The sequence below is a fragment of the Molothrus ater genome, chromosome 10, assembly GCF_012460135.2.
Source record: "Molothrus ater isolate BHLD 08-10-18 breed brown headed cowbird chromosome 10, BPBGC_Mater_1.1, whole genome shotgun sequence".
NCBI classification, from domain to species: domain Eukaryota; kingdom Metazoa; phylum Chordata; class Aves; order Passeriformes; family Icteridae; genus Molothrus; species Molothrus ater.
This window is the reverse complement of record NC_050487.2, coordinates 14,994,171-15,136,328: the sequence shown is the minus strand read 5'-3', so window position 1 is coordinate 15,136,328 and position 142,158 is coordinate 14,994,171. Positions and strand designations below refer to the sequence as shown.

At 46.5% G+C, this 142,158-nt stretch overlaps 1 protein-coding gene across 1 annotated transcript; it reads left to right on the top strand.

Moving 5' to 3' along the window:
• The first annotated feature begins 31,566 nt into the window (after positions 1–31,566).
• Positions 31,567–129,296, top strand: TP63 (tumor protein p63). Its single transcript, XM_036388780.2, has 14 exons — positions 31,567–31,628; positions 49,968–50,096; positions 50,825–50,957; positions 82,964–83,218; positions 110,525–110,711; positions 112,412–112,527; positions 112,822–112,931; positions 113,180–113,316; positions 114,325–114,407; positions 115,339–115,475; positions 125,681–125,838; positions 126,719–126,863; positions 127,662–127,755; positions 129,000–129,296. Exons 1-14 carry the CDS (start codon positions 31,567–31,569, stop codon positions 129,294–129,296), a joined length of 2,043 nt encoding a protein of 680 aa, XP_036244673.1.
• The last annotated feature ends 12,862 nt before the right edge of the window (positions 129,297–142,158 follow it).

Here is a 142,158-nt window from a genome sequence, read left to right as displayed (position 1 = left end):
AGGGTTTGAGGAACAAAACAGTAGAGGCCCAAAGTGTGTTTTTGCTTTCTCTCTCCCGACTTCATTTACTTGCTCATTAAACTCAGAAGCATGTAGCTACACCCAGAGAAAATTACTGCATTTCGTAACCTTTAATTGATTTGCCTATTTATGGGGAAACTGGTTTCGGGACTATCCAACTGTGCCATGGCTATCACCTTTCCATGGGTCTGTCTGCAGAGAAGCTCTGCTGTGTGTTTGCCTGGCACAGAGCTGGCAGACCCATGGGCTGAATTCCTCACTGCAGGTTACTGAAATTGGGAGAGCTCTTATTTGTAGATGGGGCAGATATTAGTTGCAGCATGCTCAGCTCTGTTTGTTTGCCTGGGTGTTGGTATTCCAGCAAAGATTTTGAAACACATCAGCGTGCTGTTTGCTGCTGGTTATGTTCCTTTTCTGTACTGTTAGGAAAGGTAGGGACATGGCTGGCATGGAAAGCACTTCAGCCCACAGTTACTGACAGGGTAATTGCTCCCCATGTTACCTCTCTCAGCCTCCTGGGATTTTCAGCCATTGTAAATTCAAGGATGTGGTAGGATGTCCATGTGAGCTGGGAAGGAGGTAAGGGTCCTCCCAATTCCTCTTCTGTCTCAAGGGCACAGTTGCTGAAAATCCAGTTCAGTGGCCCCAGCCTTTGCTTTGATGGTCAAATCTGTAAGGAGACACTGCAGGACAAGAAAATGCTGCTTAAACCACTTTGTTGATCTCAGCTTTAACTTCTTCTTCTACCTTCTGAGGCTGGAAAGCCTCACAGATAATGTACTGGCCATGAAGAGTGATCACTTGGTGTCCTTTCTGTAGCTGTTGCTGGGTTTGGAGCTGGTTATACTGCTAACCCTGCTGGTGTGAAAGGTGTTGCTTCAGGCCTGGATGTTACAAGAGTCTTTCCATGCATAAATAATGATTGAGCTGCCCAAAATAGCCCTGTACAAGACCACCCAACCCAGAGCTGATACATGTCAGAACTGAAAGTCAGCTTCAGCTTCACCTGAGGGGTTGCAGCTGCTCAAAGGTGGTGCTGGGTACCTGGTCCAGTAAATCCCTCCTCAACAAGCCTGGTTTCCTCAGGGAGAGCACAGTCCCAGTGTGCTCTGCTCTGCTCCAGCAGGTGTTTGGAACATATGATCAGAATGGGGCCCTGCTGTGGGGAAGTCCAGACCTTCTTGGTGAAGCTGCAGCCAGCTTGGGCAAGCCCAGGGTGTGCTGGGGGACAGCAAGGCAGTGGTGGCAGGGAGACCATGGTCAGCTTTAGGAACTGATGTCCAGCCAAGCTACAGCATTGGCAGGAGGACAAGCAGGGCAGGCAGGAGGCTCTGCAGGAAGCTGAGACCGTATGACACAGCAGTGAGGAGAGGAACCTGCAGCTCAGAGGCACCTGAGGTCACTGTGAGGCAGCTGGGATTCACTGAGGCTCTCAAGCCAGGCTGGCTCACAGCAAGCTGAGGGCACCGTGTGACCCTAACGTGACCTGCCTTTCTTTCTAACCCAAGAGCATGAACACTTATTAAATTTTGTATGTCTGGTGGGAAACACCATTCCTCAGCAGCTAGAGCTGATGCAAGAATGCTTTGTGGAAAGCAAAAAGAACATTCATCTGTAAAACACCCTGCCCATGCAGTGAGACCTTGCAAAAGTGTTAGCCCAGGGTTGCTTTGCAGCAGAAATTGGAGCTGTCAGACAGGGCTGTATTCACAAATGCAAACCCAACAAAAGGAACAAAAGAGGAGAAAGAGTCTGTGTCTTCTTGAAAGCATTTCCAACACTTCAGTCTTTGTGGGTTATCTGTTCCCTCCCTCCCCCCCCACCCCCCATTGTTCCTCTCTTCCATTTCTCCATCTCTTTCTTTCTCTTCCTTTTGGATGCCAAGTTATGCCCATTTGTCCAAGCATCTCTGCAAACCCCAGTCTGAAACCAGTCCCATCATGTAAGAGCCTCATTTCACTCCATCCAAAATGTGGTCTCAGAGGGGTCAAACTGACTGGGGCCAGGAGCTGGATGTTCCTTTATTGCTCTTGGCCCAGTGCCTGGAGCTTATTGCTACACCAGAAGCCATCACACACCCTCTCCCTTGAGAAAAATGACCTCAGGCCATGCCACCATCCCCAGGTTATCCCCTGCTAATTGCAGGACATCCTGGGGAAGATGGTGGCGTTTACACCTTTGATCCCAGTGCTGCCAGGCTGGGTTCTCTCTCCTGCAGGCTCGGGGAGAGTGTAGGTGTTTGCTTTAGGCTACGATGACATGAGAAATACCTTAGTGAGGCGAGGCGTGGGTGTATTGGGGCGTGACTCAGAGGAAGTCAATGTACAGGGATTTGTTTTGTGTGCAAGAGATCTATTCACTTTAGTTACCAGCATGGGTGTAATTACCTCTTTTTTTTTTCTTTTTTTTTTCTTTTTTTTTCTTTTTTTTTTCTTTTTTTTTCTTTTTTTTTTCTTTTTTTTTTTATTATTTTGGTTATTAATCATGGCTTAAGAATGGCTGAGCCACTGAAGATTATGTATGCAATTTCAAAATGTCCAAGATACATATTACCAAGGGCTGACTTGAGAGAGCCAGGGAATTTGATGACAGTTCTCTAGATTCTGATGAGGGACCAGTGCAAATCAAAGGGGCTGGTAGCCTGGGGCAGGATATCCTTCTTTAGAAAGAGAATAGTGAAGCATATACTTAAAATTGGGCTTGGAGTAGTCTTGTCAAGACAACTGTGGAGAAGATCTGTATGGAAACAGCAAGATTCAAAGAAAAGGAAGCTGCTTGTTTAATTAATCCAGATGTCCTTGGATTTGGAGTTGGACCTCTTTTTTCTCTTATTTGTTTTAATTGACAAAAGACAAGATTAACTACAGTTCTTATACAGGACAAGAATCGCTCCGAGGTTATTCAAGTTTGCAGAGCCCTTAGTCTTGTCTTAATACATGCAGAGTCAATCTCTCTGCAGGAAAAATCTTGCCACAGTTTGGGGCCCTTTTCTGGTTCTGGACCCCTCAATTCAGGAAGAACATTGAGGTGCTGAAAAGGGCAATGAAGCTGGTGAAAGGTTTGGAGCACAAGTCCTATGAGGAATGGCTGAGGGATCTGAGGGTGTTCAGCCTGGAAAAGAGGAGTCTCAGGAGGGACCTTATCCCTCTCTATAACTCCCTGAAAGGAGAGTGCAGCCGGGTGGGGGTCAGGCTTTTCTAATAGGCAACCAGCACCAGGATCAGAGGACAGTCTCAAGCTGAGCCAAGGCAGGTTTGGATTGGACATTAGTAAGGAATTCCTCACAGAAAGGGTGATTAACATTGGAATGGGCTGCCCAGGGAGGCGGTGGAGTCACTGTTGCTGGAGGTGTTTAACATCCACTGTTGACTGGATGTGGCACTCAGTGCCATGGTCTAGTTGACGCGATGGTGTTTGGTCAGAGGTTGGACTCAGGGATCGCAGAGGTCCTTTCCAACCTAATTGTGACCTGATTCCATGATTCTGTGATTCTATGATCCTGTGATGTGCCAGTAGAGCTGCTGTGGTGTGTCTAGAACAAATGTGAGGAATGCACAAGGACCACATGGCCCTGCTGCAGGAAAGCTCCTCTTGTCACCACCCTGCTGCATTCAGCAGTGAGATCACCACAGTAATACAACAATCTATGCCAAACCAAGTCAGCAAGCAGGTTGCAAATCCTATAAAAGTTAACTTGAGAGAAATATTACTTCAAAGCAAAGGGTAATTCATTTTCCGAGAAGAAGAGGGTAGATTGAAGTGAGAGGCACATGAATCATGCTGCCTGTAATTTGACTTCTGCTCCAGTTTGAGACTAAAATCACCATGTTAGGAGGTGAGTCAAGAGAAGCAGCTGGGCTGTCTTGCGCTGATCAAAACCAAAAAAAGTTCCTACAAACTGTGCAAGCCTGGAATGTTCTAATAGGCAGGTTCAGAGGATCTGATAATGTATTTCTGTTCCTTTGGAAACTCTAAGATATGTTTGCATTCATCCTAAGAGGGAGAAACAGTGTCAAGATATTCAGGAAATAATGAGGGGATTTTTTACAACTAAGTACAGTGTGTTGGTCTGGATATAGTCTATAAAACTTCTGTAATATATTTGATTAAAATGAAACTTTTGTTGGGTCTGCAAGTATTAAGAATTCTGAAGCAGTTCTCAAAAGTTGGTTTAAAATGAAAGGTTTTGGTTTGCTTAGAAATTCCAATTCAAATTATACTTGAGCCAAGACAGGCAAGAGGAAGTGTGAGGTCTGGAGGTTTTTGTCAGGGGAAGAACTGGGTCATTTTTCCATGGTAGAACATAAAATGGTCAACTGGACACATGAGACAGTATGTGCAGGCTGGAAAAGTGCCCTTTCAGTGTGCTAACCCTCTTCAGAAACAGAGTGGGCTTGCACAGCAATGCCTGGAGCTGTGACCAGGCCACTCCAGAGGTGGCTGGTTGTGTGCCATCAGCACAGGAGGATGTGCATGCGCTGCCTTCACAGGTCGTGTCAACCCAAGGCTGCCACGTGCTGAGCTGCTTGGGCATCTCTGCACCCACTGCGCTGACACATCTGTGGTTGCTGTGTTTTGGGAGGAGTGACACTCCCACTGCAGCCTGGATGCTTGTAGGTCTCCTGGAGAGTCAACCAATCTTCTTCCCTCATTCATTTCCAGCACTGTCACAATGAGGTGCCAGCATCTTCCTCTTTTTATTGCTGGAAGAGCGCATGTCACCGCTGATGCTGAGGAGTTCTCAGCCTGTAGTACAGAATAGATGAAATTACAAAAGTCTCTTATCAGGGACAGAAAAGGGAAAGAGACAGGAAGAGGCCAGTGCTGGTGAGTGTCAGGCACAGTGAGGACTAGGAAAACTTCCAAGCTCTTTCTTGCAGTTTGTCAAATCCCTGGTTGACTTTTCCACAACTCATTCCTTGTACCTTATAAATAATACTTAAGTCAACGCAGACAATTGTGGCTACTGGTGAAAACCACAGAGAGCAGCTAAACACAATGGAAATTACTTATTCCACCATTTGGTTTTACTTTGGAGCAAGCAAAAAACTTATGAAAAGAAATGAGTCATTTCTTTTTTTCATCTGTCTTGGCTTTTGTCTGCTCAACAACATGTCCTTTTTGTGTGTCGTTGTGGTCTTGATGGTTTTTTTGCTATTTTTTATTTATTTACTTTTTTCCTGCTTTGCTTTCTTGGTTTATGATTGTCTCCCAATGACAACTGCTAGCACCACAGGGCTAGAACCTGGTAAAAGACAAAGCAAAACCACCATGCCTTTGGGGAAATGACTCTGCTACCTTGCCAAGAAACATGTTTGGCTGGTTTATAAGCCAAGGTGGAGTTGGAGTTCTCTGAGCCCTTCTGCCCTCCTTGAGAGATGTCAGGTGGGAACCTCAGCAAAGCTAATATCTTGAGTAGCATCTCCAGGGCTGGGCAAACTGGTTCAGGTAGAAGAAACTGCAGCTCAGAGTGAACCTTTGCCCATTTCTTGATGGGCTGAGCCTAAATTTTGTCTTCTTCCATCTCAGAAATCTAAACCTGGAATATGTCTGTCCTCAGAGCTTAACCTTCACATACATTGAGAAATGTATAGCTGGTATCTTAAAATCTTCCTCCTGCATGTCTGCCCCCCTGCCCTACCTTGAGGCTGATTGTTTGAACATCAGCCAGAATTTGCTCCATGCACACCCATCCCAGAGTGCTGTGGGCTTCAGGCCTCCAGCAGAGATTTACTCCCCACAGGACCACAAACTGATGTGTCCCTCTGGCTCTGCCAAGAGGGTGTTAGAAAGTAGGGGCTGTGGGGATGCATGTGGTTAGCCCAAGCAGCCTCTTGTCATTGTTGGAGAGTCTGTGTGGTTTTTGTGAGGAAAGGGATTGAATAGTATTCCTCTGAGTTGACTTAGAAAAAATAGAGTGAGGGGCTACATGGAGAGGTTTATTTTTGCCCTTAGGGCAATCCTGGTCATTACACCTCCATAAAGAATGGGTCTTTGCACAACAAAGTTGTTTTTCAGTTGTACCAGCCCTAGCTCGCTGCTGGAAGGGTTACAAGCTGCTCACCCAGCCTTTGTCCCAGCTGCTCTAGGAGGAAGAACAATTAGCCAGACTTTGTAAAAGGACACTTGGTGCAGGGAAAGATGATCTGCCTGTTACCTCCACAGAAGTAACCTGTTAAAGCATTGGTCCCTCCCAGGTCATGTAGGATGGGCAGTACAAGATGGCCCAGTGATAAAGAGATGGCCAAGGAAGGAGCCTGCAGGGATGTGGCTGCAAGAGGACATGCAGTGTACAGATGGAAAGAAGGGCTACAGGACACAGAGCAATGGGAGAAGGTACAGAAAAGGGAGCAGTTTCTGACAGGGTAATCAGAAGCATTTGCTGGCTCAACATCTTCTGACATTTACCAGCCATGGGAGAAAATGGTGAGTGATGAAGAGCAGGGCTATGTACTGTATCCCTGAAATCTGGGATGGGCTCTGGACTGAGGATGTCTGCATAGATTTTGTCAGTAAGCCATAATGAGCAGGACAACACCAGGGTTTGTTTTAAATTAAATTAAGAATTTTGGTTTAAAATGTCTCAAAATCCAGACTGCTCCAGTTTCTTGTCTTATTTTGCAACTGCAGCTGAATCTATAAATTCCTGATGCCTCTGCCAAAGGGATGGAGGCACCCTTAACAGCTGCTCAGGCCTATAACATCAGCAGCTCTTCTAAGCAGAAATCAAAGGCCTTGAGTTAGCAAAATAATGCTCCTCTGGCCTGAAACTCAGCTCAGAAAATGCTTCTTGGGGTCCTTATGCAGCTCCTGACCTGCTGCAAATTTTCATAGAGCAGAGAGCCTTCTGTTTATATTTTTGCTTGCAGTTGGCAGGGTTGGCAGGGGTTGGCAGGTTATCTGAATACTCTATCTCTGTCTATATTTGCCTACTTCTGATCTGTTGACAGTATAAGAGTGTCAATATTTTTTTCCTTGTAAGGTGATATAAGCAACTGCTTAACTGTTGACTCAACTGAGGATTACTAATTCCAATAGCTAGTTAACAAATCAGCCTACACTCCAGGGAGAAGGTAAGTGCCTGCCACTTCTGAAAGAGCCCTGGGAAGCCAACACTGATCAGTTGCTTGGAGCCCAGGGCTAAGCCAGGGTGGAGCACAACGATGCTCCCCTTGGGAGGTGGCTCACCTGGCCAAGAGATAACCTGGGTGGGGCAGGAGCAGGAATGGTGCTCCATGGGATGCATTATTTCTTCTTCCAGTTGTTTGGATGGTAGTTTCCAGTTACTCTGCATTTAAATTGTGGCAAGTAACTGTTGGATTTCTTTTCGTTCTCTTAGCATGGTTTTATAAAACTTATCCATCTTGCTTGAATCTCTTCAGAGAGAGAATGGAAGAGCAGGCTGTAGTTAAAGTTTGTAAAAATGTTTGTAGGGAGATTGCCAGCCCAAATCCCACCTGGCTGGGTCATAGTGAGGGTTTTTTGCCATGTGGCAGCCGTGGAGTGCTTTTAAGAAATAGGGTGGTTCCATGTTGTGCTGTGTTGTCCTCCTCCAAGCATACAGGCATTGACTCTGAACGTGCACAGTGTGTGCAGCACCTGTGCCTGCTCAGTAGTGCTTCCACTCTAATTTTTATTTTTATTTTTAGTAATCTTTGAGATACCAGAAAGTATCTCACTAGAAATCTCCTGTTCCATTTCTCTTTGTCTTAAAATGCTATTGAGATGGCCATGAGAATGTGGCGCAGGCTGTGACTGAATTTATCTGGCTCTGCTTTCTATTTGTTCTGCAATTATCTTGTAAAACATTGTGTGTGCTTTTAGGCGTGTTTTGTTTTGGTTTTTCCCAGCTCTGCTCATCCCTTTCTTTTTCACATATGCACTTACAGTTAATGTTTTCTAATGGAAATAATGTCCTGCAAAGGTCTTGGGTTGAGGGAAAGGGAGGAGCTGTGTGTGAGCTCTTTTCATTACACTGGAAATGAGTGATGATCAAGTTCCACTGGGGTATTTTCATGTAACAATAGCCTGGAGAAAAGGGGTTTTTTGTCTTTTTTTTACAGTTCTGCCGTGTGTGTGAGCAAAATGAGCTCAAAATCTAAGTAGAAGATGTTGTGGTGGTGGGAGATGCCCATCTTGGCAGTTTGGGCACATGCCCACATTACTCTGTTAATAGTTGGTCTGGTGTCCCTAGCTTTCATGAATGTTTTTGTCAGCTTCTGTGGAAAATACCACAAAATTATCAAACCTATTTTTATTTTCTGTCAATGCTGAGGGGCCTACAAAGTTGCATTTCAGCATTCAATTACCCACCCGAATGCCCTGTGACACATGAAAAGCAGCTGGCAGCTCTGCAGGACCAAAGCCACAGTTTAGTTACAGGTACTGTTCATTGCCAAAAATTCTGGGTGCCTTGCTTTTTTCACGCCACCTTTTACATGTGGAAGGACTTCTCACATAGATTGACAAGAAAAGAGTGGAGAAAGGAAATATTAAGAGTGGGAGAAAGGAAATATTGTCCCTGTTTCTCTCAGGGGGAACTATTGCCCAGACAATTTCATCAATGCATCTGAGGTTGTGTGAGGAGCCTGGAGGGAGCTCTGAACTGCAGCGGAGTGTGAGAACATCACCCCTCTTCTTTCTACGCAGCTGGGACAGTCAGGGTGTGGGTGGACAGAGGGAGCTGTGCACCAGCTCTGTGGTCAGCCCAGGAACAGAGAAGCTTCTCAGGGCCCTCTAGGTCTATGCAGAGACACAAACTGCACCTCCTGGTGACTCACTCTGGGGCTATTTTGAGCACTGAAGACCTTCAATTTACAGACTCAGCTGCAGTTTCAAAATAATCCAATAGAGCTGGATTTTGAGCCACTTTAAGTCAAATCTCTAATTTGGATTAATATAAATCTTGATAGTTTGGATCCATTATTTCTCTTACAGTGATTAAAAAGTTCCTATCCAGGTTGGTTGGGAAAGCTGCTTGCTCCTTACCTTCTTTACAAGAACAAGTATTTCCCTGCTTATCTCACTCAAAATCATCTATTTCACATTCATCATCTGAATTCAATTAAAAATAACCTGCAGCTGTAATTGTTAAGGGCTGTTTTTAACTGAACTCCCTTCATCCCAGAGCATGTGGGATTTCCCCCTACAGTTTTAAGAGCAGGTGGTCAGTGGGAAATTCCTATAAGCTCCTCAGTGTAGGATTGCTCTTGGGGGCTGTTCTCGGAGTATCAGATGTGATTTAGCATTCATCCCTCCAAAGCAGAAGACTGATTACTTCCCTGCTGCCCTTTCTATCAATACTTGACACAAGCTATGTGAAAAGGGGGGTTGTGGGGTGTAGACCCATCCCTGAGTTCTCCAGAGCATGTGTGGGCTATTTGCAATAGCCAGCCAGAGCATCCTCCTGCAAATACATTGCAGGGGCAAGATGTGCCACAGAACTATTTTGTTTCATTTTGAACATACAGACTAGAAGTTCCCAGAAAAACTTGTGTGACTAGCATAGTTTATATCACACAGCCATTAGAAGTGAATGGTTTTGGAGTGTATGTAAGCATTCATTTGTCATCCATCTCTTATTGTTAATGGGAAGCTTCCTGTTAAGAACTGGGTGAGGCACTGCCTTGCAGAAATGTGTCCAAGCAGCGTGAGAGATTCTTGCTTTTGTTTCTACTTTGTGGGAACTGTGCAGTGTCTGCAGCTCAAACTGAACTTCTGCAAAATCCACATCTCAGTCATGGAGACAGAACTTACTGTAGATGAGAAGAATGTGATTTGGCTCAAGTTGTCTTAGCTTTTCTATCCCCTGTTCTTTTTTCAGGAATCTTGCTAAAATGTACCATCCTTTTATTTTTTTTTTCCTGTTTAATTAGAGTGATTTTTTTTTTGGTGGAAACTCAAGGCTCAGTGGTTTAACTCTCCTCTCTGACTAATAGCAGAGAAAAATGTTAAAACTTGTTACTCTTTCTTTTTATTCAACTTGGCAGGTGAGGAGAAATAGTTTACTCAGATAAAATTTGGCAAGGGAGTTATCTCGATTTCATTCAAGGTCTTTGAGTGTTGTAGTGAAAATGGGTTTTGATTAGACAAAGTTAAAAGCCCTTGAAATTCTAATATGTACAATGTAAGAAGTGGAATCCTTCTCTTGCAACTTGTCATCACCGTGTAAATTTGAGCTCTCGGTACCTCTTTCACTGGCTTTGAAAAGGCTTTGAATCCAAGAGCTGCTCTTAGAGAAAAAGGCTTCTGCTGTCTGCTTGTTTGCTTGACAACATAGTCTTTCACTTGTGGTCCAAGACAGAGACACTGTGCATGTCCCACCCCACTCAAATAGCAGCAGTCACTGTAGAGCAATGGTCCCCACAGCCTGCTCTGAATTAGGGATCTGCTTGCACATTCTGTCATTTTTCAGCTGGAGAAGCTTCATTTCTGCTCCAGCTAGGGAACTTGGTCTCCCCCTCCCCTGCTCCCTCATCCCTTAATGCAACACTAAAAGTGATATTAACTTAGAAAGGTCCTTGGTGTCCAAGTACACCCACACTGGAGCCTGTCCAAATTTACATCTCCAAAGCAACTAATCCTATGCCCACTGATGACTTTTTTCAGTGACAGGGTGGGTGTCCCTGAGGTCCAGAGACACATCTTCCTGGAGCAATGTTTGGCTCCTGTTCCCACGTGTATCCCTCCCAAAGCCCAGCTCAGGTAGGCAGTTTCACTGCAGCGATGCCCAAGTGGTTGCAGTCAGAGCTGCAATCACAAAACCCACCTCGTGTCACTTGTGTTTTGCAGGGCTTCCCTTGCATGTGCACATCTGCTTCGTGTGTCCCCAGGCCAGCCCTGTCCCTGCAGCAGGGACAGGAACCCAGAGCTGCTTCCTTCTGCAGCAAATCCACCCCCAGCTCCCTCTCATGCCAGTGGGAAAGCAAGGCTTGTAAAATGAGTGCTTTTCCAGGCTCTCTTTCTCCATGCTGAGACAGACCATAACATTTTTCAATTTTAACAATGGGCAGCTGGGTTTGGTGATTGGCAGACAATGAAGTCAGATTTCCTAGGGCTTTGTCTGGTGGATAATGAAGGGCTGGCTTTGTTTGGGTTTTTTTCCAAAACTTTCTTTCCCCTACTGCATTATATTAAGGCTGCAATGTAATAATAAGCATTATATATGCAGAGCAGAGAGATCCCCTGATGGACAAAGGGATCCTCTGCTGTTCAATAAAATAGTCTCCCCCGTGGCTACTTCTCCTACATTCTAGTTTTGTAGATGTTCTCATTAAGATTAATTTAAATCTGATGAAGGCTGAACCACTTCTTGCATTCTTCCCTTTAAAGAACATAGGGCACTCATGTTTTCTACCTACCTGATCACCAGGCAGCATAAAATTTGTAAGAATTGGGAATTTTCCTGAGCATCTGTCAGCAGCAGTGGGAACTAACCAGTTCCAAAAGGAAAGTAGGGAAGTTGTAAAGGCAGAGATAGGAAAAGCATGTAATTACAATCTTCTTTAAAGCTTTCTAGCAAAGACAGTACCACCTTCTGCTGAAACCTTTGTAAGGAGAAATGGGAGCAAAGCATTCAGACACTGTCACAGTGCACCAGACCCTGAAGGAACACACCTTAACTGGTGTCTGGAGGTTTCTGTATGGAACTGGTACACATAAACTGGAATACATTCTTCTTTTTCTTATGCTTGAGAAAATGGCTCAGTTCTTGCAGGTCTGTCTCTCTCTAGTGGCTTACATTTCCTGTCCTGCTCCCCAGCACCACCACAGAATGGCTTTCATTGACTGATTCCTAGAAGGCCTCACCAGATAAGAAGAGCTTACCAGGTTAAGAAGAGCATCTGGATGTGTTTGACATACAGGTCTTATCTGAGCCAAGGCCCCACTACAGCTCTTCTTTGCCCTTTTCCATCTCTGCCTGATACCTCTGAAGGGATGTGTGTGCATCTCCTAGTTCTGCTTGAGTCCCAAGCTACAAGGCTTTACAGAACCATCCAAAGCAGTCCAGTAATGTCCCTTTACTCTGTGCTGATCACATGGCAATTTCAAATGACTGGAGCATTTCACATTTTTGTGTAATCTCCTTAATGTGGGGGCACTTGGGGAGCTCTCGGATTGCAGGGAGTTCAGGGTAACTTGAACTTGTTGGAACACTACAAGTTTCCACAGATCTGAGCATGGATGTTTGGTGGGGTTGGGAGCTGCAATGCTTGCCTGGGAAATGAGGAGGGGAATCAGCAGGTCCATTTTCCTTTCTGCTGGAGCAGGCATTTACTGAATGAGTAAGGACACTGGCTGTCACCTAACTGCCACCTTGCAGTGAGGAAGGCACAAGGAGAGCTGCATGTGGTGTTTTGCAGGGGTGATATTTCAGATTGAAGTGGATAATGATGCTGCCTGGAAAAGTTAATGTAGGTATTTGCTGAAGAGTTGGACTTCGTTTTACAAGGTTACCATTCAGTCAGGTTTTATTGACAGCAGATTATTATTGACACACAGATTATTATGCAAATTCTCAGAAGTGCTTATCTGTGGTTTGTCGCTGTTGATCTATTCACAGTTATAATCTCCTTGCCTCCATAAATTTTTCTGCTCTTGGGAGATGTAAAATGTTGTAGGAGTAAAAGCTATTTAGGTGGAGCCAGTTACCCTGAGTTTCTTGCTCATTATGTTTCCCAGTGAATTTTTGGGAAACATTTAGGTTTCTGGTAATTCAGTCAAGGTTCAAAAGAATCAGTTGATGAGTTGATGGTGCACATGAAGCAGTTCTGATAAAAGAGACAGCTAAGGAGGTGATAATTCCAGCCTCAAAAAAGTGAGGGAAAGGGGAAGAGGAGTCCACTAACTAGTGAGTGACATGGAGAAGGTTATCCAGATGCTTCCTGCTCACTTTCTCTCAGAAGCTGAAACATAAAAGTAAATTGGTGGCTGTGAAGTGCAGAACAATCCAAAGGAAAGTGCCTGCAACTTGAAGCTGTGCATTTCTTTCCTCTTACCAGAGTTGCTCTTGTCACACTTAACCATTACTTGGTGTAACTTGTTACTAAAGAAAGCTGTGAGTACAAAAAGCTCCTTCCAGTTTAAAATTAGGGACCTAATGAAAGATATATGACTGGGTTATTAAATGCAATATTAACATCTCTGACTTGACTCTGACTATTCCAGCTTCCAAAAGTTGGAAAACATTAAAGAATGATAAAGTCCTGCAGGTAGGGTCCTGGTGAGTCTGGTGTGCTGTAACCCACCCCTTTAACCCAAGGATGAGCCTGGTCCCTCTCCCTTAAGCTTCTCTTTGGGGTCCAACAGAACAGCAGAAAATATGGGAGGTGAATTGTCCTGTATCAGCTGCAGGATAATGAGACATGCAAGGCACCAGCTCAGCAGGAAAGATATTGCTGTGGTTGAGATCCCACCATTCCCAAGTGGTGCAGGAGTAAGCCTGCATTGAAAGCTGGGTTCAGCCCTCAGAGGGCAGAATTTCTGTCAGCATCAGTGGGGATAGGGTGATGTAATAAACTTCAGCCTCCCTCTTTCTTTTTTTTAAGAAACTGTATCTCCTCCTAGTCCTTCATCCTCTGGCTGAAGCCCAGAACATGAATCTTTGCCTTGTGTTTGTCCTTCAGAAATCATGAAGAGAACAAATGCTGAGCCCAGGCTGAGTCTGCTCCAGACTCAGTCAGAGATAGAGAGTTTGCAGGGTTGTGTGGAACATCTGGGGCTGAACACAGCAGTGACAAAAGCCAGAACATGCTGAAATACAATGCTGAATGTGTGCTGTCTGGCTGCAGAGGAGCTGGTTCTCCCTGAGATCTTAGCTCTTCAAGCAGCAGACCTGAAGTCCAGGAGGTTTCCTGTGTGCCAGCTGCCCCCAAAGCCTGAGGGCATCCTGGTCCTGCTCCATGCTTGGTGGCAGGGTCGGGGCTGCAGATGCTGCCAGCATCCCTGCCTCTGTGACACCTGGGAGAGATGAGAGGAAAAGGAGCTTGCTGCCTTCAATAGCTAGACTGCAGCTGATTGTCAAAGGCAGCCTAATTTAATTAGAGTCAAACTGGATCTTTATTTAATGAGATCTGAGACTAATTAATTTTTGGAGTCACAGTATGAAAGACGCTTTGTTCCTTTTGAATAGGTAATTAAGTGAGGCATATGCAGACAGTCAATGCCCTGCTGCATTTGCAAAGGGTTTGTTCTCCTTCTTATCTTCATCTTCTTTGTATAAGCACTTTGGAATTAGGAATTAATTGTTTTGCTGCTAATGATGTTGGGTATAATTATCTTGCTTTAGAACGACAGACTTTGTCCAGGTCATGGGTCATGGGTAGAGAGCAGAAGACAAGCTGCCTAGGATAATGAGTTGTCTTTGAACTTCCCAGAGCTAAAGCTACTTTTGCTCAGGAACAGAATGGCCAACTGGGATCCACTGCAGAGTGGCAGGTGACAGCATTTCTCAACACCAGCTCCAGCTGGCTTTCCAGTGTGGACAAGTTGTCTTTCATGTGGTTTCTCCTCACCTGGTTCTACCAGAGTAGCATGGTCACACCACAATATTTAGCTGCCTGGTTCTCGGAGAGGGAGATTTTTTTTGTCCTTTTTCTTTCATTTGTAGTGGTGCTGTGTGTACCACTGCACTGGATCAGAACAGCTTGGCTGTTTTGATCCTCACACCCATAAAAGCCTCAGGGGCTCCAACGTTTGCAAGCACAAGGCAGCATCTCCTTAATTGAAGTGACATTCATTTGCAAGCCAAGAATTAATATTTTGAGTTCTGATGTTTATAAATTAATCTTGTGTGACTTGTTCCCCATTGGCACCAGCAAATAACCCACAATGTTCAATATCTAGCAGGTCATTTCCATTAGAAAGCAAACTTGGTGTTTGAGCCCAGCATTTCTTAGCATGTCCTTGATGACTCTTTTTTCATTTGTGATGCTCAAGACAGAGGTTCATGGTCGCTGGCAGCTGAGTTAGCACATAGATGAGAACAACTTTGATTTTTCTGAGGACCATCCCTGTCCTGACTATTTTGTGGGCTCTCTTTTCCACCTCACTGCACATTTATGTACATTATCTATACCTGGGGTATAAATCTGCATGAGTCTACAAGGAAACCAGGTGACATTCACAAGAGTTTTCTTCCATGTGCACATGTTCTTTGTTGCAAAAGCTCAGTCTTTGAAGGTTGTGGGTTGGTACCAGATCATGGCTGTATGATCAGTTCAAGCTGTTGATGTAGTGTATGTACTAAAACCTCTGACCTCAACTCAACCCATTAATCAAAAAAAAAAAAAAAAACAACTTCTTGGTGACCCAACTTTATCAGAAAGAAAAGGAATAGTTCATACTGACAATACATAGAAGCTAGGGCAATGAGAGTGTTTCCCTGTCAGGTGTCAGGATACCACCCTGACACATACCTAGGTTGATTTCTTATTTTTCCTCCCATCCATATCCTTGGAGATCCATTCTCATGTTCCAATGTCTTTCCAAGATCATAGCTGAACCTCTTCCAGCGGGCTGCTCCAGAACGGCACATATTTCAGACTTGTAGCACAAACAGGTTAAACCATTTCTGCCAACCCTAGTTTCTACAGCAACATATTCAACTTTGGAGGAGACCTGTACTCAAACACATCATCAGAGAATTCCTACAGCCTTAACTTTGGGATTCCAGCCTATCCTCTCTGCTGGGGTCTGTCTGTGCTGAATACAGTTTGCTATAATCATGCTTTTTTATCTTTCATTGCTTAAGGGCTGCTTCCCTATTCCCTGACAGAGTCATTAATTTTTTCCTACACTTATGAACCTCTTTCTACACTTTTAGATGGTCCAAACCTCTTGGATTTTCTTCAGCAATTCCCCACAAGAGGCATCTGGTGCTCTTGCCTGTAGGGCACTCTCTAACCACAGGCAGTCGCCTGTGTTAGCTGGCTGCCAAAACGCAAGGCAGTCCTGGCAAAGTTGCTCTCCATTTCATTGAGACTGGAGCCCGAGAAAGCCATGCTGGTGGCCACACCAGCTGTGTGCCTGCTGCAGGAAACCTTGGCCCATATGGCTCTTGCAGGGCAGGGGATGTTTGCAGAAAGGGGCTGCTGTTCCTTTGATCCTTTCCACGTGGCAAACAAGCAGGACCGCAGGGCCCTTTGCCCTTTCTCTTACCCTTTCCAGCTCCCTATCCCAGCTCTGCCCCTCTCCCTGCTCCTGTTCCTGCTCTGCTGGGAATTCCTGAGCTGCCTCAGGCACGGAGAGGTGCACTGGGCTTGCATTGATGTGGCAGTGTGGGAGGGCGAGGTGAGGGTGCCGAGGGCTGGAGCAGGAGAGCCTGCGAGCAGGTGCACTGTGGTTAGGGCATATGACTCTATCCACTTAATCACCTCTGAGCAGGTCTCCACCTATTCCTCCCTCTCCTTTTCTGGAAAGTTACTGTAACTTGCATATTTGTGCTGCTTTCTGCTGCTGCAAGCAGGATGACTTGTTTACCTGCAAATAACTTGCTTTTGGTCAGCTGCATTATCTAAGGACAGCCTGAATCTGCTGAATGGCTTCCCCAGCCTGGCTTGCACAGTTGTTGACCATTGTGAAGTGCAGGAGTTTCTCCTACAGCCTCTGGTTGTTCTGAACCGAGATGATGGGGCACAGAGCCCAGCAGGATCAGACCTGGCTGGATGGGGAGGATGGCAATGCAGTGTTTGCAGACAGATGTGAGCCTCTGTCTGGCCTGGACTAAAGCCAGCACTGGACTGAGGCATGGCCATGTTGGTGCTGAGTATATTGGTCTGGGGTCTCAGCCAGACTCAAATAACTGCACAGCTTTGGGTCCTGAGCTGAACCTTACCGGGCTGGGGCTGAGCTTGCCATGGATCTGCTCAGAGACCAGCAGGACAACTCAACATACATGTCTCACAGAATCTAGTAGCTGATCCATCCAGATTCCTCACCATTAATCTTCATCTGGCATCACACATCTTGAGGTCAGCAGCGTTGAGCTCAGCCAAAATCAATATAATTCTACATTGTGAGTGTATGCCTCAGTGCAGTGCAGCTGTCCTTGCTGTGCAGGGAGCATAACTTCATCTCCCAGAGCGATGTGTTGAATTTATTGCTTGGGATGTTCAGTGAACATGGGGTGGTGGGTGGGGAAAATCCAGGGGTTTGATTCAGAATTTGTGCCATATCTGTGAGTAAGAACATGCATCTGACTCAAAGCATGCAGCTCCTGTTTGGCTCCTGTGTTCCACTGTGCTGCCTCCTCCTCTCTTGGGCTTTGCAGTACAGAACTGGCTGACTCAGGGGTGCAGCAAAGGGAGATCAGGAACAGAAATAATATTGAATAAAATTGATCATGTGTGGGAAGAAAAACAGGGTTTTATCCTTTTATGCAAGGGGGAGGGGGGATGATTCAAATGAAGAGATTGATTCCCTTTTAACTTAGCTCTTGAAAAATGCCACAGTGAATTATTTGATCTCTTTAAGGAGATTCCTTCATCTGGCTTCCTCGCAGGTATTTGCTCACAGTGTCCATGTCAGGCTCAGCACAGGGAAAGTTGCTCACAGCTTTGACTCCTGTGCTAAGAGAGATTTCTGCATACCTGCTCCCCAGGCTGCTTGCTCTGCTGAACACTCCCCAGGGCATGAAAAGTGGGAAAATACAAAAAAGGGAAAGATACAGCTGGAGTCTGTTAATTAAACTGAAAACAATATCCCAGTGGCAAAAACCCTACTGAAGTCAATGAAAATTCTTTTGTGACTAGAATAAGGACAGTTTCAGCCCAGACCTGGATCCATGTATCCTGTTTATATTGGTTTTGGGTCATTTAAACCTCTAATGCTTATATTTAGGTTTTGAACTTCATGTTGTGCTCTTATCCATGGGCTTTTCTTGGCTCTGGTCATTTTTCAAATGGTTCCTGAATGCAACACCAAAGTCCAAACCAAACAGACCTCTGTGGCAGAAAGAGAAGACACCAGTTTTCAGGATCTTTGCAGAGATAAATAAGACTTTGCTTTGCCCAAGGGCATAACTCCACATATGGTTGAGGAAAGCTTTAGGAGGTCTTTGGAGAATGCTAGACTTTGCTCTGCTTCTTCCTTGAGGCTGAAGCAACTGATATTATTCTGCTGTTGCTTTCCTTATGGCCTAAAGTTGAACTAGAATGACAGAGCAGGATTTTCTGGCTCTAGGACCAACTTCAAGGAAGTCATAATGGAGAGTGGCTTCTTTTCATGCATGGTGTCTCCTGCAGGGTTATTCTCAGTGTGCATGTTATCGCCTTGTGTGATATATAATCACCCAGAGGCTAGGACATGCAAGCACATGGTTATGAATACCCACAGAAACACTGTGATCCCTTGCCCTGATGTCAGAGATAAATACTTTGACTCTGGACTCTATTATATGCGCAGAACCAAACTACTCAGCAAACCTGCCTCGTGATTCCACTCAGCCCTGTCATAATGATTTTAGAAGAAAACCACAAGAAACGTGGTGGTTTTGGGGCCTTGTCAAAGCACAGCAGAGGAGTGTTGGTTGATTACTTTTTAAAAATTCAATTTAACATTACATTCAGAGTGAAAGTCTGGGCGTATACCTAAATGTTAGAAATGTAAAGAGGGTCTTACATGTAATTGTGGTGAGAAACCACTGGATATCATTTGAAAACTTACTGTGGATGCAGGAGATGAGATAATTTAAATATAACTTTGTGAAATCCCACCATGGAGACTGTATGAGCTTCTGGGTTACTCTACCCTTTCTTAGCTTTCTCTTTTGTTTAAAAAGCTATATTCTTTCTGGTACACTAACAAATATAAACATTCACACTTCAGCTCTGTGAATTCAACCTTTTCTTCTCCTATCCTCTTTGTCTGTGCTTTCCCCAGACACGCACACAAACAAAGAGTAGCCCATGGCATGTACCTGGGGAGGACGTGCCCTCCTCTCCACAACTGGGCACAGACACAGTTGCAGGCAGCTGCTGTAAAACCAAATCTTTTTGTGATGAATAACAGCTCTGGAGCTCAGCAAGCATCTGACTATGACTGGTGAGGGGATTGCTGAGGTCAGTGGCGGCGTGTGCAATTACAAAACACTGGGCAGTTGTCCAGGTGGTTGGTGGAGGCACAAGCACAGCCCTACAGCTACAAGTGTGCTTGAGGCTCTGCACAGGGCAGGGTTCAGCACAGGGCAGTGTGGTGGTGGCAGCTCAGGCAACTGCAGCAGTGTCTTGTGACAGTGAGCAGGGCTGTGGGGAAGGTGACTGAGAGGCTGCAGAGCCTGCAGCAAGCTTCTCCTCCGTGGCTATCCAACAGCCAGCCCCAGCTGTGCAGGGAGAGTGGGTAACCATGCTCCCAGCTAGGCCAGATGTGCTGCTCTGGATGGTTGGGGCACTTTCATGTCTTCATCCAGCCCTCTTCTCTGCTGAGATAATTATTGTTGCAGCAGGCATGGAACACAATGGGGGCTTTGCCTTCAGATGCTGCTGGGCACAGTATGATGTCGGAAGTCCCACCTTTCTTCATGTGGATGAGAAACTGGCCCATGAAGTGATAAAGCTGAAACACTTTCTAGGGATTTACTAGTAGGGATTTACCCTAGTAATTCTAGGGATTTACTAGTAGGGATTTACCCAAAACTACTAGGGATTTACCCTAGTAGAATGTGTGTGGTGTAAGAACAGCCACAGCAAGAGGAGCCAGGTGGGCAGCTGGGCTTGAAGCACGTTTAGCATCCACACCAAAATCCACAGAATTTATGTCAGAGTTCTTTCCCAATGCTGTAACTGCTGATGCATCAGCTGTTCTGGATTGCTCATCTTGCTTTCAAGTCCTTGTGGGACAGGAACATCTGGCTTAGAGGCCACCAGCACACAGCACTGCTGTGGCCCTCTGGCACAGGGAAGTTTACAGTCCTTCCAAGAGGTGTGACATAGCAAAGGCCTCAATTAATAACAGGATCTGCTTCATGTGCAGAGGATCCTCTCCTCTTCCCTAGTGCTTAAAAAGGAGGGCAAAGGGCCCCAGTGAAGCCAACCTTGCACACCATAGATGGAGCTTCCTTAGATCTCTTTAACGGTTGGAATTGTGAAATATTTGTTGCATCTGTAATTAGGGAGTAGAACAGATGGCTAAAGCTTAGTTATAATTAAAGTCTAATACACAGGAAAATAACCCAATGCAGCCGGTGATTCAGCAGCAACCAAAGAATTTTAATTCTTTTTTTGCTGGGCTTAAGCTTCAATTGTAGGAACTGGGACTTCAGGGAAAGTCTGTTGCATCACTTATTACATAGGGACATGGCTTTATATTAAAGAATGGTGTGGAAAGTTTTGATTGCTATGTATTAAGTTATATTGTGTGGTCTTGCCTACCTTAGTGACTTGAAATCATGTGTGAAAAAGGCATGTGAATTGTTTTAACAACACAGAATCTGCATGTTGCAATTCGTTTTAGAAGAGCCTTTCTTAAAACCTGTCTGCCTAGTCATTGATTGACAATGCTTCAGGTTAAGGTATTTGGAAAGAGGCATTAATTAGGTGCTCTTAGACAGGAATATATTTTATTTATAAATCTGTTTTAAAAGGAGCTTTCAGAAATATAATTTAAATCACATTTAACACCACTTTCAAGTAGAGACCTCATGACGTGAGAACTGGAGGCCATTGAATAAGCTTCTCATTTCCTGAGAGGCAGGAGACCAGATTAAGAGTTAGCATCAGGCAAAGAAACATAGAGTGGTGTTACTGTGAGCTTTGCAGACTCTGGAAATGGTTTATATGTTTGGGGTTGGGTTTTTTTTGCACTCTGCTCTTATTAGAGCAGAGGGAGGTCTATAATACGTCCTGCCAGAGGTATGTGAAGCCAGCTCTCTCAGAAGGAGAACATGAAGAGCTCTGGACCATTCCTGGAGACTGGAGAAAACATCAGAGAAGAGTCCTTATGAGCATTCCCCTTCCTCGTCTTCTGAGAAAACTTACTGGAAAGATTCACCTGTATCTCCCTGGGATATGGGGACATCCATTGGTCCATTTATGATGCACTTGCTGAGCTACAGCTGCCTGAGAGGTGTGACAGGTGTCCCCTGCTCCCTTTGCAGCAGGCTGGAAAGAGCAGTGTTAAGTGACAGGTTTTTCTCAAAGCTGTCATCAGCCTTGAGTGGCCACTGCTCTTCCAGAACCTGTCCCTGGAGGACCTGGGTGACATCTCTTTGATAGTGAGCATGAAGGGAACAAGGGATGCCAGTTATTTGATATTTATTGTGGATTGTAGGCATGCAGACAGCCCATAACTGCTCAGTGGCTAATCAGCATCCCTTGCATTTTGGTTGTCCCTCAGTGCTGTCTTGAGCCTCGGCAGATTTTGGTGCAAGAGTGGTGTGTACTCTGTCTGGGCTCCACAGGACTTGTAAGAGATGCTAGGTTTAGTGGAGTTATTGCTGGGAATCCTTGAGCAGGAGGCCGGTGGTGTTAAGGTTTCTGAACTGATGCTGTTTGACCAACCTGTGCCATGCTTTGGAGCTCTACTCTTAGGACAGGTGACTTGGGAAAAAAATTCAAACAAAACCACCACAAAAAAAAAGCAGGAATGTTTCCCATCTCTGCACTTGTCTCAAATGTGGACCCAGGGGCTAAAATGCCCTTGCTCTTCAGGGCTAGTGCACTCCTGCAAGACAGAGCTGACCTCTGCTTTTACACTCACACAGACCATGGTCTCCAAGTGAATCTGGAGCAGCCCCTGGAAAAAAGTATGGAAAGTTAGTGGCCACCATGAAAGGCAGGATTTGGCTCTTGCAGCCTTTTGATGAATGGCAATAGGATGGGGAGCAGAGGGACCTAGCTCAGTTTCTCTAAAACCCATGCCTGCAGGACTTTCCAGGAAATCCAATATGCAGGGAGAACACAAAGCACCCCCCTTCACCCTTATCCCTGCTCTGGAGTGCTTCTGACCTGTCACCCCATAAGACAACAGCAGTGAGACTTGGCAGTAAAGGTCTGTGGAGCACAGTGGAGCCAGTCTCACTGGTACCAGGAGTTTTGGGTGCCACTGCCCATCTGTCAATAATGCCATGGGCAGGGATCACCGATGGCAGGGATCCCAGGTGGCAGGGATCACCGGGGACAGGGATCCTGGGTGACAGGGATCCAGAGTGGCAGGGATACCAGGTGGCAGGGATCACCAGTGACAGGGATCCTGGGTGACGGGATCACCAGTGACAGGGATCCTGGGTGACGGGATCACCAGATGGCAGGGATCCCCGGTGGCAGGGATCACCAGTGACAGGGATCACCAGTGACAGGGATCACCAGATGGCAGGGATCCCCGGTGGCAGGGATCACCAGTGACAGGGATCACCAGATGGCAGGGATCCCCGGTGGCAGGGATCACCAGATGGCAGGGATCACCAGATGGCAGGGATCACCAGTGACAGGGATCACCAGATGGCAGGGATCCCCGGTGGCAGGGATCACCAGTGACAGGGATCACCAGATGGCAGGGATCACCAGTGACAGGGATCACCAGATGGCAGGGATCACCAGTGACAGGGATCACCAGATGGCACTGTTACTCACACTCCCAATAACTCCCTTTCCTGCACGGCGCTGCCTCGGACCAGGCAGTGTTGCCGAGGTTTTTGAGAGGCTGATTGTTCTGATTGTTAAAAACCAGCTGTTGGTCTCAGTCTGCCCACAGCATTGCTGTCTGGGGGAGATTCGATCCCCTCAGAAGGAGGATCTGGGCTTCTCAAATGTAGGAGTACCTGTGTGTGGGTACCTCTGGTTTTAGCTGTGTTGCCGATGGTGTCACTTCTGGCAGCCTCACCTCCCAAGGATGAGCAATTCTGGCTTCTGCCATCCCGTGGCCGTGGGAAAATTACCCTGGTTTGAAAAGCTGAAGCTGAGCTGGGAGTTTGGGACAGGGAGCTATCTTTTGCCTGCTACAAGGGTGCAGTGTATGACGTGCTTGGGCTGAGTCACAGCAGAAATTGTTTCACTTTGGAAAAAGTGAGGTGCGAAGGTTTGATCATATCACATGTGAGGCTTTGTTTTTTTTCAGGGATGCATGTATGGTTATTAACATCAAAGCACAAGGATGGGGGTAATGCAAGAGACTCTCTTTTAGTTGTTATCTTCTCCACAAAGACGTGAAACACTGGCTCTTCAGCTTTCCTCGGCTTTGCTCTGAGACAGGAAAGAAGGTTTTATTAACTTAAGGGACACCAAACTCTTATTTTATGTCCTGTACTGTCACTGATTAAGTGGATTTTGTGCTGCATCCTGAGGAGGAAGCACCAACGAGCAGAGTTAAGTACATCCCACCCCTAGTGTATTTCAAACATTAAGCCTGGAAAAGGACCCGTGCCCCTAACTGCAGGCATTCTTGGGCTCTATCTCCAGCACAGACACTGCCTGTGTGAACACACCCACCTTAATGGTGTGCTGGGTACTGCTGGCTGGGGAGGTGTGGAAGTGCAGGCTTTAGCAGAGGATGTGCAGGTTTGCAACCAGGGCTTCCATCGCTAGTGGTTAATGCTTTAGGGATTTTTGTTTTAGTTGCTACTGTTCTTGAACTGGCTTTAATCCCATTAGTTCAGGTATGCCTGCAGGAGCTGTGCTTGCACCTTGGATTGCAGGAGAGACATAGCCTTAATGCTGGGAACTAGAGCTCTGCCAGCCAAGCAGCGAGTTTTTGTTGTATCCTGTTTGGAAACGAGAAATTCTTTTGAGACCAATGCTTTTGCATTGAGGATTTATTTTCTGCAGCTGCCAAAAGGGTAGAGAGGTTTCTACTTTTGCAGAGCAGGCAGGAGATGGGAAGGTGCAGGAACAGCAGGGTTGATAGCAGCAACATGACATTGCTACAATTCAGCTCAGCTCTGACTCACAAGGAAGAGTCAGAGGCTGTGAAAGATGAGTGATGCAGCAATAAACTTGGTTTACTGCATTTCTGTGTCTTCCATTGAGGCTGACAGTAAATGCTGTTCTTGTTAGGAACTTTCTCTCTGAGTCAATCTCTCCACACGGACAACTTGATTCAGCAAATCTTTTGCTTTGCTTCACGTAGAGGAAGCCTCTTCTTTCATTTGCTGCTGGGCTGGTGCTGCTGGCTGTCACCAGCACTTCAGAAGCTGATACCCTGGAATTCCATGAACCAGCCTCTGAGGCTTCTGATGTGAACACCTGGAAGATGTGAGCAGAGCGTGAGAAAACTCTGGGATGGGTCTGTGGTGAGAGGATGAGCGTGAGCCTGTGCTAGAAAACTGATGGGAAATTGCAGGGAGCTCCCAGTCCTGCCCTCCTTCCCCACCCCCTCCACTGCACAGCAGGGCTGGGGCAGACCTTCACCCACCAGGGATGTGGTCACTGAGGTTCCTGTCCCCAACCTGGGCCTGACCCTGCAGGGTGTGATGACACTGTGTGTATTTGTGGCACAGCTCTTGCCAGAATGCCAGACATGTCGTGCGGCAGCTGAATGGGGAGACCAAGCCTTCCACCTACACAGCCCCTGCCACCCCTTTGATATGCAATCCTGACCCCCTGGCAGGGTGCTGCCACCTGTCCTGGGGCGCTCTGGCCTCCAGACCCGCTTGGGGCCGGGCTGTGGCCCCGCAGAGTCTCGGAACAACGCCTGGAGATGTGGCGCAGCTGCGCTGACGTCAGGCAGGGAAATTCCCTCCCTCCTGCCTCGGGTGGCAGGAGTTTCCCGTGGGAGTTGCACAGTGGCCTGCCAGCTCTCGAGGACAGGGGCCAGAGCTGAGAGAGAGCCTCCTTTTGGCCTTGCTTCTGATTTATCATGTGGTCGCTGCTCTGTGTTTTGCCTTCTTCACGTGTGCCTGAATAACCATAAGGCTTGGCAAGGGACATGGAGCAATATTCCAAATTTGGTCTGTTAGACCTGCTTCCCTCTGCTCCCTCTTCATAGGCAGAAGTGCCCTGATTTTTAGTAACAGTGGAAAGAAACCTCTACAGTGCTCATATCTGCTCTTCACTGATGGTATTACCCTTATAGTTAGTTTTGTTTGATGACTCCTCAAAGGGGAGAAAATGGAGACTGCAGCTTCCAAAACACATGTTCAGCTTCAAGTCTGCTCCTATGCCATCTCCTTCCAGCTCGAAAACAAGGGTAAAACTTTCTGCTGCCCTGACTTCTGGAGAAAATAGACACAGTGTGGCCCTCAGTGGTGGGAATGTCCCCAGGAGAAGGGACATCCATGGCTGTACTGAGGCTTAGCCAACAGACTGTGACATAGGAAACTACACCTCTGAGGACCTTGATGGGGGGTCAGTGAGATAGAGGGTGATGGATTAGAAGTGAGGCCAGCCTCAGGCAAGCTTTTTGGCTTGGCCCAATCCCATGGAAACACAAGGAGTTGGTGCTTGCAGGAAGCCCAGAGCAAAACTGAATTAACCTGCTGAGATGGGTGCTCTGGGCTTTCTCTTCCCTGGGACTTGGAAGATGGGAAAGCCTAGAGCAAACAAAGGATGCCACTCAGTGTCCCGTGGGAGATGGAAGTCTCCATAAGCATGTGGGAGAACAGGAAAAGAGTAAAAAGTGCTTTGCTAGAAGCTGTGGGGTTGGAGTAGAAAGGGAGCCAGTGGGAAACTCCTGTTGTAGCTGTTCTGGGTTACTTTAAAATATTAATACTTTCAGGATTGCTCAAGCAGAGAACTAGGGCATGCCCTGAAAAAACTACAAAGTTTTTGTCGTTGGTGTGGTTGTAGATGGTGAGGAATGAGATCATGGAAGACTTCAGCTTTTCTCCCCCTCTGAGGAGGTCAGTCTTCCAGTCCGTGTCATCTGAGCTCCTGCTGAGACAAGATCCTGGGGACAAACACTCAAGAAGTGGTTTGTGCCTCATGAAAATATCTGTTATCCCTGCAAAGGAAAACACCAATCTACATGACCTTTGCTGTGGGTGGATGATGCTGTGACACTACAGCTGAGACACAGGAGACACCAAAGGCAACCAGACAGCTCTGAAAGCAGTTCCCATTGTCCTGTTGAGCAGGGCTGGAACAGTGCCCTGTCCTTTGTTTCCTCCTAACTCTGCCTAAGTGGTTGATGGCCAGCATGAGGATTGTGCAGAGCTCCAGGTGTGTGTTATTCACATGGCAGCTTGAAGCTGGTGTGCATTTTAAAGTCCACAGTTGTTGGCTCTGAGATGTCCAGGTTTAGCTGGAGAAGGATGTGGGGCGTGGTACACGGGGACACCAGGTGTGCCTGTGGGGGTGTGCTGGACTGCTGGCTCACTGGACTGTCATCAGTCCTGGGCCACACTTGGTGACCAAGCATGACCTGCCCAGATGTTGCACAGATGTGGGGAGCTGCTGCCTGGGCTCAGTCCCTCAGGCCCCACATGGGGGCCTGGGGTGTGAGTGCCCTTCTTTACTGCTTTGTGTTTGCACCAGGGACAAAGGTGCTGGGGGGAATGGGCAGGATTGTGTGTAGAATTGCGGTGGTTTTATTTATTAATTTATTTTTTACAGTTTGCTCTCCTCCCCATCCCTTGTCTCTCAATATGGAAGGTGCAGGGGGAAAGGCTTGAAAGAAAGCCAGAAATTTGACACTTCTGAAGCAGTGGGATCAGAAATTAGCCTGAGGCAAAATCTGAATTCTTAAGGAAGCTTTTCCCCTACCATCACAGCATTTGGGTAGATCCTGTGATGGTCATACTCCTGTTTCCTCTTTCCCTTCACTGGAGTTACTGAATAGTTGTCTTTGCTTACTTCTGTTCGTGAAACTCCTAAAGCCTTAATTCCTTTGAAACCTTTAAACATCCCTAATATTTAGTTAAAATTTAAAAATGTGCTCAAAAGGCACGCTGATGTGGCTTTCTGTTCCCTTGGATAGCCAAGCTAAAAACATTTTCTTGATGGTAGGATGGAATTATTTCCTCTCTTCACCTTTTTCTATCAAAAAAAAAAAAATCCCCAAATATCCCACAGACTTCTTGCTCTTAAAAGAAATAAATTTTAACTTAACCAAAAAAAAAAAAAATTAAAAAATCCAAACAAACAAAAGGACCACAACCACTCCCCTGGAAACCCCAAGCTGTGAATGAATCGTTTCATCCCCTGGCATAAAGGGTGGGTCTGATTTCAGGCAAATCCTGGAGGCAGCAGTTGCAAAGGTGGCTCAGAGCAAAGCATCTTCCTGTCTTCTTCAGCTCCAAGTGGTTCAGAGGTTCCCCGGAGCCACGGAACAGGGCTGGAGGCGCAGGGATGTCAGGGAACTGCCTCTCCCTTGTGCCCTTTTCAGGAGCGGGGCTGCTCACAGGCATCCTGACCTTGGTGGCGGTGCGGGGACCATGGTAAATCCCCCGCAGCAGTCTCCTCCCGGGGATATAAATGTTTGCCTCTCCACAGGATAATCTCCCGGTCATTTCAGCGCCAGCCTAAGGCGGGAGCGGTGCACGGAGGGGTAACGGGAGAGCGTCCCACAGCTGTTTCCTGGCTCTCCGTCTGCCGCAGACGTGGAAGCGGCGGAGCGGAGCGAAGCACCGCATTCCTGCCCACCTACACACATGCTTGGTGCGCTGCCTGCCCCTCGGGCTGGCTGTAAATCCGCTGTCCAGACAGATCCCCGGCAGCCCCGCTTCCTGCGGGACGCGTGCCTGCAGCCCGCACCGCCACCGGCCGCGCCGAGCGCGTCAGCAGCCCCTTCGCCACGGAAAGGAGCTCCCCTCGCCTCTGCCCCCAGGCTCACAGAGGGTTGGAAGGGACCTCAGAGATCATCCCAGCCCCTTGCGCGGGGAAGGGACACCTTCCACTAGAACAGGCTGCTCAGAGCTCCATCCTGCCTGGCCTTCGGCGCTTGCAGGGATGGGCGTCCACAGCTTCTCTGGGCAACCTGCTCCACGGCCTCGCTGCCCACACAGCAGAGAATTTCTTCTTAAAGTAAAGAATTTCTCCCTAAATAATTTCTTTCCTAAATTAAATTTACTAGTCCTCATGTACCCCCCCCCCCCCCCCCCCGAAATCCCAACTCTCAAACGTCTCAGGCTCCATCTCCCAGTAGGTTTCCTTTAAGGCAATGCAAATGAACTTGGCCAAATACCAGGGACCCCGAGAGCCTCCCAGCTATGCACGGGGCACTGGCAATTCCCACAGGCACACACCCTGTGCTTGTGTTTCCACTGCTGACTGTGCTATGCAGCGTGCCTTGCAGCTGAGAGGAGCTGCATGCAACCTCACTGCACTGGTGAATATCCCTGCCCAAATTCCTGGTCAATAAACCATAGCTATGTGTTGGCTGTGAGCAGGAAGGCTGTTTGGGTTGCAGGAGAGAAATCAGGACACTTGCTGGTTTTTGCAGGGGGATTTTGTACACTACTGCCTCTGAGTTTCCATGGCTCTGTTTTCCAGCTGGGTAAAGCAAAAGATAGATATTCTGAGCCACCTCAGAACATGTCCAGATCTCTGTGGGAGGCTGAAAATGTCCAGTTCTCTGGGAAAAGCAGGCAGCTACTGTGTGCACTGCCAAAGAAAACCAAATCATGAGCAATTTGCATTTACCCAACTCCAGGCATGAGGGGTGGTACAGATCTTAGGCAGCCCCTTTTGAAGTTCTTGTGGAAATGTCCTTGCTAGAAACATCTCTCATCAGTGCCTTGTGAGTGAGAAGAGAGCCCTGCTACAAGCCACTATTTCTCATCAGAGTTATGTGGTGCTGCTTTTTTAAATTAATTTTTGCTTTGCAGGAGAAGTTATTCTTTTGCTGTGAATTGCTAGCTGGAGACTGCCACTTCTTAACTGCAGCACTGTAAGATGTGTTCAGCACTGCAAACAGGAACAACAGGATTGGGGGTTTGGGCTGTAACAGACTTGTATTTACTGTGCCTGAGGTACCAAGGCTGTGCAGAGCTAAGGCACTGTAAAACCAGAGGGCAGCTCCACCCTCAAACAGGGGCCAGCCCGGCAGCAGCAATGTCAGGAGCTGCCAGTTTTACTTCACAAAGCCCTTGGGATGTGTGATCTGGGCACGTGCTGGGTGAGGAGACTGGCCAAAATCAGAAGAGGGTCTGTCTCCAGCTGGGAGTTATTCCCTGCTCCCAGAGCATTGGCCACTGCACCCAGGTCATTCTGGGAAAGACTCTTCTCCAGCTCCCATGAAGAAGTAGAACAGGATTTCACATGAACAGCACTTTTCTCATGACATTTCTTTTGTCTTTCAGGTTGAAACCTATGAGGAGAGACCAACTTTTCCAGGCTGTTTGGAGAGCACACAATGCATGACCACTCTTCCATGAAGTCAGGCTTGAGGAGGTAACAGCTAATCCCACCATGGGCAGGGTAGACAAAATCCAAGCAGCTTCTGGGGTTTCTCCAGGAGCAAGCACGAGGTCTCAGCAGTGGGTCCAGAGCCCAGCCTGCTGCCTGTGTGCTTGGTTGGTTATCCATGGGTGCAGGTTGAAACCATGTCCTGGAGTATGAGAGCATGAACCCAAGCTCTTGCTCAAATGGGCTGGGCAGGGAGGGCACTTTCTGCTGTGTCTGTGGTTAACGGTGGATGCTCAAGGCCTAGACCAGAGCCAAGCTGGCAGTGTGGACCATGAATTGGTGTGGCCCTCCTTGCCCATTTCCAGGAGGTATTTGCCCACAGCCCTGATTTCAGGAGCAGAAGAGGATGCAGCCACTCTAAAGCTCTCCCTGGGCTGCTTTGTGTGTGTGCAAACCCTGCTGTGAATCTTTCTCTCTTCTCCCCAGCAGATTTGGAGTTTCCCATACCTCTTCCCCAATAACAGAAGCTAAAAGGTTTGCTGTTTATTCCAGGGTTCAGCCTAAGAGAGAGAAGGTGTTTGATATTTCTGTTTTTCCATGGGCCAGGCAGGGGAAGCAGTGTCCAGCAGCAGAGAGCCCTTAACTCCAGTTAATAAACATATCCTTCACTTCCAGCCTCTCTTCCTTGGTGAGTGCCACTTAGTGAAAGCTGCTTGGACTTGGCTGGGGATCAGCCCTGCGAGTTTACAGGATTCACAATTCACAGATGTTAGAAGCTATCAGGCTGAGTGTGGGTGGAGAATGTCAAGTCTGAAATAGCTCTCCTGCCACCCTGGCACAGGCAGCAAAGAAAATGTTTCCACGTGACATTCTTCGAACCAACATTTCCTACAAGGAAAACACAGAGGGGAAAAATAAGAGGCAATTGCTGCCATCTCAGAGGGTTCCTGACTTTTGCCCCAGGGGTGGCTGGAATTAGTGCTGACTGGCACAAAATATTCACTATAGGTGAGATATAGGGCAGTCCCTTACACTTTTCCTTGTCCACACAAACGTATGGGTCTGCTTGAAGATGCAATCCCTCTGGTGCACAGATATGTGGGTGCTATTTTTTTCCTGCTGGAATCCATTTTAATTTAGCTCCTGATTCATATTTCATTCATTCTCCAAATCCACAAAACCAGGATAGGTTTACAGCCTGTACTATTTGGATAAATCATGGAGGGGGAAAAAAACAGGGGGACAAAACAGGTTGCTTTCCTGAATGATTTTCTGTGTGAGTCAAAAGAGAGAAGAAAAAAAGAAAAAGAGGTGGTGGGAAGAGAATTAAAGCCATCCTTTCTTGCTTTTGTCCTTCTTTAGGAAAATCAGATCAGCTTTTCATCTTTGGTAGTTTGTTTTGGAGATTTCACTCTTGTTTCTCTAAGCTTTAATGTCTGACAAAGATGTGATTTCTATTTTCTTACTTTTACTTTCTCCTCAAAACCATTGAAAATATTGGGGGTTTTTTAATGTGAAAATGTATATGTTATTTAGAGGACACCAGAACAATGCAAGATTTCTGTATCATCTCATTTTTGGGGGGAAAATGAAAAGCTATAAAGGGAAAAATTAACAAATATATCTGATAGCTTTCTTGCAGGGAGGAGGGCAGGAAGGGGAGGCAGAGAGGCAAAAGTTTAAAAAAAAGTTATTTTTGATTGAGGAATTTCCCCGTATTTTGTCATTCCGTTTTGAAACTGTGACCACAACAGACTGTGTGAACTGTGTATGGTGGGAGGGAGACCGAAAATTTCCCCAGGCAGCTATAAGCAGGTACTAACCCCAGAGCTGACAAGGGAAGCTTTCAAAGGAGGATGAAATTCAGCACAGGCACTGCACCCAGCAGAGGAAACTCTGGCCATCTGGAGACAAGGATGACCAGCGGCCACAGCAGTTTGTAAAATTGCAAGAGCTGCCAAAATTAAACTGTGAAGTCAGGCGGGAAGGCAACCAATGACCGGCGAGATCAGAAGTTCAGAGAAGCCCCAGATGAGCTCCCAACAACAAGTGTGGCCAGCGTACACCAAAGTTTATTAAGGATGTTGAGAGGAGGGGAAAATATCTGTGCAGAAGATGCCCAGCTGGCGAGGAGGGAGTGGTGGTGATGCTCGGGTAACTGGACGAATCCCATTGGCCAAGCCCCTGGCAGATCCCACCCATCCGCAAGTGTAAAATAAATCTCTAAAGTTGTACCTCGTGTACCACTTGACCTTATTGCTTTTAGCCTGCCGGCTTTATATCTATTTATTTATTTTATTTCAGTTTGTCCCCAGGGAGGGGCTGGAAGGAAATGAATTTTGAAGCAGCACCTTTCAGCACCTTGCCGTACTACCCCGATCCCTGCATCCCGCGGTGAGTGACGTAACCCCGCTTATCGCAGCTTTGATCGCAGCCTCCTGATAATCGTTAACTTTCCTGCTATCGGCCGCCGGCAGCTGGGCTGCACGCGGAAAAAATGTGCCGCTCTCTTCATGCTCAGTGGAGCTTATTATTATTTTTGGCTTTCTAACAGGTTACTGTTTAATTATAGGCATCCGTTTAAGATATCCCCTTTTCCTCTTTGGCATTAGAGGGGGAAAAAAAAATATGATAAATAACACGAAGGCTGATAGTATCTTTGCCTGGTGTTTTGGAGCAGAAGGTTACACTGTGCTTTGGGTAGTACAGGAATGGCTTTAGGTTTCTGTTGTGTTTTTGTTTGTTTCTTTAAGTGAAAATACTCCTGGAAATAACACGAGCTGAACTACTGAGCCCCGAGATTTTGGAATTTAAAGGATAAATAATTAATTTAAAAGATCCAGAGAAGAAAAAAACTGCCTTCTAAGAGAGAGCAAATTTTCCAGGAATATTTTTTCCTTCTGTCTAACAGCCAGCGTCAGAGCCTGACAACCACTCTTATTTTAGCTTTGTTGTTACGCCGAGTTTTATAACTTTCCAGCAGATAAAAGAGCATGTCCACACGAGGTGTCACAGTATCACATTGTCGGTTTGTTTGTTTCTCCCAATAGAAGATACTATATTTAAGCATGCAAATGACATGTAGATGGTATTTTTCCAGTCATAAAGTTTGGAGAGGTGAAATCCTCTGGGTACAGTCACTTGTTGAGCTCCTTTATAAGACTGGTTTCTCTCTGTGTTTTGTAAAAGCCCTGGCTGGTGTCTCACGGAGGCATGAATCCCTGGAAGAGTTAACTATTAACTCTGCATCCTCCACAGCGTGCTGGGGAAGGCTACCCTGCTGCACAGCTCTGTGTTGGAGAAAGGGCTCGGCCACCATCACCCAGCCCGTGGCATTGCAGGCAGCTTGGTGATCTCTGGGTTGTTTCCCCACTGTTGTGCTTTGTTACAAGGTTTGTGGGGGCTTTTATCCCCCTCTAACCCGGGTGTTTGGTGCCACTGCAGTGTGAAGGTCCTGGGGAGGAGAGTGGAGACCTGGCAGCGAGGAGGGGCCGTGTCTGGGGCCAGCAGAGGGAAAGGAGAGGCTGGGAAATAGCTCACGGTCCTTGGCAGTGCTGCTGGGGCACAGGAAGGTGGAATGAAGCCGGGGGTATTGGATTCCCCAGAGAGACCTTCCACAACACCAGCCCAGGGCTGGCCAGGCACATGCAGCCAGTCTCTGACCTCCTGCAAATCCACCCAGCCCTGCTGAGCCCAGCAGGGATGTGCCTGTGGCAGCAGAAAGTGTGGGATTCACAAGAAAGCAGCACCACAGCAGTGCCCACCCAGCAAGGTGGGATTGGGCTGGCGGCTGTGGAGTCTTTAGCACATTAATGTCTCCATGGCTGGAAGCCCCAGCCAGGCAAATTCCAAAACTGAAAACGAAGAAAAAGGAAAAAAGGGAAAAACCCTGACATTGGAAAGCAAGAAGATGCACTGGGAAGTGTACCTGAGCTCTGGGACAGCTTCCCTGCCTGTCTGCTCCTGCCAGTTTGTATCCCACCTCATCCCAAATAACAAGTTCTGAAAATTGGTGCTGTGGCTCAGGAAAAAATTCAGCTGGAGCATATATTAAAGAGAAAGGAATCAATTTGCTTTATTTGGTAGAACTTTTTTAATAAGCCTTTCAACCCCTGCAAATCTGCCTCACCCAGCAAGTCAGGCCTTACAGTAGAAATGCTGCTCCTCACCACATGCCTGAGCAGCATGATGAGTTTTTAAGTGACCACTGCAGTGTGGGAAGCCTCAGGACAAACAATTTGTGACACCCCTCAGTCATAAAACCTGTCTGAGATATAGCTTAGAGTAACAACATGTCTCAGCTGTTATGCATGTCTGTTTACAAGAGCCAAGAGTGGCATTTGTTCAATTGTTAGTGACTGTGCTCTGCCACAGGTCAAAATCAGCTCAAAGCTGATCCCAAAGATACTTTCCTCAGTCTGAGACATAGATGGTCTTCATCTTTAAGCTCCATTGGTTGCACATTCATAATATGTTATGTGACATTTCTCTGACTGCTTTAACATTCAATAGTTTCAGAATTGCATTTATTTTACACAGTTTGAAACACTTCTGCTTTGATGTGGCCAAAATACTTTATTTAGCTAATACCAGTGTGCTTCTTTGCAACTGTAAAATTACATCTAGTAATTATCTAACCAGCAAACTGATAATGTTGAGGTATGCTGGCAAAAAACCAATAGTGAAAAATATTTTAAACCCTGTTAAACTGCTGGGAGGGATGCATGCCACACAGATTTCCCTGTAGTTCGGTGTGAAGGGGGAATAAGTTATAAATCCCAGTTAACTCTAAGATTTGTGGCTTTGATTTACCCTCTGCTGTTGCTTCATCTACTTACCTCTTCAGTTTGGGGCTGTCCAGCAAGAGGACACGTGGGAGCCAGCTAAAACATTTCCTCTGTCAAGAGGTGAATGCAGAGCACAGTGAGGAGCATTAGTTAATGTGCCTTTATGAGGCTCATGTGCCTTATGCCTGCCATTTCACATGCCACTGTGAAATTATATATCCATAGAACACAGTAATTCAGTGCCCTAGATGAGGAAAAACAGCTGAGTGGCCAGACTCTGTGCTTTGTGGGGTTGTTTAAGCCACTTCAGCCTCTGTCTCAACAGCCCAGCTCCCTCATTGAGGCTATTAAATTCTTTGTAAACGTGGGTAGCAAAGCAAAGCATCACAAAAATCATAGGGAACTCAGCTGGGTCACAGGGCAGCAGCCTCCTCCTTCACAGCCTCACTCATTGCTGTGTGCTGGAGATCAGTGCTGGAGCTGCAGCCCAGCTGACAGAGGGGCAAAGGAGCAGTGGGTGCTGAGAAGGGGATGTACATCCTTTTGCAGAAGTGAAGGATGCAAATGTAGGTTGTGACTGAAGTGAGGTTGTTTGGACAGGTGTATCCTGAGTCTGCCCATCTTTCTTCTTCTTAAACAGAAAGAGCTGAGGAATGCTAAAATTCAGCAGACCTCAAAGTCTTTCTCCTTCTACTTCCCTTGCAAAGGGAAATAGTTGAAATCAGGAATATGCACACTCAGTGCTCTGGCTCTGGGACTTGGGAGGTGCTGCTGTAATGACAGAAGCACCTGCACTGAAGTGCCAGGCCACTGACCCCATGAATTACTGCCTTGGATGGTACTGTGGGAGCTCATCCTGTGCTGCAGAAAACCCAGGTCAGCTCTGAGTCATAAGAAGAGCAGATTATCTGAAACAGGCGGGATTTCCACCTTCCAAGAAGTGCCCACCTAGCTGCAGCTGAAAGCCACTAATGTAAGATGAAAAAGGCACTGTAATTATGATCAAAGTCCAGCTGTTGAGAGCTATGTAATTAGTATCTCTCCCCAAAGCTGCTTTTTTTTTCAGCTAATGCCTGGTTGGGGGAGTGATGTTTACAGATAAGTTACTTGTGTTCTTGGAAATAATGGTCATTAGGCTGTGCTTTACCCAGGAGCCCTCTTCTTTGGGGGCTGTTGGGAATGCACCTGCTGGTGCACTGGACTGAAGTCCTGCCTGCTCTGCTCCTCCCTCTCCCCATGCCCAGGCTAATTGGTGGCCTCAGGATTTCACATCAGTGCTGAAGGTGTTCACCGGGGCTCACTCTTCCCTTTTGAATGAAAGGGCTCTCATGCAAACTGCTCTTTCTCCTTTCATTTCTCACTTTGTATTCTCAGCACAATGTGATACAGTCCAACCTCCCAATTCTCACTAATAACAGAGGAACAGCCCTGAAAACCACTGCCCTCTGCAGCATCTGTGCTGGAAACCTGATTTCTTAGACATGGTCCTGGGTTTTGAGGAGGTTGCTAAAACCAAAAAATCAAACAAAACCTCCCAGCTAGGTATGTAGAAAAAAAAAATCTATTTTTAGAAAGCAATGAGGAAAACTGTAAGAAATTACTTCAGGGAGGGTATTAGAAAGTAGTTGGAATGGAGGGGAGTGTTTGGGCCATGGAAACAATACATCATCTCTTGGGTGCTGTATCTGGACTGATTTTGGTGAGCAGGGCATAGTTCCAGGCAGCCAGAGCTCCAGGGTTCAAAGAGATCTTTCATCAGGAGCACTGCATGTGTCACTTCAACTTCCCTCAGTGGTTCCCACACGTATCAAACAGGGCTGGTGAGCAGACTGCAATGATCAGACAGGAGTCTGGCCAAGGTCAATGCTGCAGCACAGCACAAAGGTGGAAACTCACTGCACCCCATGCTCATCACTGCCAACAGGCACCAGTGACACTGCAGGCTTCTGTCCCTTGGGCTGGGAGGGGACAGACCCAGGCCAAACCTGCAGTGCTGGCAGCAGTCAGCAGAGTGCTGTACCCCTCATGGTTGTGAATCAGTGCTGGAGTAGTATTTTCACTCAGGTATCAGCTGGGTGACATTGCGACAGAGATTTGCTAAAGTTGTCCCACAGGAGCATCTCATCCCACATGCAGGCTCTGCAGAATCCTTGCATTTGGGCAACTGCACATTTTTCCCTTTCCTCATGCTATGCTTTGCTGAGGAATAGCTGAACTCCTGCTATGACAGAGTGGACAAATTTCAGTTGCCTTCACCTATGCAATGGGAGCCCAAATTTGCTGTGTTGGCAGAAAGACCTGAAGTCAAGTAAAGAAAGACACATGACTTGGTATAGATCTGTTTGCAGAAACAGCCAGTGATAGTGCAGGTACTTTCCAGAGACTCAGAGAGGGCCCAGAAATTGTTGTGAGCAGCTTGTGGTGTGCTCAGGGCAGCTGGTGACTCCTGAAGGAGCAGAATTGGCTGGATGCAGGAGGAGAGGTGAGAGGGTGCTTTTGTTTCCAGCCTTTGTGAGCTCTCCTGTGGTCACGTCCACAGCTACGCTGCCACCACTGGTAAAAATTCCATGGGGGAAGGACCAGAGCTGGAGGCAGATGCATATGAGAGGACAGCACTCCATGTGCCATAAAACTCTTGCAGAGTGGCCTCCTTGGCAGGAGGGCTTTGCAGAGCAGCTCTATAGGGGATGCCAGCATGGGACCTCTCAGCTGCCTCCAGCACCTCATCAGGCGTGTGTGCTTCTTATGGTGAGGAGGGGGGTATTTATCTCATATTTGAGGTCTGTTCTTTGGCCACTGTCCTGTTCTTGAACTGCAATCTCATTAGAAGATGGGTTTAAAATACAGAATCTTTGCAAAACAGCACTCAAGAGTTGCACATTAAACCCTCTCCAGTTCCCTCTTCCTGGCAGAGCCCAAAGTCTGCTTATCCCTGCTGCCCTCCTCCATTCTGTCTCTGCTGCACCCTCTTTACTCCACAGTCACTGACAAGGACAGCACTTTTTCCTCTTCAAAACAGTATAGCCTTCTCAAGAAAATACTTGTCTGCTTGGAGGTGTTTTTAGTGCTGCTTAAAGGATTAAAGTGGAACCAAACCAACCATTTTTTTTCTCAGATCCCAAAGGACTGCAAGGAGAATATGTGAAATCTTTCATGGGGTCTTTTGTACTGTGAGGAGATAATACCTGATTTATAGTGCCTTGCCCAACTTCCAAGAATCCTGAAGAAATTAAAGAAGCAAGTTCTCCATAGTTCATCTGTTCAGAGGTGTTTAGAATGTTCATGGTGCATGTTATAAGTTATAATTCCATGCTGATTTACATTGTACCTTCTGCTACAAGCTAATTTGCAAAAGTTGCTCTCAACAAGCACCAGGATTTCTGGTCTGATACAAAGCAAAAGGGCTCAGCTTTGATTTGGGGAAAAATAAAACCCTTTGCAGTTCAACATGTGTTCAAAAGAGTATTGAAGCCTTCTGCATAAAAGCATTTCAATAGCAGTAATAAGGTATGGGGGAGGAAGGAGGGGCTTGGATGAGGAAGAAATCAAGGAAACTTGGCTTTCAGTTTGGTGCCTGGCTCTAAGCTAGTTTGGCACTTACATGAAAACCTTCCTGGGGACATTGACATGGTGATGGGAGCCAGTGGTTATACTGCTATACATATTTTTACTTCTTTTTACCTTAAAATTTTGTAGCCCATGATCAACACTGAAATAATCAGAAGGAAAATGTTTTGTAATAGATTTCTGAGGTTTGACTAGCTCTGCTGGTAATAGATAACATCAGCTCAGACAGCTTCATGAAAACATCTGTATCTGTTCTTAGGCCCTGCTTGGGAGTTTTTGGTGCCTGTTTACAATCACTCCTGTGTAGCAGATCACCTCCCCACAGGATTTTGCTGCTGAGTCATTTCCAATCAGGTGTTTAAATGCCACAGGTGGTCTGTGTGATAAATACCAGTACACACAAGCAAGGGGAATTCAGTTAGTGCATGGAGCTATAAAGAGAACAGCCACCTCCCCAAGTGAGAAGGGGGAAACCCTGCAGTAAATGATCAGGGCTCCAGCAGGTTCTTTGCAACATAAAAATAAGCCTGCTTACAAAACCTTGCCCTGGGAGGTTCACTGCCTGTGTGGTCTAGCAATGTTGATAGGCACAAAAGTCACTGCAGGCTGAACAAATGCATGGAAAGAAGCTTGAATTGTGCTGGCGAGCTGGATGTTGCAAACAGCAGTGGCTCAGCTTGTATTGCCAGCAGTGTCTGGGGAGCAGGAGCTGGGAGGAAATATCAGTGGGATGGCTGGAATTGCTGTCAGTGGGGTATATGAGGTGAAACAAATGTGAAACTGTAGTTCAGCTGGCTTTGAGAGTTAACATGGGCATTAGGTGGCCAAATATTGCAGGGTTAAAACTCTCCACATAAAACAACAAAATTTCTTTACACAGCTTTCCAAGTTTGGTTGTTCATATTTGTGAATTTTCATCTTAAAATATACAGGCTGGAAACATCATTCCTTTTTTGATGAAAAAGGTGATGCTATATGTATTTATAGCACTGCAGCAGCTACAGCTTTAAGATTATCACAAGCAAAAATCATAAATCACATTAGGTGTGGCAATGTATTGATAAAATTATAGGGAGCCAACCCTGTAATTTCTTAGCACCCGGCACAGTTACAAAAGCAGAGATCCTGTGAGCGCTCCAGGTAGCATTGCCTTACACCAGCAGGGTTCCTGACAAACAGTTCATTTCTTCCTGTCTTCCAGGACTATAATCTGCTCTTAATTCTTTGTCCTTCATCTGCCCTGTCTTGGAGCTATTTTGTGACACACAGGAAGGTTTTTGTAAGTGCTCTTATTTTTGAGAGGAGGATTCTCTGCCCTTGGGCTTAGGAATAGCTGCCCTGCCACAGAGTTGCTACACGCTGAAAAATGCATCCCACATGGTATTTAGCAGAAGAGCTCCTTTTCCTGTAGGAGTACCACTGGTAGCAGGGGTGAGGAGTGGGAGTTAATGCTTAGTATCCAAAACACACCAGATTTCACAGGCTGGCTGGGGGGGGACAAGTTTGGGGAGCTTCAACGAAATTCATATTACAGGAATCTGCACCTAACATCTGCTTTGCTGGTGTTTCTGTTTTGCATTTTAATTATTTACTGAAACTCAGGATGTTGCTGTTTACAGCTTCCTGCTTCTAAAGAGTTCTGGGGACTTTCTGTATTATCATGATGATTTATTTGATATTTTTTTAAAAATTCAGCCTGTGAGAGAAAGCTTGTGAGAAGGACTTTATAAGTCCCCTGAGCAGTTCATAAGGGGGTTTTGTAACTAAAGATAGAAGCAGTTTTTGTAAGAGTAGGTACCTTAGGGAGTCAAGTGTCTTACCTGGCTCAACACAAAATGTCACAAACCTTTTGCAGTAGTCAGTCTGAGAAGCCTCCTGTTCTAAAAAAGAAGCGTGTATTTCATGCTCCCTGTCTGTCCCTCTCTTCTCTCACTTTATTTATATGACTAAATGCCCTGCAATGCACAGTTTCCCAGGGCTGAAAATCAGCTTGGGCTGCATGATTTCTCTTGCTTTGCTTCCTCTTGTTGGGGGGACTATCCTGAGATAGCCCATGTGGGATGTCCTCTCCCTGCTGCCTCCTCACAGTGGCCAAATTTGGGAAATGCCCATTCTGTGTGCACTGGGACAGCAGCAGCTCAGCACCTGCTGCTCAGCATGCAGGGGTGCCCAGTGCCTTCCTGGAGGCTGCAGCTGCAGCACACCAAGCACTTGGCCAAAAAAACCCCAGGAGCTGCTGGGGCAACCCTGGCAGAGGCATGATCTGACTCCTTGACATGCCAAAAAAGTTCAAATCTCAGCAAGTTTAAAAGAAGCTCCACTCTTGGCAGAGTGTGTTACTGTCCCTGGGACCGTGTGCCCTTAATACTGCTGATAGTGATATGGGGCAAGCAGGGAAGAGGCTGCAGGCAACATGCCAGATTTGAGCAGAGCTCAGAGCACGTTGCAGGGCCACAACCCCATCATGAGCCATCGGGCCTCAGCCTTTTGCTCTTTGCATGACAGAGTCTCCACTTGTGTTACCAAGCAGGGCAGCCAGGAACTCACAGAGATCTCCCTTGCAGGGCCCTTGGTTTGGGGGCCCAGCCATACTTGTGATGAACCCTTCATTGGGGGTTTCTCTCAGGCAAACAAACAAACAAACAAACAAATAAATAAATAAAGCAATTTTTCATTCTGTGTTGTGGTCTCTGTATTGGTGTGATGGAGATAGACCAGTGAAAACTTACTGATGCTGGTTGCACTCAACACTGTAAAAGTTTGGCAGACAATTATTAAGAAAGTCCCATTTCTGTGGGAAATGCTGAAAGCTCCTTGTAAAAAATAGCAATGAAATCAGGTAGATAATTTTACTGGGTAAATGCTACGATAGCAGGAAAAATACTAATGACCAAATCTCAAAAGAGGGGAATTTGATTTTGCAAGCCTCAGGAATATGAGACTTCTGGCCATTGCCTCTCCAGAACTTTGCAATTTTTGTGATTAAATATCTAAAATCACTAGAGAAGTGCAGTGCTGAAGAGCTGTCATAGCTGTATTTTTCTCATGACTGACACCTCCTGAAAGTGACCTTACCCTTTTTTATTTCTGTGTCTGTTGCTTTATTTCTTTTAAAATTCCCTGGTGCTACAGAGATCTGAGTATCCGAAGGGATATGGTAAACTGGTTTAGGCTGCTTTGGACACTTCACACTGCTCCTCCAGGAAAGATGAGGGGTTTCCCCATCTTTCTGTGCAGCAGAATCCAACAGCAGAGGTGTCTGCCCCACGTGCCCCCAGGCACCTGCTGCAGATTATTGATGGTAGATGAGTGCTCCATAGTGTGATTTTGGGTTAGAGAGACAAAAAATGGTCTTTGTTGTCTTCAGCTGTAGCTGCAGCTGGACATCAGAGGTTGGCATGTGGCAGCAGGGCTGGAGGTAGCACTGACCCATCAGGAGATGGCTCAGCAGCGAGCTGTGCTTGTCCTCTCCTCTCCTGGGGGGAGGATGCATCACTGCATTCATCCTGCTGTGAAACTGCCAGGGCTGTCTGGCTACAAAAGTCCTCTATCAACTTCCAAAGTTAGACCCAAATACGTGTTCTCATCTGGGTATTTGAAAGAGAGCAGATAATATCTATTACTTAGACCAAAGATTTTTTTTTTTTTTAAGGGACTTGCAAATGTTTTGTGGCTTCTGGACAGTTTGCCTGTGAAGTTTTTCTTACAGCACTTATTTTTGGACTTGGACCAAAAATACCTCAGAATTTTGAGGGCTAGGCCTGGATTTCCCACTTGTGCTGCTTTTGAGAAGACTTTCTCACTTACTGCAGTAAAAGATCTCATCTCTGTCCAGCAGCTCTGACCCTTCTCCAGATGGGCACTGCTTCTCACCACCACTACAATAGGTTTGGGAAAGGGATTGACTGGAAAAGTGAGTTACAAAATAATGCAAATGCTTTTAATTGGTTTTGGGTTCAAGGCTTTCTTAAAATTGATTATTTACATTTTCTTTTATTATCTAAATTTGGAAAGTCATGTTTCCCTGGAGATGTACTGATTGTTAGCAAGTCTCTATGTGCTTTACCAGTTTGGGGATTATACCTTAGAAATGGAAGAACAAAGCTGGACGGGTGACCCAGGGGCTGGGGGTTGAGCTTGGGTGTCCTGAGCTCCAGGTTTGCATTCTAACTCTGGGCTTCTCCACACAGGTGGTCTTCTGTGGGTTATGAAGAGTTTGTACTCCAGACTAGAAAGCACCAATTGCAGTGGGCAGGTGGGGGAATTGCTGTGGCAGTGCTTCACCTTGGCCAGGGCTGAGAAAGGAGTGGGTGTCAGGGCTGAGCAGAAAGGAGGGGATGTCCATGGCTGAGCTTTTGTGGATGGATAAGAAGGGGGTTGCCAAGAGTGTCAGATAAGAGATGTCTAGGAAAGTTCACAATATGCTGAAGGAAATCCTGAAGAAAAAAAAAAATAGGGTTTACAATTATGGGAGAGAGTCTCAAATGCTGGTGGAGTGCTGAGCTTCCTGAAGCCCAGAGGATGAAATCTCTGTTATGCAAAAGCGGTCCCTGTTGTCAGGCTGACAATGATGATATGTAGATAGCTGATTAGTCGAGCTGTTGATAGGAAATGCAGTGGGTTCCTGGGTTGTGGATGTACGGAAATTGCTCAGCTTCAGGAGGCCACTCCCAGCAGTTTGCAGGGAGCAGGCCATGCAGGGCTCATTCTGGGAACCCCAGTGGGAATGCAGAGGGAGTCTTTTCCTCCCAGAGGAGCTCTGCAGCCAGCACTGGAACAGGGCACTGGTTTGGGACACAGGGCTACTTTGAGGGGCTGCCACAAAGCTGCAAATGTTGCCTTCACTGCAGGCAGTCTTACTCAAGATGAAAGGAGATGATGAAAGGAGAAAAATCCCCCTTGTGTTTTGCAGCATGGTGAATTAGGAGGATTACTCTGTACAGCCAGTTTCACTTTGTTTGATTAGGTCAGTGTTGCCTGTGCACTGAAGGCTTGAGTAAAAATCAACCAGGAAGCTGAACCATCCCTTCCTACCACTTTCCATTCATCTCACACATGTATGCTTCCAAAAGACAAATGTAAGTCACAGAGAGATCAGGAGGCACTGTTAGAGTATACCCTAGCAGAACACTCAGCATTCCTGTGAGACAGAACTGCTTTATTGGCCCCCAGTACCATGCAGCTCACAGTTGAAACAGAGTGTGTGCAGGGCAAGCACCCTTCGCCTGGAGAACAGGAGAAGCTAACAGTCCTCCCTGGTCTGTCCTTTACAGATGCTGTAGGACACCAGCAGTGTCACAGAGCCTTTGCTGTTGCCACTTCCTGTTCCTTCATGTGTTCCCTACACCTCCTTGGCTGTTGGCCACTTCTGAGATCAGGGTTCACCCTTCTGGCAGTCAGCTTCTTTCATTTTCTAATGCATATCCCTGTGCGACCCAACAACTTTCTCACTGCTGCTCCTCCCCATAACCTGTGCTGCTGTCCACATTTTTTTGTGAGAGACCAGATCAGTGAAACATCTGACAAATGTGGGAACTGGGGAAAAAACTGAACTATAGGTGGAAGTTCTGTTCTGTCTCAAAAGAATCCTGTGCTGGTGTTTGTTATCCTTACATTTGTCCTTTCTAACCCATGCATCTGTCAGTACTCTCTTGGAGTTATATTTTAGGACTGACACATAGGAGCAGCATTATATGCAAAGACAATCTGAAGGGTTTAAAGAGCTTGATGGAGGTCTAAATTTTGAAATGCTAAACCTGAAAGCTCGGCTTAAAATCGAAAGGAGAATAACGACTTGTGAGCTCAGTTCAGCACAACCTGCCTCTGCCAGGATGGGAGTTAGTCTCTTTTGGGCTTTTGTGAGTTAAGACCTTGGAATATGGCATCAGGCAAAGAAAGAAGCAGAAAAATGCATTCTACAGTGCAATTCATGCTGGGAAGAGAGGCTGCTTGTTGATGAAGTAGACATAGAAAGAGGTGCAGTAGAGGTAGATGAAATTCCACTGCAATCTTCTCCGAGGGGCTGGAGAGCCTGCCTGTCTCCCATTTGGCTTTCATCCTGCCCCGCTGTTTACAGGGTAGCAACGAACCTGTTTCATTTCCAAAGGCCTCCAACCTTTGGGAAAGGGTTACAAGGGGGTGCTTCCAGGGTGTGCCCTGCTGGCTGAGGGTGGCTGCTCCAGGCAAGGGGACAAGAGCGCTCCGCAAGCCGGGGAATTCCAGATGACATCGCCTGCCAGGCGCAAGCCTGTCCCGTGCTGCCAGACCCAGCATCCTTCTCCTCTTGCACAGCTGTGAGCTTCATTAGGTACCGATGGCTACAAATCACTGCAGCGTTACAATGCAGAGCAGGGGGAATTCCAGCAGGACGAGGGCTGCCAAGTTCCTACAGTTTTAACGGCGTGATCTGAAAAGGAGCCCCCTCCCCACGCAAAAACTAAAAATACAACTGACTCCAAGATTCAGGCATTTAGGCATAATGCTCATGAACTTTAAATCCTTTACCACTGCTTTTGATGCGCTTCAAGGTGTAACTGGAGAAGGCAGGGACGAGCATGTGGATTGGGATTGCTGGAGCTGAAGCTGCCGACTCCTCCGTGACTTAAATCTCTATCCAGCTCACACCCTATGGTGGCTGAGGGCTAATGTATTAATATGTACACAAATGAAGGGATTAAGGGGTTAAATGCTGTATTAATTCAGGAAGAAAGATTAGGTTTTAGTCTGGATTGGAATTCTCATTCCACCCTGAACTCTGTGTGTTTCCTAAAGCTGGTCACAGCATTTCTGCAGCCCCTTGATTTTCATTCCTGGGCATCAGCATTTTGGTGTCTGAAGATAAATGAAGTTTGGGAGTTTCTTAGTACAGGAGGAACAGTGTATAGTCTACCAGAAGAAATTAAGGCCTTTCTGAATTTCTCTACCTAAACACCCAAAATCACTAGTTCGTTTTAGAGCAAGCGCCACATTGCAACTTGGGTGACCAAGGTTGTATTTATGGCTTGCTGACTAATGGTGAGTAATTCTATAACCTCCTGGTGTCTTCGTTTTCTTACAGGTAATATGGGAGTAATCACACTATTTTCCTTTGTAGAGCACATGAATAAAATGAGGCACGTTCGCTATCATTATGTAGACTTTATTAATCATTTCTTGGGTACATTTGTATAATGTGGAAGTGCTGTCTTCATAAGAACAGATGTTCTTCTCTCTGCATCAAGGTTTCCTGAGTATTCCACTAGTTTATTCCTTAGGGGACTGTAACTTGTGAAAAAGAGTGAAGTTTGTAGCTTACAGACAAAGACTTTGCTGACCCCATCTTCATGTCCACTGACTGAGAACTACAGGCCAATGATAGAAAATTGTACATCATTGATAGACATTTCATAGGGAGAAGCAGAACGGAACACTGTAGTTTTGGAACAAGCAGAAAGAAAGCTCCAAATCATTTTGCTCATCCCTGCTGTGAAAGATTTTATTTTACAAAATTTTACAGTGTGGCTTTACACCAACATCAAACCACAAAGTTCTGCACCCATAAACCATACTGATAATTTCTGAGAACTTGCATACCGCTGGAGAAACACAAACCAAACCAGACCTCCAGTTTTTGAGGGAAGTTATGGAGAAATTGAGGTGCTTGGACCTCTTGAAACCCAACACAGCAGCTTCACTGAGATACCTTATTGATTTCTGGCTTCCTCACAAACCATGCTATCACTCCAGAGTAGTTGAGAGTGTTGAAGCACCAAGCCCGTTTTTGATGAAAACACAAAGGAAACCAGCTACCTCTTGGTTGCGACAGTCTTTATTTTTGGAAGGAGGTTGCTGGACTCGCACTTGTGCCAGCGGTGCTGGGGCTGCACCCTGTGTCAGATGTGACCCCTTATCAGTGCAAGCAGGTGGCATCTGCCTTTAAGGTTCAAAACTGCAGAGGAGGGGCTGGGCTGTGCATGCCCAGTCTCAAGCCTGGGTTTTGCTTTCCTCGGGAGCCCGTGGCTTTTCCCCAGTGGTAAGTCAAACCTGGGTGTTTTGGTTTAAGCCCTTTCTAAGAAAGATTGCTTGCAGCGGAAGGTGGTATTTTGGGTGAGAAGTGTTGTTGTGTTGCAATAGTTGAGTTTAATGGCTTTCTGTCATTGTTTCTTGGGGTGGTGAGTGGCCTGTTTGCTTTATCTTTAATCTCTTTAATATGAAGGTAGGAAAGGGGGTAATGTGCTGAAGAATGGAAGGATGTGCTTAGACTGAGCAGTGGGAGCAGAAATAGTCTTGTTTTCTCTCCACTTCACCACCACTTTTATGTCATGCTTGGCCAAGCCGTCAGGGCTTTGTTTCCTCCCATGATGGGACACTCAGCTGCAGGGAAAGGCGACAGCAGTGTGGCCACAGTTTATGAGAAACAAATGCTGTGCTTTTCCTTTTTTGGAAGGGTGAGTTAGTTTTGGTATGGGTTTTTTTTCTGTAAACTCTGAATTGGAGTGCTGTGTGGGCACAGCTACAGGTGCGTGTTGTCATTGCCGTGTTTTCAGAAATGTCACTCATCAGTGGGGTGGCAAGGGGGATCAGCTGGGGCACATCCCCACTCAGGGGCTGTAACACAGCTCTGCTGGGGGAGTGCTCACTCAGGAGGCAGCACAGCAATCACTGTGCCTGGGGCTCCAGCCCACCTAGTGAATTTGGAGAAGTGCTTTCACCTGGACTCTGTGCTGCTCCTGTTTCAGCAGATAAATAGGAGCTCAGTGGGAGGGCATGGTTGCCTGAAGCCTGTTCTGGGATCCTCCGGCTCAGGAGCTGTGTGCTAGTGCTGCACAGAGGAACGCTGCTCTTGGTGAGGTGCTGCTTCTGGGAGAAGACTTAACTTGCTATTAATAATCCCCTGGTGGTTTTTAAAGGAGGGGCTCGTGGATGCAATGTCCTATTCAGCTTGCAGTTTGATGGGGGCTGTAAATCCCCCTGTAGCTCCTGGTGCAGTTAGTGCTCTCTGTTTGTGAGAAGCATCCTGCCAGATAGTTCAGCAGTTGGTGCAGGGACCTTGCAGACTTTGAACAGAGACAACCTAGACAAGACTTACTGCTGTGCCTTGTTCTTTTCTAGTCAGTATTTTGATATAAGAGGTTGTGTTCAGTAGTGCTATTTCCTGTGATGGCCTTTGGGATGATCAGATGTAGGTAAAAGGATGTTGTTTAAGTGCTTGTTAATAAAAAAAGCATCTGGTTCATAGAAGCAATTTAAGCAATGCAATCTTGTGTTTAACTTTAGGCACTCAACAATTATTCTGCTGAAAGGAGAGATTTGCTGATGTGGGAAAAGACAATTAACTAAAGTAGTGAAATTTATGCACAGATTTTATATAGACTTTAGCTATTATTTCCCAGTGGAAATTCAGACACTTAAGTATGTGTTTGATAGACAGAAGCTTCTCCTCTTTGTTGAAGGCTGTTAGTTAAGGAAAATAGATTTTGTTGAGGTTTAGATTTTGATTTTAGGTTTAGATTTTTTTGAGACCACAGGGAAGGAGACAGTTTATCTGGCATGCAGCTTTGTGCTGAGCTGAGGTTGGTTTTCTTACCTTTTGACAGCTCTTTCCTGTCTGAGAACACGGTGCACCAAACTGAGTTTACTGTAATGCTGGGGCCTCCTCTGTAATACTGTGGCCTTGCCAAGGCTGACTGCCTAATCTTGCTGCCTCCTTTGGAAATAGAGCTGTACAGGTAGTAAAGGTGCTGAAGGAGTCTCTGTAAAAACATTAACCAGGAGACTCCTTGTGCTTGGTATAGGGAAATGTGCCCTTTTGGTCATCAGGTAAAATCTTGCAATGCTTTTCCTGGAATGAGTAAGCTAGGAGTTTGTCTGGCTACAGGGACAAAGATGCTGTAGCTGGAAAGTATCCCTCTCTGGAGAAATTCAGAGTTGTGGTTAGCAGATGGATGCACCAGCTGTGTTCCTAGCTGGTGCAATGCTTTCCAACAGCTCGGTTAGCTACAAAGGTGTAGAGGAGCAAAGCTGGCTCTATCAGTTTGTGCAGCTGGTATCTCATGCACTGCTTGGTTGGGGAAGGTTTGTGCAATTGCATCTGAGCAGGACCACCAGGAGCAGAGCAGGCAGGGTGAACTGGGACACTTTGCCTTTTTGAGGCAGAACTTTGTCCAGCAGTGAAACAAAGCTGGGGCGTGCTGAGGCATGCAGGAACCTTGTTGCACTGAGACTTTCTGAAGGAAAGGTCTCTGAGAGAGGTCTGGTTTGGTATAACTCTTTTTCCCTTGAAGTCAGTTCCTGTCTGTGCAGTAATGAAATGTGATTTTTAGTGTACAGTCGAAAGCAGTTGTTTTAAGTGGCAAATAATTGTTAGAAATGAGCACTTTGATGGCTTGAGAGAACCCATTGTGGGGTTTCTCTGCCCATTCCTGGTGGTCAGGACTGGGTGCAGGGTATTGAGCAATGCCTGTGGTCTGTCTGGGTGTAGCAGCAGAGGAGGTTGCAGGCCTTCCCACTGTGCAGCTCCAAGGCTCGTGGTGGCATTGATCTGCAGTTTATATGACAGGCTTTAGGCCAGAGCTGTTCTTCTGGGTTTCAATATGGCATTCTTGAAAGTGTCTTACCTGACTGAAAGGCTGAAAGGAGTAATTTTGGGTACTTTGTGGGATAACTGCTATTCTCAGAGGATTTGTGATTATTTTTTCACATGTAGTGTGGGCATGTGCTCCTATCTGTGAGGTAGAGCTATTACCCATGCATTTCTGCCTTTCATTTTTGTTTCTGGCTGTTTGTGAAATTTTCAATTATGCTGGAGGTTTTTTTCCCTGATTGTAAAAAGGATGAGGAACTGAAGTGATGCTTTCACCTATTTTGAGGCATGCCCAGCACTGGCTCCAGGGGGCTTTAAAGCCACTTTTGTTTCCTTTAGCTTAGAATAACAATCTGCTCTTTCCTGAGAGCAGAGGTGAGGAAAACCCAGCTTTTTGCAGTCTAGAGTCATCCTCAAAATGAAAGTGGCTATAAATATTCAGTAAAGAGAGCTAGATACCTCTATGACAGCAGCCAGAAGTAAATACTTCAGGAAAAGTGAAGTAAAAGCACTATAGTGTGATCTTCCCTCTGAAACACTTTTTCTTAATTTTGGCAGCTTAATAAATTAGGGTCTTCCATGCAATTTGTTTAGACCATTGTACTAATCAGGACCAATATGTGCCAAACCAAATATTAGTCCAAGTCTCTTTGGAATCCAGTTGTAACCTTGGCTCCTGCCATGGCCATTCCCCTGGCAGAGAATGTGGCTGTTCACTTGCATTGTGCTGAAATAACTCTCATATGGAAATTGTGCAGGACACCCCCAACCCTGTAGCAGGAAAGGTGGTCACCTGCCTCATATTCTGAAGTTGAGCTGAGACTTTTTGTCAACTGCAAATATACTGGAGAAATTCCTCCCACCCCCTTTACATCTGTCAAGTATTTTGACATGGGTCTAAAAGCTGCTGTGTTTGAATTTAGAAATTGGCCAGTGGGATGAGAATGTGCAGCTGTGGAAGGCATGAGTGCTCCAGCTCTGTCACTGCTCCTCTTGGGCCCACCTATTTCTGTGAGGCTTGTGGGAGCTTAAGGGGATAAAAATGGCCAAGGTAATTAGCAGATCTGGTGGAAATCAGTTGGTCTGGCTCAGAAATTGGTGGAGGTGAGAAAGCAGTAGACAAGCAGATAAAATCTGATGTGATTTAACTTACTTCCATAGAAAAGAAAACAAAAATATTATTTTATTCTTGTTATTATTCAAAATAAAAAGAGGAAAACAACCAAAAAAAACCCTAAACCAAGCAAAACCACAACTGAATACTTCGTTCATGACCTCAGCTGCAGTGGCTGGGTGTAGAAGTCACCTAAATCATTCAAGGGCATGCCATTTAGACAGGCAAACAGCCTGGGACAGTGGTATCCCACACTGCTTAGCTGCTTCACCCACTGCAAAGGCTACCTGCTTCAGATGGGGAATTGATTATTTGAGGGAAAAGGGAAAATGGTTTGTTTGGGTTTTTTGTTTTTTTGATTTTTAAGAATCTCTGGGATTCTAATGACGCAGCATCCCAGTGGACTCTGATGGGTATTTAACTTACTGGGAAGGGTGGCCAAATTCTCTCCCATCTAAATGCAGCATCTGCAGCAGTGTGGAATGTGTGTTGTACAGCTGTGAATGTCTCAGGCATTCAGCGTGTCTCCTTTTTCACACAATAGCTTCTATTTATGGGTTTTCATTGAGCTGGACTCATGAATTCAACATGTCTTTTTGTGTGTGTTTCTCTTTTTCTTTTGGTTTGTTTTTTTCTTTCTTTTTCCCTTTTTTTTCTTCTTTTTTTTTTTTTTTTTTTTTTTTTTGTTGCTTTTGTTTTTTAAGGTTTGTAGAAACTCCGAGCCCCTTCTCCTGGAAGGAGAGTTACTACCGATCAGCCATGTCCCAAAGCTCTCAGCCCAGGGAATTCCTCAGCCCAGAGGTAATCCAGCACATCTGGGACTTCCTGGAACAGTAAGTAACCCTTATGTGGAACATATGGAAGGTGTTTTAGGGCAGGATGCCTCTGTAATTAGGCTGCTCAGGGACTGATGCTGGGGAGTTTGGAATCCTGTAGGTGTTGATTAGATATGGCTGGATGTGTCTGTCTGTTGTGACTGACAGCTCTGGAGCTCCCCAGAGGTCCTGCACCGGGCTGTGGGGACCAAGTGCAGGGGTCAGCAGTGGCACTGATTGTCTGCCAGGCCTCTGGTGCCTGAGCTGGCTGCTTCCTAAGGCTGGTGGTTGGCATTTCCCCTCAGGAAGTGGGCTCATCACTCTGTGTCCAGGCTGCATGTTTTCCCCCTTCTGATGCCAGGGAGGGAGAGGAGGTGAAGATGGTGCAGAGTTCACCCTGTCAGGTCCATTGGCTGAAAGAAAACTGACTCTGTTCCCATTCCTGACTTGCCATGACTGATGCTGAAACAATCACTGCTGTAAATCCTCCATGAGCTCTGTCTTTGAGTGGTTTGACTCTTCTGCTCTTGCCTCAGAGTGAGTGAAATGTGCCTCAGGGCCCTGTCCTGTTCGGGGCTGCTGTAGTACAGTGGTGAGGAGGTGGCTGCTCCTCAGTAATTCCTGACTTTGCCATGAGACTGGCTTGTGGTAATGCCCAAGTCCTGGGCACAGGGGAAGGGAAGGAAGGTGGGGTGGTGGAAAACAGAACTTGGCCAGTTTTAACTCCATTACTGTGTTCTTTCCAGGCCAATATGCTCGGTTCAGCCAATTGATTTAAACTTCATTGATGGCCCATCTGAAGATGGCTCCACAAACAAAATTGAGATCAGCATGGATTGTGTCCGGGTGCAGGACACCGAGCTGAATGACCCAATGTGGGTGAGTAATGAGAAACTTCCTCAAGCTTTGGGGGCAGAAGGGGAGTTTTTGCAGGAGCTATTCCAGCTGCATTGCCCCAGGACCATCTTCCCACCTTGGCTGGCTCCTCACCTGCTCCTCTTCTGCAGCAGCAGTGGCAGGAGAGAGGGATGAGGCAGCTGAACTGGCAGGAGAGCTGAGGAGCCTCTTGCACAGGCTACTCAACCATCCTTGCACTCTCCCTGCTTAAAGCTAGTTTGACCTCAGGGTTAAAATAATTCTGGGCACAGTTGCAACTTTGCTGACCAAGGCCAGAGGTTCTTCACTGGTTTTTCTTCTCTTGAGGGCCATATATGAATGAAAACTTGTTTTCAGACCGTGGTTGGGTTCTTTTCCCCTCCAGTTTCTTCAGACTAGAGAGTGTTTGTAATGAGTCTTGGCCATGGGTGTCTCAGGGATATGGCTCAAGACTGGAATGCAGATGAGGCACTGGTGCTTGCTGGTTCATTGCCTTTGGCACTAACAGACTTCTCTTTCTTAGCAATAGCTCTTCTGAAGAAGCCATGAGCTTTTCTTGCAGGCTGGAGCAGGAGGTGTTTCAGGAGTTTGAGTTGCTTAAGTCCTGTTTCTGTTCTTCCTGGGTTTTGTATACTTTGGGGTAAAAATAAAGTGTAGTTTGGAATTTGTGTTGGTATCTGTAAATTTTCTTGTTGTTTGTCAGGATGTTTCCATCCTGAGAAACTGTTGTTGTTTAATTCCCTGGCTGATCAACCACAATTTTTGATGTGCCCAGTGATGGTGTGTTGGCAGTCTGTGTCCTGGTAGTGTTTGTGACCTGGAGGATTGTGTCTGCAAGGAAGGAGCTCCTGGGTCACTCTGGTTGCAGTCCCTGGTGGCAGGAGGTTTGACCTGTCAGTGCTGCACTGGTGTGACTGCTGGGGAGGCTGCAGTGCTCTTCCCTTTCCAGTAAGGTTGCAAAGGGTTAAAAAGTTGCTTTGAGGTTAGGTATGCCTGATGATGTGGTGAACTAATCCAAGTGCACAAGGAGAGGTGACCTACGTCACGTCTGGTTATCTTTTGATTCAGCATTTGGTGGGGTGCAAGCTTTCCATCAGCATCTGGATCTTGGCTTTTTCCACTATTAGAGCACAGCTCCAGTGAAATGGTGTCTCTTCAATAGTCCAAAAGATTCTCCATGTTTACAGGGGATTCAGATTTTCAAAGTGAACTATAAGGGTCTGTTTGAACTGTCCCCCTGAAAACCAGTTCCTAACACTTTAAAGGTCATTAGCAGTAACTTTTCTCCTTCCATGCTCAAATCTAGATTTGTGGCATTGAGCACAAGCTCACCTCCCCATCTCCTGTCCAGGCTGCCTGCAGAGCCCTGTGGTGGCTGTTGGGCTCACTGAAGGCCTGTTCAGTCTCCCCCTGCCTCAGTGCTGCAGTGGAACATGAATGGAAAGTCCCTTCCCCTTGTTCTCTCTGAGCACCGCTGCCTGGGAAGGGGACAAGAAGCTTTCTCTATGCAATATTTCTTGCTGATGATGAGTTTGAGCCCAGCCTTGCAGGAGGCATTTCTGGAGAGGCCAGGCTGCAGGGTGACTTCTTTTAAAGAAGTGTTTTTCACTGACGTGACAAGCTGAAGGGGGAGCGGGGAAATTCCATCCCATCCTCACCCTTACTGTAAAGGCAGCAGCTCGGAGTACATTAATGTATGTACATTTATAAATGTTCCAGTTTGTCTTCAGTGGAAGACAGCACCTTCTCTCAGTTGAATGCTGGACAAAAGCCTTCACAAAGCAAAATATGCACTGCAAACCTGTGCAAACAGCCCGTCTTTTAAAATGAGGAAAGCTCTTTTTATTCCCCTTACCACCACCACCACCTCCCTATAAATTTGCAAACATCCCTGACAGGTGACAACTCCCCTTGCAGAGAAGTCTGTGTTTGCTTTGCTGTTTCTGGGGCTCGCAGCGGCTGCAGCTTTCATTGGCAGAGAATGTGTAGCCTGGGGCAAGGTGTTTGCTTTAATCTGAAATACCTTACAACTCTCTTCCCCTCCAGCTTCTCTTTTCCTTTGGATGGCTCCGGGGCACGAGCTTCCCTTGCACCTGTCTCTCCTGTAACCTCAGCCATGTCACTCCTAGACACGAGGTGCTGCATGCAGCTGATTGCAGCAGAGGGTTGAAGAGGGCAGATAAACACAAAGGAATGCAGCAGAAACAGAGGGGCCCGGGGAGATGAGCACTGAGATCAAGGCAGAGTGCTTTATAGTATTACATTTGTCTTAGGAAAAGAGCAAAGCCAGTTTTTGTCCAAAATGCAGCACCATGTGAGATTTAAATGAGCACAGAGCAGCTGAAAGAGTGGTTTATTTAAGTTGATTGTCCTTGCGTGGACTTTAAAGCAATTCCAATCAGCTTTTAAAATAAGATTTGCACTTTCTTGTAATTTATGGCTGAAAAATGAAACTTGCAAATGAAATGTCTTAAAAGATGTCCATCCTTGAGCCCAAGAGCTGTGTTGGTAGAACCTATGATTTTTAATTTTTCTTTTATTATTTGACTTTTGGGAGTGCAAATCTGGTTGTTTGGGAGTCCAAGTGTTGTTCTATTGTTCACAACAGAACTAGTAGTGGGGAAGGAGCTGCAGGGCCTGAAGAAACTGTCCCCCAAGTGGGCTGGAAAATGAGCAGGAGTCCTGCCCTGTTGAACACCCATCAGTTGTGTTCGTTGCCTTGAAAATGCAGTTCTTTGGGGAGAAGGCTGGCTGACACAGAAACCCCTCTCATCTGGGCTGTAGCCCTGTCTCTTGCTGAGACCTTGCAGTTCTCACTCACGTGTTTGAGGAAGAAATAATCTTCTGCATCTGTGTAAGAAAGGGGTAAGAGAAACTGGTGATCTGCACTAGCTTGGGATGAAAAGATCTGAAGGGGGCAGGAAGAGGTTTCTGGCTCTGGTATGACATTAGACAGTCAGCAACCTTCCCCAGCCGTGTGACCAGCTCTTTCACAATGTCCTGGGTGGCCCATCCTGGCTGTCAGCTGTGGCCTTTCCTGTCCCCTGGTGTGAACCACAGGCAGCCTGGGAAACCCCAGCGAAGATCTGCCTTTTTTGCATAACTGGAGTGAAGGGCTGGTGGTCCCTGTGGGTGTGGAGAGCACTTTGTGCCATGGCCCTGGTGTGGGAAGGAGCTGCAGATGGCCAGGAAGGTGAGTTGCACGTGTGTCCTTGTGGGCCTCCTGCCATTCATTTAAGTGCACCAAAGAAGGTGATCCCCAGCCTGTCCTTTGATCAAGCATGTAGCCAGCAGCTGTGGGGTGTGGTGGGGTGATGTCTAGTTCCCTGCATTCAGGATGAACACTGATTGCAAAGCCTGTATCCTGCAGTGCTAGAAATCAGGTAATGTTACAGCAATTTTATATTTGTGTCTGACTGGTTAAATGCCCTGGGGCATCAGGGAGGAGAGGTCTGGAGATCCATCTCTAGGAGTGGGTGTGTGGCAGTGCAATAACCCCTGCCTTGTCCCGGAGCCTTCTTAGTGCTGTCAGCCTGCTCTACCAGGTGCAAAATTGCTTTCTCTTACCCTGTCTCAAAAGTCCAGCAAACTCATTGATGCTAAGAGATGCTGGTCTGGACCCAAAGCTGCTTTGGGCTAAGGATTTCATCAAGAGCCTTGTAAAGTAAAAGTGTTATTTGAGGGGCTGGCAGAGTTTGTAAATCTTCTGCCACCACCCCAGCAGCGTGGCCAGGGCCGCGGGGACGCTGCTGGCAGGAGCTGGAGTGCTGTCCCCAGGGATGGAACAGCTCATCCCCCTCCCCCTGTACATACCTTCCTGTCATGCCCCTGAGCGAGCCCAGCCGTCCTCCCTCCCCAGCCCCTTGCCTAACCAGTTCAGCGGAATGCCTGCTCCCCAGACACTGCCTGGCCAGAGTTTTCTTAACCTGGATCCATCCCTCCCTGTAAAAGGCAGAGAGAATTCCTTGCCTTTTTTTCCCTTTTTTTTTTTTTAATTTATTTGTTCTCCTTCATCTTCTGCAAATAATTGTGGGGATTTGCTGTGTGTGGCTTGATCAGGCAGTGCTGAGCAGCCTGTGGAGTGGGTTTCTACCCTGGGGATGGTGGTGTGTGTAGGGCTGGGTTTGGGTGTACAGCTTCATGGGCTGTGGGTGTCCCAAGCGTGGTAGCTGCAGAAATTTTGCAAGTGCAGTGTGTGTTTCATAGTTTTAAAACTGAGAGCTTCAGCTCTGTGGCTCTGCTGCTCTCCTTTATGCAGAGAGGTGGAGGTAACAGTAGGGTAGATATACTGGATGCATCTTGTGCAGGAAATGGAGGTGTTGAGGCTCTCAGCCTCAGTGCTTTTACCAATGACATATCTCAGAGTTGGTATCTGATGCTTCCCAATGGAAACAAGCAACCTTTCCCATATTTAATCTGCTGTAGGCTCATGAAAGTGCCACCAAACCGCCTTGCACAGAATACAAAGACCTGGGAATTCAGGCCGCAGCCCAGCAAGCTGGCTCAAGGTGGCTGCTGGCTCTCTTGTGCATGCTCTCAGCCTTAGCACCCTGTAAATCAGTAATTCGTATTTGATGGCCATGCACAGAATTCCTGGTCCCCATCATGTGGGAGCTGTGGTCAGGATCAGCTGTGCACCTGATGGACAGACACAAAAAGCTCCCCCCCTCCTGTCCTGCACGACTGCTGCCTTCTATCCAATGCTTTAATATTAAAGTGCAGGCTCTGAACTCTGTTGATTTTAATTGCTTCTTGAAAGTGTTTTTCTGGGTCTGGAGAAGAGAACTGCACTTGTTGCAAGGTAATGGCTGAAGAAGCAGCTGGAAGCTGGTTATGGGGTGGTGGAACTGTGGGATGAAAGGATGTCCCTGTGTGCCCACAGCAGGGCAGGGGAGCTGATGTGGTGAGCAGTGCAGGAATGGTGCTCTGTGCAGGGACTGGCTAACACGTGATGTGTGCTGCCACGGGCTCTGGCAGCTGCCACAGCCCTGCATTTTGTTGGGAAATGGTTTTGCACCTGGAGGATGAGGCTGATTTGATAAGGAGGTGCAGCAAAGTGCTTGTGTGGCCATCCGTTTCCGTGCCTAAGTATTCCAGGACTGACCATAGCAGAGAAGGAAGGAAGGACTTTGTACAGCACAGGGATGTGATCAAAGCTTTTATTACTGTCTGGTTTTTGTTTGAGAGAGTTTGAGGCTTGCCAAGTTTCTCTTCTTTGTGGTTATTTATTCGTTCCATAGCTGTGCAAAGAAAGTTGAGATTATGCAAAGACATTTCCATAATGAGCAAAGGCATTATTCTATTGGAAGCTTCCCTGCAGCACCTCTCCTGTTTGCAGTTGAACTCAGAAGCTCTCTTAATTTAGGCTTGGCTTTGTAAGCCTGCTGATGTTTAATCTTCTGCTTCATAGGTCCCTCTAAATGATCTAAACATCACATTTAGGGCTGCAGATCCAGATCTAGAAATGGTCAGTTCTTTCAGATAAGAATGAATGTAAAGAATGTATCTGTATGTTCAGTTTAATCAGAGTCTGAAAACTTCCCTTGTCTTGTGTCTAGCAGGGCTCTAAAGACATATTTATGTTTCTTTAAAATAATTTTTCCCTATTTCCCTTTCCTGTGCTATTTGGCCCTAGTTCTGGCTGCAGACCAGGGATGGGTATGTTTCTTCTTGGAGGAATGTCGCCAGTTGTGAGTTGGATCCTTAAACCAAGTGTTTTGTTTTTATTTTCACCTCCCAGGATTCTCGGTGGTACTGAAGAAAACTAATGGGTGATCTGTGTGCTGCAGGATCATTTTAGAAGCATATTTAAAATTCTGTTAAATATTTCTTCCTTTTCAGCATCTTGCTGTACATTCGTCTTGGGAAGGAATAAACTAATTTTAAGCTGAAAAGCACACACCTACAGGGTTTGTCACAGTGAAATGGGGTGTTTCAGGAGGTGTGGCTTTGACTCCCCAGCTCTAGTGCTATGAACACCTGATGTGGAAGAGTGTGGTAACTGGAGTCCTCTGCCTATATGCAAATGCCTCCAAACAAAAGAAGCAGTCACTTCAGAAAACATCTTCCTCAAGCGGCTAGGCCTGCCTCCAAAGGTTTCCATGGTGCTACATGTGCTCCTTGAGCAAGTTTGGAGCAATAATGTGTTAATGCTTATTTTACATCTTTAAAAGGTCTGCACAAACACCTCCTAATTAAAAGGCATCTTGATCTTGAAACAATAGATTGTAGGCACTTTTTCCTCTGGAGAATGTTTAAGGCTTATGCTGTCTTGATGGGAGCTTCACTCATTGTTTCTATCTAGGTGATAGGATCCTCTTTTTTTCCCCAGAATTCACCTTCCTCTGGATGTTTTGTTTGGTTTTTTGTTATTTTTGTTGGGTTGTTTTTTTTTTTATTATGAACCAGATTGTGTGTAGAAGAAATAAGGTCCTTTTCTCTTGTTAGCTGGAAGGGTGATGAATTGAGCTGTCCATGTCCAGCCCAAAAGAAAGCTTTATGGTGCCCCTCTTTGTGGGGTGAGGTGAGTAGAGGATGGGAAGCACCTCACAGTGCTGTTTCCAGCTGCAGAGCTGACCATGCCAGGGAGGGGTTTCTCCTTCCAGGCTGAGACAACCCTGGAGCACAGCCCTGGGAGTGTCCTGCTCCCCTTCCTTGTCCAGCACAGCCAAGTGTCTGTGCTGCAGCCAGCTGTGGGGTGTAGCTTTTGTTTAAAAAGTTCTCTCTTGCATTAATTGGGATTCTTGCTTTGAAGAGAGTCTCAGGCATCCAAAGTCTCACTGTATAAGTTGCTTTGTGGTTGTGCAGATTCTGCCCACAGTCCTCTTAATGACTATTATTTTTTCCCTCCAATATTTCACGAGGAAACTTTTGGACTAGGTAATGTTTTCTACTGAATGAATTTCTACCATCTGCTTTCCACTTCACTGTCACTGATTTGATAGCGCTGAAATTAATGAGGGAATGAATTGTCAGGCAGTCACAAAAAATTAAATCTGTCTCTGTGAAGCGTGGATTGAAGGAGTGGTTTGTGGCCTGGGTTCATTTGCTCACTGCTGACTGAACTCTTCTTTAATCAGCAGCTGAATTTGCAGAGATTAATAAGAGATCAAAGGAGTTTTCAGTAACAAATATAACTGTCACTCTAAAAAGTGTGGACTTCTATCTCCAGCCTGTTTAAATAGAAGGAAAAGGTACTCTGAAGCACTTTTATTCCTCCTTGAGAGCATGGATGGGTATAGTGGACCTCATGGTGATATCCAGACTGGATTAAAATTAAACAAGTCTGAAGCAAAAATGATCAATCTTCTGGGGAAGAGCAGCACTGCAAAATGCAGCATTTCTTCATAGGAAAAAAAGGCATAAGCAGACTTCTAGGCTTCCTGCCTTGGGAAGTGTGTTGCACTCCAGAGCACCTGGGCAATATTGGATAACAGTGATGTTTTAATAGGAGAACTGTGAATTGCCATGGGTTGCCGGGTCAGAGTGTAACCAGGCATTTGGAAGACTCTTCTTGAATTATTGCTAAGTGGTAACTTTCTTTTAAATACTGGATTATTGTAAAAGTGCTTGGGTGGGAGGGAGTTGGCAGCAGAGCAGAGGCTGGTTAGAAGGAGCTGCTGTGGTTGTGCAGTTAGAAACAGTTGTGCATTTCAGGAGACCTGTCTGTAGTTTATAGAAGATAAGGGACTTTCCCCTCATCTGCTTGTGCAAGAACTGCCCTGGTCTGTCAACAGTTGCTCCTTTCTCTGAGTGAAAACAAAAGCTCTGTAATCTGTTGCTATCTCCTTCTCCCTTTCCCTGGCTGAAGTGCTTGGTCTCTGGGGATGTAGGTTTGTGCCATGACCCTGTCCTGTCTCCAGCTGGAGGGATGGGACTGTTTATGCCAATTAGGATCAATTTTCATGAATTTTCTTGTGTAACTTCCTCTCTCTTAACTTTTGAAAAATATTTTATAAATATGGAGGGTTTGGGGTGGTAAATTATACTGTGCTGAGCATGCAGAGATCCTTGTGAGGCAAAAATGCAGTTTGAGTGTTGAGGGTTGTTGCTCCAACCAAAGAGCTGCCCTGGCTTGAGCCCCCAGAGTCCCCTGGACACATCTACATGCATGAGTGTCTACTGACCCATGGGTTTGCATTCATCAGTGTGAAATTATCTGCTGGCTGGTAGTTTTGTAAGCTTATGTGCTGCCTTGTCAAGATATGTATCCATATGGTTTTACCTCTAAGCTTCCATAGTGAAAGCAAATTCCTTTAAAAATAATCACTAGGGTACAGTAAAAGTAAGAAAATTAGATAAAATGTGTGCCACAGATAAGCAGAAACACTTTTTGATAAATGAGCTGTATGCTTTGTCTGCCTCCTATGTCATACCCCAGCTGTGGGAGGGCAGTCACTGCTGGCACGTGGGTGGGAATGACCCTTGATGGGGTTACAGGCTTTTTGGTTGTGCAGACAGTGAGGAAGGTGTGGGGACCTTGCATCACCTTGGCTGGAGAGCTGAATCTCTCCGGAGGAGTGTCTTGCTCTCTCTCATTAAATGGAGCTCAGCAGCCCGAGGGCAGAGGCCCAGGGGCTGCGTGAGCCCTTCCTAAACCAATATTGCACAGTGGTTGTGAAGGGAACTGGTTTTGTTTCACAATTCCTTTCCACCTTCCCTCTCCCTGCTCCCCCACCACCTAGCGTTATCTCTTGACATGATGCCATTAAGTCTCTAATTAGCCCTAGGGGTATTCTGGGGGAGATAACGAGACTGTAGGAGCTCAAATAAGCAGCGTGCGCAGATGTTTACCCAGGGTCGGAGGGCAGGGCTGTTGTGACAGGGATTGCCTTGGGGAGGGCATGTTCCTTGGGAAGGAGAAGCCAGCCTGCACCATGGGCAGAGCTAGGAGCTGGGCTCTCCTCCTGCCTTTTACCCTGCCCTTTTAAAATGTGGAGAAAAATGCAGTTAGGAGTCCTTGGAAGAAGGGATTGATCCTCAGTACTAAACACTTGCAGACAGGGCGTGTTTCTAATGTGAAGGTTTGTACATTTGAGTGCATTTCAAAGAAATTTCTGTACTTCAGACCTGTCCCTGGGTCAGTGGTGAGGAACAAGGAGGTTTGAATTTGTGCTCCCAGGTGCACAGAGAGGTTTCTCTGAGAGCTGGGGGTGCCTGGTCCCTCTCTTGTGTGTGGAGTTCCATGCGGTGCTGGGATGCACACAAGGCTGCAGCCAGTAGGATGCTGTCTTTTATACCTCATCTCTTTTTATTTGTTCTGTCTAGCCATAAATGGTTAGATTAAAAACAAAAAAGAGGAAAGTCCCTGTTTCAGGGACCACATTGTTTTTCCCTCTCTTCCTTGTGGTTTGAGCAATGAAGATCAGCTCTGCATGACTTTTCAAGAAGGCGGGTTGATTTTTGCTTTTTCCTTTGAAAGTATTTTCTTTTGGCTTTTTAACCTGGCTTCCTGCTATCGCAGAGTACACATCTGTCCCTGCAAGATCTGCACTGGAAAAGCTGTCAAAGCCAATTGGCAGAGGCTTGTTTTTCAAGCATTCAGCAGTTACTCAGAGGTAACAGAAAAAAAATCCTCCAAAAACTATGTTCTATTTTTTCCCTCCTCCTCCTGTTATCTCCATCCTAATTTGTAAACATTTCTGAGTTAAGTGAATGTCACAGTCTGTGGTGACGCACTCGATCCAGATGCTATTTTTATATGAGTGGAGAGGTCTGAGCAGATTTTTTTCATTTGATCTGCAGGAAATTCTGCATGAACTGCCTAACACGCAGGCAGGTGTGCATGCACACACCCCCCTTCTACAAGAAATTACACAATCTCCAATTAACACTGCAGTTGTGATAATGACATTTTTAATCGTCACATTTTGTGCACTTACCTTGGGACCGGAGAGGGTTATTGAGAACTTGCCCATGGTACTGGTGAGAGGAGCTGGGATGAGCCATGTAAGAGCACGGGAAAAGCATTCAAACAAAGACTCTGAATCAGCAGTTTGACTTGGCCAACAGCTCGTTTTGGAAACTTAGGGGTCTTGTTTGCATTTTATTTTGTTCTTCGGCATACCAGCAGGAGCCACAAAGCATTGCCAGAAGCTTTCTAGAATATCTGAGTCAGACCTGGGAGGGTTGCAGCTAAAACTTTCAAATCTAACTAGCAATTATTATTTTTAGTTTCCTACAGTATTGGAGGTAAATTACTTTAAGACTTCCTTTCCTGAGGCTGAGCTACTTTTTTAATTTCAATCCAACTAAGCATCCAGAGCATAAGTGCCAGGCTCTTCTCTTGACACTGTTTTCTTTGTTTTCTACTTTATTCTTTTCCTGTTTGGGGTGGGGGAGAGCTTGTTGGACTCTAAAAGCAGAGTTAAACCTTGTTCATCTGCCCTCAGTGTGCAGTCATTCTTACAAATGTGTGAAAGGAGGGCCTTTGCCTGAATCTGTTTGCTTTTTCTGATTAGGCTAATTGGTATGATAAGGCATAATCTCTGTTTACAAAGATTGTCTTGCCATGACTTCAGACCGTTACAGTTGATGATTCCCTTGCAGAGCTGTCCAGAAGACTCAGACAAATTATGACTATCGCTGTCCCAGAGCTGAAAAGTGAGTGTGCAGTGTGAGGAGGGTGGGGGTGGCCTTTTTTTTTTATGACTCAGCCATTTAACCATATGATATTTCAGGAAATCAAGTTTTCCTCTGAGAACCCCAAAGAGATGCTGCCTGGCCACCATTAGGTTGTTGTAGGTTCATCTGTATGAAAATTTTGTACCTGCAAAAGGAGAGAATCAAGTAGGGTCTGGGAATTTTTCTTCTTCATGATAAGGTAGAAAGGTTCAAGCTTTACTTTTCACTGGTGCCAGTGTGAATATCCAGAGGATGGCACCAGCCAGGAGAGCATCTTAGGAGGAGAGTGCATTTAGATCTGAAGCCAGTGAAACAAAGGTTGGGTCCCTGGGGTGATGAGAGAGACACACCTGTGCCTGGCTGTAGCAGCATTGGTGGGCACAGTGTCTGGTGCCTGCTCTGTTACCTCCTGCCACCCCTGCTGGTGTGGTGGTGTCCTTTTTTGTGTCCTTTGTGGATGGTGGATTTGCAAAAAGCCACTTGTCCAGCATCTGATTCAAGGTGACCGCACAGGGTAATGCATCTGAAACACCGAGCCAGGTTGGGGCTGTGTGTACAGAGGGCAGGTATTTGTGCTGACATGTCAATTTATTCATGCTATATACACCTCTCCTCGTGTTTGACATGCAGATCTCTTTGGATAAACTTCCACATATCTCTCTGTATCTGGGTGTTGCTTCACCCACAGCCACCTGTGGGGCAGAAGATGGCAGATACCTCATACAACAATGCTGCATTAATGACCTGGAAAAGGAGGATCTTCTGAGTTTCAGAGCATAGCTATGAAAGAGGATTTTACAATGACCTGCTGAGGTTGGGAGATTTATGTACCTTTTCCTGCTCTCTCCTTCCCCTCCACAGTTTTTGAACTCATGGGCCAATATGAAAAAACTTGACAATATTTAGGGATCAAAATGGTCATTGGAGCATGGCTTAATGTATCCTCACTGTTAGACAACAGAAGATCCATGGGTGACATGAATTCTTGCTTCATGTCCAGCTCTGTGTTAGCTTTGCAGTGGTGCTGCAAAGTGTCCCAGTTTGGCTAACGGTGCTGTGGCTGCTCCCTGCAAACTTTACCTGGATCTCCACATTAGCACTGGTGTGGCTTTTTGGCTTGTGCCCATCCCAGGTGAGATCAGATAAGTACATTGGGCACAGTCCCTGGTCTCAGGTGGTGCTGGAGAAGATGGAGAGGAGGGCAAGGGGCCCTGGCAGTGGTCTGTTGAGCTGTTCCTGTGCTGTGGGAAACTGGCTGTGTGCTCGGCAGCTCTTGCTGGTAGCTCAGGAGCACTGAAGGTGTGTGTGAAGCTCAGGTGGCCCCGACCCGAGCTGGGATATTGCTGGTCCTGGTAGGTCAGGAGCGCTCAGTGCTCCTCTCTGCAGCCTGTTCTGGGAAGTGCCTCCTTGCACTGTGCTCGGTGAGGAGGAGTTGGGAAGGTGCGCTGGAAATGCTTCCAACCTTTTGCTTGCACCCAGCAGCTCCCGTGAGCTGTGCTTGCAGGGTGAGAGCTACATCAGACCCCTGATTCTTGTGGCAAGGGGCTGCTGCAGGGGAAGGGGGGTACATTGTAATCCTCTGCTCTGTGTTCTTGTTTCGCTTCCTGCCTGAAGATGGTTTTGCCCCGTTTTATTAGTGGCAGCCTTAGGAATGTGCTGGCCGCTCCAGCCTGGTGCGCTTGCCATGTCCTTTAATTTGCAGAGCTGCCGTGTGCTGGGAAGGCAGTCCAGGGGCCGCCAGCCCCGTGAGCAGCACAGCCTGCTCCAAATCGCTTCCATCTCCCCCGAGCCCCGTGAGCAGCACCGCCTGCCCGCTTCCATCTCCCCGAGCCCCAGTCCCTCGCTGCGCGCCCGGGGAAGCCGGGGTTAAATGATGCCCGGGGCCAGGCGTGGCAGGAGCAGCAGCCGCTCCGGGCAGAAGCGGGGAGGTGCTGAGGCTGTGTGTGGGTGGCAGCCCTCCCCAGGACCCTTGTCCCTCCTTGCAAAGCCCCTGTGGTCGCTCTCTCGCCGCCCGCAGCGAGGCTCGGTGTTCCCTGGCAGCGCTGGCAGTCCGTGCTTTGCCTTTCGGCAGAGCCCTGCGGGAGCACCGGTCCTCAGATAAAGTTGGGAGCGCTGTCATTATGCTGGGCCGCGCTCTGATCTGGATGTTTGGTTTCCTCTCTCCCCCCTCCCCAGCCCTGTGGAAAGGTGTTCTGTTTCGCCTGGCTCGGTGGCGCTCCGGGAGCAGCCGCCTTTGTTCTGCCGCGCATCCCGCTCGCCCGGCCGATCCTCACGGGGCTCGGGTGCCGCCAGCGCAGCGCTGAGCTCGCACCCCGGCACCCCCGCTCCGGGGGACACCAGGGCAGGACAGGAGGCTTGTCTGCTTGTCCAGAGTAAAATCACAGTGGGGATCTCTCCTGCAGATCTCGGCTAAGTGCTCTTCCTATCTTTTGGAAAGTTTGCCGTGGGCATCCTGTCCAGGTGCTTTTTACTGAGTGGCACCTGAAGACTTGTCCCATATATTAATTTAATACCGTGAATCCCTTTGGATGGGTTGGGTTGTTTTGTTTTTTTTTAACTTGTTTTTAAATCATGATGCAAGTTCGAAGCAACCGCAGAGGAGCGGAAAAAATGTAGCTGGAGTGATGCCCTGCAAACACAGGACCTGTTGGCAGTGAGTGTGGATGGGAGCACACAGGTGACAGAGAATGTAGCTGGATTATGGTGCATGGAACCAGTGATTGATTCTCAGAAAGGTCCTTGGGGCTTTTGTCCCAAATCTGCACACAGCAGCAGCCAAATGCTCGGCTGCATTACTGTACCACTGGTGTTGGTCTCGATCCCTTCGTGAATATTTAGGTTCTCGGTAGCAGCAAAGCCTGTGCCTGGAAAAAAACAGCCCTGGAATCTTTGTAGTAAATAAATAGGAGAAGTTTCTTGGAGCAGCTCCTTTAGAGCAATTCCATAGCTCTCTTTTGAGTTCCTAAACTTGTAGAAAAGTGGCAGGGGAAAGTTATTGTTTCCTTTCTTTTCCCTGCCTGTCTTTCTTTTTTTCTTTTCTCTTTTTTTGGCCATCCCCCCCCCCCCCCCCCCTTCCCTTCCCTTCCCTTTGCTTTTTAGAGATTGGTGATAAGGAATTCTAACTACTTAATGAGCTGGGAGAGGCCTCTCTCCATTGGAGTGGAGGACTCCAGGTGGCACTTTGACAGATTGGACAGGTAAGGCAGGAGAGCCCCACCTCCTCCTCCTTGCCTATACTTAGGTATATAAGGGAAACTTCAATTATGCAGAGAGGCACACTCTGAGTCCTGTTATCTCCACAGTAGCATCCCATATTTTTAGGGTCTTCTAGGGGGTGGGAGGTGTTTGTCAAAATCCTGGAGCCAGAAGAAAGAACAGCAGCGTTGATCAATTTGACTGCTAACATGTTGTACCTGGAAAACAATGCCCAGTCCCAGTATAGCGAGGTAAGGACTCTAGGTTTCAGCTGTGATATCGCTAATGTATTTTTATTTTTAGTGAATACGTGCAATTTCTTCACCCCAGAAGTTAGGTGCAGAATATACACTTGTTTTTGTGAGACTTTTGCATTTTACAATGGGAAGCAGAGTTTGTTGGGCTAAATATCTAAATGAGAGCGAACTTCAAATCTTTACATTTGGGGCAGCAAATTTGTTTTGGGAAGCCTGATCAGCCAACATAATTTTCTTTCATTGGAGAAGCAAGGCAGTTTTTATGGTGGGCAATGCACACAGATTGCATTCCTATAGCAGTCTGAATACTAGCTGTGTTGTCTGCATTATAACTCTTTTATGAGTCTTTTATTGCCAAAATTACTGCTTGTGGTTTCAAGTGGATGGTATCTAGGAAATAACTAAAAATGTGTTAAAAATCCCTTCTTAGGTTACTTTTCAAAGCAAAATAATATGCAAACAAAGGTCCTCCGCTGCAAATGCTGCGTTAGCGTCTGCACCAACACCTCTGTTACTCAGTGCTGTTAATACCTTGCCTCATAACTTGCAGCAGCAAGGTATTTTACACAGGGTGTTTGTAGAAGTATATTATATAAGGATAAATGCGTGTACAATAGGTGCATTTTACTCTCTACAGCTCTCTGCACTTCATGAGCGTGCATGGGACACAAACTTCAGGTGCAGCTTTGATTTCATTTTTAAAAATTATTTTTTTAATTGCTTTTAACCAGCTTGGGTCGATGCTTCGTAAGGTGGCAGCGGAGAGGATTGCCACACGCTGTGCAAATCTTGGAGGAAGTTACCAGGGGTTGAGGGAGATCTAACAACAATATTGGTTTACATTCCAGCGGAGACAGCAGCTGTGTTGACACTTGCCAGAGTGGCAAAGCGGCCAAAGCTCTGTGTGTGTGTGTGCGCGTGTGTGTATATTCCTCAAGAAAAGGCTTCAAGTGGAGGGCACGGGGTACGAGCCCCAAAGCAGACAGAACCTCAGCCACTTGGGAGAGAAAACAAAATAGAAATTGAAAGGCTGAGAGCATAGCTAGGAGATGAGGCAGGTGGTGAGGAGAAGTCTGTCAAAGGTTTACTCAGGGCTTGCACGGCTGGGATGGCGGGTCTGTGACTCGGGGAGAGCGAGAGGTAAACTGAAACCAGCGTGCTCTCCCCGTCCCTGTCTGCAGGGAGCCCAAACCCCCGTGTGCGCGCACCGGCTTCCTCTGCTGCCTCCATGCCCGAGACCCAAATGGGTGACTTTTGTTTTTTTAACTGGGTTAATTATAAACTCTTAAATGTGGAGAGAGCACTTCTTGGAGTGTTTGCTTGGTGTTATTTGTCCGCTGCTATCTGATCAACTTTCGCTGAATAGCAGCAGTGGGGCTGTGGAGTCCCTATGGTTGACTGGCTGGGCTCATCTGTCAGGAGCAATGCGCTCAGGAGCGTTCTCGCTCTGCTGTAATGCCACTCGTCGCTGTTGCTGTCAGGGGAGGTTTTTTAAAAGTCTTTAGCTCTAATTTTTTTTTCCTCCCCCACTCTCCCTCTTACCTCCTTGGATTTGAGCAAGGTGCACTGACTTTGTTCATCCAGTGAAGCATTGTACTCTGGGGAAGGCAAACCCCATTAGCATTGACTTGGCTTCATTTCTGAGGAAGAGCAGCCTCGCTAATGACTTGTCTCAAAAGAGAGGGAGACTTGTTAATGCTCAATTAAAATATATTGGTGATGATGAACCTCACCCATCTTAAGCTCGCAAACAAGAAGTAGACTTTGGCATGATTTCCTTAGAAAAGAAGAAAAAAAGTTCTCAGTGTGCAAATAGAAGCAGCACTTTGTTGTCTCTGGTAATTGCAGTTCAGATTTTAGAGCTGTTGCTGGGTTGGTCACAAGGGAGACGTACCAACTCATGAAAGACTTAGTATCGGCTAGCTTCTGCATTTAGAAATGGACCTCATTTATGGGAAGGAAATGATTTCCCCTGTATTAAAATCAAGTTTGAAGATGAAGAGCAGGGATTCCTCTCTCATCCCAAGCCCGTTTCTTGGGGTGCTGTGCCCAGCCACCCCAGGATGTTGGTTGCGTACTGGCAGATGCTGAAGGCTGTGTGGTGCCTTCAGCCCTGGGAATGCATTCCCAGCCTGGGAACGAGCCCTTGCACCCTTGCACAAGCCCCAGTGCAGGCTGTGTGGCCGGGGCAGCGAGCTCGCGCCATCGCCCACGGCCCTGGGCCGCCCGTGCCTGCGAGCGGCGTGCCCAACACCACGGTCAGATGGGTTCCTTCCAAATGGGTCAAATCTGCCTGGGAAAAGCTGAGAGAGGGGAGAAGGGTGTTAAAGTGAATCACAGCCCTGGGAGGCTGGAGGTGGAACCTGTTTGAACCACTTTTTCAGCTTAATCTATCCCAGTATTTGATCTGGGTCAGCTGTAAGAACAATTAAGCTCTTTGTTGGTAGAGCACTGGACTTGATGACCCTGGAGATCTGTTCTTGTGTGCTTATGAGTAGGAGATGTGAAAAGGAGAGAGACTTTAGGTGGTTATTAATAGGATGGTGAGGTACTGATGAATAGGAACCCTTTGGATGTTGTTGTGTCTTCCTGCCTCATCTTCACATGTGGAACTTTGTGTTGTGTACAAACGTTTGTGAGGAAGCATGGACAAAATTTGGGTGTGAAGGAGAGAACCTGCAAGTTGTCCAAGTTTCCTGTGTCCTTGTGAGGGGAGATGAGAGCAATAGAGATTCCCTTTAGAGACTCTGGGTTCCTCTGCAGTTTGACTGAGTGATGATGCAGAGTTTGGAGTGCTTGCTAAAATCAAATTAAATCATTGCCAAAAGAATAAACACATCTTGTTCAAGCACTGATAAGAAATATGTGCCATGACTTTTGATTATATCCATCATCCTTCCCAAAGATCTTCCTGCTCTTTGTGGGAGACAAATTAAAGAATCTCTTTCCGTTAAGATTTTTATCGTCGTTTTGGGAGGGGTGGGGGGGAAACTAGTTTTATACCAAAAGAACTTGTGCCCTGCTTTATGGGTTTTTGGCAGCATTCCTTCACGCTGAAAATTAAGAAGAGCTACATATATATGACTGCAAATATCTTTGAGGGTTAGGATAGCCTCTTCAGAAGGGAGCATTTTTGGTTTCTTTTTCTTTTCCCTCCTAGCTTTTAAATAAAAATTCACTAGTGTGTGTTTGAGCTGCAGTGCCCTGGGTGTGAGCCTTTTCTTTGTAAGAGCAGTTCAGCAAACCTTAGTTTAAGGTTAAAGACTCTGAGGGTTGAGATATAACTAGTATTTTGAACATCAGCTTCATTTGTGTGCAGTAAAAGTGTGTCCAGGATTTATCATGCTTGTTGTCAACTTGGATTTGGCTGAGAACTACCAGAGGACAAAGCCATGGCTTTCCTTGGCTGATTTTGCCACATGGCATAGTTGTCATTTCACAGTGCTCTTTCCCGCTTGCTGCCCCTTCTCTGTGGCCCTCAGCCAAACGTGGGGTAAAGGAAGCAATCTCTGAGAGATGCTGCCTGGTTGCTGCCCAGAAGAGCAGCCCACCTGCTTCCTTCCTGGAGATAACAGGAGGAAAGGATTATCTGTGCATTACCCTCTGAACCCCACATCTTGTCCTACCCCAAGATGAAAACACTTGGATAGATGCTGTATAAAGCCTAATTTTTTTCTCAAGGCAGAAGGCTTTGGCTAAACATGACTCTCTCTCCTGCTTTCCTATTTGTGATGCTGTCTTGGAGTTTTGCTAGTTCTGAGCAGGCAAGCAATTCCCAATCCCTGGGGAAGGAAATCTCCTCCTGAGATGTGCAGGATTCAGATGTGAGTTCCATGCCTTCCAGTGGCCTCTCTTTATTTAAATGGTATCAACACCCTGCATCTTTGGGCACAATCTGTCATTAGGAGCAAGAAATAGGGAGATGCATTGGAGGTTGTGTTTCATGATGGTATCCCTGCAATTCCAGCTACGCTTCTTGTGCATTCATCCTTCAATTTTGCTGTAATTGCACTTAGGGGATTAAAGTTTTTGTGATGTGGTGACATCTGTGCAGGCTTGAGAGGCATAGTTTTATCCCTGAGCTGCAGAGGTCTTCTGCAAGATTGTAGAAGCCCTATATAGCCAGGTTCTCTTTTTTTCCAAGACATTTTCAAACTGCATTCCAGTTGCAAAGGTTTAATCTGAGGTGGAAAAGCTGAAGGTTGGAAATGAGTTGATATTTTGTTTGGAGAGATTAAATGGATGCTACTGCCCTGTTTGGGTTTGCCAGGGAAGAGGGTTAAGTAGAGCAGAGAGATGGGTAGTGGGAAGCTGAGACCTGTCTCTTGCCGTGTGCCCACCTCCCTCCTGGCTGAAACAAGGGGATCGCGCTGCAGGAAAAACACAGGGAAGGGCAAGAGTTGAGTATGCTTCCAGTAAAGATCCACCCCTCGCTGCAGCAGGTTTGTCATGCCATGGATGGCCTTTTGTTCTGTCCTAGGGTACCAAAAATCTCCTGTGGTAGTACAGGTAATATGACCACCATGCTGAGCAACAAGTTGAGGATTTTGCCTGGAGAAATCCTCTCCTTGTTTAGGTGGAGGGACGAGACCTCAGCAGATTGTAACCTGCATGTGGATGGAAAAAATAAAACGTGTGCTTTATCACACAGAAATGAAACCTGCTGACATTTGACCATCTGCACTGCTTTAACTGTGCAGTAGTTGTGCAGAAATCAGGGCAGTCTGGCTGTGTGTGAAGTGTTGGTACTGCTCGGTTACGTACATGCTCTGGGGTTTGTGCAGTCATGTAATCGCACTTGAGATCAGATTGGAAATGGCAGCTCCGTTTTACAATTTTCCATGGTCAAAAGAAAGATTAGTAAGCACTATGAAATCAGGGACAGATGATCTTCTCAGTTTCTTGTTTCATTTGGCAAAAAAAATAATACTAAGTATTTTCTAGTAAGAAAATACAGTTTTTCAGTATGAGAGATGAAAAAGAGCTGCCATTGCAGTGTGGTCAGGATGTTTTACATTTTGAAGTGGTTGCAACAGATGATCCATTTTCTTTGCTGTGAGTTGACATTGGTTGAGACAGGATGAAATTATTCCTATATATGTGTGTGTGTATATATATATATAATCTCCATAGTCTGGTAATGTTTTTTCCTTGGGGACTAGAATTGCTCTTTTGACTAGTTATTTTTATTGGTCTGACTTGAATCTTCGGTGTCACCAACACCCGATTTCTCTGATTTCTTCCAACATGAGCCCAGTTATGCTATTGCCTAGCTCCCTCAGGAGCTATTTTTCTTTCTTTTACCTGCTTTGTTTTAAATAATGATCTAATGACTTTAAGTTGAGTGAAATAGCTTTTTTTTTTCTCCTTGGGCATAGAGAAACACCAGAAAGAAACTTTTCCTACCTTGTGTTTCAGCCCATCTGGTGGCAACCTTTTTGTCTGCATTTGTCAAGTTACGCCTTGTGGAAGGCATAAACTCTGTGGAAGGGTTTATTTCCAGTTGCAGCTCTGTTTACTGTGAGACAGAAGCTTCAGTAGATCTATGAAGAAGACATGGCATCTGCAACAGGAAAGTTGTGGATGTGGGATGTGAGAGGGTGTAAACCATTTGCTTTGCACTTTTTCCTCTGGAAGGCATTAGTTATAACTAGTGGAGAAACTACTTATTTCATTATCGTGGAGGGCTGAATAAAAGCGGGTGTTGCCTGGCTCAAGGCAAATTTTAAATTCTATTTACAAAATGTTCCCACTGAAAAAAAAATCTGGAAACGCTTCAGAAAGGAGCTCTTGCACCGATGGATTTGTGCTAGACATTGTTAAACCCTGTTATTTTTCTGGCACTGCCTCCAACGCCTCTTGAGAATGTGCAGAGTAGGCAATAAAATGAATGCAACTCTTTTAAAGCTAGGTTGCATAAATCATGAGAAAGGAGAGGAGCTTCTTGTACTACAACAGCAGCACTCACTCCATCCTCTCCAGCAGAGAAGTGAGCTCAAAGCTCTTTGTGCCACTTGGCCTGGATTAGTATTAAGTCACTTTTGGTATCAAGTAGAATTAAGAGGAAAATAATTACTCTCCAAGGGTGTTAAGGTTCAACTTTTTTCTCCCTTGCACGTGTTTTCTGGATTCTCTGCTGTCTCAGTGCCATGATCTTTGCAATCCCCTGTCAGCTCTCCAAGGCAGTGATCTTTAGAGTGACACATGAGCTCAGCCACGGTCCGCCATGCGGGTGGGTCTCTCCAATGAATAAACTTGCTGTTCTTCAAAATCTCCCTGTTTTGTTTTGTCTTCTTCAGTTACAGTACTAAATTATTCCTGAGAAATCTTCCAGTTTTCAGTCTCCCAGAGCTTCCCATCAGAACCTTGCTATGCTGGGAGAAGAGGCTGTGATTGTCAGATGGCTTAAAGAGCTGTAGGAGCAGACCATGGCATAAAGCTTTTTGTATAGCAGCCCAGAACATATTTTGCAAGTGATGATTTGGCTGAGAGCTACTGACAAGGAAGGTTCACCCCTGTTTCTCTGCACTATTTCATATAAGCACGCTGGGTCCTGGGTGAGATCTTGGCTCTCTTCTAAAGGAGAGCCTATGAGAGGCTGTCCAACTTTTAGCCTAGCTGCTGGGGCAAGGAGCAAAGAGCAGGGTGACATTTAAGGGTATTGGAGTTTTACTTCTGTAAGGCTGCTAATATAAGGAGTAAACCCAGTAAGAAACAACTGTTCAGGAAATCTCAGATAAGACACAGGAAAGGTTTAGGTCCTTGACGTTGGCAAAGTAAACTTGGATCCTCTTTGGAAACTTGAATTTAAATTTGGTGATTTTATTTGAAATTACTGACCATTGTTATCACCTCCATGCACAAGCAAGCAACAAAAACATGGGAGATGTGCAGGGCAGCTTTTTTGGTGGTTGCTTTTTTTTTTCCTGGTGCCTGTTGGATTTTTTTTTTTAATTTGTACTAGAATTGAGTCACCTGGGAGTTGATCCAAGCGTGCTCAATGATATCTTGTATTTTTGCAAATCCCTTGCCACTGCTGTTTCACCTGGGGTCTTAGTGGAGCAGCTAAAGGAGCAGTGTTTTAACCAAGACGTGTGTGTTCTATCTTGAGTGGATGGCTTGAGGTGTGATGAATTTCTGGGCTTGTGCACAGTCCGCTCACTTTGGAAGTGGACCCAAGTGGCAAGGCTGAGCATGCTTGAAAATTAATGCATTGATTGGAGCCCAGCAGCCTCTTGGGATCGATTCCAGAGTTTGGATCCGGATTAAACTTCCCCCCAAGGACTTTGGGAAGTGGTATACAAGGGGACCTGGTGAAATTTGAGATGAGTCCAACTTCCTCAAGATGGCAAGAAGATGAATGTTTTTACCAAGGGCAAGAAAGTGGGAGGAGACGCCCAGTTTAGGGAGGGAAGGGGAAATATTTTATGGTGGGGTAGTGTCTGGGAATGAAAGGGATGGATTGTGTCTCAGCAGATATGAATCTTTCAGTTTTAATCCACATCTAGGAAGTAAATACACAGAATCTTGCCAACTTGGGGGAGAGGGGAGGAGGTGCTGGGCTTCTGGGCTGTGCTGCTGAGGCAGAAATGCCTGTGCTGCAGAGCCGTGGTCCAGCTGTGTCAGGGGATGATGCACAGGGCTGGAGCGCGGCGCCTCGGGGGCCAAGGGGAACAGAACAATAGGAATAGGTGGATGCCAGCAGAAGTGTTGAGTCAGCAACTGGGTCTCTGCTGATGGGAAATGACTGAAAAGTGTATTTAATAATTTTGCTTGTTTGTTTTAGCTTTTTTAGGTAATGTCATGGGGTCTTTGGGAATCACAAAAGTATTTTTTGGAGAGCGGTGGCACAAAAAATTCTAAGTGCTCTGTAAAATTTGGATTCTGCAGATTTAAGTTATGTCTCTGAGATTCTCAGTAGCCTCTGCAAGCCTTTACTGTGACTTCTCACTGCTGCAGTTCTGTATTTCATCCATAGTCAAAGGATTGGCTCCCTCCAGAGTGCTGGTGGTGATTGACTAGAACTGAAGAGATGAGTAAATCTCCCTCCACCTTCTTTCAGCAGCAGGAAAGTATGCAAGAAGTTCTTTTAAAGGAAACCAGAATGTACCCTGCCTAGGCATCACCAGGACTTTGCCACTTCAGTATCATGCAGTAGTTTCCTGTTTCCAAAGTTGTTGAGATGAGCCTTGGTCAGTCCACTGTGTTTTGTGTCTGAAAGGAATTGTGAATGTTCAAGTTGGAGGGGTAGGGAGTTTAATGTGGTGTCAGATGGAAATTAGTAGGTATATTGTTGCTCAGAAATCTGGAACAGCTTTCTGTCTGCACAGGGAAAGGTCTGTGCATTTGAATACCTCAAATGTAAATCTCTGAAGCTGTGCCTTGCATAAATGACCATGGCACCGTGTGTCCTGGTGTTTACTGCAGTCAGTAGTATTGGACAGGGAGGGAAGTGCTGAAAACTGAGTTTAGTTTTGCTGTTAGACATTGGAAGCCCCATGCCAGAGAGCCCATTGGAAATCCTGCATCTGCAGCATATGTGGCAAACTGATTTCAATAGTTGGGGAAAATATTCTTGATGTTTGTAAAGCTGATGGAGTGAAGTCACTGTGAAAGAAGCAGTGCCTTTGCATGCATGTTGTGTCTGTGTACACTCACACCCCCCCCTCTCAAGGACTAGCTTTTGTGCTTCGTGTATGCACAGCCTGGCATCTTTGGAAAACACCACAGAAAGTTCCTGCTCACCCCTGAGTAAGCTGCAGTAGTGATGTGAAGCTGTTTCTGATATAGGTCTCCTGGCTGTGTGTATCCTGCTGTACTGAACCCCAACAGATCCTTGGGCTCAGGCAATGCCAGCTTGGTGCAACCCAGGAGCTGCTTTCATACAAAAAAATAGCGTTGGAAGGCAAAGCCCTGCCTCCTTTTGTTCTCTGCAGTTGGGATCTAATCAGAATTTGGCATTCAGTCCTCTTGACACCCCCCTCAACCTTGAAAGCTTTTCAGTCTGCTGTTTGGTGTCCAGGCTTTTGGGAACACCATCCAGGAATTTTCTTGATTTGGACAGAAGAAATGGCCAAATACATTAGCAAATCCAGCAGATCTTCCTTTTACCTATAAGGACTCTGATGCTGCCATGTAACCCTTTTCCTCTGCTTGCTCTAACTTGTTTTAATCTGCCCTTTGCCCTCCTATAACTCTTCTTATGAATTCTTATATTCCATAGTTGCACCATGCTTCAAAGAGTGGGCGTGGGGGGTTTATGTGTGTGGCTTTTTTTTTCTTCTTTCTTTTTCTTTTTTTTTTTCCTGTGTGTTTAACTGCTTGACTTATTTAACTTGCAGATGATCTGAATTTCTTGTTCTGACTAAAATGCTACTAAGCTCGAGTATTTTACTTTCATGTCTAAAAGATGATGCATTTGGATTTTATTGAGCATAATGATGACTTTGGGAGCTAACTTCAATTCCTGGTTCAATTCTGACCCTGGTTATTCACTGTCCTTGTGCCCTTTGGCCATACTTTGGTGGTTACTGAGCCTGCAGCCTTTCACTGTGGATGACACACAGATATCCTGTCCAGCCTAAGCTGCCCTCTCAACACAATAAAATGCTGCATGTCTGAGATGACTGATAACATCAATGGTTACTGTCCAATAAAGAGTTTTAGAAACAAGGCAGCTTTAATCAACTACTGGAGTTTTCTCTCCAGCCCCTGCTTCTCCTCCCCACCTCCCCATTTGTATTTTAATTGGTCCCTCTTAATGTTTAAAGTTCTATTTTTATTTTTTTATCCAACTTTTCAGCATTGCTGTACAAACTCAGCACACATGATTTCTGGGCAGCTGTCTGAGCTGGGATCTCACATTTGTTCTCAGCCACTGAAATCAGGCAAAAAAAGCCTTGCCAAGACCTTGGCATCTTTTTCTGGTTTTTCTGATGCAGGTCTTTGTCTTCAATTATGTTTACATTTCCAGGGAGCGTGAGGGAGTGCTTTTCCTATTTGTCTGTGCTTTATGGCTCTTCAGATCTTTGTTGATGTTGTGTTGTCCAGCTGGTAATAGGAGAACATAGGAAACTCTGGCTTCTCTTTCAGTTTTAGGAAACTGAGTGTTTGGGTTATTAATCAATTTCTTTTAAGATCATGGAGTTGTAATGTCTTGTGATTTCATGCATTTCATAGAGATGATATTGTATGATTTACTTTTTTTTACTACCTTCTCTTTTTTGTTGATATGTTTTCAAATTACATGTCAAGTAAATTGCTGAGCACAAGCTCAGGGTCAAGAAATGACTGTGTGCAGTGGGGGTGGGTCTTGGACTTTCCTGTTTTAAACTGTCTGAATTTTCAAAATAACTGAGCATAGCCAAGATACTCTAATGAAAGTGGTTTATGTTTATGAAAGGGATTTTTTGTTTTATGGAAGCTTTATAGTCTAAAAACCCTAAAATGATCTGACTTTCAGAAACACCGTTGCTTTCTATGCAAGTAGAACTTTTTTCAAGAGCCCGATTTAGAAATATTTTTAAGAGCGTAAATTCTGCTCTTGGGAAATCAGGGGTTTTATTTTTAAATGCACTGGAAAATATTTAGAAGTACTTACACAGTGTAGGGTGACCAGCCTTAATATTTCTGTGGAGTGGGATGCACTGTCACTCTGATAATCCTTGAATTAGACAAGGTCTCTTATGTGAACCTGTGGCAGGTGGTGGGAGTCAGGAATTACAGGCATTCCTGCTTTGGGCTGTACTTGTTTTAAAAGACACCCTGCTCCTGGCTGAAAAACAAAATGAATTAACCAAGGGGCACAACTCAAAGTTTAGCTAAAACAGAAAACTATTACAGCTGGGGGGAGCAAGACAACTCCAAAGCTTACAGCCCTTGTGAGTGGACAGGAACTCACCCTCACGTTGCTTTTTGTTCGTTTGTCTCATTCTCTGAGCCCGCAAATACTTGCATTTGTGGACTCTAACTTGAACATGAAGTTGTGCTGCATTCAACAGTCCCGTGGCTCAGTGAAATGTGACCTGCAGCTGTACAGGGTATGGCTCTTGAAATTGTGCTGCTCCTGTGAACCTAAGGGGTGTAGATGTGGCACTGCGTGCCTGCTGGAATAGCTCATCCCAGTGAAAATGGCACAGACTCTTCTGCCTCCTTCGGTGTACAAGCCAGATTGTTGTTCAAGTGTGATTCTGTGTGTGTTTGCAGATCACTGATGTGCACTGATTTCTCCTGTTCAGCTTCTGTACTGTTCACCAAATGGGCCATAGGGCTGATGGGGATGGCTGGGGCAGAAGAGATGCTCTGGTAAAGTGGGCAGAGCAGTCAAGTTTTTAAGCTTGAAACATAGTGGTGTGATTTGAGTTGGTCATTTAATGGTGGGTTTTTTGGGGGGAAGAGAGTAGTTATGGGGGCTGGGTTTGGTTTGTTTTTTTCTCCTCCCCAGCTGACTGAAATGGAGTGTCTTCCTTAGGCTTTCCTATGTGTTTAGGTGGTGTTGGAAGCTGTCCAGACAACTCCTAGGTTTATCTAACTACTTAACATGAAATACCTGTGCAGAAGGATTGTGTGTGTCACTCATGGGGTTTTGGTTTTTGTTCTTCTTGGAAGAAGAATTTTTTTTCAATATTAGTCTTGAATTTAGTTTCTTAAAATTACGATGGTTGTGCATATTCTACAGCCCTGTAGATCTCAAATGGATTCCCTTCTTAATAGTAAAGGAGGAAATATGCAGAAATATTTGTGCTCCCTGCTTACAGGTGGGATTGAGCTGAGGAGAGGCTGTTTGGTTGTGCTCAGCAGGTCTAATATCCAAAGTGATTGACTCCAGGGCTTCTTTTAATTCAATGCCCTCCATTGCACTGGGAACTTGTTATACCACTGGGATGGGAAATCGCCTCGTCTCTTCCTGGAAAAAGCAATGACCCAAGAGTGGGATTACTCAAATCAGATAGGTTTCCAGGCACTATCCTAGAACAAATCAATCTTGATAACTGTTGGTATCTTCGGTTCAACCAAAGTTACTTGTCCCCTTGCTTTTCACATTGGGTATATGGTGCACATTATCATTTTATCTGAGGGTTTCCAAGTGCTTGGTGTATCCAGCTCCACAGTAGTTCTGTGGAAAAGCCACTGCAGAATAGACCCACAGGATTTGTTTCCATTTTAGAACTGGAGCTGGAGGGAGTGTGGCTGAGCTGCTGTTGAAATGAGCTGTGCACTTCTTCCCCTCATAGCTTGAAGGGGACCAGAGCAGTGTCCAAACTGCATTTGTAAATTTTTCAGTCTTTCTCTCCCTCTTTTTTAATTTGTTTTTTGGTTAGTTTTTTTTGTTTGTTGGGGTTTTTTTATGTGAGAAAACAGACTAGAGAGGCAAAATAAATCACAGCTTTCATTGCGATGAGTGAGCTGTCTCTGCTTCAGCCCTGATCTTAGCTGAGGGCCATAGGTGGAGCCCTTTATTTCTTGGCACTGCTCTGTCATGGCACAAGCAGAGTGCTGACATGGGGTATTGTATCAGCTGCCATCAGAGCAACTGGAAGTCAGCAATATCTTGGTTAATAATTATGATAGAAGGCCTTCTGTTGAGCTTAAGGGACTTATTTCCCCCTACTAAAATCCTTTGCTAGAGAGGTTGGAAAACTTAGGTGGATTTAAATATTTCTGGGTATATTTGAGTTGTGTATCATCTGATTTGGATAGAAACATTTCTCCTGCTGCTTTTAAGATAGCTGTTCTCCAGCAGGAGTCTGAATGTTTCCCTGGGCCAGCACTGAAATATTGCTGTAAGTTGCTTATTAGTCCTACAAGAGATAGCCCTAGTGCATCATTGTGGTGTGGTTAAGGACAAAGCACAGGATGTCCAAAGTGCTGTGCAAATGTTCTTGTTGCTAATAACTATGGTAGTTTATTAGTTTCATCATCTCATATCTTTGGAGAATAAGCACCAGGTGTTTTGCAAGACTTTTGGGTAGTTGGACACTGCTCTTGAGCTGTGTAGATAGACCTGGTGGTGAGAATTAAAACGCAGTCAGTAGGTGTGTATGGTAATGCTTGTTCTTTTGGTATTAGGGAGAAGGGTTTTGATAGGGGTGGAGGCATCTAGGTGTTCTACACCTGAGGATGGTAACTTTTCGTCTATTTTCTCAAGTGGAGAAACCCTCAAAACTCTCAGAAATGCTGCTAACTGGGTAGTTAATAGCTGGAGCTGTGTATTTTAGGGGATTTTTTGACGTGGAAGTCCCCTTCAGAGCTTTTCATGACTTGCACTAGTTACTTCCTTTCCAACGGAGGGTCTTTTTGCAGATCTTTCTCACAACCTTATTAATTTACACAATGGGCTTTAGGCTGGAGAGCCAGGGCTGGGTTCTTGCTGCAGGGCAGGGTGGGAGAAGGGTTTGGGTGGGCTGGGGCATCTTGCCCTGCTGCGGCTCTGCCGTGCCGGAGCATTTGCATTGCCCTCTGGTGGCAAGCGCCCCGGAGCCGCTGGCCGCCGGCTCTGCTGTCCCCCCGTGCACCCGGGGCACATCCACCCTCCCGGCAGCACAACCGTGCTCAAACCATCGCCGGTTTCCAGTCTGGTTTTAATTCAGCAACCCCTCGGCAGAGCCATGTTTCTCCTGACCCGCAAGCATGAGTTAGCGTTAAGAACCCGAAAGTGAAGCTGATGGGATGTACGAAGCGAAACTGATAGTTCAAGATGCGTTGTTGAGATGATGTTCCGAAATACGTGGTCTAAGATCTAATTGTAGCTCTCTAATTATTTGCTGTTAGACTTGCCTGGAGGTTTTTATAATGGTTCAGTGATATTAATAGTTTTGGAAACTCGGTGGAGGGAACAAAATAGCAAACAAAGGCACTGAAAATTAGATAATCTGTTCTTTCAGCTTTATATGCAATTCATTTCTTTCCACCGAATAGCTTTCTGTTTATATCAGGAATTGGTGGTCGGGCTACATTTCAGTCATTTAAAACAACCCCACAGCAAAATATGAGCATGTGTTAAGTTCTGTGCTCCCAACCTACCAGGAATTAATTTCTGGATGAAATGCTGTTGTGTTCCTTTCTGTGAATGGTGAAAGGAAGCAGTGTGTGTGCAAACACACGCCCTGCAGCCCCCTCCTGAGGAGCAATACCTTGCAGACAGTCTGCAGCCTCTCTTTGTTCTCCCCACCCCAGGGGCCAGGGGGGTGAATTCCTGCGTGTGCCTTCCCCGGGCCTGCTGCCCCTCTAATTGTCCTGTTGTCAGAAGGCGTGTGCCTCCCCAAGCCTTATCAGATTCCTCCAAAACCTTGCAGGCAGTTCAGGTGTTGACCCCTTGAGCGCAAACATCTCCGTGCCTGCCTTGGGGCACAGCTGGGAGACCGGGCTTAGTGCTGGGCTGGGCCAACCTGGTGGCTTTGTCACAGGGATGGAGCACCTGCCTGGGGAGGGGACGCAGGGGCCAGGGAAGGTGAAAGGCTGGCGGGACTCGAAGCAGCAGAAGGGGAGCCCAACAGCTGCTTGTGTCAGCATGAGGATAAGTGCAAGGAGATTAATAGTTATTTAAAGAGCAAATGGGGACACGGCATTCGGCTGTGGCATGTGAGTGTATAAATGCACTGGAACGGCTGCTCCGCCGATAACATTTAGACAGATGGTCCCTGGACTGAAAGGAATGAAAAGGATCTTGGAATATCTGAAGGATATCTTACATTTTAATGGGGCACTTATTTTATTATTTTTGTTTAATTGGATCTCAGGCAGCACCTTCAGCATTTCCAGGCTGTGCTGTCTTGTTAACACTGACCGCTTGTTTGGCCATCTTTCCCCATTAGTTTAAGTGGCCTGGGATTAGAGAAATAGTTTTTAAGTGAAAGTTGAAACACTATTGTTCTACTGTCTGTGTGTCTGAGCTGGTGTAGGAGACTGTTTTCATCACAGCTGTCTTCTCATCATTTGCTGGTTAGGGAGTGTGTCTGATTATAATCTCCGTGAGGAATGAAACAATTGAATGATACTTCTACATTTTTGAGAAGGCTTCAGGTCTCACTAGGAGATTCTGGGGCAGGAGGGTTGTTATTTGATTATATGCAAAATTATTGATAAGGAAAAAGACTCTTCCTGGTACAGCACATCAGAATTCTGGCTCTTTCCATATGGAATTAGCCTTGAGGGAAGACGTGCACCAAAAGTCCGTTAAATAGGTCTTGGTTGAGTGAATAGCCTGCAGGAGATGAGACATAACTGTCATCTGTGTTGCCAAAGCTGCAATCTCCTTTTGGAGAAGAAGAACCAGTCTGGATTGCTCTCTCCCCCATCAACTATTTAGCTTTGAGTCCAATTAAAGACAAGCTCTCCCATCTAACAGGGGTGCTGGGCACTAATAACATCCACACTGCTCCAGAGGGGGAAACTGAGGCAAGGAGGGCAAATGACTAACCTGAGTCACTGGTTCACCCAGGATTAGGACTCAATATGTAATTGCTTTTATTACTCTGCTGCCTGCAGGCCTGAGACAAAGGAGGCCCATTAAGTGCAGGGCTTTTTACAGGGTGAGGAGCAATCCCTGCCCTGCAGACCTTGCTGCCTGCAGTAGGGTGAGGGTGGAGGGGGAGGAGAGGTGCCTTGCCCAAGGACACAGCGAGTCGCTGACAGAGCGAGGGAGGGAACCAGCTCTCCCTTCTCTCTGCAGCCTATCCCAGCTTCCAAAATTAAGTTTTCTGTGCTGTTCCCCCCTGCCCAGACCTTCACAGCACAGCTCCTGTGAGCTGATCCATCTCTGGAAGGTCCCATGTGCCTCACTGAAGACCCCAGAGCACCAGCCTCACCTTGAGTGTTCAATAAAACCCCCATAAATTATTAGCTTCTTCTAGTGAAACAGAAACCAAAGGAAGAGCTGCAGTGAGTGGTTTAAATTTCTCTACTTCCATTTTAGAAGTACAGCAGAGAGTGTGAAGTCTTTGGACATGTGGAAGACACTTTATCTTGGCAAAGGGACCATCCTGTTTTCCTCTGTGAAAGGCTGAAGTGACTGGTAAAGCTGGATGTTAAATGGCTTATCCAAAGTTCCCAGGAGAGCTCAGCAGATAGGTTGTGCCCTTCCCTTTCAGGTCTTTGGAGGAGTGTTATGCTACTCGAAGCTTCAGTAGGGCTACTGGCAGTCCCAGTATTGAGAAAGCTTTTTGTTATGGATCTTTTGGTTGATGCTCTGACTCAGGGAGCCTTTGCTTTGTGGCTGATAAGAGCAGGAATAACTGCTGGAAAGATGAGGGAAGTTGTGAGCAGAGTAGCTGAAATACTGACAAGATAGCTTGATCACTCTGGTTGGGATTGGAGCCAACAGGATGGTGCGGGACATGAGCTGCTTGGAGCCTTGGATCAGAGAAAGAGCCTGAGTCCCTTCTGCTGTGTCAGCAGCTAACAGCAGAACCAGGTGCCTTTATTGCTGCGTGTTCTTGGCTGAGCCCAGAACTGCTGGGAATAGGCACCACAAACCTTTGTGATGCTGCTTGCCCTGAGATGGGCACAGTAAGTGGGATGAGGCTGTGAACCCAATGTACCTGACTGAATCCCACTTGCCTGCTGACCTGCCACTCTGGCCAGTGCCATGTCCTTCAGAGGATTAAAAACGTGTGGCAATTGTGTAACTTTCTCCAGAATACTTGCCCAGCTTCCAAGTGTTGGTAGTTCAGATTTTTTAAATCAGATACACTTGTTTTGATGTATTTTTCTCAAGCAGAACTTGTCTCCTGCCTTTTTGAACTTATGCTTTTAGTATTGTGACATTTTGTGGCAGAAAAAAATCCATGTTTATTTGTGGGTTTTGTGAAGCATACATCTTTTGTGAAGAATAACTGTATGTTTAAACCAAAATTCTGCTCAAGATGTTTGCTTATTCCTCAACTCCTCTTTTAAGAGAACATGAAAATTAATTTTGTGTTTGCTGTTTTTCCATGTCGCCTAGGAATTTTTCACCTTCTATCATGCTGAGTTCCACCTTTCTTCTCATAGTCTTTTTTCCAGGCTGAAAAGTCATCCTGTCACATTACAGGATGGCATTAAAAGGATTTTCTTATTCTTCTCACCTTCCTCTAAACTGTGTTCCACTCTCTTTGATGTGGGGGACCATGGCTACACATTGAATTTAGGGTATTAGATGTATTTTTTTGGTTAACCTCTCCTTAATCTAAGCTTTGCCCTTTCTGTACTCTGTTCTCAGAGGTTTGTAGTTTTGATGTATTCCAGTTGTTTCATGTATTGTTTGTACTTGAAAGCTTTTAAAATGCTAAGTAGCACTTAGGTACTACTTAACTGTACAACTGATACTTCTTAAGAAGCCTTCCATGCTGTTTTCATCCTACTTGATGAGAACTTTGATTCTCCACCACCGTTTGTGACTGGTCACTGGGAGTTGAATGCAAGGTTCTGATAGTGGCACCTAGCAGTTTTTCCAGTGAGTCACATTTCAGCACAGTTACCACCTGAGTTAGAGGTCCTGATGTCATCCTGTGTAGTGGGATCAGATCCATAGCCTTTGTGTAGAGCATCAGACTGTTGAAGATGGTGTAGCCTTGTACAAGTTGCACTGTATAGGGGACCTGCTGACTTTTATCACGTTTCAGCTGTACCTTTGAAAAGGTCTGACTTTGTTGCTAGACATAGCAACCCTGTCTCTCTGTGATGGCTTTCTGCCCTGCAAATCACCTCCTGGTTATGCACAGGCTGTTTTCCCAGTTCTGCTGTTGATCCAGTGTGTGACTGAGGAGCTGTGCTCCTTTCTGTTTCAGTCACCAATGTCAAGTGGGGGATATCCTTTGCAAATCTCCCTCCTGGTGTGACACGAGCAGTGGTGCTGAGATGATGCTGTGCATCCTCCATGGTGGAGGCTGTGCCATGTCTGGCCAGCCCGTGCTGATGCAGCTCCTCTAACACTTCTGTGCATCTCTCTGCCTGCAGCCACAGTACACGAACCTGGGGCTCCTGAACAGCATGGACCAGCAGATCCAGAATGGCTCTTCCTCCACCAGCCCGTACAACACGGAGCACGCGCAGAACAGCGTCACGGCCCCCTCGCCCTACGCCCAGCCCAGCTCAACTTTTGATGCCCTCTCTCCCTCCCCAGCCATCCCTTCCAACACAGACTACCCAGGACCTCACAGCTTCGATGTTTCATTTCAGCAGTCCAGCACAGCAAAGTCAGCAACGTGGACGGTAAGGACACAGCATCCCTTCGCTGTCTTTGGTCCTCCTGCTCATAGCGACTTTATCATGTAATATATACCCAAGCTTGTGCAAGAACAAAGTGACCAGAGTCCTCTGCAGGGCATGATGTGTCACACAGAAGGGAGACATTTATCTTGGTTGCTCTTAGAGGGTGTGGTGGGAATTTAACCCTCAGTAATACCACTAAATCCCTGGAGACTAAAATGCCTTGCAAAAAACCAGTCACGCAGAGATCACGCATGATGAACGAGTGGCTCTCTTTTGGGCCTAGCAGGAGCACTGGAGTAAAACCTGAGGTGGGCATTAGCAGTGCCTCAGTGCTTCCCTTGGCTTTCTCCAGCGTCCGTGGGTTTGTGTGAGGTTTGGCATGCAGGGCCATGCCAGTAGGGTGGAGGTGGTGCTCCTTGCTCAGACCCATGGAGTGTGAGGCTGGCGTTTTCTGGCATTTCTCCTCTTGCAGCTGGTATGGGAACCCCAGTGTGTCCCCATCTCAGGTCAGCCCTGTGTGTTGCTTGGGGTTTTGTTGAAGGGAGTGGGGTTGTTTTGTTGTTGGTTTGGTGTTTTGGGTTTTTTTATTTAACACTTTGTTCTCAGAACACTTCTTTTCTTAACAAAAAAAAGAGGCAGAAGCTTGAAGCCTGAAGCCCAGCTCTTGATCCTTGGTGGCACTGGCTTGATTGTTCAATCTCTAGAGACTTCATAGCTCAGAACACACCACTGCTGAAGCTGAAGGTCCAGCTGTTGTGGCTTAGGGCTCTAGAGAAGAGATGTTTGCAATGGAGAATGTTGCTATCTTAAAGATGTTCAATATTTGCCTTCCCCTCCTGCTGGCACTTGGAGAAGGTGCAGTGAATAATGTCCTGCCCCACACTATCTGAATAAAAGCAAGGACCTAATTTTATTTTTTAAGCAAAAAATGAGAGACTTTTCACCAAAAGCTAAGAGCATTAAAATAGTGTGGGTTTTTTTATTTTTCTTTTTAATCTGAGGAACTGCTTTGATCTCAGATACAATCTAGCTGCAAATGCAACTAAAAAAACCTCCCAGCTACTGCTGCCAGCAAAGCAGCAGAGCCCTTGTGCTCTCATGTGGAAAAAGATGCCATATAACCACAGATCACTATAAGGTTATGTCCCTTATATTTTAAAAGCCTTTTCTGGTAAAATTTGTCTAGAACTGACACCAATAACTTTGTTCAGAAAATCATGTTAAGTGAGGTTAAAATGTGATAGGTCCAGTCACAACCAGATTTTCATTTGTTTATGCATAAAAGGGTGAGGTATTTCTAAGTGAGGTTGAAATTGCATTTTTTTCTCATCAGCCTGGGGAGTGATGCTGTGCTGTACTTCGCACTTGTTTTTATGTCCTTGTTTCTCCTACTACACTACACACAATATTTATTTTCAATTCCCTTTAGGTAAGGAAACTCTTGGTCAGTTCTTCTTTGCATTTCTCAGGGCAAGAAAATGCTGGCTTGGATTTTTGCTAGCTGTTCTGGAGAGGGTCCTTTGAAGGAGATATGAAAAGACGTTCTCTTTTGATACGTATGGTACAAAGAATTATCTAACGCAGCTGCAAGGAGCCAGAGTGTTTGATGCTGTCCTTTCAACTATGAAAAGCAGTCTTTTGAAACGAGGTTTGAACGTATGTAGTAGGTTGCTCCAGCAGAGATGAAGGCAAGAGAGCTACTAGCAAGCTTAAATGAGATGTTTCACCTCAGTGATAGTGGCTTTTTGGGGTAGAAGTGAGGGCTGAATTTCAATGTGGATCTAGGTAGTGGTCAAAGCTCACATTACATGCTGACTTTGAAAAAGAAATTAAATTACTGTTTGGTGACTGCAGTCATCAGATGTGTGCAGCCTGGGGAAAGGCTCATTTAGCCTTCCCTACTTTTTCATTGCCCTGATGTGGACCAGCAGATGAAGGTGTATTCCCCACGCATGTTGCAAGTCTGTTCAGGTCCAAATCCATGTATTTTACTAAAGGAATGGGCTCTTAAACAGCTGTCTGATTAGGGAGGAGGGAGTGTGGTCCAGGTGTCCCTGCACTGAGCCAAGTGACCCAGATTTAGCTGCTCGTGCAGGAGGTGGCAGTGAGCTGTACCTTCACAATGGATTATGACAGTCCTGTGGTGCTGGCTGGGGACCTTCAATCAATACACCTTGTGAAGTGGAGCATCTATCCATCTTCAGAGCTCTGCCCTTCTGCTAATTAATCCACCAACTCATTTCACATGAGCTCTTGAGCAGTTGGTAATCTGCATTTGACAGCTTTATCAGTGGGGTGGGTGGGGAAGGACGTGAAGGCTCTGCTTCCCACTGTCGTCCTGAGAAGTGTGGAAACACGCATGAAATGTTGATGAAAGCAGGAGTGATTGCCCCATCCTCTCAGTAAGAGCAAGTTCTTGGAGTTGCTCCCCCCCACCCCCCCCCCCATGTGACTTCATACACTTTGATTAGTGCCTGTCGTCTTTTTTAATGATGGATTAGGAACTTACCCAACTGGAAGAGTTTCTTCCACTGCAGTGACCTATTAAAAGTGTAATTACTTGATGGCCCCACCCTTATTAAGAGTCCAAAACTTGAAAGCCTTGTTTCTTAGTTTGTTTGGTTTAGTTTTTCTATTTTTTCCCCATTTTCCCTCTTGCAGTTCCCCGTATAACAATATTAAGTGAGGAAATCCATTGTGTTGCACTTTCCCCCTTTGTGGAGGGGATGAGCCAGTCTGATCACCTTGTCCTTCTGGGAAGGGGTTGGTGGTGCCTGGCAGAGGATCTGCTGTCCTGGCTGACAATGTGCTGCAGCAGAGCTCCTCTGATCTTCTGGGCTGAGTCATGTCAGATTAGGTCATGGGAGTGAAGGCAGTGAGCTGGGTAAGAGCAATGGATCATTTCTCCAAAAGGCAAGCACTGCTTTCATGGCGTGATTGGAGACCTGTGAAGGTGCTTCAGGTTTCTAAGCCACTTTGTGCATTTAGATCCCAAGGTTACTTCTGTTGGAGGTGGGGGAAAATACAGAGTGTACTTGCTGGTTATTTAAATGCTATGTTTCTGAAAACAGACCTGGAATAACTTTTTTCTTAAAACTTTTTAGTATTGTTTTTTCTCTTCCAAACTCTGCAGAGGGAGAGGTTTATTGTCCTAGGATGGTGGACACCCTTTGCAAAATCAGCATTATTTGTGTAGTATAGGCTGGGAGGGAGATGAGTGTGACAGCTTCTCTGCTCAGGGTTGTGATGGGGTCTTAATTAAGGGGCAGGGGAGGAATAAAAAAAGGCCAAAAATTACAAAGAGAAACACTAGCTGATGCTGGGTGACGGGGTGATTCCATATGTATGAGCAGTTCACTTTGAAAATATTGCAAATTTTCTCTCTGAAGTCTTTCACGACCGTCAGTAGGAATTCCAGTAAAACATGCTGTCTAATCAGGTTAGGTCTCATTTGTATGCAATGTTGATCTAATTAATGATGACAAATTGAGATTGGATTGCAGAGGACTTTATAAGCATCCTTGATTATTTTTTTAATTAATGACCTCAGAACGTGAGTAAGGATATAAGCAGGTTAATCAGCCTTTTCAGAAGGAAAATCTTTAACAGTTGAAACTCTATTGAAGTGTTTGAAAACAAAAGCCTTTATAGTCTAAATTGAACAAAGTTTCTCGCATGTACCCTCATCTAACAAAACCTTCTTGAAAACCATGCTGCAGAGGAACAAAGTTTTTGTTTGTAGAGATGAGACAGAGAGTGGGTTGTTGAGGTTGAGGGAGAAGCCCTCTGAATGGGGTGAAGTAAGAACTTTAGCAGAATAGTGTCTCATTTATTGTGGGAGAATTCCCATATGCCCATGCATTGCAGTATCTCCTCCTATTTCTGCGGCAGAAGAAAACAAGGCATTTCAAAAGTGTGCCACCTCAGATTTTTTTTGCTTTGTGGAAGTTGCATGCCGATCTTCCCCACCTGGAGCTCAAATAAATAAACAGCTGCACTCCCTTTTCCCCCTAAAAAATATTTGGCAATCACCTGCCACTAGCAGAACCTGTTAAATGGGGGAAAGCATGATTGCAGTAGGAAAGTAAAAATTAGAGTTGTATGTCAAGGTAAGTAAAAGTTAAAATTACTGCCAAATACAAGCTATCAAAAAATGAATCTGATCCGCCCATCCCCAAAAGCAAGATACCACCTTATAAGTCATGGGACTCTTTTTTTAAAAGATAAACAGGTGGTTCTTATTCTCTCCCAGGTTTTTGAGCCTTTAGGGTGCATCTGCTAAATATTTTAAAACTTTTCTTGATAATCACAAGAAGGAAGAAATTGCTTTAAGTTTTTAAATGAAAACTGAAATTTATTTGCAAATTTTTCATTCTGCTGAAGAAAGACACCGAGCCCTGCAAGACTTGCATAATTCAGGTGTTGGCAATACCTGAGTTTAGCAGTTTATTCTCATGCCCTGCAGTAGGTTGGAGCTGAGCTGGGTTGGTCCTTTCAGGGTTTGTTATGAAACCTGGAGCTCTCCAAAGCTGCAATCTGTGTTCCAGGCAGGCTCACTGGTTTTCCTGTTCTCAGTAAATTCAGCTGTACCTTCAACCATCAGAAAATGCTCAGATTTCAGACTCTCTTTGCTAGCAAAGCTGGATAATAGTGTGTGTGACATGCATGAAAGCAACTAAGTGGATTGTGCTGGCTGGGGTTAGTGAATTTGGAAAAGCTGCATTTTAAGGAAGCTGAAAAGAATGCACTTAAATTAGTCCACACAAGCAATAACAGGTTTTTGTGGTTGAGAGAACAGATTCCTTGGCTGGGCTATCTCTGTATTTCTATTTCAGATTGACTCATTCCATTTTTATTTTAAATGCATTCTGTTTCTGATCCATGTAGTAAATTTGCGATATTTTTTGCCAGTCTCTATAAAATGAATTAGAGGACTGTGCATAAGCATAGTGAAGCAGTGCAAGGGCAATTAGATGTGTGCATTGCCTTGACTCAACAGTTCCTAATTATGTGTTCAGTGTTCTCTTAAATAATCTGCTCAAATAGTGCCTCATTTCAGTAGCTGGGGTTGTGTCCAGTATGTCCTGACTGCTGATTTTCTCTCAGTATCATAAGGGAAAACTTTTTTTAAAGGCTGGTGATTCTCTCAGTGAATATACCTGGAGGCTGTGCTGAGTGTTCCTGTGGAATCTTAGCTTTGTGCATCCTCGGTGGTGTTGGTCAGTGTCATTTGAGCTTTCCGGTTTCACCCTTTAACATTGTATTTAAAGCTGTCGGGAAAGAGGGATTGAACGTGGCCTGCTTAGCGGATTTTGGGTTTTCTTCTCCTCAGAGGCTCCTGGTCAGCAGGGGTGTAGGCTGTGCCTGTTTGCACAGGGCACTTGAGAGGGGTCCTTGTGAGGCTCCTTTGTCCAGGGGCTTTGCAGCCCTCCCGGGCAGACAGACCGGGCACCTGTGGGCCTCTCTGGGAGGAAATGTCTGCAGCCCAGCAGGTTCCCCAGCAGCACTTATTTCACTGGTGATAGCCCCACTTTTTATGGCAGAGAGGAAGGGAGAAGGTGGTGCAATCCAAAGGGGAAGAAGCCACCTGGAGGGATAAGGCACTGGAGGAGAGGATGGGTTGCAGTTTGGGATGCAGGCGCTGCGGGCTGGTGCAGTGCTGGGAGCCGAGGCCTTCGTGGCAGATCAGCAGTGCTGCTCTACTTGGGCACTTGGCTCAGGTGAAAAGTGGCTCAGATTTGGGTTCCTTAAGCCCTCAGCAGCTGTGCCTGCCTCAAGAGGCTGCTTGCAGCACGTGTGGGCTCTTGGCCCACAGCAGGTGTCGTTTGCCACCATGCAGGGAGAGGTGGCATTTGTGTTTTCTTGCTTGAGGAGCTCCTGAGGTGTGTTTCCCTCTGTGTGACATTACAGAGCCCTAACACCAAGGCTGTTCAGGCATAAGTAACTTGTCCTGGGTCATCTACCTGGAAAGAGAGGAGCCAGGCTTATTGTCTTTGAAGGAGGTGCCTTTCTCACGGCAGGGAGGTGTTTTCAAGCTCACAAAGCTGGGAAGAACCAGTTCACCTGTGAGAACCAGTCAGGAGGGGACTGCTGGCTTCTGTTTGGGTTTTTATGCTTGAGTAAAATGAGATCTCAGTGCATTAGGTTCCCATTAGAATGTAATTGTGTTTTTTCCCCATAATATCTTTGTCATGTATATTTTGTTTTTATTACCAGTTATCTTCTGTTACTCCTTACAAGCAGCTGTACAGACCTGTGGAGCAGTTTCTAGAAAATGCCTTGTGATGTACGCTGTCTTGCTTTTTTTTCTGCTTTTTTATGTCACAGATTGTTTTGTAAATCCTACTAAGGCAGTATATCCTCTCTGTGTGAGCAGGAGTTTTGCTCTATGCTGTTAGACCAGTGCCCTCCATGGTGACAGAGCTGAACTGTGGTGCAGGACTGTGCTGTAAGGGACATCTGTACCCCGTGCAATGAGAAGGGAAGTTATTTACTTACTGTATGAACTGGTACTTGTCAGCACTGGGAACTGAAAGTTTGGCTTTCCTGCTTTGAGTGTGATCTTAAAAAGCACAGTCAGTGTGGGGCACCCAGTCTGCCTGTCCTGCTGGGAGAAAGCATCAGATGGTGTGAATGACCTCCTCTGCCCACTAGGATTTAGCTTCTTGGTTGCAATGTTTGTGGCTGACTCCCTCCCACTGTAACTGGAGATGAGTTAGAGCTCACTACAGGGATCTTACACTACTCCTGGGATCTGCAAGTGAAAAACCATGAGGCATTAGAACAAAGGATGTGGAGGGCTTGTGTCCCCCACTAGGGCAGAAGATCCCTCTGCTGTTTTGTACAAGCAATTTATAGTTTTGCTGGCATCATAAATTTTTTCTTCATAATTTTAGTTTTAAGGTTTGAGCTGTTTTTGAGGAGAACTCTGAGGGGAAAAATTAGGTGCAAGAAGCTTTTTTTGGTCTTTAAGGAGACTTTTTTTGTCTATATGGAGAGGAAAAAGCATAATTAAACATAATTTTCATCATTGCAACTTGCACAAAAAAAGCCCCACCTACTTTCATGAGAAAGGAATAAAGAGAATCATAATCCTGGATTAGGTATCTTTCACTACACATATATAGAAACAACACCGTGTGAAAAGGGGGAAAATATATATGTGTACATACACACACCAAACATACCAATGTGCCTCCAGCAGTATTACCAAAGGAATTAACTTTACAAGAAACAGCCACAGCCTGGAAAGAAGCCATTTTTCAAATAAAAGCTGAATGAGACTTGTGGTTTCTGAGAACTGTGAGAAGGAAGGGTTAAAAAAACATTTACAGATAAGAATAGCTGATGTTGGGAGATGAGTGAACATCTTGAAGTAGGGGAGGGTCACTATTTAAATCAGCTTTTCTTTTTTTTTTTCCTCTTCTTAGTTAAAAATTGGCTTCTACTAAGAACAACATGTAGGATTAATGTAGTACTTAAAATCTTCAAAGTGCTGCACAAACATTACTTCCCTAATCAGCAAACACCTTTGCTTGGTAGGCAAATCAGGAGTGGAGTCGCCATTTTAGAGAAGGGAAACCGAGGTGCCAGAAGTGCCAAAGTTTCTGAACCAGCAGTTTTTAGAGTGGAATTTTTTTTTTCCTTTTTATGCTTTGGGTTTTTGGTGGATTTTTTTTTTTTTTTTGTTTGGTTGGTTTTTTGGGATATTTTTTGTTGTTGTTTTTGTTGTTTGTTTTTTTGGGTTTTTTTTTTTGGTTTTGTAGCATTCAAGACTGGGACTGCCTCTGGGCTGGTGGTGTGTAAAAGCTGCTGAGCTCTCCTGGATTTCACAAGTGCTAGGCACGCAAAGCAGCCTGGCAGAGCTGAGAGAGGCATCGGCACAGTTGCCTCCTTACCTTTCCAAAGGTCACGGCTGCTGGCCCAGAAGGGAGGCAGCAGCTCCAGGGCAGGAGAGTTTCCTAATAGGTTGCCAGTCTCCCCCACACCATTGATATCTCTAACTTAAACTGCACCAACTGAGCACTGTTAGAAGATATTTCAACCCTACCAAAAAAAAAAAAAAAAGAAAAAAAGTAGTGCAAAAACTATTTGAGTGGCTGTTGAATAAGTTGCTTTTGGGTAAATTTTTTCAGGGAGGCTGGTGCAAGAGGTATTGCTCACCACATAGACAAAGAGTGCCCTTGGAGATGATCATTCCTTTCTTTAGGTCAGCTGAAATGCTGATTTGTCATAGATTTTATGTTCCTGCCAACTCTACACAGAGCACACAGCAGTTTGGAGGTGAGTTGAAGGGAGAATAATTCTCTGTGTTGCATTGGTGATGCTCTGTGTGCTGAGGGTTTAGCTGCAGTGCTTGGCAGGCCATATACTGTGAAGAAATTCCTACTTTGTTTTAAAAAGAAGCGTCTGAGTAGGGATGGCTTCTATATAGAAAGAGCATGAACTTTATTATGCAATGGAAATCTTTTCATGAAGTTTTGCTATGTGCAGGTGTGTCAGATTTGTTATTGTAAACACAGCAGGATAGCTGCCCAAGTAAAGAGCTTAGATCCTCTTGCAAACAGAGCTGAGTATTGATAAAAAAGTTACCATTTCCAGTTGTTCAAGATAACACTTAAACATTGGAACAAAACTTGGTGGAGCCGTAGGAGGAGGGTGCTACTTCTCCCTCATTTGTATTGTTTTATTTCTTTTTAAATATGCTCTGTGAGAGTTTTTTTGACAGAGCAAAATATTACAGGTCTGATATGAAGCAATGTTTTATGGTCTGCTATACGTGTTAGCTGCTGAAGTCCATCTAAATTCAGCTTTGTGGAAAGGTGAAAAATGTGCTAGAGGAAACAGGAAAACGGCACCTGAAGGCTGACCTGGCTTTCCTAAACAAATGAGACAGGACTTGGGTCTCCATTTTGTGGCCCTGTTGTTTTCCCCATTAGCCACACTGCCTTGGGGCTCTCCTCCCCACATGTGTTGTGCCCTGGGGTGCACCACGCTCTGCTCCTGGGGAGATGATGCCCTGGAGAGGAGATGCCCTCCCTGTTCAGGAGCAGCCCTGCCTGTGTTTGGCTCCCAGCCCAGCCTCGGAGCCACTCCTGCCTTGTGATTTAGATGTGATCTGGGTAACATTGTGCAAGTCATTCCCTCTGCCTCTGCTCCCCCTCTTCCCCCTTTCCACATACCCACCCTCAAATACAGAACTGTGATTCCATGCTGTAAAACACTTAGACCCCTGATGTGAGATGCCTGAAGGGGGCAACTGGACACTGCTGCTTGCTGTGTGTGCCCTATCACTAGCTTTAGCTTTCAGGTCTCTTATTTTGCTTTGTTTACAGGACATCAGAGTCTTTCTACAGACTAGCTTTTGAGGCAACTGAAACGTGTCTTCAGGCTAAAACGTGCTGCTTGGGTTATTGCTTCCCCTGCTTGAGATACTGAGCTTTACCAGCACTGGGCCTGCCAGGTGTGAGAATTCCTGACACACAGGCCATTTGGGGGCTGTGGATAGAGGGAAAGCCTGTTCCTGTTCTCTAGGCAGAGCACAAAGCTGTACCAGTGTTGTGTTAGCTGTGATGCTGGGCCTTAATAAACTCACCCTGCTGCTTGTCAGGGCTCATTAGCTCAACTGTGTGAGCTGTGGTTGGGAGCTGCCTCCCTCCTGACCTTACAGTGGGAGAAAATGAGCTCAGGTTTGCTATCTGACCTTCACCCAGAACTCCTTGAGACCCCCTCCCCTTAAAAGGCAGGGCTGGAAGGGGTTCCTGTGGGGAGGGGATGTGAGCAGTGCCACTGGGCTTGGTGCCCAGCCTGAAAGGTGTTTGCAGAGCCAGGGCAGGCAGTGCATCTGCTCTGTCTGCATTTGAGCGTCAGCACTGCCATGGGTGGGAGAGACACAGTCTTCCCATGAGATGTTTGTCCAGTGTCTGAGCACTGAATGATCCCTCTTCGTTAATCAGCAGGGTGGTGGCTGGTTTTGCAATGAGTTCCTTGTCTCCCATCTCTTCTCCTGTAAACCTCTCATACAACTCATTCTTAGTCATTTTTTTAGATCCATACTTGGTGAGTTCTTGTAGGCATATGAGCAAACAGGACTTCAAAAAAAAGGAGTCTGCACACTTCTAGATATCCTACTAAAACCCCTTGTGGTATTGGTGCTCAGAGAAGAAAGTGGTGAGGCCCTAAGAAAATCTTCAGAAGTGTTATCATTAGTTCTGTACGGTTTGATGAAGACAAAGCGTGTGGACTGATCAGTTTCTACAGGGAATTCATAAATTTGACCTTTATTTGGCATCCCCTTTGTGTGCTGACTTCTCTGATGAGTCATTTTTGCCCATTTCCTTTGCCATGCCTCTTGAGGTTGGAGTCTGTCTTTCTGGGCTTGTTTTTCAGCAGCCTGATCTGTGCAAGATAAAGATGGGGAGAGCTGGGTTGTGCTGATGCTGCTTGGCACTCAGAGGGAGCGCTGCTGCAGCACAGGAGTAGCAGCTGCATGGGCGAGATGAGTTCCAGGGTGAATTTGCAGGGACACGTGCTGGAAGAAAACCATTTCCATGCTGCATGTCTGGTGTCAAGAAACAAAAATGTTCTGATGCTGTTAGTCACTGTTAGTCTGTTTAATGGCACTATTTTGATTCAGTGCGCTGATATTCTGATGCGTGTTTTGCAGCTAATTTCAGAGAAGCTTCCGAAACACAGAATTCATGGGGGCCTTTCTCTTAAGGAAGATGGCTTGTTAGCATGTTAAACGTTGATAAATCACCTGGCCGAGACTGATTCTGTTAGTGATTGAGAATGACTGACTTATGACCTCTTCTCTCTCCACCACACAGGTCAGAGCTGTTGGCAGCCCTTGCCTCTGAGCGGGGAGCTCCTGGGGTGCCCCTTACACGGGACCCCCAGGATGGCACTTTGTCCACAGTGTGACCCCAGTGTGACCTGCTTGCTGGGGAAGTCAGCATTTCTCTGATCCCTGGAGGGGCAGAACTGAGCACACAGGCAGGTGTGCTGGCTGCCAGGGGGTGGTGCAGGATGGCCAGGTATTCCTGTATGCTGGGGTCTCAGGGCAGCTTTGCTGCCTTCAGCCTTTCCAGCATGGCTCAACAAGGGTGTAGCAGTTCACTCAGCCTTTTAAAATGTTTTTCTTTTTTTTTCTTTTTTCTTTTTTTTCCCTTTTTCCACTGGCCATACCAATCTGATTACACCTTCGAGGGATCATCTGCCCCTAAAGCTTAATTAAGGAGCTCGTCTGACTTGTCACTGACTCACCTGCCACTGTATGAGCTCATGTCTGACTTGTCCTAGGAAGATAGTGAAATATGTCAGGCTTCTCTGAAATATAGCAGGTTTTTTGTTTTATTGCACCCCTGACATTGCTGTTGGCTCCTGCAGAGGTGAGCAGAAAGATGACTGCCCCAACTTTGTTACTTTTATCTAAACTTAGTTGCTTGCCTCTTTGTGCCTTGAAAAACCAGATGGGGTTTTGCTTGCACAGCTGTAGGTATGTTAGAGTTAATAAAAAAAAATATTAAAAATTAAATAACCTTTGAGTTTTGGCTTCAGGCAAACTAGGTGAAATGATGTGTTTTGGAGATGAATGCTCTTGCAGGAGGCAAGATGTAGCTTGCAGGAGAACATCTGCAACCAATCCATTCTGTATGAGATGGGGCCAAGACTTGTTTGTATCTCAGTACCTGTTCAAACATGTTATACCATAGCAAAAAGAGATTTTGAATGCATTGAGGAAGGGTGGGTAAGAAGGAAAAGAGACATCAAGCTGAATGTTTGCTTAATAGCCTTGATTTCTTCATTAAACTTTTAAGCACTTTAATAATCTGATTAGCTGCTGCTGCTTTCAGAGCATGGAACAGTTTTTTCTTTCTTTTTTTTTCTTTTTTTTTTTTTTTCTTAAAAGAGGCAAACTCTCCTCATCTTGGTGCTGTGAGATGAGCTTGCTTTGTGACCTGGAGCAAATCCGCTGTTTGCTGCTTTTCTGTACTCACCCTGAGGACTGTTGGTGGAAGGATGTTCTGTAACACATTTGATCAAAGGCAAATGTTCGGTTACCAGGCTGCCTGCCTGGACCCCAGAATGCAGCTTCCCACCCAAAGCTCCTTGCCAGCTACTCCCATCTCCCGTCCCCTTTGTCCTGTCAGAGCTGCATGTAGCATGAACGTCTTGCAGCTTGCAGAGCTCATTTGCCTGCCTTTAATTGAGCATTTGAAATGCCTCTGAAGGCCTGTGGCAGCAGAGAACAGTTAGATGACTCAGGAGTGGCTGGAGTGGTGAGGCTGGCAATAGAGGCTCTCATGCTGAGGTTCTCTTATCATTGCACTGATGGCTCTCATCGTCATATTGGGCTCTGCATTGCTTTGGGGTTTTTTTTTTGTAAGACAACCCCAGAGATGTACATGCAGCTGTATTTCTGGTTTGCACGTGTAGCTAATGTGGGTGTTGAAGATGCGGACTGTGTATGACTGGGATTTGTTGTCAGTGGAATGTAGCAACTGTTAGTCAGATCTTTTTGCTTGTCTAATAAGGCTGAATTCCTTGCTGAGGAGATGAGAGAACTGATTTGGGCTGATTCAGGTGGAGAGTGTGAACACAATGCCTCTAAAATCTTTCCAGAGGAAAAGTACATGCATTCCAAGTGGTCTGTTCTAGGAAGAGATGGGGTTGTAGTACTACCTGGGTAGTATTTTGCTAGTGCTTAAAATCAGCAGACTGTTGAGGTCTTTTCCACCCTTTTGTCAAACCAAATCCTGCTGTGACTTCACCAAAAGTGCTTGTGTAAGTGGGGCAGCCCTGGTCATGTGCTGATCTTTGTCAAGACCTCAACACAGAAGCAAATTAAAGAACAGCAAGATGCACATATGCCTGTCCTCTGCCTTTGATGTCAGCAGGGCTCTTCCACTTTGCACTGGCTCTTCAGGGGGAGGTTATTCTGACTCCCAAGTCTTCATGCCTTTGTCAAAGGCATGAAGATTACTTTTGGTGCTGCTATTCACATGTGGCCAGCTATCAGGAAGGCCTCCTACAGCTTGTCCACACTTGGCAGATAAACACCCATGGGGAGGCATGGCCTTGGGGTCTGTGCAGTGTTGTGTGGACACGCAGGCTGTGCCTAGAAGATGTGCTGTGTCTGTGTAGGGCTGCAGCAACAGGCAGGGTCATTGGCTCTGGCACACTGCAGCTGGAATGTGATGGTTTAGGGGCTGTGCAGCGATGGCTTGCTGTGCTTGAACAACTTCTCCTGCATGTCACACACGGGGTCAGCATGTGGCCAGCCAGCAGCCCCTGTAGCTGCACCATGACCATGCCTTGCCCTGCAAAACTCATCTTGACCTGGAGAGACAGTCAGGGTTGTGTTCAGGTGCAGATTATACCTCGCTCCAGTGTGCTTAGGGCTTCAGACAAGAAGAATTTAGGTAGCCCTCTTGTCCTTCCTTGAGTTTGCTCTTGCTGGGGCTGCATAGAGTGCCTGATATGTATTTCAGGCTGCCCAAATGGGTCTCTGTCCTGATGCTCTGGCAGCTTATGCAGTCTTCTTTTCTTCTTTCAGAGCTGGGTTGCTGTGACACTTTTGAGAAATAGCAGGGCTCATCTCTGGAGAAATCCTCTTTTAGAAGGAGTTTCCAAAGTGATTGACTGTCCAGGGTTCTGTTTGCTAGCTTAGGAGCTCCATCCCAAAATCACTGAGAAAGATGGCTGAAGCCACTAATGGCACTCTCTTAGCCAAGCATTGGCTTAACACTCCAGTTTTATCCCTGTTGTGTGCAAACATTGCCTTGTTCCCAGAAATCTCTGTTGGCTCCTTATCTGAATTGGGTGATGTAATTATGCCTCCCAGCCCACTATTGCAATGGGAAAATGGGTTCCTCTTGTTGGAATTTTCAAGGAGCTTGCTCCTTGGAGAAGCACACAGCCTGTGTGGGAATGGGGTGTTGGGGGTGTGTGTTTTGTTTAGTGTTTTTCCCCTTGGCTACACAAGCAGCTAAAACCTGTAACCTACAGGAGTTGGAAGCTTCATGCAGAAAATTAGCTTAGGTTGGTGGAAGAGTTGAGATCACATTTTTCTTGGCTAATTAAAGGATTAAAGGTGCAGAGATTTAGAGAGAACTGTCGGTGTGCTACAGGAGAGAGCCTTTGATGGTTGAATCCAATTTGAGACTAAACAAATTGTATTTAAATAAGAAATACATGGCAACAGTTACAGTCTATCTGGGCCTCTCTGTTTCTTGGTGTCCTTCAGGGTCAGATAGATGGTGTGCTGTGGCTAGGGCTTCTCCTCCCTCACCAGTTTCCTTCTTCCCACATGCTTCCTTCTGCAGTGTTTGAATCTGTTGCCTCCACACTTTGTAAAATTGGGATTTTTTTCCTTCTAATCCAGTGCTTAGCACAAAGGAGCCTTGCACTCTCCCTTAAACAGCAGTGAACTGCTGTCCATCGTAGCAGTAGCATGGTCACATGCTTGTTGTGTGTTTTGTAGTATCTCTGATGCTCTTTAGGATTTTTCTGCATCCTGGTGCCTTGCTGTCTGCAGCTGGAGAGCTAAATGTTTACTCCCCTATGAAATTCTTTTTGTTGTTCAGTTGAGAAGCTGATAGATGGAAAGAGTTGATTGTTCAATGGTGTCTTCCTCTACATAATGGCTGGTAAAATTCTAGAGAGGCAGTGAACTTGTGCGGGTTCCAAGTCCTTGACTTCTTTGATTCCAGTTAATTGTATTCAGTGGGCTGCACTTGAAAATGGCTTGCTAGTGTTAGTCCAGCCCTTCTCCTGCCTTTTCATTTGGACAGCATTACTTTCAGAGTTGCTAAGGGGATGCTTTTAAGTGTTGCCCTTGATAGCACTTGCAGTGGTGCAGGCTTATGAGATTGATGGTAGCTATCTCAGAACAAAGCTTGCTTTCTGCCAGGGCAGTAATTCATCTGCACAGCATGGTGCAGGGCAGCAGCCTGTTCTGCCCGTGGAGACTTTGCACCTTTCTCTGATGCACCACGTATGAGTTGTAAGGAAAATGGGAGTGCCAGACAGTGTGAGTGAATAACTTCTGATGTTGCAACTCTGTCTTGTTTTGTTGCCTTTTGTTTTACTATTTTTAGTGAGGAGGGGACTTGCCTTTTGTTACCTGCCACCTATATGAGATCATGAGGGGGTTTTGTTTCCTTTTTTTTGCTGTTGTTGTGGCAATAGAGAAAATCACAAAATTGAAACTGGTAAAAAATCTGCTGGGACTCCATAATCACTCAAAAACATGGCATTACTTACTAATTGGGTGTGGTTAGTTGGGAAATCTGACTTTAAAATTATGTTTCCCAGGGAACTATTCCCATTCTCATTGTTATCCAGTAACAAAGACTGCTTTTTGGTTGGGAAAGCAGTCTTGCTAGGTCTTCTCATAAAGCATCTGTTGCTTGGGGTCTTCAGAGCTTGCAGTTTGCAAATGAAGCAGTGCAGAGTAGTGAGGTCTGCAGGGACAAAGGGCTGTTTGGTGTTTTCCTTGGAAAGCTATCTTCAGGTTGTGGTTGCAAGGATTTGCATCTGAAGTCCACGTTAATTCCTTTTATATTTCCAGTTAGATCATGCAGATGGCATTATTATCTGCGCTACCAAGTGAAATAAATCAATTGCTAGGTATTGAGAGACTTGATGTAATCTGTTTCCAATAATTTATAGATCTGTTGCTGTGTCATGGAGTATTTGGGTAGTCATTCCTTTGGAGTTTACCTAGCAGGCTTTTGTAGATCTGCCTGTGAAGTGCATCCAGCTCCATGCAAGCTTGTTTTATACACTTGTGCTTTCTTGCTGAAATTCCAAAGCAGCCTAAAAATCAGAGATCTGAACTATGCTGTGTTCAAGCCTTCCATTTCTTCTGTGGCATGTTACTGCACAATTCCCCTTGGCTTGCATGTTCACTGGGATGTGGTTTTACATTCTACTCTTAGGGGGCAGGAGATGCAAAACTGAAAATTAGTTATTTCTCTGAGGGGTAGGAAGGACTGCTGCTAACATTTTCTGACCTCATTGCAAGCCCTCCTCCTTTTCTAAAGGCTGTTCTGTGGGACACCTTTCTTCCCTTTGCTGCAGTTGTACAGCTCCAGGGAGTATGAGACAAAATGAAGGAGTACCCCAAACCTGGCATGGGCTTGTTGATCTTCCTAGCAGAGAAGATGCCACAGCACTGACCTCACTGGCTGGCTGGAGGTGAGGTGCTGTGTTTTTGAGCAGGGAATATCCTGATGGCTGCTGCAGCAGCTCTGCTGTGTTCCTCAGCATGGAACTTGATGAATTGTTTCCCACGGTACGTAGGAAAATGAAGGTCTCAGTTCAGTAAGGCACTTGAGTGAGTGCATAACCTCTAGCACGTGAATATTCCCAGTGAAATCTCTTGGGTTCTGTTGGAGTCAGCAAGGCTGCTCCCAACCTTAAAGGTAGGCATCTGCTTAAACACCTTGCTGAATCATGTCTTGACTTTGAAAGTAGGCTCAGGAGAAACCACATCAGTTGACTCAAGGACTGTGCTTAGCTAGGTCATTGAGGATGGAAGGAGAAGGCTGAGGAGGAAAATCTGGGTAGAATAGAGATCCCAGAACTCTGCAGATGCTGGTAATAGCTGACTTTCTTGCCATTAATCCCCAAAGCTTAATTGTATGAATAAAAGGTTTAAAGGTTTGACTTAGTCATTATTCATCCTAAATATTCTGGAGCTGCTGTCATGCTTTATTGACCTAAGATCTGAGTTACTGCATCTTTATGACTTGTTCAGTTAGGTTTAATTTTTGTCTTTCCTAATCCTTATGTTTTCACTGTGACTCAGATCTAGAGTGTGGCCTCGTTGGGTCAGTAATTCCAGAAAACAGAGTGATGTTTGCAGAAATGATTTGGTTCAGTCTGGACTCTCTATTGCCTAGTAGAAGGAGAGGGCCCTTTTCTGCTAGTCTTCATTCATGGGAAGAACATTTGTTCCTGCTTGGTGTCTCTGTATGAGTTTGTTGCCTTGCTCACCATCCTGGACAGAAAAGCTTTTGCTGACTTTTCACTTTAATTATCAATGAAATGCTCGACAAGCAGGAGAACAATATTTGCATAGATGTAATTCTGGAAGTTGAGCGTAATGTGATCAGGAAATGGGACAGGCCCTGGCTGTTATCATGGAAGAGACTTGCTGGTACTTGCACTTAGCTTAAAATGTAATAAGATCTGACTCAGGATAGTTTCCTGGACGTTAACAGAGAAGACTCAATGCCATTTTGGCAAGGGTCTGGCATTATCCTTTCTGCACAGGAACAAAAGAGATTTCTGGCAAATTCATACATTTGTTCTGAAAGGGCTTCTAACAGTGCACTGACGATTTACAGGGAAATGGTGTCCCTTGGAGCAGAAAAGCAGGGGCGTGTGTGTTTTCAGGACTTTCTTTTTCTGAGATAGAAGCCAAGGAACAAGGCGCTTGCGTGCTGTGCCAGTGAAATCTCCCTGGGAAGACATGATGCTACTTGCAAGGTATGCACAAGACAAGACCAGAGGCGCCGCAGTGCTTGATTACTGTCAAGGACTCAGTTGGAACTTGCCTTTGCTCTTTGGCCTGCAGCATTTATGTAGAAACTGGGGACGCTGCTGCTTGCTTCCAAAGCTTTGCCTTGATGGGTCCTGCCCACATCTAGGCAGGGAGGAAGGAGCGGGGGGGCTCCGAGCCTATGAAGTAAACAGGAAAATTACTCACCTTAATGATGCATTTCACTGGCATTGCCACTCTGAGAGCCTGTCAGATTTAATACTTTGTCTTCCCTTCCATCGCCTCCCATCGGTGTGATTAATAGTCTATTAGAAGGATGAAGTGGAGAGGTATCCACACCTTCCCTCAGGTGGAATAAACAGGAGGGGAAGCACAGTGAGTAGGAGAAAGGGGATCACCTTTGTCCATCTGAGCCATTTGGTCTTTGTTGAGAGTGCACATCCAGAAAAGCACTCATTTTCTGACTTGGTTGGTCGCCCCTTGATTTATTCCAGTTCACAGGTGAGCCCCTTGGCCTCCCAGTTAGCTACCAGCCCTGCTTCATGGGGTCCATTGGCCAGTTCCCCATCCAGAAACAGTCAGGGAGCAGTCCTGCACTTGGTCACAGCACAACAGCCATAGCTCTCTAGGAAGGCAAGGGAAAAAAAATTATTTGTATGTGAAGTTCTTCAGGGATTATTTGCCCTTTTTGCAGAGTACATTGGATTTGAAACCTAAGTTCAAGAAAGAACAAATAGGATAGAAAATGTACCTGGGTAAATGTGTTTAGTATGAGAGGTCACAAGACACTAAACCTGTTTTTATCTTGGAATTGCTTGAACTTTCTTCCCTGTATCAGAATGAATGTGCAAAGACTGGTTTGCATCTCCTGTGACCCTGTCCGTGCCCCAGCTAGGAAGCTGGGCCAGCATTTGACGTAAATACTCTTACCCTCACAACGTGCTGACCCTGTGGTATTTGACAAGTAGGCCAGTCCTTTGGCATGAGCCAGAATTTGGGTGGAAATCTGTAACCATCTAGTAAAGTGTCCTGCTTCCCAGGGTGTTGAATGGCTGGTGCAGTCTGTGGCACGGTGCCTGATAGTTCTGAGCCTGACTCTGACACTAATGTGCAGGCTTAGGATGTTGCTGATTGAAAAGATGATGTTGCCAGACTAACTTTGTTGTTTTGTTTTTTTGTTTAATGTGTTCTCTTGTCCAGCTTGGCTTCCCTCTGGTGTAACAGATACTGTACAAGTGACTCATTCACTTTCCTCTGAGTTATTAATGAAATCCCCTTATTTGCAGATGGAGGAACTAAAAGGAGTTTTGTACTAACATCTTACATTGGGCATTTGCTTGTACCCTGCTTCTTCCCCTGATCTTTAGCTGGTGTGGAGCTACCTGAATCTGTGGCTGTGTCACAAATTGCAGTGACAATCTATCTACTATCTAGTCTCTATGGGACTGCAAGATCTGACCTGCTTGTTTGGGACTTCTACTGCCGACTCATGCTTTTGAAACCAGGTTAGAAATGGTGGGAGCAGATTAATTTTGGAGAGCTTTGGGATTTTTTGCTTTGCTGTCATAATTGAGCAACCTTTATGTATAGCTGTGCTTCTTCCCTCATGGTTGAGTTCATCACCCTTTGACTTTCAGCAGGGGACAAAAGTGACAGGGAGATGCACTAAAAATTGGTGTCTGGTTACTCCTGACAATGTTTCCTCTAGCTGATTAGAGTTTTTGGAGTTTGGCTGGTAGGATGGAGCATGCTGCAACACGCAAACTTGAAACAAATGGGATCTGGGAGGCTAATAGGAAACACTCAGCAGCTTTCCTCTTTGGCTGAGCCTGGAACATGTGACTGTAAGAAAGTTGAATCCCCCACACCAAGCTAGGAGGAGGTTTGAAATGGCCAACCTGGGCTTCAAATGAAGTAGTCCATGAGCAGAACAGGTTCTGGTGCTCAGTATCAGAGGCCAAGGCATGTGAGTCAGGGGCAGTATGTGATGGGGAGGTTTTGCTGTTGGGAGCCTGCATATGTTCTTATCAGTTAATTTCTGGAGTCCTTTATAACAGAAGTCAGATTTTCATTAAAATACAGGTTGAATCAGATCTTAAATTCAGGTTTGAGCTCACAAATTCCCTTACACAGAGGCACATTGGCTTGGGCAGGCAGTGCTTAACAGTGCTACCAAAAGTTAAGCATATGCTGAAGATTTTTTTACTAAATCAAGTCCTGGAGGTTTTTGCCTGCAGCATTGGAGTATACATTCTGGTGTAATGAGTAGAATTGCCTGGAAGGACTATTGCTGGTTATGTCACTGTTGCAGTGTTCAGCTGCTCTGATACTTGAGGTCATACAATCAACTTAGTTTCATGTAGGCAAACATGTGGTCATATGTGTACTGTCCACTCACGTGCATTACCTGCAAGCAGGTGAGTGTATTTTATAGAGATGCAAATATTTGTAACTTCAGTGTAGTGCTTTGTTAGCAGTGGGTTACCCTCTTGCTAGGAGGATGTGAAGTAGCCAAGTGTCTTTGAGAGTAGCAGGCCTGTAGAACAAGGGAAAAAATGCAATTATCCATAAATCTGCTTTGGCACTCACTGTAATGATTAAAAATTTTGCTGTTGAGTTTTGTTGCCATACTGATTAATTCTTAATAATTGAAGTGGATGTTTTCCAGATCCAATATTAAGTAATTCTTCAGACTAGCGTTGATCACCCCTCACTATTCTGCTGGAATTTAACACATCATAGCCTGTAGGTGAGTTTGGGTAGAATGAGAGTGAACCTCCTATAGTGTGTGTTTCTTAATGTTGTATTTTCTGTGGTAGGCAAATAGGTTGCTAATTTGTTGTGCATTCATAGTGGAGAATTTGCTGGCAGATGTAGATATTGAGGACGATGTTCAGCATCAGATCAGCTTGCCTTTCAGCAGATTTGCTGTCATTTCATACTTCTACCTCAAAAAGTCTCTGCTGCAAAGCAATCTATTGGAAATGTAAATTACTAGGCATTGTTAGCATCTGAAACTTGTTTGCTACTGCTGAAGTTTTGATTTAGAAACTGGCAGAGAAACTGGATACAATACACAAGCAGTGTGTGAGCTGGGTGCACAAGCTAAGGCCATTTTACTGCAGGAGTCTTATGATTTTGGTTTTTAAATAAATTAATTTCAAAAATATTTAAATAATAGACCAGCAAAGGAAGGGAACTCAAAACCAAAGAGTAAAGCCTTCCTTTACACCTATCACTTTGTATCAAAAAATGTATAAAGCTTGCCTCCAAAGTTTTCCATTTTTCCATTCCATCAAGAGATTTTTTCCTCTTGATACAGGATACTTTTTAGTTGATTCGTTGTTGTTGTTTGTTTTTAGAATGGTTTTCAAGCTGAACCTCAAGAGGTTTTCATTTGTTGATGAAGTCTGTAGATCTGCAGCTGAAATGTAAAAGCTGCCATATGTAAAGTTTTCACAGTTACAATAGTTTCATAATGCAAAAGCAGTATGGGAAATTATCAGTGTTACTTCTGTTACTATCGTGGCTTTGCCGACAGTGTTAGGGAGCTGTGGTACATCCTGATGGAGGCAGTTTTGAATTAAAACCCCTGGGGAGCCTCAAGTGAGATGCTGAATATTATCTTTATTATTCTAAAGATGTGAGAGACTCTAGCAGATGCTGTCAATTCAGTATTTTTGGGAATTCCAGGGGGTGTTCTGTACCATGTCCAGGTGTGCATGTCCCCTTTTCATCCCGCCCTGCGAGTCGGGGTGTGTTGGCAGGCGGTGGGGCCGGGCAGTGCTGCTCACAGGCAGCTCCTGCGGGCAGGGCAGCGCGGAGCTGTCAGTGTGCCAAGGCCAGAGGTGGCTGTGCCTCTGCAGGGGGGCAGAGCTGCTGTTCCCCGTCGCTGCCCTGCGGTGGGACGGGGCCGGAGCGGCTCGGGGGCGGCTCAGGGCCGGAGCGGCTCGGGGGCCGTGCAGGAGCAGCTTGGGGGCCGTGAAGGGCCGGAGCAGCTCGGGAGCAGCTCGGGGGCCGTGCAGGAGCAGCTCGGGGGCCGTGCAGGGCCGGAGCAGCTCGGGAGCAGCTCGGGGGCCGTGCAGGGCCGGAGCAGCTCGGGGGCCGTGCAGGAGCAGCTCGGGGGCCGCTCAGCGCGGTGCCCGCGGCCGGGAGCGGCTCCTGAATCCCTGTCCGCAGGCTACGTTTCTGCGCTCTCCTCCCTGCCACCCCTCCCCTTGCCCGTTTACCTAAGCAGGTCAGCACACACACGCGCGCACCCATATATTTATTTTTTCGCTAAGGTTTGCAGGCGCAGCAGCTGCCGGCTGGGAGTGCCGCCCGCCCCGGGCACCCCGCGCTGCCCGTGCCCGCTGCCCGGCGCTGTGCGCGGCGCTCCGGGCCCCGCACACCCGTGGCTCGCTCGCTACCCCCGGGCGCGGGGGGATGCGGGGCCCACCTGCCTGATGTCAACATCCCGGCGGGCGAGGCCAGCAGGAATGTGCCGCTCCCCGCCCGGCGCAGGTAATTAATCCCCGCGACTGACAGGTGGCAACAGGCGGCCCTTGGCTGCGGCTCCCGGGGAAAAGCGCTCGGAGGAAGGATTTTAATAACTCATCAGCGCCGTTCGTGAGCGCCTGGAGAGGCGGTGGGGACGGGGAAGGGGGCAGGAGAGCCTCAGGGGAAAATGAAGTTTAAGTCTTTGCGAAGGTGAACGCCCTTGGGTGATTCACTGCCCTTCCTCAAGAGGGAAAAGTGTGACATGGTTTTTCCTTTGCCCCGGGGTGGAGAAATTTGGTAAATGCCTGCAAAGCACTGGTGGGGCAACATCAGCATCCCCTCCTGCTCCCGTGCTCCGGGAGCTTCCCTTGCAGATAGGGGATGCTCGCAGGTGTGCCTGGTGTCCGGGGCTGTGTGGCTGGGGGTTGTTGCCACACCTGGTAGATCTGTATTACTGGACCTGTTGGCCGTGCCCATCCATGGTTTGAATGCCAGCTATGCCCACTAGCAGCAAGCTGTCTGCTTTTCTCTGGAGCCTGGTGGGACAGAGGACTTCAAACCGAAGCTGTAACAAGTCAGCTCACAAGCCATGTGGTTATGGTTATGCTGAGCTGAAGGTTAAATCTGGAAGGTGTCCATGTGTGCATCATTCCTCTTTCACTGAGTGTCCTCTGGGTACAAGTTGGTTCCTAAGAGTGTGTGTGCATTTGCACACGTGTGTTTGACGTGCCCCCACACGCTCCCAGCAGTTTTTTGTAAGTGAAAAGTTAAATCATGGTCAAGCATAGCAAAAATGTTTAAAGTGGTTGTGTAAATTTCACTTTTTGTTCTTAGTTGGTAGCTTCCTTTCTTCCCACTGCCTTTTGTTCTCCTAAATAATTAAAACATGTTCAAATTATTTTCTATTTCTTTGTGACTCTCCTTGTTTTCACCTGTGAATACTTCAGTGCAGATAGCTATTCCATTCCCACTCTTCTAACCTGTTCTTTTTTTCCCCTTCTTAGGGAGTTAATTTGGTAGGGGAGAAAGCATAGCTGATTGACAGCTTTGAAAACATCAAGTAAAATGAATCTAGTTAACTGAGTTGAACTAAAACATGACTGCTTGAAAGAAGCTTGCAAAAGATTTGAAAGACCTGTTGATGTGAGCAGGAGGGGTTTCAGGGAGCTGTAATGCCTTAAGCCAACCTCTGGGATCACCTTCAAGCTGACATCTATCAGCATTTGTAGAGCTGACTGAACCCCACTCCTTTTAAAGATTTAGGAGCCATAATCCCTCTGCTGGATCAGATGGTAGAACAGATATTAGAGGTAGATTTCGAAAGTAGTGTTTGGGGGATTTCACTGCATCAGAGTTTTGCAGAGGAATTGAGTACTCAGTAAAAAGCCATTGTGGCTTGTATTACACTGAGCACTTCCTTTCAGGAGACTACAGTCCCTTCTAGCAAAAATTTTCCATTTGAGAGTCAAGAAGTGTTTTGTTTGTTTTGTTTTTGCCTTTCAACTCTTTGTTGACACACCTTCAGTAGAAGGGGCTTACTAAGAAATCAGACAGGTGTTGCCTGATGGTAGCTGGTGTGTGTATTGTGATACTGAATTACCAGCCAGGGTGCCAAGAGTGGGTAATACAGTATGTCTGCACAGGCAGGTGGGGAGAGCAGAGCTGCAGGCACTGGAACGTTTGCATCTTTCATTTTAAAATGTATTATTAAGCAAAATGCTAAATTTCTGACAGGCAGCAGTCAAACTCCAAGGAAAAGTCCAATGCCAAAGCTCCTTCCTCTCCCTCTTGAGTAGATAGCACATTTTCAGGCTCAGCTCTTTTGTTTTAAATGGCTTTCACATCTGTACTCTGGTGGAAGTGGTGCTGCACTCCTCAGGCTCCTCACAGCTTTGTTCCTACTGCTAGATAATGGTTGTTGTCATCTTGTGACCTGATAGGCTTTTTTGTTTGGTCAAACTCATTTTTTATATTGCTACTCCTAATTAACTTAGTTTTCCTGCTCAAGTGTGTTGATTAATAGTCATGCTTTGGGTTTCTGGGAATTGCTCACGATCTTAGCCCTCATACAGTGAGTGTCAGTTCACAGCAAAATGGTGAGCAGGGGGACGGTCACCTCCTGCAGGGTGGGGTGGGGTGGCACCACTGAGGAGCAGCACCTGTGCCAAGAGGGTGATCCTTGCTTTCAGGCACCATCTGAGTGCACAGGCAGCTTCTACCTTGGGTTTTCTTTCTGAAGTGCCTTTGCTTTGAAATCTATATACAATATCCTGTCTTCCTCTGTGGATATAGCAACTATCACTGATCCAGGACGAAGTCACTATGACCTAGTTGTTGGCATCTATTTATGCCAGTAAATGGCTGTGCATCAGGTTACTCCTGGTTGCAGCAAAGTTGGCGTGGTGGGGAAACTCAAGCCCGTCTCTGTCTGACAGCAGGTACCCCGTGGACAGATTTACACCGGTGTTAAATGACTGTCCCTTCAGTGATTACACGCTCACAGGCAGCTGTGCCTGGGGTAGATGTGAAATCATGGCTCTGTGCCATGTCCCCAAGCCCTGTGCAGTGCCTGTGAGGCTTGAACTCCTCTTGCAGTCAGGTGACAAAAAGGCAGCTCAGCCCCCATTGCCTCTTTTGACTCTGCCGGGCACTGTCACTAAATCTTCCCACGTCCTGACTGTGCTCTGAGGCAGAGGTGGGCTCCTGGGTACCTCCTCTCCTGACATGCCAAGTTCAAGTTGTTGGCTAGAACCTGCAGCTCTTGAGTCTGCCCTGCGTTTCTTTGTTGGATAGGCTTGTTCATCATAACCCATTAACTCTTGGCTGTTTGCTTTCTGTGAATTTGGGGTGTAGGTCCAATGCCTTCCTTGCTGATTGTAGCCAAAGGGGTCCAGCAGCTGGGGTGCCAAAGGGTGGATGAAGAGCAGATCCCTGTCTCCCTCACAGAGGGGCTGTGCTGTTTGATCACAAGCCTCAGTATTTGTGCTGGTTTTGTGTACATCTCAGTCCTTCTGAAAGCAGTGATTTTTGCTTTTCCCCTTCCTTGTAACCCCAGCTTTCTGTCTTTGAAGATACTATATGTAAAATTACAGTCAGCACCAGGAGTCCTGATCAGTGACTGAGGGTGTGTATCTCTTTCCATTTGTTCAATTCTCTGGATGCCTGCCGACACTGGACACGTTGCCTCCTGGCATATGCCATGCCCTCTGTGCACCCCTGCTCTTCAATATTTATCTTTGCATTTCAGCCCATCACCTTTGGGTGCCCAATTCTTTATGCTTCAGTGATGTTAAGGCATCCAAGTGATTAGTTGGCTTTTTGAGATTTTTGAGGCTTTCTGTCCTTGAAACCTTCACAGTGCTATGAGCAAACTGATGTGTTGAAGGAAACAGTGCTTTACAAGTTTTCTTCCTTTTTAAATATAAGTGATTCTTTTTCTACTACTTGAGATGGAAAGACAACATGGTGAGCTCACTCTTACCTTCAGTAAGGAATTGCTTTTTAATTAAAAAACAATAAGGAATTTCAGGTTTAAAAGATGCATGATACAAATCACCATCTAGATGTGTTTCGCAACTTTTTTTTTTGTAATTGTTTGGCATGTTCCCCGTTTCCGCAGGCTGGGTAAATCCTTTGTGGGCTTAATCTCTAGCCTGCAGGCACATAAAATACATTGCACAATTTGGCCTTTGCATTTTAAAGAAATCTTTTTTTGTATCTTAAATACCTGTAGCATCTTTTCTGCCACATGGCAGGATGGTGTTGAGTGAGGAGGGAAGGGACTGGCTTGGCTTATGTTTAATCCCTCTCTCCTACCCAGTGTCTCTTGCAAGTTTGGTTTTTCCTATGTTAGCAGTGTGTACGCTCTGAAATGCAAATAATCCCCGACTATCACTAGCTAATCCTTTTCCTGCTGCATCATCTGCCACCCACCCTTGCACGCGCTGGCTCTCCCTGTCCCAGTGGGTCCATGGCCACAGGGTGCTCCTGACCAGTATGAACCTGTCACTGCTGTGTTTGAACAGCTGGGAACGGGGCTCTATTGGCCCAGGGCTCCTAGAGACCTTTTCCTGTGAGGAAACAACCACCTTGGGGCTTTCACTTTTCTTTGTCTGCAAGAACTGAGGACATGGAGATGGGGAAATGCCAGCAATTCCTGTGGGCTAGGTTGTTACAAGGAGAGCTCTGCACTCAAAAATGTCTGAATATCAGGAGAAAACTGAATGCCTCTGGAGCAAGGTTCTGAAAAACCTGCTGTGTTTTGGAACAGCCTTACAGAGGAGGGGAGACTAAACACTCTCCTTCATGGGAGATATCCAGCAAAATGGGTTTAGGTTCTACAATACTGAACCACTTGGGAGTAAGCAGATGCCTTTATTTTGGTGAGGGATTTTGAAAAGAAACCAACTTCAGCCTTGATTTTTTGCTGAGTTAAGGTTTCCAGATGTGAACGCACTCCATGAAAATGCCTCATTAATTTACTGTTGTAGTGGAGAACATCTTAAGAGAAATCTAATATGCTCCAAATTAGCACAGTGAATAAGAGCATCTTGTTCTGTTCCAAGCTCGTTGCATGGTCACAGCCTCCCTTTTGGAGCCAGCTGCTGGGTTATGCTCTAGGTTTTGGTCACTGTGGGCTGGTCTTTGGGCTGCTCAACTCTTGTGGCCTTTAAAAAACAAAACACTGGATTTTATTTACCTCATTTTTGGATGTAATGATTTGAGTTCAGAAGTGAGGGGATTACTACAGAGATGTAGGAGATGATTTTAAAAGATGGCTGAAATGTCAGATTTGGTATAACTCTCAAATTGATCAGGGTGTTGTTTTTGAGTACTGTTCAGTTCCACGGTTGGTGTTTTTATTTAATCCCTCTGCAAGAGTAGGAGGGCTTCTTAGAAAACAGGATGAAACACTTTTATGTCTGTGGTTTTGAGTGCTTCCAGGATTACAGGATGCTGTGAAAAGAATAGCATCTGTTTTGTTAGGTGGGTGTTGGGTGTCCTTTGCAAGAGGGAGTGTGTGCCCAAGAGAAATAAAGGCTTTATTTGTTCGAGTAAATGAAGTGCTCTTTATCTGAAGATTTCTGCCTTTGGGGAAGCTAGGATGTAGATTTATGCTCTGCTATTTTACAGCAGGTAAAGGTCTAGGAGTTTTGTCATTTCTCTGGAAGCATGGTTGTTGTACAAACAAATGCAGTGCCTGTGCGCCGGTGGCTGGTGCTTTCAGTTACATGTACAAAGCCATCTCCATGTTCCTGGTGTGCCTTCATCCCTAGGTGAACTTCTGACTCTCTTTTGCTCTGTTCCCCATTCAGTATTCCACCGAACTGAAAAAGCTGTACTGCCAGATCGCCAAGACATGTCCCATCCAGATCAAAGTGATGACCCCACCGCCTCAGGGAGCTGTCATCAGGGCTATGCCAGTCTACAAGAAAGCTGAGCACGTCACTGAAGTGGTCAAACGCTGCCCGAACCACGAGCTGAGCCGGGAGTTCAACGAGGGTAAGGAGGGCAGTGCTGTGCTGGCAGTCCCTCTGCAGAGCTACTTGGCTGATGAGCAGCCACTGAGGGATGTGACAGCAGCTTCAGAGCAAACCTTCTGGAAACAGACCTCCCTGTGACACCTTGTGCAGCTTTTTATTTCCTGTGCTTGGCAGGAAGGATCATGCCATCAATGCTTTAGCTGTCCCTGTGCACGCTCGTCCTTGGGAGGAAAGCACTGAAATAAACCTCGTGCCTGCCCAGGTCGGATGGATGTCTGTCCCCGTGGCAGGCACTGCCCCTCTGGCAGCCCTCCTCTGCTCTGCTTTTGCTCCTGCAATGAGAAGCAGCTGTTCTTGTGCTCAGGAATGAGCTTCCATGTGGCTGGGACAGGGATCTAGTAACAGGATGCAATATCATCTCCATCCTTAATCCATGCCTCAGAGACGGAGGGGCTGTTTATCTCTGGCAGGGAAATGCTAAGTGCCAGCATCAACTGTAGGGAACGTTCTTCTACATGTAACACTCCCAGTTCAGTATAAATGTTTTAATCTTTTACTTGCTTCTCCTCGTGTTGGTGAAATAGCAGCTGTTTTTAAAATGTCCTTTGGTTTTCTGCAAGCTCACAGGCTGGGTTCCATTTTGCCTTGGTCATTTAAGTTCATGTAAGTCAGATGAGCATCTGTTTTATTCTACATACATTATTTATCTCCTACTGTAAAAAAACCCGGTTGGTGTCAGTTAGCAGCATGTCTTAGGAGTCTGGATCCCATTGCTGGTTACAGTGCAGCCAGATAGACAAGCCCCAGAAATAAGCAAGGACTTGGGAGTGTAAAATTAGAGTGGAGCAAGACAGTCCTTCAAAACTGTTTTTTATATTAAAAAGTGCTTTTCTGATAGGACTGGATTTATTGAGGTTTGACACCATTCAATAATGAAGTTTTAAGAAAGAATTTATAGGATTTTTTTCCTTATTCTGAAATAATTATTTCTGTAGAAATAGGCTGTATTTTGAGTAGGAAATGAACAGTTAATACCCAGAACAAATTCTTCAGATGAACCGATAGCAGGCTCCTCTCCTCAGAATTTAGTTGCATGTTTTAGAAACACTAAAGATAATTTGTAGGAAGGAAGCTTTTAATTATTGGATAGTGGCCTAGGAACCAAGAAGATCATGTTCCCTTCTGCTGCTGCTGTAAGCAAGCATGATTTTTCAAGCTGACCATTAATTAAATGCATATTTCTTTTGCTTCTTGGTTCTTTTTTTTTGAGGCTTAAGACTAATGAAAGGGAGCAGAAGAGGGCTAGCAACTGATAGGAAAATGAGTGGGAATTGAGACTTGAAGTAATTTGCTTTGTATATGCATTAGAGGGAGGAAAATAAAGGCTTTCAGCTGGTGTGAAAATCCAGCAGGAGTTATCTGCTGGAAGAACTGCTGTGAGCTGCCATTCAGTTCACATTTTGGCTCACTTCTGGGATCTTGGGAAGCCCTTGTTCAAGTTTAGCCACAGGTGTCCAGAGTGAGCTTGGGAAAGCCTGTGTTGCCTTTGGTGTCTGGCAGCAGGGATCTTGGGAAGGGATGCTTCAAGGGCTGAGAGGCACCTGTGTGTGCTCTGATGGACCTCTGGGGCCACATGCATCTCCCTTGATGGTAGATCTTACCACCCTGTGCATGATCTTACTGAACAGTCTCTTGTTTTTTTCCTCTTTGCCTTTGCAGGGCAGATTGCACCTCCCAGCCACCTGATCAGAGTGGAAGGGAACAGCCATGCCCAGTATGTAGAAGACCCCATCACTGGGAGGCAGAGTGTGCTGGTCCCCTATGAGCCACCCCAGGTATGTTGTGAGCTCGAGCTGGTGCCATCCTGGCATGCAAGGGTTGGGGGTTGTAACCCTGGTCAAAGGAGTTGGGATCTTGGGCTTTCCCTATCCTCAGCACAATGAATCCCTTCTTCCTTTCTGTCAGAAATGAGCTGTGAAACCCTCCTTATCCCTTTTAAGGAAGCTTTGTACTGGGGGCCTATTTCATGCTGGTCCACTTGCAGCCCAGCTTGGGAAATGCAAGAGGAGGGCTTGGAAAAAGCAGAGCTTTCCATCCACCACCTCTTCCTCTCCACCTTGTCTCACCAGGTCGGTACTGAGTTCACCACAGTCTTGTACAACTTCATGTGCAACAGCAGCTGCGTTGGCGGGATGAACCGCCGCCCAATCCTTATCATTGTGACCCTGGAAACCAGAGAGTAAGTTGTGCATCATGACTGTAACCCTTCTGGCTCCTCTTCCACTTAGGACATCATTCCATATCCTTAAAACAGCGGAATTCAAGGGGCTGTAGGATATTTTTCAGATCTTTGCAGCTGGGAGTTGCCCAGCGCCTGGGAAATGCAGGCTGGAAAATGGCAGGTGCAGAGTGTGGTGGGGCGTTGAGGAGAGCTGCTGGCCTGTGTCTGAGATGCCAGCTGATGTTTCCCCTCACCTCTGTTCGCAGTGGGCAGGTCTTGGGCCGGCGGTGTTTCGAAGCCCGTATCTGTGCTTGCCCAGGCAGAGACCGCAAGGCAGACGAGGACAGCATCCGCAAGCAGCAAGTGTCCGACAGCACAAAGAATGGTGATGGTACGAAGCGCCGTAAGTAGCTGCACAGCTGGGCAGAGGGGGCTGTCTCTGGGTGCTTGTGCCACAGGGACAGAGTGGTGCTGTGCATGGCCTTGCAGGCAGGAGGGCATTAGGGATCTGTTCTCCCAGGGTGAATCAGCCTAGAAATTGAGCTGGTGTTCACAAAGCAGTGTTTGACAGTCTGGGTGTGTGGGCTCCCTTGCAGCATTGCTGGTGTTAGATTAGCCCCGCCATGGTGAGTGGAGGGGGTGTTTATTTGCCACCTTCCAATTGTATGTCTGGAACTCTAACCTTTTGAACCTTTACTGCTTGTTTGGGGTCGTGCTGTTATTCTTTGCTTTATCTAGCCAGTGTTCTGTGCTGTGGCAGGTGTCTTCTAGCCACAGGGATCTAGACTGAGGCTGCACACAAACCCTGCTGTGCATCACAGACACCCTGGCAAGCGGCCTCTCTGTGCTCTGAAGGGAGCCAAGTCCTCGCTGGTCATGCAGGGTGTGGAAATCCACCTTTGGTTTCCCCTGTACTCAGTGTAGGCAGCAGGCTGAACAGCAGGCACAGGTTATGACTGGAGGCAGACTAGAGAGGAGCTTTATTTTCTCAGTGAGTTCTGCTCCCTGCCAATGGTCTCACCTTCATTAATCACTAGTTCACCAACAACTTGTGAGCCTTGTAATACCAAAACTTGCTGTAATTTTCCTGTAAAGAGCCAGCACTTGTTCAAAGTGTGGCTTGCCAGGGTTTGTCATATACCCAGCACTCCTTGGCTGATGAGTTTCCCCAAGTGACATGGCCAGCCAGCATCTGCAATCGTGTCTGCCTTAAGGAGCCTGGAGCTGCAAGGACAGTTCTGGAGTGGCTCAGGCAGAGATCCCTTCAGAGCACTGCAGATCTGAGCTGGTCATGCACTTCATATCTCTTGTATCTGTCTTTTTGTCTTTTTCTTTTTTGTGTGCTACTCTCCCCCCTCTCCCCACCTCTTTCTTTTTTGGTAATGGGATGTGTTTCGGGTTTCTCTTCCAGCTTTTCGACAAGGAACTCATGGCATACAGATGACATCTATCAAAAAAAGACGTTCCCCAGATGATGAGCTCTTGTACTTGCCAGTGAGTTCTCTCTCTTTTTACTTACCCTATGTTTAGCATCTTTAATGGTGACTTGAGGTTCACCTAGGCTTCAGAAAGACCTGAGGATGGGGTTGGGGTGTGAAAGAATAATTATTATTTTCTTTAATTCCATGAACTACTAATTTTAAATACATATTCCAAATAAACAATATTAAAAATCCAACTAGGTTGAGAATGGTTTATGCAAGGCATGTGAGAATATCCCAAGGGATCTCTCTGTCCTGGTGGAAACACTGTCTTCAAGATATAACTAGGTTTCCTCCTCTGTCATTTCTGGGTCTGTGGTACATGACCTTTCTCTAGAAAACTGATAGGTGGATGCTTCTGTGGCTTTTATGTGTATTGCAATTGTAATGCAGTGATAGAAGTGAAATATGCTGTATTAAGTGCAGACTCAGAAAGGGCAAGAAATATCTCTAATTGGCCATTTAGCTCCTTCCCATGAGCCATGTTTAGTTGCTTAAATCACAAGTCATGGTGTGCTTGGAGAAGATGGGAGAGCCAAACCCAGCTCCCAAATTTATGTGCTGTCTTTTCTGAGGGCATGTAAGATTCAGCACCAGATCTGCTTACATCTGAGGCAAGTAAAGACATTTTCTGTCTAAATAGGTTGGATCAGAATGTTGCTTTTGGCTGGCATAGATTCACACTGAGCCATATGACAACCCCAAGATGTTCATCAGCCTGCAGTGTGAGATTATCACTCTTCAGCATTATTTGCTGCACTTCTAGAACAAAGCTAGCATTTTTATTGTGTGAGCATACAGTATAAACAGATTATTTGCATCCTGCTCTGGTTGTTTAATTGACATTTTGAAGACTTTCTAAGGTGACTGTCAACAAGGTCTATAAATGCAGTCCTTTAAAGCTTTTCTTTCCCCCCAATCCCTGTCCTTTTCCTGTGACCCAGGTGAGGGGACGGGAGACCTACGAAATGCTGCTGAAGATCAAAGAGTCCCTGGAGCTGATGCAGTTCCTTCCCCAGCACACAATTGAGACCTACAGGCAGCAGCAGCAGCAACAGCACCAGCACTTGCTCCAGAAGCAGTGAGTACCAGTGTGCTTGCAGTGTCAGTGCAGTGGGGAGAGAGGAGAGAGACACAGAAGGCTTCTGCACAGGTGTTCAAAGGGACATGGTGCTCAGCTGAGGGCTGGGCAGTGGACAAAGCAGTCCTGCTTCCCCCAGTGTACATCCTGACTGCTGGCAAGGTCCCTCTCTAGTCTTTAATCTTACATATTACAACTTCTGGCCCTAGAGGGTGAATGAGGATGGGCTCAGTGCCTCATTTGACTTCCAGCCAGAGCCCAAGGCAGAGGCATTGACATCCTGTGGTCAGAAACCTGCTGTGTGTGCCCATCCCAGCTGGGGGATGGCTGCACTCCTGTCCCATTGCTCATGGGAATGGCAGCAAACATGAACCATCTCCAGGGTATCCATCTGACCACCTTGCTAAGAGTGTCTAGAGCTGGGACTGTGAGCACGAGCTCAGCTGAGCTGTGCATTGGAGGGCTGGTGTTTCAGTGGTACAACACTACTTCAGGTTGTTCAGCTCAACTACTGAACTGCCTAAAACAGGCAGCTGAAAGTCGAGAGCAAAGCTGATACACAAAAAATTTCCTTTGCAGCTAGTGGGTACTTCAAAAAAAGATTCTATACATACTTTTGAATTATTGTCACAAACTGCCCTTTGCCAGATGACTCTTCACATTGCTCATGAGAAATTTTCCATCCTTTCTGAGCTCAGCTGGCAGGGATTGCTCTGGGTGCTGTAAATGTGAGGAGGATAGGGGAAAAGAAAGGCCAGATAGGTGTCTGGGTTCCCAAAGCTTTGCAGTCAGAGGCTTGGGCAGAGAATGACTTCCCAGGCTGCAGTGAGCAGTGTCATTCATGGGCATTGCTTCACCTGCTGTCTGGGGTGACAGCAAATGGCCCCGGGCTGTAGGTGGCTGCCAGTGGCAGTGCTGGGATCTCGTGTCAGGAGGCTGTGGGTATAACTCATTCCTCTGCAGAGGTTAGTGTGGGGCCAAGGCACCACATAAGTCCCACTTGAGCCTGTAGGGATTTATTTCAATGCCTTGGCCTTGTCTCAGGACTTCTGCAATACCACAGCTTTCTGCCAGATCTCTGCATGTGTTCACATTTTGGCCTTGTGTGTTTTTAGTGTCAGCTGGAGTCTTGTGGAGGTGTGAGAAAAGCCCTCTGCCAAAACGTCTGGAGCATCCAGGGGCTCTGGACTCTTTTTTTGGGGCACTTAAAAATCTCATTATTGTTATTTACTTTTATCAGTCATCTGCACTGTTTGTGTATACTATAGCTTGTATTTACTAGCTCCTAGGCATTGTGGCATTTGTGTGCTCTACTGCTTGTCTTCAAAGCTTCACCTGAACCACAACCATTTCAGCTGAGAAATGGTTTTGTAAGCAGAAATGGACAGCGGCAGATGACAGCTTTCTCTTGGTGCTGACAGTTGGCTTTGCCATAATTACTTTTTTCATTCTATCTATATCAGTAGAATAGGTTCCTGGCAAATGAGGTTGGTATTTGTGTTACCTTTAAGACCAGCATGTAGAACTTCAGTCATTTAATTTAATGAAACTTCTTTTGGCATGTCTCCTGGCACTTGTCCAGTTATATACTCATTTTTCTCAGTTGCTGAGTGTGCTCATGCAGGGGAGAAAGATTAAGAGCTTTAAAGGGTGCCAGGAGCATGGAGAAAAATAACTTTAGTATTTGTCCAGAGCTGCTGCAGTTGTCTCTGTCCACAGCCTGCCATCAAGCAGTGTCCTCTGTGCTGAAATGCATATTCAGGCAGTTTGTTAGGTGCACTTTGGGTTTTGGTGCTTTTTCTTTAGTAATCCATGGTATGACTTAATATCTGAAGGAATGTGTACAGGGCAAAGGGATGTTTAGACTGAAAAGACTCTTAAGATGCAATTGCACCTCAAAAAAGGAGCCTCAGGTCTCAATGTGAGAGTGGGGAAAGCAGCTGCTTTGTAGGGCTTGGTTGGGGTAAGAGCAGCCTTGCATGAGTGCAGGTTGCTGGGAGATGTCTTGCCACTGCTTCCTTGTCAGAGTGGCCAAACTCAGGAGCACAGGGGCTCCTTTTTGAGTCTGTTCTGGCCTTTCACTTTGTATGCAGGGATGTACTTTGAAGTTTTGGTCCCAGTTCATGTTTGGTCACTTTCCCATGTGAAAAGTGGGAGCTGGGAAACTGTGTATGCTGTGAAAGGTGGAATGTGCTGGAAGCTGTAGATCCTAGCAGGGCTCTGTGGGAATGGAATGCTTGAAAGTTTCCTTTGATTCCTCCTTCTCAAAATGGAGCAGCATCCACGTGTGCTCCAGAGTCACACCTTGGTGGAGAACTGCTGGATTTTTCAGTTTATTTTTTTTGAGGCAGTGGTAAACATAGAGAAGCTATCCAGGTGTGTGGAAAGAGTTTTCCCTGTAACTCCTACAACATGGAAACTTCATCTTTTTTGAAGAGTAGGAAAAGTAAGGTTGAGATGATCATGGTGAAAGATACTTTTAAAAATAGAAATCTGTCATTTTGGAAAGCAATTGTATAATGGCTCTCATGCACATACAGACCAGCATTGCATTTGACAGGCCAGCAGATGCAGCTGTCTGACTGTTCTGGAATAGGAAGGACAAATCTGGTGACAATCAGCATTCTTGTGTCCCACTAGTTGACCAAAGTACTGCAATGCTCCACATTGTGCCAGACCACAATATTTCTCTGTCTCATCTCCTCTCTCTGCTTGCTCCTTTGTGCATGGTTTTCTCCTATTTACTGTTATGCCAAATACCTTCATGATCATAGGTGGCAAGTTGTTGGGATTTTTGCTTTCAGTTTCTATTCTTCCTTTTTCACTGTCAAATCCTGGGGCCCTTACTTGAACTGCAGCACACACATTTATTTAGAAGAGTTCATAGTCTGCTACCATTTGTGTAAAACATAGATTTGCCAGATGATTACTGCTGCAAGAGAGATCAGAGGTGGCTCATGCTTTGGGGAGGGAATGTTTCCTCATTACCCTGCTGTGAAATATGTTTGCCATCAATATTCCCACAGAGCTACCTGCACAGTCTTTAAGGGTTTCATTAGGAAACACCTTTTCATGTAGTGGGTTTCACTCTGCTGAGCACTGTTTTCAAAACTATCTGTATTTCAATTTCCTACAGCAGAGAATTACAAAATATTTCAAATTGGAAGAGACCCATAAAGTTCATAAGGAACACCCAACCCAACTTCTGTGATTGAAGGGTTTTCACAAAGTCTTCCAATGGCTACCAAGAAGGGGGCTCTTACATCCAAGTGGGATCTTGTACCCCAGCAAAGATTTCTTTCCTATCAGCAGGGCTGCAGCTACGAGCCTACTGGCTGCCTTTCAGTCTAGTGAGCAGCACAACTCACTATCCAAATGAGAAGGAATTAACCTCATTAGTGATCTGTGGCAGAACTGAGCTATCTAATGCCTGGAGTGCTCCAGCTGAGCTGCGAGGATCCCAGTGCTTGCTGTTGTGGGAAGGGGGCTGGTGGGGAAGGCATTCTTTGTACCTTCACCTCATTAATCTCACTTTTGGTGTGAAAGCTAACAGTGGATTTTGCATGATCTGGTTTGGTTTTGTGGTGCTGTGCTTGCATGTGAACTCCAGGCAGCTGGATAGTGTTCTCACTACAGAATGGCCAAGATGAAAGGAACCAGGTAGAAGTGCTTCATGGGCTCTGAGGATGCAGTGCCCTCTGCATCAGCTGGTGGCCCCAGGGACCCCTCAGCTTCTCAGAGGAGAAGAGTTGAGCTGTAGTCAGTATGGCCAATAGGCACTGTTCTCCCTCTCTAGCACCAGCTTCTGGGTTTGAAGTGATTGTAGTTAGAAGTGGACTCAATGGAAGCTGCTACTCCTTTTCCTCTTTGAGTGCTTTTATTCCTCCTAGATTTGTCACTGGAAACATTATCAGGGCCTTATTTGTACCCATGAGACTAGGACAGCATCAGGTTTCTCTATCAGCTGGTTGTTTTCCCTTCCTTGCCAAGCACTCGCTTGTGCCTGGGGCTTTCCAGCTTCCTAAATCTCCCTGTTACATACCCTCCCTGTAGGTGCTAAGACATCTGCTTTTTCCCTCTTTGAAAGCCCATACTGTGATCATGAAGGTGAAAAGTAACTGTTTCTCTCTTGGTGGCTGGCAAAGAGTCCTGTACATTCATCTTTTTCTTTTCTCTGGTTCCTTCTTTACAGTCTCCTTTCGGCCTGCTTCAGGAGTGAACTCATGGACTCAAGGAGAGACCCTCCCAAACAGACCGATGCCATCCTAAAACATTCCAGCCCCCCAAACCCATCAGTATATCCCTAAACCGAGCTGGCAGGGTCACTCTGCCCAGCTGGCAGGACTAGGAGCAGTGGGGCAAACACACAGCCTGATAGCAGCAGAGTGAATAGTGAGAGTAAACTTCTGAAGGGACTCAAACTTTGCAAAAACAACAGACACTTGTACAGACCTCTTAGCTGTAACCCATAGCCTTGTGAGGTCGGGAACCACAATTTTGTCTGTCTTGGTGTAACTTTTCTCCCCTTGGTGTAACATTTTTGTAATGTGTTAATACTCTTTCTTCCTACTTCTGTATTTGTGAAACTCAGCAGGGTTTCTCTGAGCAGGTCTCAATTTTAAAATGCCTTTTGTCTTGTTTAAGTTAAAAAATGTGTCCATGGACTGGGGGGATGGAAGCAGAGGATATGTGTTTAAATGGTCTGTGATAGTCAATTTGGCCTGTTTCAGTGCTGGTCGTGCACTAGTATAAGTAGATGATGTATTTTTTACTGCTGGACAGGGAGAGGTAATAATTATATGAACTGGCACTGCTAAGAAATATTTTTTTCTGCAGAAAAGCCCTCAACTTTGGCATCATGAGTTGTTTCCACTTATTTCCAACCCTAAAGGGTAAAGTACATCAGAATTGTAAGGAAGGCAGAGTGATTTTGACTTTGCACCAGCTCTGCTGACTTTGATCCAGCTTTATTGAACTTAGGGAATTCCTCCTGACTCTGTGGGCTTGACCCAAGTGGTGGGCTGACCTGCACAAGCTGAATGTGTGGTAGAGCTGTAATGATATCCATGTGTGCCCAGTGTCCCTGTCCCTTTGCAGCCCGGGGTGTCCCAAACTCCCTAGTGCCCTAGCAGTGGAAAGGGGTTGGAGCTAGCCCCTCTCCTTACAGATGTTCAGAAGTTTAGATGTTGCCTTAACATTTTCATCAACCCTCCTATCTTTTGCCCCATCTCTCCAAGCCTCATAGTTCAAAGGAAAGCAGTGTCATCACATGTTGCAGTTGACTCAGCCAAGTGGCCTCAGGCCATGTCCACCTTGCCCATTAATCCTGCAACCAGAGGGTCTTGCTAATTGTGTCTGAAGTGCTTCTGGGCTTAGCAGTTCCTGCACAGAAGACTTTTTCTCAGCAAGGACTTGTAAATTCTCACACTGCTTTTATTAAACTCTGTTTCTGGAAAAAAAGCCTGATGCAGTTGGAGAAGACTCTTCTCTCTGACCATCATAACATCTGCTTCCAGGCAGCAAAGCGGGGATCTGAGCAGGTGATGAGTTGTACTGACATCACCTTTGGGAGCCATATCCCATCTCTGGCTGTCTCCAATGCCTTAGCAAGACTTGCTCTACCATAGCAGTGTGGAGGAGGGCTGATGGAAAAGAGCCCCCAAAACTGGGGTTAAGTCTGTAAATAACAGCTAATTAAGCACTAGCAGTGCCTGTGTCATATAGTTGCAGCTCTATGGTCCTTCCTTGTGTAAAGCTAATTAAAATCAAGTGCCTTGTTACCTTGTCTGGAAATTCCAGGAAGTTCTTTCAGATCACAAAGCAGGTCACTATTGTTCTGTGCCTTTTTATTTGGGAAAAGAAAGGCAATGTGATTCCTTTCCCTGTGAGAGGTGGGAACCTGAACTGTAAATGCAGCCCAGACATAGGATTATATTTGGCACTATTTTCTGTTCTTCCAGTGAAGGTTTATTCTTGGATTTTTGCTTTTTCTGCTTCTGGATGGCAATATGAAAGTACTGTGACAGGGAAATACTGATCTGTATTTAGAGCACTGCTCCTGGACCTGTTCACCAGCAAGTTTGAGGAGGCATCCACAGCCTGCACTGGAAGATTCCAGTTCATCATTTGGTGTGGCCTCTGGGAAATGCTTTGTACTGTAATGAGCAATACATCTTAAACTTCCACTGAACAAGAATGTAAATTATTTGGATCCTGTTGTTTTCTGGAAAGCCTTTCTGATTTGTCCCACTTGGCAGTAAGAGGATGATGATTGTGATGCTGATCTTAGTGGTGACTTGATTTGCTTTCCAACTACCAGGTAGTTATATTAGAAGGTGCTGTTCTTTTTTTCTTTTATCAAACACCTGGAGCTGAAAGCAATTTGAGTTGCTTTGTAGTCTGTCCTCTGCAGATAAAATGTACACTTTATCCCAGCTGTCTTTTCATTGCTTCTTTGCCATCTCTGTGTCTTCAGGAAAATAAGCCTTTTCCTTTCAAGGAATAACCAAGTGGACTAATTGGGCCTTATCAGGTACTGAGGTCATATCAGTCTGTGTCAACTACTTGATATATATCCACTCCCTGTATTACAGCTCCATTCCCTGGAGAGCAGATTGCATCCATGGCCTGCCTTGAGAAATTCCCATACCTGAAATCTAAGGGGAGTCATTATTGCCACCCTTGGCCCTGTGCTGTAGTTCCTGTCTGCCCAGTAACTGCTGGAGCTCCTCCTTTCCCTGCTCCCAGTGAGGTACCAAGCCTTCAAACCACTGGAGTGATTGAAAAGGTGCACTGTTATTTGCTTTAGAATAGATGCAGTTTGGGATGGGGGGAGTAAGGGCATCTCTCTGCTTTTCAGTGTCCTGCTGCTTCATGGGCCTTCAAAGCAGAGGAATGAAACTGAGCAGCATCTGTGTCACTTGTGTGCCCTTATTAGACTATACCAGTGACACCCCAGTGTTACACAGCCCTATGGGAAGCCTTGCTTTAAAAACCCTTGTCCTTGAGCACTCTGGCCTTGTGTGAGCCTGGGATGTGATCCTTGGTGTGGCTGCTGAAAGAGAGGGCAGACACAGAACTGGGCAGCTCTGATTCTACTTGTGTGTCTCTGCACTGACTGGCTCTGGGCCTGCAGGCACAGCAAACTGCAGGCACAGGGGCTTGGGTGAAATCTTAAATTCTGAGCCTGATCTGCCCAATTGCATTTAATGAACCTTTGATGTCATTTAAGGTTGCTTACGCAGCTGTGTGCTCCTCTAGCCAACAAGAACTCTGGTCTGCTCAGTCAGGTAGTTGGTCTGTCCCAGCAGTTTTCTGCCTCTGGTGAAAGGGCTGGTATCCTGTGAGCTGGGAAAATGTAGAGTTACACGAGGCTGTGAACTGAACTTTGTTCATATATGGGACAGGAAAGTTCCTTCCTGACCTCTTGAGATGATCAGTATATGCCTTGAAGCATGAGAGACTGATTGCCCTCATATGAGCTTGCATAACTACAGATGTTATTTGTTAAATAATTACATAGCCTCTTGAAGAGAGAAAACTCAGTTGCAGAATGTGACTCAGTGCCTTTTGTATCAGACTGTTCCAAGAAGTATAATAGTCTCTTAATTGAAGCCCTTATACCTTGATATTAAAATGCATTTCATTGGCATTGATATCAAAGAAATGTTAATGCTCCGACTTCTAATCTTTCTTGAGACCTAGTAAGTAAAATTTTAATGAAAATCACTGTGCATGACATTCTTGTATCTGTTTTTAAAAATCGAGGAAAAAAAGCAATATATTTTAAATGGGTCCTCAAACACCATGTAGCTCTTGTGCTTAATACCAAAAACATTTTCTTGTGTTTCTAAGGCTCGTGCTATATTGATGTGTGACATTAATTTTCAATAAAATTTTGCATCTTGGTTTATCTTGAGACTTCTCTTTGGCTAGATGGCCTTTTAAACATCTGCTCATGTGATGGAATAGCTTAGTTGTAACTAGTGTGAGTACAGAGAAGAATGCTTTTGTTTTCTGTTTTACTCCCTTGAACTTGATGATGTTAATCTTGACTCTTACGAGTATGAATGAGATAAGCATGGAGTCCCTAAGCTATATGTTAAAGTATGCCTTTGTTTTCTAAAGTTTTGGGCTGGCTTGTGTTTGATTGCTTTTTGTTTTTCTTTTAGCCCCAAAAATTTTGTAGTCTCCTAATTAGCTTTGCTGAGATCACTACTGGTGGTGGAGAGGGCAAAGGTAGGCCCACTGCTGACCTCAAACAATGCAACTCAGAGTCCTTTGGGAAGCCTTTGTTGATTTAATTTGGAATTTTGCTGTGTTCATTGACCTCCTCACTTGCAGATCATGCAGATTTTGCCTTAAGAGACTCTTCCAGGTGTGTGTTTATTTCAGCTGAATCTTAAGATAAGTGCATGAACCCATGAAGTAAAATACTGATTGGTCCTAAATCCAGAAGCCTTTTGGGCTAAGGGTGGTGTCAGCTTAACTTGAATTTCATGGCTGGCCTCAACTTTCATAACTGGGGAATGAAAATGTCAGATCTGAATCTTTCTCTTCTCTCTGAAAAGTCAGGTCTGAACTTCATGGCTCGGTTTCACTTCCCCTTGGGAGCTGCTGCCATTGTTAATATTAATTTGTGAAGCTTCTTGTGCTTTCCACTTCCTTGAGTCTGTGAAGTTTGCTGGATCTTGTCCTGCATCTTCACTGCCAAAGGACAGTTCACACCCTTCTGTACCTCCTGTAATTGTGTAATTAGGTAACATTTCTTCAGGGCCTTAGATACTCTAGCCTGTTAGCATAGATGTTTTCTCCACCCAACACTGCAAGTCTTGAAAGTGCAGGAAGCTGGAGACAATGTAATTGTGTGGAACTTGACCTTGAATGCTGAAGGTTTTAATAAATTGTCTAGGAATAAGCCTTTTCTTTCCTTTTACACTTTGCTTATTTGGAGTAATAATTATTTTATTTGCATAGAAGAAAAGCCAGTTCCCAGGAATTGGTGTAACCAGTTATACCCAGATGGGAACAAGTTTCCCAGTGGGAACTAAGATGGGAATGTGCCCTTGGACACTCACCATGGGGTCAGTGTGATAGGAGTGCCAGGCTCTGTGGTGGGTGACCACGGAGCCTGGGTGACCTCTGCTCTGCAGGGTGACCACAGCTTGAGGGTACTCGTGCCAGGGGAGCAGGCACATTTCCCAAACCTTTGCCCAGTCCTACAAATGCCCCTGATGTAAGAGGGAGAAAAACCTGCTCCCTTGTGGCATGGCAGTGCTATGCCAATTGTGCTGTTGGGCCAGCTTTAATGATAATTTTCTGCATGTCCCACATAGGACCCCACTGTAAATGGGATGCCACAGCCATAACTCGATCTGGGAGCTGGGCTGCCCTTCAGAAGCAGCCCAGTCTTGGCAGTCTGGATCACTGACATGGCAGGATTGCAGCTGGGACCCTCGGGCTGGGCAGCAGGGAGTCTGGCAAGCCTCTCTGGCCCACTCCATGAGTATGCTGGGTGGAGTTTGGGGCTGGATGGACTTGAGGGAGGCTAGTGCTCTTGTCAGGTGTTGGCAGGAACCCGATCCTCTTTGCAAGCAGCCTGCAGGGTTTGGATACCAGGTTTGCATTAACACCAGCAAAAGCTGCCTGTTGGCATCCCAGGCAGCTCTGACCATCTCAGTAGTGGTCCCTGAAGTGCATGGAATCTGCCTTCAGCAAGGAGCCTCTGGCTGTTATAACTAGGAATTTTGGAAAAAACAAGGTGATAAGCAGACCCAATCTGAAAACTGTTTCTGCAGTCAGGTTTCAGGGGCATTTAGGATGGTTTGAGATGGTTTCCTTGGTTCTTGTTCCTATGAAAAAGTTTTTGACTACAAGGAGAGTTTAACTTAAAAATACTCTTCAAATCTTGGCACATGTTTGCTGGAATTCCATATATACTTTTCAACTGAAAAACTTGAATAGACACTTCTTAAATAAAAAGTTTCAACCAAAAATTAAGTTTTCCTTTTTTTGGTATTTCACTTTTTTTAAAGTGCTGAGAATATCTGGGAAACCTTTTATTTCCTGTTGACTCATTCTCCAAGGATCTTTCTCTGTGATGATCCTGTGGTATCAGTGATTTCCCTGGCCATGTAGCCCTTTGGGTGCACACTCTCAACAACCAGCTGCTGTGATCCCTGTCCTAACATCTCTTTGGTTTGCAGGACCTCCATGCAGTCGCAGTCCTCCTACGGCTCCAGCTCTCCACCCCTCAGCAAGATGAACAGCATGAACAAGCTGCCCTCGGTCAGCCAGCTCATCAACCCCCAGCAGCGCAACGCCCTGACCCCAACCACCATCCCCGACAGCATGGGAACCAACAGTAAGAAACTCTTATTCCTCCTTCTCCTGGTGCCTGTGTGCTCTCTGCTAGTCTGGACAAGGAAACTTGGCATCTCCACATGGCTACTGTTAAGCTGGAGAGCCTGGAGTCATTTGCTGTAAACCTGCAGAGCCAAATAAATATTGCTCATTGGTGTGCCACAGGGCAAGGCTTCAGCATCCTGCTCAGAGCCTCACAGGGTGATCAGAGCTGCTTCTTGCTGCAGATCTAGCTGGCTGCACTGTTCTCTGGCTTTTGAGACTTGTTTCTTCTTCCTTTCCCAGCAGAGGAGATGCAAACATTGGCAGCATTTTTTTCCCTCAGTTCAATTAAGACAGTTCTTAATTTTAAAGGAAACATCTCGCAGTTCTGTTCCTCCTGGCTGCTGCTATGTGCTCAGCAGCCCTGTAAATCCAGGATGACAGACATGGTTCTGGGGCGGAGTTTTGGTTGGTGTTTTGTTTTTTCATTTATTTCAAAACAGCTGGAGTCTTGCCCACACCTGTTGCTGAGCCCCTTCTGGTGCTCTTGCTGTCTCTGAAAACAAAGCTGTTTGGCTGCTGTATTGGGTTACTCTGCTGGCTCTGTCCTGCTCCTCTCCTGTGGCAGGGCAAGCCAGGGTTTCTATCCAGCCTGTCTGGGAGGGAAGGTGACATGACAGTGGCACTTTCTCCTGTGAGGGGAGAGCTCCAGAAGGACTGTCTGTTATCTGGTCCTTGGCCCTGCCTGAAACTTCTCATGAGCTCATCCTGTTCAGGGTTTTCAGGGGATTTCAGGCTGCTTCAGCTGTGGGTGCTGTCCTTGGGTGCTGTGCTGGGGGCAAAGCCAGGGTCTGGGCATGCCTGGGTAACAATGTGCTCCTCCTTCTTCTCTCCTCCAGTTCCCATGATGGGCACCCACATGGCCATGACCGGTGACATGAATGGCCTCAGCCCCACGCAGGCGCTGCCTCCTCCCCTCTCCATGCCTTCAACGTCCCACTGCACCCCCCCTCCTCCATACCCCTCAGACTGCAGCATCGTCAGGTGAGCAGGAGCAGGCTGCCCGGCACGCTGCCCACGCCAAGAGAGAGAGCCCTTGGGTCTGGAGCCTGAATGATCCTGGAGCACCGGATCCCACTGGGCTCTTGGCACCCTCTGGGCACTGAGCCTCAAATCCCCACCTCTGAGTAGCTGAGAGAAACAGGGATGTTAGGAGTGTGAGAAAGCTGAGGGATGCAGCATCTGTTGGACTGGTGGAGTTTGAGGGTGCCAGGCTGTCTTGCAAACATTTCTTGTTTTTCTTTTTTTCCCCCTCTGGCCCCTTGACAAGCCGTGGCTGGGGTCAGAAGCCCCTCTGCCCTTTGTGAGGTCAAACCAGTTGAAAGATGCTGCCCGTAAATGAGGAATCCTTTACACTTAGGGTAGAATGTGCTGATTGGCAGTGCATGATGTGTCTGAGCCCTAGACCCCATGCCTTGCTGAAGCCCTCTGTGCATGCACCAGGCTGCCATGGGCTCAGCCACCTTCTGGGTGATGTCACCTGGCAGGAGGATCTGTGTGAGCCCTCCTGCCTCAAGACCCAGGCTGTGCAGCACTGGCTCTTGACTTAGGCAAGATGCTGCCATGAGGGCTGGGTGCTGAGCTGAAGGACTCCCTCATTTGTTTGATGTGGCAGCGATGTGGCTTGCTGGCCTGGGATATCTTGGAGGAGGTCAAGCCAAGGGTGAAAGCTTTGTTTCCTGTTGCTGCAGATTGGCTGAGTGTTTGGTTTTTCTGAGGTTTGGGCTGTTGCAGCCAGGGTGATCCTATTTTCTCTCTCCTTCCTTCCTTCCTCCTCTGCAGCTTCTTAGCGAGGTTGGGCTGCTCATCCTGTGTGGATTATTTCACGACCCAGGGGCTGACCACCATCTATCAGATTGAGCATTACTCCATGGATGTAAGTAACTCCTCGCTGTTTCCTTTGTTTGTGCTCTTGGCCCTGCTTTAGGAACAGGTCAGAAATCCAGACTCAGTACACTTTTATTTTTACACAATTAGTTTGATTTAAGGCTGTTGGACATAGAGAAGAGATGTTGTGAGGTGAAGAGAGGCTGGACTTGGGGCCAGGACTATAACTGCCTTGCCTGGCACAGAGAAAGAGTCTCCCCTTCCCCAGCTCTGTCTGAGCCCCTGAAGTGGCCCCAGCCCACGTGCCTGTTAATTCTGCAAGGCTTGGTTTCAGTTTACACCTCACTCGCCTGCAGACAAGTAGGCTCTCCAGAAGTGGTCTGCAATTTTCCCTCCCTGCTTCTGTTTTCTGGCCTTACCTTAATCATCTTCCCTTGCCACTGGCATCTCATCCCTGTTTGTTGTTTTCACTTTTTTACTCTTGCATGGCTTTTGCTGCAGGGTTGCTGCTTCCTCTCCAGGGCCATTGCTCTCTTCTGAGCTGGCTGTCCCTTTTTTTTTCCCCAAGACTTTGGGAGACTGTGGTGCTGTTGCTCCCTAGCATGGGCTGCCTTCCTTTTGCTGCTGCTCTAATTAGAAAAGCTTACTCAAATTAACTGAAGTTGGTGGCTAATTTTTTCAGAGCTAATACTGTGTATCCCAGAGTTCAGGTAACGCAACCCTCATGTTTTGCACCAGAAATGATGGGGCCTCAAACTACAAGTTTTCTAAGGCTATGTGTCTGTTACTAAATTTGGTTCTGTTAATGTAATTAAGATGGTTCCTATAGAGTCATACCCAGAGCTCTGGATACTGGAGCTCAGGCTTGGATTCTAAAATCCTTTTGCCGGCTTTGTAATTAACATGGAAATTTTCAAGGTCATTGACCTTCAGGAGCCCAGCATCCCCCACCACTGACAGCCAGCAGATCTACCTGAGGTTGTCTTGGAGGCCTTGCAGTCCAGTTAAGCTTCTAGCTGTAGGTCACCACGTCTTATGCATGAACAAGTGTTTTGTGCGAGTTAAAAATGGAATTTGTGCCTTCAAAACAGGCCGTTGCTGCCTCGTGGCCGCACATGCCTGTTCCAGAGTGGACCACCACTTCCAGGAGCAGTGGTTTGTCTTCTGCTGCGCATCGTGGCCACCTGGGTTTTAGCAGCTTTAGTGGCACTTGGTGGCGCAGAGGCTGTGTTCGCTCCTGGAGCCCAGCTTGCCCTGGGACCCCCCTGCTAAGCCCTGCTCTTTGCCTTGCAGGATCTGGTGAGCCTCAAGATCCCGGAGCAGTTCCGCCATGCCATCTGGAAGGGCATCCTCGACCACCGGCAGCTCCATGACTTCTCCTCCCCTCCCCACCTGCTGCGCACCCCCAGCGGCGCCTCCACGGTGAGCGTGGGCTCGAGCGAGACGCGCGGGGAGCGCGTCATCGACGCCGTGCGCTTCACGCTGCGCCAGACCATCTCCTTCCCGCCCCGCGACGAGTGGAATGACTTCAACTTCGACATGGACGCCCGGCGCAACAAACAGCAACGCATCAAAGAGGAGGGGGAGTGAGACCCCCGGGCCCCCCTCCACCCCGCCCCGGCCACGAACTGCTCAGCCCTTCATTGCCTTCCTTCTGCTTGGTACTGCACCCCCGGACGGAGGGCGGAGGGAACCTTCTTGCTCTCTCTTGCTACGTCATGCCCTGGGTGCTGTTTAGGTCATGCTCCTGGACTGCAACCTCCACCCCAGCTCTTGCAAGGGGAAGAGCTGAGCAAAGGGGGAAGGTGGGTGGTATTTCCCTGACTACCGTTGACCTTCTCAAGAAGGCCAACTTGTTTTGTGTTTTCCTTTGGGGATAGGGCTTCTTTTCTTGACTTTTGAATCCTCACACACCTTGTGGGTGCCCTGACCTTGAAATATGTTTCTCTCACCCAGCTATCCCACTTTGTAAAGCAGGAAGGTTGAAATAAAATTATAAAAAGCCTAAAAAAAACCCCAAAACCCTGGGGAAAAAAAAAAGCATCCAAACATGCTACAGCAAGGAAACCAAATGCAAAAAACCCAAAGCAACCCAACCCTGAACTGACAGTTAATCTGAAAAATAAATGGGAGTTAGTCTGCTGAACGCTGCACTTAAACAGCCTCTTCCCATGGAGCTGAGTGCTCTGTTCATGTGTAATATTCTCCAGCGGAGACGGCACATGCACTTTGCTGGGCAGGCCAGCGCTGACAGCACCTGCATCTGACTTTTGCCTTGTCCCTCACCTTCTCTGGAAAAACCACGCCGTCTGCTTCTCCTCGTTTTGGGTATACATTTATATGTATGTCCTGGTTTGCCTCTTTGAGGCTTGAAAGTGTAAATAAAACTACTGGTCACTCTTGAATTGTCCCCACTGGATCTTTAACCGTATACTGTAATCCTGTACATATAACCATATGCCACGATACTACTGACATTTAAGCTATAGAATTAGGCTTTGCCACACATGCAGCCTGCCTAGTTTAGCATAAGGATTTGCCCACCTAGCCTCCAGTTAAATGGAGGAGTGAGAGCTGCACACCAGCTTGTAGGACTTGAGCTGCGCTAAACTCAGACTACCTTTTATTTGGACTGTGCTAGATTACTTGGGAGGAAGGCAGGCTTGTCTTTAGATATATCTGTAAAAGGGATGGAACTGGTTGTGTTTGTTGCTATAGGTTAAGTGACAAGCAACTAGAAGAATAACCATAAGATGTCTTAAAACAAAGATAATTTCTGGGAATTATGAGTGTTGTGATCACAATAAGCCATGTTTACATGAGAAATTCATTTTTCTCTGTTTTTTTCTTTACTGGTTCTACCACAGTAGTGCTCTGAGGCATTTCCTCTGACTGCCAGTGGTCCTGTGCATGAATAACTGAACAATGTGTGTTTTCACATTTTTATTAGCCAAAGTACTCATACTTAAAGGTATACAACCTAAGCTGAGGAGCAAGGCTCTGCACAGCTGCTTTCAAGTTGGCTTGTTCTTTTTTAACAGTAAGCCTGACTTTTTTTTTGGCTGGGGAAAGATGGAAAAAGCAGCTTAAATGACTTGTTATCCTTCCTTACTACAGCTGAATATTCCTGACTCAATGCAGTGGCTGTTTGTGGGCCCTGCTTTGTTGTGTATTTCATGAGTATGATGTCATTAGGGTGCTCCGTCTGTTGTGCCAGAAGTGTATTGCATTCAAAGACTGCCTTTTGGTGGCTCTGCATGCCTCTTTTGGTTAGATATAAATGGTAATGCCACCTGGTTACACTGTCAAGTTTGTTATATAAATATTTTTTGTATGTGTATTTTTTGGTTTTCCTACAGTGCCTCATGATCTGTTTCATTTCTTCTTCAGCGACTGGGTCAGACAGAACCACAATTAAATGTTGTTGTTTGTTTTTCTGTTTTTTAATTATTATTTTTATGCGTAAGGTGTATAGTTACAAATCCTGTAACAAACAGCCAGTCAGTGGATTGAATATATTTGTATTTTTCATACTGAGATTACTGTGTTACTTTGCAGTTGAGGGGGGAGTGAGCACCTACTGAAAGCCTGTGGTATCATTTTATTTTGTAACACTTCAAAGAGCAGTGTCCTAGATTTCAAAGTATTTAACATGCTCAGTGTGAGAACTTACTATAGCTCTTTATTTTTTTCTATATGGTACAAAGCACGAGAGTCGTTCTGCTCTTGACTTGATGCAATGATTAATTCAGCAGGGCAGTGTTAGTGTGGGGAAAGAGTTAGAGCAGATACTTTACAAATCCCTGGAGGTGAATTAGGCTGTGCTCTTCTCACCTCCAAGGTTTTGCATCTCCATTGTGTAGTCCTTCTGAGCTGCTTCAGTATTGTACATACATTGATGCAAAAGACACTGTCATTTTAGGATCTAGGGAGCTTCTGACTATAAAGGTTAATGCAGTTAATGGTGTGCCCAGAATCGGTACAAGAATTCCGTATCTGCTTTTCAACTCAGCAGCGAGATGGAGCTTTTCTGCTGCATCACTAATGATTAAAATAGATGCTGTGAAAACCTTTCTACCGTATGCCACTATGGAGGCCACTTCTGTATAACTGGAATCCTTAAGTGAGTTTGAACTGCTGTAGCTTTTGCCCTCCCCTGTAGAGGTGTGATTTTGTTTTGTTTTGATGCATCAAAGTGTTATGGCTTAATGGAGCTGAGAATCTGCCAATGCTTGTAGCAATGACCATGTTACCTGCACCAAGGGGCCCCTGTGTTTTTGAACACCTTGTTGTTGAAGTGAATGACAATAAAAGCCAGAACTGAAAATGACGCTGAATTCCCAAGCACCTTCTTTTCCTTCCTGTGCGCCTTCTTGGAAATATCCTCCTCTGACCAGCTGGGGCTTAGTGTCACCCTTGCCCATGGGTGAAATTTTCTGTCCCTACAGAATCTATGTCCTGAGGGTGTGGTCCAAAGTGCCATCACACATTCATCTGCTGCCTTTCTGACAGATGCATCAGTTCAGCTCCCTAAGCCTCTTTCTTGCTGAACTGTGAGGTCTTCAGCCTTTGGCATGGCTCTTTTTTGGCCTTTCATCAGATTTACGTGGTTTTTCTCTGAGCAGGGCACCAGTTAGTGCCCCACATTCCATGTCCTGCTGGAGGGGAAGGTGTGTGTGCTTGGAACAGACAGGGTCGGTGCTGTCCTCTGATGTCCACACTTGGGAAACAGCCTTACACGAAAGGCTTTGTGCATCACCCTATGCATCCTAGCAAAGCCGTTTCCTTCTCCTTTGCATCTCAATTTTTCTTCCAAGGATTTGAAGAAACAGGTCAGAGCTGATGGGATGGTTGTCCCGAAGGGGATGGGAGTGGAGTCCCTTCCATCAGCTGGGAGCTTCATTCTGTCCATGGACCACCACATTAACATCCCAGCTTCATCAGTGGTTTCTGACATGGGCCCCATGGCTGTCTTACAGTTTTTATGGGTTATGGTTAGGGGATGATGCTTAGGAACGGGGAGAGTGGAAAGGAAACCTGTCAAAGGTCTTAAAAGAAGAGGCTGCCCCAACCTCACTTGGGAGCAGGTTTAATTGGGGTAGGGAATGCCTGCCCGATTTCTTTGGTTCTGGTTGCCGTTGCTTTTCCCTTTTTCCAAGTTACTAGAGAAGTAGTTGACTCCAGATATCAACATCCAGAGGTAACAGCACCCATGTTGTACTGTGGCAGAATGAATGAATGTGGTATTAAAAATTAGTATGTTGGTCTCAAAAGAGAGAAGTGCTACTTACTAGAACAGCTGTGAGAATTTGCTATTTCAGCTGATGCATGCTGCCTCTAGATGAGTGAATTGGATCACGTAGAACAAGATTTCAGTTTCCATTAACGAGTAGGTTTCAAATATGGTTGTCATTTCTGACTGCTGTGTTCCACTGCTGAAGTGGGGAACCTTTACATTGCTTAGGTTACAGCAAGGCTTTCAGTACTGAGGAATCCCAAGCTGCTTCTCTCCCTTTTGCCCTCCACCCATACCCATTGGAATTTTGGATATTGGGATGCTTTGTAGGCAAGCACAAAGTTTTCAGGGCAAGAATCCATGGTGAGCTTCCAGCTGTGTTTTGCAAGCCTGGGTGGACCTCTGAAGACGTGCATGCCCTTCTCTGCTGTTAGTCCTAAGTGTGCTGAAGCTGGCAGTCCCCTGGAATGAAGCTTTCCCGGACACAACAAAACTCGGCAAGTGCCTGAGTGGAGCCTGTGGAGGGTGTCTTGCTCATCATGTTCTTCCTGTCCTGTGTGCCTTAGCAAACCCCCTTCCTGATGGCACAGCAGCTGCCTGTGCCGTGGGGGAAGGATTGCAGGACCTGCCTCCCACTCTGCCTCTTCCCAAGTTGTTTCTCCATGGGAAAACCATGTAGGCAGCCCAGTCCTGCACGGAGTCAGAGCTTGGGCTGTTTGCCCTTCTGATTTACTGAGCTGTGGAATGTGTACCTCGTGTCATTTGCTGGGTGGGGGGCGGAGGGGAGCCATGGCAGGCCCTGCAGGGCTGCCCTGCCTGGCCCCTGTGGGCTGTGCCTGTGCTGAGCCTGTGCCATGGAGATTTGGCAAACAGCTCTCTCTGCCTGCCAGGCTCCAGCTGGTGGTTTTTGGGTCCTGAGTTGTTTTGCCTCTCTGTGACCCATGGCAGAGTTGTCTTCCTGAGCACATAGCAGAAGGTGGAGGCTGGAGTTTTGGAGCCTTATTGTTGATATTTGGATACACTAGCCATGAAGGTCAAATAAACAGGAAGGAAGATAATCTTTATGCTCTGTTGGCAAGGACTGGCTGTGGCTTTCTCCCAGCTTGCTTCCCTAAGATGAAGGAGCCAAAATTTTATTCAGAGGTATACAGTAGTTGTCCTTTGCCCTTCTGCTGGGTGAGTGTTGTTATGGACTTCCTTGGCTCAAAGTCGTCAAAGTTGTTTTTTTGGGGGAGGGTTTGGAGGATTAACTGGTTTTGTTAAAATGTTTTTACTTCCTTGCAAACACTCCTAGTGTCATATGTTTTATTCTTAGGAACATCAGCTCTGCCTTCATGAAATAAGCCAGGTGCCTGGGGCCACAGGTGAGTAAAGGAAAGATGTTGTGGGATTAGGGGGCAGAAGATGCAGGAATTGGGGCAGGACAAGGGATCTGCAGCTACAGGTCCAGGGCATGGATGAGCACTGAGAGGTATCACTAAGGGTTCTATACAGTGGCTGTGTACCTGTAGCAGTGAAGCCAAGGCCTGAAGGGTCCCTGCTACACCTGAGGACATTGATTGTGCCCAGTGTCCATCTGCCTTGGTCACTGCAGTCACAGCAGTGCCATGCCCCACCCTGTTCCCACAGCCACATCCGTAAAAGGCCCATGAACCACTGGTGGTTGATTTGAGTGCTCCAAGATTGTTTGGGAAGGGTCTCCATGAACCTTTCAGCTGATTTTCTCACCAGTGTTGCAGTGCCCTGCCCTTGCCTTTGTGGTAATGTGGGCACAGCAGCCAGTGGCTTTTTGGCTGTGCCACTTCCCCAGATGATGGGGATACGTGCTGCAACAGGAGGTGTGTGCCTGCTGGCATGCTCAGCAATTACTCACCAGCAGCTGGGCTGATACCAACCATTACAGCATGCAAGGGAGATGCTTACATTGTCTCTCCCAACAGCCTAGGGTAGGAGATTAGGCTCTCTACATCAGCAGTGGCAACAAAGTCCCTGGGGAGCCATTCAGGGGATATTAGATTCCCACTCTGAATCATGCCCTGGAACATGCAGTCTCATTATTGCCTGCATCAAGGCCAAGGGAAGACTAAGTTTGTTAGTTAATATTTAGCAGGGTGGCTCTGTCCATACAATCAGCTTTGCTAAGTTCGCAGGCTAAAACAAAAAAAAACCAAAAAAAAAAGAGAGAAATCAAGAGAAGAGAAAAGAATAAATCCAAACATGTATTAAAAACAAACAAACAAACAAACAATTGAGACAAAGTGAGAGCTGGCTGCACAGAAGCCAGGACTCTCCCGTGTGCCGTCTCCCGCCGCGTTGGTTCCCTGTCGAGGGGATTTGCGGGGCAAAAAATGACAAAAATCACGAAAAAGAGGGCAGAGCCCAGCGCGGTGCCGGGCAGGCAGTGCCCCCTGGCGGCCCCGCGCGGCCCCGCAGCCCGGGGTGCGGGCTCCGCTCCAGCCCCGCGGGAGCCGCGCGTCCCCCCGGCCACCTCCGGCGCTCACAGCGTGGGCACGAGTTTATAAACCCGCCTCTTCTCACCCCCTGCACCCCACGTGCAAGGGCAGCAGCAGCAGCAACTCCTGTTTATTTATTTTATATGGGCGGAATAAGCAAGTGACTCGTTGGTGTTGCAAAACAAATCTTCCTGCGGCCTCCTCTTGGGAAAGCTGCTGCTCTCCTGCCCTTTGCTGTGCACACAGAGGGTCCCCCAGTGTTGTGCCCATCCCAACCCACTCCAGCACAAATGGGAAATTCAGAAGATGAAGACCAAAACCCATCACCTGCCAAAGCAGGAGAGATGACTCCTCTCACCCCAGGCAGTGAGCCTCTGCCCCGGGATGCCTTCAGAGCCAGAGCCCACCCACCCCAGGAGGCACATTGGAGGCAGCAGCCCTGCATGGGTGCCCCGTGCTGCAGCCCCCGCAGCCAAAGCCCCGGGTTCGCAGCACCGTGCGTGCCGTGCCCGAGGGCAGCAGGGGCGCTCCCCCTTCCCCTCACGCACACACAGAGCTCGGCTGCAGGAGTGCTCATGCCAGAGCGATACACATCGCTTCTTCCAGCTGAGAAAACACCGGCGGGTGATTGCCCAGACCACACGCCGCAGCCAGGAACTCCCACAGCAGCACCTGGCTGCAGCTCCCACGGCACAGCCGGGCTGGGTGGGGAGCCCGGTACCCGGCCAGGCCCGGCCCGGCTCCCGGCACCCCCCCCAGGCCCGGCCCAGCTCCCGGCGCCCCCCCAGGCCCAGCCCGGCTCCCGGCACCCGGCCAGGCCCGGCCCGGCTCCCGGCACCCCCCCAGGCCCGGCCCGGCTCCCGGCACCCCCCCAGGCCCGGCCCGGCTCCCGGCACCCGGCCAGGCCCGGCCCGGCTCCCGGCGCCCCCCCAGGCCCGGCCCGGCCGGGCTCCCCGGGCGCACCTGTGCGGCTCCGGGCTGCTGCTGCCGGGGGCTGCGAGCTGGCGGCGCCTCAGATTGATGGTGCGTCTTTCAAAGCTCACCCTGGCACATGTGGGTCCTGCTCTGTGGAGGCCAAATGTGAGAAGAGGCCCCAGCGCTGGGCAGGCACTGCTGCAGCTCGAGGCTGTGCTGTGGAGATGTTGTGCAGCTCCCAGGGAGAAGCTGGGGAGCTGGAGAGGATGGCACCCATCTTGGCTGGCAGGTGGAGGGCGGTGCTGTGCTGGCAGCCATGGGCAGTGCTTCGGTGGGCCACATCTCTGCTCAGCAGCAAGGTACTGCCACTGTTCACCCCTGCCTTGGGCTCCAGGTCCCAGTTTTCCTTGCTGGAAATGTTCAGAGACCCTGGAAAGAAGTACCAATTTGCACTGAAAGGTGTGGGAGGGCTGCTCAGCTCTCACGTGTGGACAGGTGTTTTTCAGGCACTGCTGTTCAGGTATTCATCATTGGGCCCAACAATCTCCAGGCTTTACTTGCACTTCCCTTTTCCCCATCAGCAGCACCAACATGAAGCTGGGCAGAAGAAGGTTTGAAGGGGAAGATGTTGTGGTGGCCCCTTGGAAGGGATTTTCAGCTCTGTCCTAGAACAGTGAACTCTAGCAAGGTATTTCCCAGTTTTTTAGGAGCTTCTCTGATGTCTTCCAATTTTTCCTGAGCTTCCTAATTGAAACCCCAGGAAATCTGCTGACTTCTTCTTGTTTTCTTCCTGAGGTTGTTTTCATTTGTTGGCTGGTTCTTTTTTGTTTTTGTTTTCCCAAATGTCTTTGTGAACCTCTGATTAATTCAGCTTCTGTTTCCTTGGCAGTCGCCTCTGGAGACAACGCTGAAGATTTCCACACATGTGATCCATCTTCTTCTTGGCTGCATAGCCCTCAGTGCTGGAATTGGGTAAGAAATGTTACAACAGACCCTAGTACACTGTAGCAGGGGTGTTAGGAAATAAAATATTGCACAGTGCTGCATGAAAAAACTCTTTGATTAATTAAAGGCATGGGTGGCTACACAATTGCATCTAATTATCCACGCCCCGTGGCAGAATGCGAGATAAAGGCATTGATTTCTTATCCCAAGGACACGGTCAAGCAGCCCTTGCCGAGCCTGCAGAGAGCTGCTGGCCTGAAGGTGAACAGGAGTGTTTCCATGGAGATGTTTTCCACAGAAACAGGAGGTAAGGGATCACCTCCACCACACTGTGCCTAAAAGATGCCACAATGCCCGTGTGTAATGAGCCTGGCCCCAGAGCAGTGCCCAGTGCCCTCCCCTCAGGGCAGTATTTGCCATCTCAAGGCTGATGCTGAGGCCAGTCCTCCCTCTCTAGGGAGCCTCAAACCCACAACATCCTTTGACAATCCTGATCAGGGCTTCCCTTAGCTGGAGGAGCAGCCTGTGGTGGCTTCTGCCTGCCACTGAGGGTGATTTGCTCTCCTTGGCGAAAAGTTTTATTCCAGCTTTAAGTGACTGGGTAGCAATACAGTTGCCTCTATTATGGTTTATATTCTAGTTTTCCCGCTGCTTAATTAGTGATTGAACAGGAGGAAGTCAGTTGTTTAGGAGCTATCAGTGGGCAGGATTGTGCTGTGCATCGGAGGTTTAGGGCTCACAGTAAAAAGGCAAGCACCAGAACCACGCACAAACTTAATTTTGCACAACTCTAACAGCAGAGACTCAGCTTGCCCCGAAGAAGAGATGTCTTAACGTGTTCCACTTGGCCCAGAACCTTATGATTTCACCCAGGGGTAAATATGAGCCAGTAACCATTAAGCCAAGTGCGTTAGCCAGGCCATGGGCAGCAGCTGTCTCAGGTGGTTTCAGCCTTGCCTCAGAGGTGAGGAAATTGGACATGACTGAAAGCCCTGCCAGGGGTGCCAGCAGCCACATGAAGATGGGCAGGTGAGGAGGTGAAGGCACCCTGGATCCTACACAGGCAGTGACCAGCTGCTGTCTGAGGAGGCCCCAGGAACCAGAGAGCTGAATGAAATCAGAGTTTGTTTGCTGTTGTTTTTGCAGTAGTGCCCCCGTGGCCAGGAAGCAGAATAGAGATGTTTCACAGGAGATGAAGCCTATGGAGAGAATCTAGCTGGAAAGAAACTCTAGCTCTGGAGTCTCACATCTTCATTTGAAGTGAGGCAATGCTGGGCCCAAGGAGAGCACAGATTAATCCTTGCATGCCTGCTTAGGCCAGGGCATCTGGAATAGCTTTGACAGTTGGGACACACAAATCAAACCCAGAGAGGCTGCAGAAAAGGATGCCCAAGACAGACATCTGTACTAATTCAGGCCAATTTCTTAAGCCTGATTTTCTTCCCGTTCATGCTGCTGTAGCTGGCAGTGAGCATCCCCCCGCAAGTGAGAGAAGAGCAGTGCTGGCTAGGGGGGCCCAGGAATGACAGGGAGACAAAAGGTCAAGGTGATGCTCCCAGAGCTGGCCTTTGTTCCCAGGCAGCACTCTGCCCTTTTTCCCCTTCTAGAGTAGAACAGGATGATCCCTTTGGTGCATTTATCCCTGTTCATACCAAGTGTGCCTGCAAGGCAGAGCTGCCTTCAGACTACCATGGCCTGGCACACGGAGACTATGGGCTTGCAGAGTTACTGAAGGAGGAGAAAACAAAAAGTCCTGTTGGGTTTTCTCCAGAAGCTGCAGGTATTTAGAAGGAATTAGCAGCAGCCATGTCATTTCTTGGGAAGGGTGGAAGTGCTGGAAGTGAGATGAAGTTTGAAGGCCGCAGGGGAGAACCCAAGGCACTGCCTGGGGTGTGCAGCACATGGGTCTCCCCAGTCCTATGCAGTGCTTACAGTGGGAGCAAAATGGGATTGCAGCTCTTCCCCATAGCCTGGAGCATGGGCTACCCAGCAGGAGCTTCTGACCTGGAAATTTCCTTTTGCTGCTAGGCCCATCACAAGAGCAGGAGAGATGTTTGTTATCTTTTGCCTGGTGGCGCCAGCAGTTGAGCAAGAGGAGTGGGAGGCTGGCTGCTAGTTCCTGTATCCGTGCCATCAGGAGCTCCTACCTCATCCCGCTGGGTCGGGGACTCACAGGCTCGGGAGCATTCCCGGTGTGGTGCATCTCCCCTTTTATTTCAGTGTAATTAGTGTGAAAAGGGAGAAAGGATGTGGCACCTTCCACCTCAAGGGGAACTAAAGGCTCATTAGCAGGGTGTGGGTCGTGGCTGCAGGGGCAGCACCACGGCGAACAGGGAGGGACGTGCACGGTGCCAGCTGAGCGGGGCAGGGTGTGTGCTCATCAGCCAGGATTTCTCACTCCCTGCAGCGCCTGGCTTTGGTGCAGGAATGTTTACTTTCCCCACAGCCTCTCAGGAGGCTCCAGAAGGGTGGGCAAGCCCGAGATGCCAGGAAAGCCTTGTGGCAGCATCTTGCGGGCTTGTGGCTGGCAGGGTGGACCTGGCAGGTTGCTGGGCACAGAAGAGCACAGCGCATCATTTGCTTGTGGCTGAACTTTTGGAAGATGCTCATGAACATCTGTCTCTTCACAGCCATGAGCGAGATGGAAAAACCCTCCTGGGCTGCTCTGCTTGCAGAGATGCTGTGAAGGCTCTGTGAGTCACTTGGGGAAGCCCGGGGTGCAGCCAGGCCCCAGAGAAAGTCCAGATGCACTTCATCCCATCCCTGAGAGCCACTGTCTGGGACACAGTTTGGTGTGGGGATGGGCATTCTGTGTTTGCTCACAACACCTCAGGGTGTCAACCACACATGGCCCAGGGCTTTCCCTGGGCACTTCAGGGACAAACCCCTTCCCTGCAGCTGTGCAAAATGAGAGCAGTGATCACCCCACTGCTGCTGAGGAGTTCACAGCCTGCCCCATCCTCTCCCAGGGCCATGGGCTGAATTCATTTTTCCTTTGATCTGCTGGCCAGAGGAAGGAAGGAGGAGCTCACACAACAGCCTTTTCCAGTGTGCTTGGTGGGGAGAAAAATGCTGTGGGAGGTGGCTGAGAGCTCTCCCCACCTAGACAGGGAGGCCATCCACCCACACCCAGCTCTTCTGCTTGGAGGAGCCAGGCTGTGCTGTAGGCAGGTAACTGTCACAGAGTAGATAGACGTGAAACTACTCAGCTTCTTCTGCCTCACCCAGGGCCAGAAGGGTTTTTTGAAAACAAAAATAAAGGGGAAAATACAGTCTCCACCCTTCCACCCATTTTGGTTGGCAAATCAAATAAAACAATCTCAAAGTTGGCACCACAGGAGCAGTGAATGCCAGCTCCCAGCCTCTCACATGAGGTGTTGAAATGAAAGGAGATGAACAAACAACTCCCAGGTGCCTGGGGGTTGCAAACTGGTTTTAAGATGCTGGTGGGTTGTTTTTTCCTGTGTGGTGGTGGGAGCAGCTCCCAACAATCACCACATGACTGGGAAACTGCCCCCTGTAGCAACTTGGTCACCCCTGGGCTATGGGCACACGTTGATTTGGCTCAATGAAAAAGGCTGAGTGAGGAATGCATGTCACCACATATGGCTTCCATGAATATCCTGGCTTGGGGCAATGCAGCCAGTGACAACATGGTGAAGGGGACATCAGGCTCAGCCATCACCTCAGATCTGCTCAGTGGTGGCAGGGAGCCCTGCAAGGATAAGCCAGGTGCCAAGGTGCTCCACAGGAGCTGGAGCTTCTGCCCCAGATGGATACACTTGGCTCACGCCTGTTTGGTTGCTATAACTAATACGAGTCTTTAAAATACAGGTGAGGGGGTTTCAGTGGTTTTACAGACAAAATTCCCCTGCTTAGGGCTATGTTCACTCAGAGGTGGCTCTGGGTTTGCCATGAACAGACCATGTCATGGGCGCTATGAAGATTTTTTCAGAATTGGGCAGGGGATCCACATTCTCCTCTCTGGGGGTGGGAATGACAAGACAGCTTCTTCTCCACCTCTGCTACAGTCCAGTTACAACACTGTGAGCAGCTGGGAGATGCTCTGCAGGGCAGTCACACTTCTTCACAGCTTCTGCCACAATGCAGTCAAATTAAACACTCATTTCTTGCACTGGGGCTGCCCAAGGCACATTGGTGGCCAGGTGGTAGCCTCATATCTCAGCAGTAAGGCAGGGACAAGCGTTTAACCTGATGCTGCCAGCTGACATAGGGTGCAGAAGCACTGCAAGGAGGGGATGTGACACTGGGATGTCCTGCCCTGGGATACCAGCACCACTCCTGGCACTGCCAGGATCAGGCTGGCCAGTCCCCTGCAGCATTTTACCCCTAAGCTTAGGACACTTGCAAGAAGGCCCTGTGTGATGGAAGGATGGTTTTCTCTGGTGTTTTCCCCCATGGCTCAGCTGCTGGGCTGGCATGGAAGGCCAGGCCAGGAGGTGCTTATCAGCTCACCCTATCAGGGCAGTGGGCAAGGGTGCCCTGCCATCTCTGCTGCTAATCTCATTACAAATAAAGGAGGAGTAGAAGCTAAACTGAGCCCATATAAATTCCCCCTGCCCTGCCCTGCTCAGCTTCAGGAAATACCTACTAGAATTGCCATTCTCGTTATCCAAACCATCCCTGGAAACAATCATTAGCTGACTTGTCCCTTTGCCAAGTGTGTCTGCTCACCAGCCTGCTCTGTTTGCCCACAGGGCCCCCAGAGTGCCTCTCCCACCAGGGCACACACTGCAGGCTCCTGCACTCGTGCTGCACCATCACAGCCCCACACGCTGCTGCTCGGCCAGACCACAGCTGGACCCTCTCCCCTGAAATTCAGGGTGCTTTCAACCAGAATCAAGGTGAGGGTAGCCAGGCAGCTCTCTGAGTCACCTGTTTA

What these genes read in the sequence shown, in the direction of transcription:
- TP63 (XM_036388780.2), top strand. Translation starts at nt 31,567, where the DNA reads ATGAATTTTGAAGCAGCACCTTTCAGCACCTTGCCGTACTACCCCGAT. An exon ending in ATCTGGGACTTCCTGGAACA is followed by an intron (nt 50,097 to 50,824) that starts GTAAGTAACCCT and finishes TGTTCTTTCCAG; the next exon opens with GCCAATATGCTCGGTTCAGC. An exon ending in AGCTGAATGACCCAATGTGG is followed by an intron (nt 50,958 to 82,963) that starts GTGAGTAATGAG and finishes CTCTGCCTGCAG; the next exon opens with CCACAGTACACGAACCTGGG.